Raw genomic sequence first — 144,179 nt, forward strand, 5'->3', positions numbered from 1 at the left:
CCCAATAGTGGCTACAGTTATTTCTCTGTTTTTAGGTTGTTCACCCTTTTACAGATCTATTTCTGTATTTTGTTTTAATTTATTTTAGTTACAATTCTTCGCCAATAAGTGGGCATTCATCTTCCATGTCCCCTGTTTCCCAGAGCATTGTTTAATGCTCATTGCCAACCTCATCAATACTTTCTTCTTATACTTGATTAAATGATGTCTTCAGTAATCCTAGTTTTCTGGGCCATTTTGAACCGATACTGGTGAAAAAGGTATACTTATCAGGGATATAATAAGTAGTAGTTTTCTTTAACTTTCAGAATAATATGTGGCCCTTACTTGAGATGCTGGGTAATTCTGACTAATTTAAAGTCCTTCAGATGCATAGTCTATATGTGCTGCTGACCTATGGGCCCATGCTCTATCTACTCCATAGTATGACCTTAAAACAATAAATAGTAATAAAAAAATCTATCCCAGAAGTAATGCAAATGAAAAATTAGTTTTATTCAAAACTGAAAAATGTGAAAACAAGTTTGTACATTCTAGCTTAGCCACATTTAGTCATGGACTTAACAGCTCTGTTAATGACAAGCATCATTGCATTTTCTTTATTGTTTTGGATTGTAATGGTCTAGTATGCATTATCAACAGCACGGTAGCAGAACACAGCTCAAAACATAGATTTGCAAAGTGTCTAATCCTTTCAGTAACAGATCTGTTTCTCAGAAGTATTTTGAAACACATTTCTCTAAGGATTTTCTGAACATTCCTCTATAACTCTGAGGCCCTCTGTTAGAAAGACACAAAATCCCCGTGTACTTTACTGGCTTTGAGAGTGACTTGTGGAATTCATTTTCCTTTCTGATATGGGATTGTGATATAACCTCTGGAGAGTCTATATTAAGGAGTGTCCTAGAGCACATTTAAATTGCTGATTTTTTTTTTTCTTATGCAAAAAATATTCCTTCCCATATTTTTTCACTCCAATACGGATAATCGTGCCCCAATCAACTGGCATGCCACTGTCTGTAATACCCACAGTGGTATTATCTGAGATCCACTTCTGCTGAAAATAGAACACAAATACTTAATATGTCAATATCTCTCTTAAATAGTCTACAAAATGAATTAGAATTAACATGTCAAATATTTGTTTGTCTAAAACAGGCCTGGTCAGCATACTGCAGCCAGTCACTGGAGATGCTGAGCAGCCCCTTTTACATCAGACTTTTCCTTCTGCGTCTGTTCAGGGGAGGAAGCAGCAGTGGCAGCTGCCTTCAGTCTCAGAGATACACTAAATTAATCCATGCCGCAAAGTTTGAATTGTGAGCTTTCTGTGAATCTGATGTGGTAGTTTCCAGTGTAAAAACAGCGTTTTTTGTTTGTTTGTTTTTATCGTTAGTGCAAAGTGGTCCATAATTATATTATTATTTAGGCTTTTTTTTTTTTTTTTTTTTTTTCTCCTATTTCACTGTATGCTGATCATGAACATCATGTGAAATGTCAGTTTGTACTTAACTGCTCCTGCAGTTTATGACTTTGAGGTCTGGGGAAGGATGACTATGTCTATGAGATAGTATCACACCTTGATGTCGACTGAATTACTGTGTCACTGAGGCTGGCAGAGACCTTTGGAGATCATCCAGCCCAAGCCCTGTGCTCAAGCAGGGACATCAAGAGTGGGCTGTCCAGGACTGCGCGTCCAGCAGGGTTATGAATATCTCTAAAGATGAAGTCTTCACAGCCTCTCAGGGTAACTTGTTTGACCACAAGCACTGTAAAAAAAATAAATAATAAAAATATATATATATATGTATTATTGAGTTAAAATCAAATTTCTTGTATTTCAGCTTTGTGCATGGAGCTTTATGTTTGTTCACTTGTCCATTCATTTAGTTCTCATTAAAATCAGCTTAGATAATGATTTATAGTCATAAATAGTGTAGGTGTATTTCAAGAATTCAGTTGAAAAAAATATTTTTTTAACCACAGAGGAAAGATGGAATGAAAATGGAGGTGACAGTTGTTCAGGAAGAGTGTTCCTGTACCTCTGATGAGTACAGGGGTACATTCAATAGTCACACCTCTTCTCTGTTTTGTTTCTCTGTTTTTCAAACCAGTGAAGCATAAGTTTTAGACTGTGGGGCACGTGATTGGATACTTTAATCCGAAGTACTCAAATAGTGCCTAGTTATTAAGAAAATGAAAGAAAAAGGCATTTTATTAAAGGGTATTTAAATAAATACAAGGCTCTTTATCTTTAAATTTTCTGATTTTTTTTTTTTATTTATATGCTTTGAGGACAAAAAAATAATAATCAGGTATTCAGCATATGAGATGTATCAGAAATTTGATAGATGAACTAAAAGTGGTCTGTGACCCGCTACTATTTTAACGTGACTTAGTGAAGCACAGTTTAGTTAGTAAATTCAAGATTATGTATATATTGTTGCCATTACGTTGAAAGAATACTTCAGTGTGAAAATACGTTGTAATGAGTTTCAGTACTTGTTAGCTTCAGTCTCCTATTTCCATTTATTTAATGTTAAAATAGTATTGATAATGGAAGATATTCATCTAAATATTAACTTAGAAATAAAAAAGTCTAAAGTCTCTCTTTATTCCCCCTTAGTCTAGGGCAAAGTTTAATGCTGAACTAACAACCATATTTACTTCTGTGTGCATTTTGCTACATGAAATTTGTAAGTATAATTTCCCAAAATGTAAAGAATATGTTGTTAGTATAGGCAGTTGAACAATATATCTTCTGTGAAGCAGATGAGATATTAGAGATAAGACTATTGGCTCTGAATAATGCTTTAAAATCTCTCATATTTTGTGGAATTTATTTCATCCAAAAGGATGGTCTCTTTGCTTCTTCCTGCCTGATAATCCACTCAAAGATGGTAGCTCTGAAATGTTGCAAGTTACCTGAAAATAATTTCCATTTTTCAATTTCATCCAATTCACATTCTGCACAGAAAAATAAGTTGAAAGTTAGTGAACAGGGAGTAAGTATATCATAATGTTTTCCTAGAGCTGCACCTGACTTCCAAAATCACCCGTGCTTCCTTTTCTTCAACTAGCTCTGGCACTGCACTGTCTGTGAGGTGTGTGACCATATCTTTAAGCTACAAGCAACACAATTTAACTTTCTCTTTGGAATTATTTTTTTCCTGTTAAAACACATAGTAGATAGAACTGTGGAAGCTCAGCAGAAAGCTGGGCTGAAATGGGAACTTGGGTTTGCTTTTACAGAGGCTTGATTTAGGACCAATATATTTTATTTAGTCTTCTATTTACCTGTTGTTTTGGACTGTAATGAATGTAATTGAAGCACCTAATTCCAAAAGATGTTATTAAGTAAATAAATTAATCAGATTGCTTTTCATGGAAATATAATCAAGATGATATTTCCCTAGTAAAGTATTATCATTTTATAAATAGTTCATGAAATCTGACTGTTTACATATGTATTCATGAATATATTAACATTAAGGAAAAGCATTTCAACAGAATTATACATTAGTCTACCCCCCCCCCCCCCCCTTTTTTTTTAAAAAGAAAAGTGTAATATAACAGTAGTGATATTTTTTATACTTTTATTAGTCTTCCAGAACACATGTATGGAAAAGTGTTTTGATATTGTATCTGCTCTTGTTTACATTTCACATCTCACTGAGCATGCTGGGCTTTACTATTTTATGTAAAGAGAATAACAGATTATGAGTTTGCTTATTACCATTTCATTTTTTATGATCTGAAAAAGTTCAGCTGCCTTCCTTCTCACCCTCTACAAGCTGTGGTAACTAAATAAAACTACACTTGTAAGTCACCCCCTTGTATTTAAAATGTTTCAGCAAAAATATCCGTATTAGCCATCTTTCTGTTCTGCTTATGTTGTGTGGCAGAAGGTTGGGTGGTCTATAAACTGTATCCTATCGTTAAAAAGTAAACAAACAAGAAAAAATGAAATTCAGCAGTAGTGCTTCACCTCTATAGTAAGAGTAATTCATAATCCAATAAAAATGAATGCTGAGATGTTAAGAATAATTAAGCAATGCAAACAATTGGTTACGGTAGATGCTATATGAGAAACATTTTCAAACACAGCCAAATAAATATGTATTGGTATAGACCAATAGTGCTATTCCTGGTCTGTCTCAGTTACAATGACATAATTACCCTAATATTTTAATCTGACAGAGGATGCGGAGCTTCAGCTTTAGCTGGTATAAATCAGGACAGCATCTCTGAAGGCACCAGATCAATTTTGCTGTAGACAATGAAGCTAAGCATACACACCCATGGACAATTTTTCTCTAGTATCTCTTGTCCTTTAAGAAGGAGAGCAAGCCCTGTTTGGAGAACCAAACCAGTTAGGAAATCAGTTGCAGTTAGTATTGCCATGTGTAGTTACATTCTCTGTGAATGTCATCTTGTACACACTGCTAATGAGTTAATGACTTTCTTGGTAATTGTTCTGCAAGTCTTTCTTAGGTAATCACCCTGGTGTTTGGTATTTGACCTAAGCGGAGCTGCTGATGTTGACAGGGTACCTGCAGCTTGCTTTGGTTGATAGTCTCGGATTGAGGGAATTCTATGTCTGGTTTAGTTTTTCTAGTAGTCTCCGTTTGCAGAAGATCTGAATTTTCCACTTGTCTTTGCTAATTTAAAATTATCTTTTGATGGAAATTCTCCAGAATTTCATGTATCAAGCTTCTGCATTATTTCATCTTGGCATTGGTCTTCAAACACTATTCCAGAAGTTTGAGGAATCTGAGCATCCTTCCATCTAAGGCACTTCATGCAATATTGATTTCTTTTGCTATTACCTTGGTTCTTTGCAGATCCTAAACTGTTATTGATGTTTTAATAAAAATATAAAGGATATCTCTTCTGAAATAGTCAGTGAAGAACTAGGTTTTTAGGTCTCTGCTCTTCTGCATGATTTGGAAGGAGATGCATATGGAAAGAAAGAAATCTAATTCTTGTTGCATTTCTGCATTGACTTGATATTCAAAGTCATTAGGTAGCTGTTTGTTTTCTCTTATAAGATACGTTCTTAGGGTAACAATAGAATCACTCACTTTGTGGAAATAAGGTGGTGATTAAAACAAATGGATTGTACCCAGACTTCTCAGACTGGTGCAACTGGAGGCAGACAGGCTTTCACAGGGAGCAGCTACCATTCTGGAGTTGAAGAACACTGCAAAATATAAGGGGCTTTTTGCTTGCATATCCTCATACGTTTCTTTAGTTTCTTCTGGAGAAGGAGCTCTGTAAACCTGTATTAAAACACATACATTGTGGAAAATCTGTATCATAAAGCCTAGAGCACAGACTCTTTCAGTGTTCTTTCTATGGAAGATTTTCAGGATTTCAAATGAACTGTGCTTAGGTCTTATTGAAACCTGATTGTAAAGGCCCAGCTGTCCTGAAATTTGAGTCCTGCTGAGGGATGATACAAAATCAGGGCCTGTCTCCTGGATGGGAGAATAAATCAAGATTATGATAGCTAGCCTTTTGTCTTTTTTGATTAATGAAAAACATACACAAAATGAAAAGCAAAAAATAAAAAATAAAAAACATTGTGTCTATAGACATCAAACAGCATAAGAAAAATGCATGCCAATCTTGATCTAATATATTTACAGAGAAACATAGAATCACAGAATCAGAGAATCACAGAATTTTCTAGGTTGGAAGAGACCTCAAGGTCATCGAGTCCAACCTCTGACCTAACGCTAACAGTCCCCACTAAACCATATCCCTAAGCTCTACATCTAAACGTCTTTTGAAGACTTCCAGGGATGGTGACTCCACCACTTCCCTGGGCAGCCTGTTCCAGTGCCTCACAACCCTTTCAGTGAAGAAGTTCTTCCTAACATCTAACCTAAAACTCCCCTGGCTCAACTTAAGCCCATTCCCCCTCGTCCTGTCACCAGGCACGTGGGAGAACAGACCAACCCCCACCTCGCTACAGCCTCCCTTGAGGTACAGGTTGTACTGGGTCTGGCTGGAATGTTAACTTTCCCGGCAGCAGCCCATTCAGTGCCGTACTCTGTACTTGTAGCTGGAACAGCAGTGTTATCACACCAGTGTTGTGTCTACTGCTGAGCAGCAGTGGCACAGCATTGGGCCTTTCTCTAACCCTCCTAGGGGGTGGGCAAAAAAAGTGAGGAGAGAAACATCACTAGGGCAGCTGACCTAAACCAATCAAAGGGATATTCCATACCATGTGGTGTCACACTCAGCAATAAAAGGTGGAAACAGGAAGAAGAGGGGAGGGGTGGGCTCTCGTTGAGAAGACGTCGGTCCTCCTCTCGAACACCGGCTGCGTGCGTTGAGGCCTTGCTTCAAGGACGTGGTCAATCATCGCTCATTTGTGGGAAGTAGAGAGTAATTTCTTTCCTCTGCACTTCCATATAGCTTTCATTTATTTTGTTTGTTTGTTTTCCTCCCTTTTTCCCCTTTCCCTTTTATTTTCCCCTTAGTTAAATTGTTTAGTTCATGGTAGTCTTTATTTAATTATTATAATTATTTCCCTTTAATTAAATTATCCTTATCTCAACCCGTGAGTTGTTCTTTGCTTTACTTCTCCCCCTCCTTATCTAAAGGAGGGGGAGTGAGAGAGCGGTTGTGGGGTTTAGCTGCCCAGCACGGTAAAACCACCACACCTGTAGAGAGCGATAAGGTCGCCCCTGAGCCTCCTCTTCTCCAGGCTGAACAAGCCCAGCTCCCTCAGCCGCTCCTCTTAGACTTGTTCTCCAGGCCCCTCACCAGCTTCGTCGCCCTTCTCTGGACCCGCTCAAGCACCTCCGTGTCCTTCTTGTAGCGAGGGGCCCAAAACTGAACACAGTACTCGAGGTGCGGCCTCACCAGGGCTGAGTACATGGAGTTCAGAATTCTCTTTTTATTAAGGGCTTTCAGGTATTCCAGCAGTAGAAAAATAATTCTAAGTTTGACCCAAAAGCTAAACAAGCTGAGACAAGAAGATATGAATAAAATTAAAAAAGCAGCTCAACTCTAGCACATTTCCATGATGATGAGCAATCTTCATAACAGCCAGGAACTCCCCCAGCCCTACCCCTTTCCAGTCCATACGTTGTATGAGCTGTATCCTTGACACACTTTGAGCCCTTTCAAAGAAGCTGATGCAAAGTGAACATTCGATCCATTTCACTATTACCTTTATGAAAGGTACAGTGCACCTTGAGAAGAGCATGTCTGACCCAATTTGATCTTTCATTTCTAACACCCCAGCTTGCTGACTTTCTAAAGGATACTCAGGAAAGGCTTATTAGCAGATGTTATCACTGGAATCACCTTTTCTGAAATAAGGAATGACAAGACCATCTGTTCATTTGTTGCTTGATAACCTAAGCTTCCATGTTGTCCTGGAAATCCTGCTGATAGATCTATCTCCATGTGGTCACGTAGCATTGATCTGTTTGGAGTGGATTTTTGTGGAGCAGAACGGAAAAAAATGGAAAGAAGTGGTATTTTAAAGAGCAAATAGCAGAGGCTCCTGTACAGCATGTATGAAATTTTCAGTAGAACCTAAGTGAAATAGTACCATGAAGCCTGTTGACTGGAAATGAAGGACAGTGAAGCAGTGAACCTGTACTTGGAGCTTATGGAAATCATATCTCATGTTGGCTTCTCTAGCCAAAGAATGTGTAAACCCTTGATTAATGAAGAACTTAAATGCTACTGATGAGTGTATAGAAAACAAGCAGTAAGGCTTAGCAGTGCTCTGAAAATTGAAAGCAAACACTGAAATCTCTTTGGGGAAATAACTGACTGGTTTAGGTTGTAAGCTGTAGAGCAGAAAGATTTATGAGTACTAATTTGTAATGAAGCAGGTGTGACAGCTTAACTGATAGCGTTTCACGGATATTGTATATGAAGTCTAAGTCTATAACATTTAATAATAAATAAATAATAGAGATGGTAATATTCTACAAGATCTAGAAAAATTAAAATACTTGAATCCAAATGAAAAAGTATGTTTTGAAATTACAACACAGCACTTGTAATTATCCAAGTCTTCAGTGACTCCCGTAGTCATAGATTATATTTGTGTACAGTTTTGATCAAAAAACAGTGACAAATTACATCCACTTCATAACATTTACATGCTTACATAGACTTGTTTGATAAAGTACAGATTGATGTAAAAGCAGCTTCCAAAAGGAAATGCTTTATTGGATGTTATATATCGAGTTTCCAATGAAGGAGTCGAAGTGTGGGCTTTACCCTTCACTGAGTCAAGGAACTGTGGATTAATGAGTCAAGAGCAAAAATTAATACTTATAATAATGTAATAAAGTGTAGGTTGCTTCATCAAAGAAGTGGAATGGAAAATAAGAAAGAACTGAAATTTTGAGGGAAATCCATGATAATGTGTGCATGGGAGGAGGAAGTAATAATGCACTGAACTTATAAAATGATGTAGGGGAACATGTTACTCTATGTACAGCCCTTGAACCCATTTTCCAAGTTATTCAGGAGGTAACGAGATTGTCCCAGTGACAGTGGACGTGCTGAACTGGTGGGACACCAGTCTGCATGTGAGGGCAGTGCCCTGGGGCGGTTTCAGCAGAGCTGTCTGGCAGCACGTGGAGCAACTGTGGGTTATTCTGCTGTGCACGGGGCACATGAAATGGCTGTGCCTCTACGTCACTGAAACTATGCAGACATCAAGTAGTTGGGGATCTGGCTGCGTGCATAGAGAAAACACAGAAAACACATCATCTTACAAAAATGTAAGAGACCTATACAAAAAATTTCCCAGTCTGTCTTGTGCTGTTACTTCCACGATGAGGGCTGGCTGATTTTGGTTTTATTTTTTCTTCTCTTTAGTTCAGACTTTATTCCATTTGAATTTGTCTGTGTTATCTTTGAGCTTCATATACTTGGTTCATCTTAAATTGTTGTGCCACTGTTAGCTTTTAGTATTGGCTAAAAGCATGAGTACACGTATAATAGAATTATTTAATGTCCTGCTTCAGAAAGGGGGAACAATATCTAAAAGCAGCCACAGTTTTGATGTACATCTGCTTCTCAGTAAAATTCTGACACTTATGACTCCATGGTTTGGAGCTAGATTTAACAGCAGCAGAGCAGGTAGGGAAATCAAAAGTGTTCATGGCAAAGAATAAGTTTTTATTAGTTTTCTATTTCAGGAATAATTTGAATATTTCAAAAAAATTTGAATTTTTATGAATATTCCATTGGGGTATTTGTAATTAATCTTCTATTCATGTTGAAACAACTTTTAATTTATTTATTTATTTGAAATTATGGTCACCTGCAGCACTAAGAGTGACCAAATTCAAAACAAAAATGAAGTCTTCAGGTCATTAAGACTGATTTAATCTTTTTAAAGGTGTCAGATTTTTGACTCTGAGTTCAGGATGGAGAAAATACTTGATATGTCAAAAATGCTCAGAGACAGAAAAACTGTATCTTGTTAATGTTTAGTTAGCAACATTATTAATAATCTCGTCATTCCCGATGTTGAGCATATGAAACCATGTGGCTGAGAATACTGTGGTAAGCAACATGCAAGAGAGCTTGGTGCCATACCAATTGCTTCAAGTTAAAACAATCTCTGCGTTATCTATTTTTCAGTGAATATGCTGTTGTGTGAAGTATTGGTGTGTAAATGGTTTCTCTAAACTGACCTGGAACCTTTAGTAAGATGCAAAGAATGTTAGGATAACTCCTTCCATTCAACCTCACATTAAGGGTAAACAAATTCTCATAGTTAGTAGATTAAATGTATTTTATTTATAATGGTCATTTATAACAACAGAGCCTTGCCAAATGCCACCAGGACTTTATTGTAGAGCTGGGAATGGAACACTGAATATAGCATGGTTGAAACATGTTTAGAGGAAGATGTTTAAGACTCACAAAAGGATAGGTGGGTTTCAGGTGCACGTAACTGACCTGTGTGGCTGCATTTTGTTTTCTTGTCTCAGGTGTGACTGTAGCTGGAAAGCCAGGGTTGTGTTTCTACACACATTTCTCTCTCAAGGTTTATTTGAAAATGGTGAAGGTGATGATTGAAGGGGAGGGAGTGTGACACACATGTCCTGTGCAGCTGCTTATTTGTCTGAAAATGTCAGAGCCACAATCCTCCCTATGATACTACCTTCTTATGATCTTATCCCACCAGAGCAATGTCTGTGTGTGTCCACAAGCGTTGTGTGTTTCTTCTCTAACAGAGGGTATAGAGAGATAATGGTAAGCAGTCAAATCCCATTGGCTTGCTTATTTGCTGCTTGTTAGCTGATAACTGACCATGCGTGTGTTCCTAGCCTGCTGAAGCTGTAAAGCAGAAATTGGTCATGTATACTGTCCTCAGACTAAATTCAAGCCTTTCAGTTTTGCTCTGAGCCATGTGAAAGTGGTTTAATGAAGTCCAAAATGCATGCCCAGAATACATTGCTCCATCATTTCTAGATGTACAGATAGCTTTTATTTTGTGCCATGGAGCTTCCCCACTATTGGTTAGATGTCATAAGCGTTTCATGGGCAAAAAGACAAATAATTAAAGTAAAAAAAAGGATGATGTTTAATAGGAATATGCTCAGGAATTCTATATTCTATTTGTGCTCTGGCAAAGTAAAGCTACTGTAGTTTGTTATTAGGGGATAATTGTTCTCTTTTTGATAGATGGGAATTTAAATGACTCTCAAAACTTGGCATATTTTCCTTTCTGTGCATCGACTTCACCCATGCTGTTGTTTTTATTTTTGTAGTCATTTTGCATAACTCTGCTCATTGTTGTACATATGATTTCCCAAACTGCTTTTCAACAATCTGTTTTTAGTTTTACAGTTTTATCTAATTTTGTTTACTCTCTTCATATGATTGTAGAAGCATGTGATGTAGGCTTCCCCTTCCCCTTTCCTTTTCCTGCTGAAGAAAAGTGGTCAGTGAATCTGAGCAAACAGTTCCAATGAATAATAAACTTGCCAAAAAGGGCTCTGAAAGACTGCAAATGGTGGACGAGTTTGGTGAAATGGTTTCAACAGAAGTAAAGGAAGAAGGAGATAGGTAATATTTAAACATTCTAAAACCAGCCTGATTTCAGGGTTTACCTAACATCTAGATAATTTTAATTAAACGTATTCTTCTAGAGCTGTTTCTGATTTATAATTCAACTAATTTCTTAATGAAAAACACTTTCAAAGGCTTGCTTCAACATTAAATTTTGGCAGGGCTCTAGAACAGTGATATTAACATCTTATGATACATATTTTAAGCATAGCATGTTTAAATATATATAATGTATATATAATGTGTATATATAATGCATTATAAATGTAACTTTTGTGTGTGTTAAATACATATTTTTAACACATATACGTATGCATTTTAACATTTTCATTAAAACATCAATCCATTTTGCCACTGGCTGTTTAGGTCACTGACCAGTTTGATGAGAAACTGTTTTACTGTGTTCTAGCTGAGCAGTCCATTATCTGTGCAGTTTTCAATATACTGGGTAGTGTGGTTCTGGTCATTGCAAATGAAAATATTCTAGCAGAATTATGAATGTAAAAGTGTCTGGTTTTGCAGAACCATAATGCTCATCAGCTCACACGACCTTGTAGTACAGCTTTCTGGTGTATGGCATGTGCTCATGTAAAAGAGCTTAACAAATCCTTCTTGAGGCATATTCTTTCTTTATTTCAAATTTGTCTGTTTGCTTATATTAATCTTAGTTATATTTATTGTTGTGTTCCCAGGTAGAAGTTCAGGATAAATTCCTGCAGCATCTAGCATTGCTACCTTCCAGAAGGAGCTTTCTGTTCATTTCTTGGATCTGCCTTAGCTTCCTGAGAAGACAGGAGTTGTACATTTGTGTTTTAGTAACCTGTTTGCAAAATTGAGATAATTCTGGATATTTTTTTCCCCTTTATCTTTCATATTTATCTATCCAGTTAAAGAGAATCCTTTAGTCTAGAAAATAGTTTTGTGTCCATGTATGGCATCTAGCAGAATGGTCTGTCAATCTAGCAGTGCTAGAGTTTTAGTTTACACTTTATTTGCAACAGAACTCTGTGGTCTCCAGTCACAAAGGAGCAGATATTTTAAAAATAATGTACAGCATTGTTACTTGCAGTATTTTATTTAAATAAATGTTTTGTGTTTGCAAGCTTACCCTTAATCATACAGGAGTTCTAGGAGGTGACTCAGATGTGTAGCTTGTCCATCTGAGCTCTTGGATTCCTTAACAGACTAAAAAAATAAGGCAGTGAATATCTTATTTAATTTAGGGGAAAAAAAAAAAAAAAAGCTTTTGAGTTACGTATGTGGATCACTGAAAACAAACAGAAATCCTATATTCTGGAATCTTAAACAGGGCAGTTTTGCCTTCAGTATTTGAAATGAGCAATGTTCTTAATTCATTGTCTTATGAGGAAATTTATTCAGTATGAAATCATACAGTTTAGGCTGTGTTATTTACCCATCATTTCCAAAAGCACTAATTAACTAGCAAATCTTTGTAAAACCTGTAAATTGTGCTGCTAATTGACTGAATATTAAAAAAAAAAAAAAAAAAAAAAAAAAAAAAGAGTTAGCGGTTAATGTCTTTCTCAGCAAACTGACTGGCTCTCTATATTTTCCATTCCTGCGTTATAAATAGCAAGCACCATAAATTCGGTGTTCAGTGAAAGAGTGCCTGTCTTGTACAGCATTACAACACACAGCAAAGGTGAAGAAGACTTGGGAATCATTTTCTTGCTTTTCGCATTTAATTTTTCAGTTGGTGCTTTAAAAGGCATCTCAGACAGTAGGAATTCTCAAGGGCTTGTTGGGTTCCTCTGCTGGTTTAATGGTTATCGTGACACTTATAAAGTGCGGCACTGAGAGAATTAGTGAACTTAGAACGAAAGGAGGAAGGAATGATCAATTATTCACCACATGCCATCAACTACAAGAAGCATGACTGCTGCCTGTCTCTCTCCTTTTCTTTCTTCTGCACACACAAACTCAGCTTATGCTATTTGTGTAATTACATTATTTTCATTCAAACAATCTCTAGAGAAACCTGTTTATTTGAGTCTGCTGGAGCATTCATCATTAGGGTATTGCATCAAGTGTCCTTGACATTCACTGCTCTATGCCTCCTGCATCTTCCTCTTTAATTATTTTAATACTTGTGATAAAACTACAGAAAGACCTGTCTGATTTACCTAGAAAGAGTAGATTGCATAGAGATATCATAATTTGGTTACTTATTGATTGTTTTTGGACTATGTTTCTTCCTCTCTAAACTTTTGTACTTAAACCAGATGTTCAAGGGTATATGAGCTTTCAGGTTTTTACATGTAAGCAAGAATTCTGTGTTCTGAATCTCTAAAAACTGAAGACATGCAAAAAAAGGTGATTGTTAAATTGTGATTCACTTTGAACTGTTATTAAGAATAATTTTTCAAAGCTTGGACAGAAGTTGTAACAAAAACCTCTTTAATCCTTGAAAAAACAGTGACATGCTAGAGTGGGATTTGAGTTAAAATAACACATATGCTCTTTTCATTTAAATATGCAAAATCACAGCTTCTTTGTAATCATTTTATTTATTGTTAAGTTTGATTATCATAAGATTGCATTTCCATATTTTAAAAGTGCACTGATTTGAAAATCAATAAATCACTGATTGTTGCAAAGAGCTTATAGATTCTGCCGAAACGATGTCTTTCATGAGTAGCTTAAAAATGAGGGGTGAGAACCGTTGCTGGATTTCAGAGCTGAAAAAAAATGAAGCCAAAGTCAAAGGATGGAATTTGTGCTTCTTGTCTTGGTAATAAAACCAAACATATTTCAAAGTTTTTATCATATAGTTAGTCCTTCAGGGGCTTGTTAGTCAATAGTCAGTACTTCAGCCATTGGTAAGAACATCGTGGAGCAGCAGTCCTGTGAAAGAGAAGTGCAGGAAATGCCGTCTTGATGACTTTTATGTAAGAATTTAAACAGCAAAACTCCACCGTTTTAGCTTGAGATAATGCTTAGAGCTTTCAACACTTGCTACTAGTACACTCTGCAAACTTGGATTTTGCTTTGTGTTATTACTGTCCATGTGGTCTGCAAGTATGTAATGGATCTTTTGTGTAAAATTTCTCAGTGATCATTAGCTATAACATGGATACATGCATGACCTTCCCTAAAATGGAATATCTAAAGACCTCATAGAGCTAAAGGGTCAAGGCAGAAAGAAATGCCTAAAAGAATTGGTTCAGGGCCTGGTATTTACCCTACATAAATATTAAACAGGGTAAGATAATTCTGGTAATTGCTGATCTTTTCTTCTGACATGAGGATAAAGTGCTCGTGCGTGTCTCTCATTCACTTGATGTGACCACAGGAAGAAGTTGTCTGTGTTGTTTTTTTTTCTTCCTATCAACTGGAAGGAATCATTTAGTTTACCTTGCCTTTAAAAAAAAAAAAGAATGTTCTTCTATAGACAGCTTTTGCATCCCCTTTCTCTTTTTATTCCTAGTATATCTGGAATCTGAATACAAACAAACAAAAAATTGTTTTCAGGATATCCATTTATATAGAAGTCTAAAATGAGGAGCGGCAATATTAAGAGGTGCATGTTGCTTGTGCACGTACTTCACCTACTTTGTTTTAAGGTTCATTTTATGTACCACTATCCCAGTAGCATGTCATATAATAACTCCCACAGCATTCTCCTCGGGAAACTGGCTGCTCTTGGCTTGGACTGGCGCACGCTTCGTTGGGTTAGAAACTGGCTGGATAGCCGGGCCCAAAGAGTCGTGGTGAATGGAGCCAAGTCCAGTTGGAGGCCAGTCACTAGTGGCGTCCCCCAGGGCTCGGTGCTGGGGCCGGTCCTCTTTAATATCTTCATCGATGATCTGGATGAGGGCATCGAGTGCACCCTCAGTAAGTTCGCAGATGACACCAAGTTAGGTGCGTGTGTCAATCTGCTCGAGGGTAGGAAGGCTCTGCAGGAGGATCTGGATAGGCTGCACCGATGGGCTGAGGCCAACTGCATGAAGTTCAACAAGGCCAAGTGCCGGGTCCTGCACCTGGGGCACAACAACCCCAAGCAGAGCTACAGGCTGGGAGAGGAATGGTTGGAGAGCTGCCAGGCAGAGAAGGACCTGGGAATGATGGTGGATAGTCGGCTGAATGTGAGCCAGCAGTGTACTCAGGTGGCCAAGAAGGCCAACGGCATCCTGGCTTGTATCAGAAACAGTGTGGCCAGCAGGGCTAGGGAGGTGATCGTCCCCCTGTACTCGGCTCTGGTGAGGCCGCACCTCGAGTACTGTGTTCAGTTTTGGGCCCCTCGCTACAAGAAGGACATCGAGGTGCTTGAGTGAGTCGAGAGAAGGGCGACGAAGCTGGTGAGGGGCCTGGAGAACAAGTCCTACGAGGAGCGGCTGAGGGAGCTGGGCTTGTTCAGCCTGGAGAAGAGGAGGCTTAGGGGCGACCTTATTGCTCTCTACAGGTACCTTAAAGGAGGCTGTAGCGAGGTGGGGGTTGGTCTGTTCTCCCACGTGCCTGGGGACAGGACGAGGGGGAATGGGCTTAAGTTGAGCCAGGGGAGTTTTAGGTTAGATGTTAGGAAGAACTTCTTCACTGAAAGGGTTGTGAGGCACTGGAACAGGCTGCCCAGGGAAGTGGTGGAGTCACCATCCCTGGTGGTCTTTAAAAGACGTTTAGATGTAGAGCTTAGGGAAATGGTTTAGTGGAGGGCTTGTTAGTGTTAGGTCAGAGGTTGGACTAGATGATCTTGCAGGTCTCTTCCAACCTAGATGATGCTGTTATTCTGTAATAACTGTGTGTAGAGCACTGGCCACATTTGTCCTGTTACTGTCAAGCCACTGAAAGATTTCAAAATAGTGAAGTTCTTAATTCAACAAATTTTATCTCATTGTCTATTTTGAGGTTAATAATCAATCAGAGTTATTTTTGTAAACAGAATTTAAACCTTGAATTGATATTCTCTTGGAATATCAGAAGGGGATCTCCTGTAATTTAGAGTACAAGTGGTTTAGAGTCTTGGATAATAAAGTTTAAAAGCACTGTCTTCTGAGGGTACCAAATATGCTGTGACTGAAATCTAGAAAAAAGCATTATTTATTTCTATTTTGCACATTAGAACAAGGAAACATAAAGCAAGTATCTTGACAGGAAATCTGTTGTGAAAGTAGAAAATAAAATACCATCCTTCTTACTCTTGGTCCCTTGCCCTCAATTGTAGAGCAGTGTTCCATTGTTGGTGGCAGGAACAGTTCTTGTACCGATGTAAAATATCGCATACATTTGTGTAACATTTGCTTAAGGTCTAGCTGGGAATGAGTAAAGAGGAGCGTGCATCTCTGTCATACATCCCTCATCAGCTTACTGTGTACACTGCTATACACCATCTCTGATTTTATGTGAGATTAATTCCTAGCATTTGCTGCCATTTTGATGGTTTTCACAACAGAATGAAATGTAGATATTAACATCAACTGTTCATTGTGTGGTAATGTTTTTAGTAGCCCTGGCTTTATTATAGTTTATGTCTCTTAGTAGGAATGTTAGCTTAAACACCAGAGAAGTCAGTGTTCATATTTTTCAGTATATGCCATACTTAGCAAGAGATGTCAGGAATAAATTGATTGTTGATACTTGATTTGTTTGGATCAGTAGCCGTTGTTGTAAAATGCCCCAGGTAACATTTACAATGCAGAGGAATAAAAGAAACTATTGGCATGCTACTACGTATGAATCGCAGAATTTCTTTGGCAAAGACTACTTAATGGGTCACAGCGGTAAGCTGTAGTCTGTAAACTGTCATATCCATCAACAGGTGATGCTTTGTTCTCGTTTACTTCCCCTCTGCAGTGCTGAAACAAGAATTAATCAGGTAAAGCTATCATTGAGAATGTTAGAACTACTCCAATTACTTTTCTTCTGAAAAATGTATTTTGGAAGCCATTCTGCAGGTTTATACTACCCCTTAGAGGTAAATGAAAGGATGCAGTGCAGCTTAACAGAAGGATGTTCTGAAGTCATTTTCTCCTTTAAAGTGCCCCAGACTTTTTTTTCATTTTACTCTGTCCCTTTTGCCTTCTCTATTGTTGTCAGGGGACTGTGAATATTCAGTGAAGCTAATTTTTATTGTTATTATCGACTGCTTTACAGATGTGGTAAGCTGCCATGAAGAGTAAATTATCACCCAGGAAATTTTTGATCAACAGCAAAAAAGGTGTTGGTAAAATGTACATATTTTACTAAAAGAAAACAGGCAAGAGGTGGGAAGATTTAATGCAGAGCAGTATAGCTTCAAGTAGGTGCAGAGCTCGGTGCTGCTGGCTAGGCAGGACCAGCTCCATGAGGACTTTGGGATGGTAGAGATGTGGTTTAAAATAAGTGGGCATGGCAGAGTGGAGATTAAACCTTGGGATGTGGAAATGTTTTAGAAACATTAAAAATGAAACCATTAAGCTATAAATCCTTCTGGTGCTATGATAGCAGTTAGGAAAATCTAAACTGAGAATATGTTTAGTTTGTTTCCATATTTAACCCCAATTACCCTTTGCTGGGGAGTTCTCTTTAACATTCAATTCCTCATCTCACTTTTTAGCTTCTGTATGCCTTATTTTTCCCCCACTACATAAATTGCAGCAGGTGCACAGAATTGAAGACATTACAATTAAATGTAATCAAATATTTTAGGCACTAATGAACAGCTCCAGGAAAACAAGTCAAAAGGAAAAAAAAAAAAAAAAAGCCTTTAAGTGAGAGGATTTTCAAACACCCAAGGCACCATAGGGCCAATTAAGGGAGTAAGACACCAGGACACATACTGGCATTAATTATCTTTGAGTTCAGGGAAATAAAAAATAAAAGCAACAATTATCATAATAAATCTCCACACAGTGCTTGTAAGTTGTGCTAATCTACAACACACCTGGGTTTCAGAGATTTAAGGCACGGAGGTGGGTATTCGCTCGGCGAGTACCGACTTCACAGAGGGGCTTGTGGGATGCATGGCTTTTCTCTGCTTCCTGACTCAGAGAGGGGTGAGGTGGCTGTCCGGCTGCCCCACAGCTCTGGTCCATACAGCTCAGATGTGCCCTGGAGTGAAGCACTACAGACCAGATTCAGACAGTGAGTTAAAAGTTAGGGCTGCTCAGGCTGTAGTTTTTCCTTCCTCCCTTCTCTCTCAGTCTCGGTTTTATTATCACACCCATAACAACAATATTCACAATGGCAGTATCAGCCTGCCTATTCGAAACACCTTGAGTCCTTCTACTTCTCCTTTATGCAAGCCCAGAAGGAATCAAACTAAAAGGACAAATATTTCATGTGTATTATAAGAGTTTCTTTAAATGTGTGGATGGAAGAAAATGCAAGATACATACAAAGCTAGACAAAAATAAATTTTTAAGTTATTTAAAAATTGAACTTTGATGGATGTTTGATCCAGCTGGAAGCTGTTCACACCGAAAATGTAGATGAATGGCATAGTATATTCTGGTCTGTTGGTTTTATTTCAGCCTTAGATAAAAATAATGGTTTTCATTGAGGCATTGTGTGGCTGTTCGGTTGCATCTGGAGGGTAAATAGTATTTACACCAACCTCCATATGTACTAGAAAAAAACAAACACAAAAACCCTAAATGACCAATATCACTTCAAATTTATCAGTCATGTAATGTTTTAATATTAATTAGTCTTGATTAGCCTACGTTGAAGAAGGGGGAAAAAAAAAAGTGATTTATTTACCCATTATTTTCTTTCCCTCCATATCTGCTAATTACATTTTCATGTCTTTAATAAAAGTCCTTTGGGCAACTCTTCATATTCAGAAGGTATTTTGCACAGTGAAGGCACTACCAAAAGTGACAATCTAGGAATGGGCCAGTGAAAATGAGGGGCTGGAAGTAGTTTGTGTGCAGTATATAAGATTTAAAGAAGACACTGCTAACAAACTGGAAGGTAATTTAGTTATTAAAGTGGCTATATCACAGAAGGAACCTAATTAGGGCCTAATTATAGGGTACTTAGTTTTGAGACAGTCAAAGCAAAAAGCAGTTTGGACTGTGTCTTAACAGCATAAAATACCCTGTCAATGTTTTAGTTGATGTGGTGCAAGGCAATCTAAGAGCACAAGCAGTGTAGTATTCCGTGAGTTTAGAAGGGTTTTTGCCTGGATTTGGCAACTGGTCAAGAAAATGCCAAATGGAACTTAAAATAATGAAACATCAGGAGAACTAATTTGAGTTGAATATGCAAACTTTGGTGTTTAATGTAGCTGACACCTCTTGGAAAACAGCAAACGAAGAAAAACCCTAAAGGTAATTGTAGATAGTTGAGATGTCTACTGAATTTTCAACATTCAGCAGTGTGATGCCTTCTCTTTTATCCTCCTTATGTTTCTTATGAATATATGGCTACCATATTCCCTTAACCATTGCTATTGCAGAGGCCAGGTAAATATGGTATCTGCTTCACTCCTTCCAAGATGCACTCTCAAAAGGAGGTAGATGTGCCTTTATTTAAGTGATGGTGTTTAAGAAAAAGCATTATTACAGTGGGAAACATCTGAGAGGGCTTCAAGTCTTGCTAGGAAGTACTGATGTAAAAAACTGCAGCAAACGCAATGCCTCTAGTGCCAAGATATAATCATATAGGTAGTACTGTCAAGAATATATATTTTCTTCAATTAATATTAAATACTGAATATTATGTAGTGCTGCGGCTATATCCCAAATACTGTTGTGAAACACTGGACTTTTCCTTCTTTCCACAAAAGTTCCTAATAGCAGCACGAGAGGACATGTAGTGAAAATGCCTTGAATTTACAATTATTTGAAAAGTTACTGCTTTATACTTGTGGAAAGTCCAAGAAGCTGACAGTCTTGGGCAACAAAACTGTTTTCTTGACTCTCTTTTGACATCACTGACAGAAAGACTTTTGAGGAAGGTTTTAGAGAATTCTTTGTGTTGTTGAAGGTTGCTCAGGGAATAGCAATTTCTGCTAAAATTTTGTGCATAGGGTAACCCATGTGTTTAACTGGAGGCTACTTACCTTGTGGGTGGGAAGGAATCATGATCTAAATCTTTTTCAGGTGTGAGAATCATGCCTCCATTTTTTCAATGTAAATACATTTTTTTTTTTTTTTCTATCTTGCCAGTTATTCAAACGTATGAAGGTTTAGGTAGTCTAATGACCACCTGCATACAAAAATAGAGGGTATGCCAGAAAAAAACGTAAAACAAGAGGATATAAATAAACCATGAGTCTTTTTTTATTCTTCCATACTTGTTTCTCACTTTCACTTTTCCTTGTAATGTTTTAATTTTAAAATGAAATGTCACTTTTTCATGACCCTATTCCTACTGCTTTGGAAAAGAGGCTTACTTTTGTTTCCACTTATTTTCTCTGGTACCAACAACTGTAACTTTGAGAGCCTCTAAATTTGAGGGAAATAATCAGGATACTGCTCTAAGCTGGTAAGCTTCTAGCTCTGCTATTTGATAGGGAGATGTGTTACGCTCATTACAAAATTGACAGGAAAACCAGTGGTCCTGACAAAATTGACATGAAAATCTGTGGTCCTGCCCCCATACTTCACTCTCTGCCTTGTACTCTACATGATGCAGAAGATAAACCAGTCATGCTGTTCAGGAGTAAGTTCAAGTAGTAACAGATGACACACAGCTTGCAATTTACTTAGCCTGCTAATGTAAAAAATGTTGAGTTCCTCTGGGAGCTATTAAGTATAGCTCAAAAGAGTTGAATCTATACAAAAAAACATTCAGACTTTTGTGGGATTTGCTTTGTCATTATCTGAAACTATCTTCTTCAGAAAATCTCAAGGCATTTTGCTCTCATATTTCGAAGATGAAGTATCTTGCAGTCTCATTTTGAAAAGGTATTTCTATATTCAACGATTAAAATAATAATTTTAAAAATTGAGAGGCTAAATGTCTGAAAATGTAGCATAATATTTCAGTTGGAAATACATAATTTGGAGAGAAGTATGCTTTTTGTTTCAGTTTGACCAACTGAAAAATATGAAACTGAGCTGGCTTCAGTGTTCAAAATGTCATAAAGTTTGAAACTATTCTAAGAGGCATTTGATGTTTTTGCAGTATGAAACAAATTTCTAGTTTAACTTTTGATTAAACTGGTGCTGAAAGATGGCTTTCGTTATGTAGTTATACATCTTCATGGTTATAAATTATTTTTATTTTCAGAATACCACTTCTGAAAATGTCTTGGAGTGTGTCATCTGGAAAAGACAGGTACTTATATTCTGGAAGAAAAAATAAAAACAGAAATTGTAAAATTCAAGAGAGAAAATTGTACGAACCTTTAAAATACTCAGCTAACAATCATTCCTCATGTTGCCAACATTTATTTACCATTTGTTGGCTGGGCCACAGAGACAGACTCTCAGATTTCCTGTAACCCTGGTTTCTGATGTTAGGCTCTTCAGATTGCAGTGGCACACTATGTTAAACCTGTAACCAAGCTTTAGTTTATCAGTCAGTGTTTAAAAATAGGTGCTATGAGTTACACATCCATCCACTGCTGTATGTGACCAGTGACAGTCTGATGTTCTGTTTATTTGTTTATTTATTTATTTATTTGTCTATTTGTTTATTTATTTATGATACTATTATGCTCAGAACAGCACTGCTTGTCAGGTATTCTCTTTGGCAAACTTTGAAATATATATATCTAATATATATATTAGATATATATTCTATATAAATGTACATGGTCTGTTCTGAAAGTAGTAGGACTGGCTTTTTCCTGGGCGAACGGGCGGACGAGAGGCGGTCTGCACGCGCAGGATCGGTGGAGGGGGATTTTGGGAACGCTGGGAAAAATCAGCAGTCGGCTGTCGGCCGTTGAAGAGAGCAGGTCGCTTGCACTGTGAACACCTGTCGAAACGCCTCGTCACGGAGAATCATGGAGCCTTTACTGGAGCAGCGATACGCGATCAAATTTTGTGTAAAGCTTGGTAAAACGGGCAAAGAGACTCACGACATGATTAAGGAGGCCTACGGTGATGCTGCCATAGGTAGATCGGGTGTTTTTGAGTGGCACAAGCTGTTCCGAGAAGGTAGGGAAAGAGTGGAAGACGATGACCGCTCTGGACGCCCTTCGACCAGCAAGACCAACGAAAATGTGTTGCAAGTGAAAAATTTACTGAACCGTGTTCACAGGATGAGTATCAGAATGATTGCTGATGACTTGAGCATTCCTCAAACCCAAGTTTTTGAGATGGCGAAAGAAAACTTAGCCATGAGGAAAGTGTGCACGAAGTTTGTGCCGCGAGTGTTGTCAGAGGAGCAAAAGGCCAACCGGAAAGCGATCTGCCAGGATCTTCTTCATCATGTGAATGAGGAGCCCGACTTTTTGGACAGTGTAGTGACCGGTGACGAGACGTGGGTGTCTGAATACGACCCAGAGAGTAAGCGGCAGAGCACAGAATGGCACACCCCTGCTTCCCCACACCCCAAGGAAGCACGAATGAGCAAATCCAAGCAAAAGTCCATGCTCATTTGCTTTTTTGATCGACATGGAGTCATCCACAAAGAGTTTGTACCACCCGGACAAACAGTTAATGCAGTTTTTTACATGGAAGTCCTCACAAGACTGCGAAAACACATTGCTCGTGTCCGCCCAGCCATCGTCAACAATTGGCAGCTGCACCATGACAACGCACCGAGCCACACAGTGTACCGCATAGTGGAGTATCTTGCCCAGCACAAGGTGGCAACGCTGCCTCAGCCCCCCTACAGCCCCGACTTGGCCCTGCCAGACTTTTTTCTGTTCCTGAGAATAAAATCAACGCTCAAGGGGAAGCATCACGCATCGGTAGAGGTGCTTCAAGAGGCCGTGACGAGGGAGCTAAACAGCATTCAGGTCCAGGTGTTCCTGGAGGCGTACGAAAACTGGAAAATTTGTTGGCAGCAGTGTGTAGATGTGGAAGGGTGCTACTTTGAAAAATTCCAATCGTTTGTTCTATTCTCATGAATAATTTTTTTTTTTTTAAATGAGTCCTACTACTTTCAGAACAGACCATGCATATATATTTATATATATAGTTAACTTCTATAGCTTTGTGACTGGGGAAACTCTGATAGGAAGAATTTGAGATTTTTAAACCCTCTGACAGAAAAGAAACTAAACCCACCCTTCTCTGCCTCACCCTAGATGAGTACATGAACTGCAAATGGAGAGCACAATCATCTTTATCACTTAGTAGTGTTTGCAAGACCCTTTCTGCAAAACCTGGTTTCAAGCTGTGAGCTAAAAGGGAGGAAAAAAAATACTAAATAGTGTTTGGTGTAGCTGAAGCCAGATGATGGAGTTTAGAGGAACACTGTCACCCACATAATCACAGCAGGAACCAAGCCTCACCTAGTCACCCAGCGTGCAGCCTTACATAGCCTTCTACGTACGGTCTGAGCCTTAGGGGAACTTTGACTGATAATTCTGAATGATGTAAGAATCCACAGTGTTCTTTGCTCAAACTATTTATCCCTAGCAAACACATGGGACAGCATCCAAATAAACGTATTTTAGTAACTTATCGACAAGTAAATAGTTGTGTTTTCTTTTGCTGTCTGTGACTAGTTCTTTATTTTAACTTTAAGAAGGTATATTTTAAAAGTTTTTAGGACTTTACACACCCTTTAAAAATTAAAATTTGAGCCCCACAACTTTTAACCCAATACACTACTGTCTCTCCTGTGTGTATTTTAAAATGTTTGCATAGGTTCTTCTTTTCATAATATGATGCGTCTGCTCTTTGTTTGTATATTAGAGAATTAAAAAGCTCATGATTCTTTCACAGTGATTATAGAAGCGAATTATTTTTTATTTCCAAAACAATTGATTCATACCTTAATAACTGTTATGAAACTTCCTCATTTTTCATTTGGAAGCTTCCCAAAAACAGGATTACAAGCAGGTTATGATAAAGGAGACAACAGGCCAGCAACAGATCCGCAGGTAACTTCCCAGGCCTGCACATCTTTGCTAAGGAACACAAAGATGTTGGTTAGTTGCCTCTGGCTTTTGATTTGTTTAGGAGAAAATATCCATATGAAAGAGTGCTTGTTTGGTGTAGAAGTGAGCATAAAGAAAGAAACCATGAAGAGGATTTAGCTCAGTTTGTCTTCAGTGTATTGCATCTAGAATGCTTCTGCATATGCACCATTTCTTTTAACAAGATTTGAGTTTGTGCCCACCCCTTGATTACACTTCAGTGTTACTTTAAATCATTTTTTTCACACTTTACATGTATTTAATTAATCTTATAAAATCCTTGTATTCTTTCTAAATAACTCCTGTAAATGTTTTAAAATAAAAGTGCAACAGTTGAAACCAAATATTCAGATTTTGCAAGGATTGTTTTGAGTTTTCCTCTCTTCTCTTTGGCTAAAAACCAAAAAGATAGATTTTGTGTGAATAACCTAGCTCTAGTCCTCATCCCTCTGTTGTAAGGTGTTAGCATCATAAATATCATAGAATTTCATATATCACAGAATCATAGAATTGTAGGGGTTTTAAGGGACCTCGAAAGATCATCAGGTCCCCCCTGCCAAAGCAGGTTCCTTAGAGCAGGCTGCCCAGGTAGGCGTCCAGATGGTCCTTGACTATCTCCAGAGAAGGAGATTCCACAACCTCCCTGGGCAGCCTGTCCCAGCGCTCCATCACCCTCACCATGAGGAAGTTCTTTCACACGTTGTTGCGGAACTTCCTATGCTCCATTTTGTTGCCATGGCCCCTTGTTCTGTCCCCACAAACCACTGAAAAGAGGTTGGCCAAATCCCTCTGTCTCCCATACACATTGATGAGATCCCCTCTCAGTCTTCTCTTCTCCAGGCTGAACAGACCCAGGTCTCTCAGCCTTTCCTCATAGGGAAAGATGCTCCAGGCCCCGTATCATCTTTGTGGCCCTCCGATGGACTCTTCCCAGGAGAGTACTCTTCAATTAACTGAGCAGTTATTAGAATTCATGTTTTTGATCATGATGATTTCATTTCCAGACCCAAAATTAATATTTAAGCACAATTTGCACTTGCATTTGAGGCTCTATTTCCTTTCCTCCCACACACACTCTGAAGGTACCCCCAGTTATGATTCTCAGTATGTTCATTTTTATCCTGACTCCTGGAGAAGTATTTTTACTGTGCCACCTCTGTAACTCATTATCAAATAAAAGTCTATAAGCTCTTTATATGCAGGTGTAAGATTATGTGCACTGTCTTATTGTTGATAGCATTAATGTCTGAGAGCTGGAGTTGATAGATATGATGTTGCTGAGGATTTACTGTGGAGAGATCTTTATTAATAGTGTATCCAAACATAATGAAAAATCATAATCTTAGCTTCTCATGCTTTTTGCTTTCATCTAGATCTCTGCAAAGCTTGAGCAAAGATTTTATGCTCAAGCAAACAGAGTTCTTCAGATCAGACTTTTTGCAAGAGTGGAGCAGCAGCTGAGGAGAGGGACCTTTTCATTTGATGATGGACTTTTTTTTTTTTTTTTTTTTTTTTAACAACAACAACAACGACAAAACTCTTCATTTCTCCCAGTCTTTGCGTTGTCCCTGCTCCCCTCGTCCCCATGCTCTTTGGCATATGCTTTCTTCTAATAAAATGCTATGACATCTTGACTGGTGATTTCACTATGGATTTTTGCTCTAGCAAGAACCTGTTTGGGAATGAAAATCCCTTTCTTCCCATCAGAAATTATCAGTAGTAGAGCCAGAGGCTGACATTTGAGGAGTGCTCTAATAATGAAATGAATTAAGGCAGTTTTCCCCTAAGATATTTCGGTGCATGCATGTGTAAATTACAAACATCATGTTTGTTTGGGTGAGAGGTGTTAGAAGCTCTCTCTGCTCAGAACATTTCTGTAGTTAAGACTGCTGAACTTTGATTTTCTTTTTCAAAACTAGCTGTGCTCTTTGAAAGCAAAGATGTGACCGATTAACCTCTGCGGCTGTGAGTTGTGTTGTGTGACTTGCAAGTTCTTTATATTCAGACAGGAAAGGGCCTGTTCCGGGGATCAGTGTGAAGTGAAGTGCATCCCCATTTGAGGGCACCCACAGGCTTGCACAACATCAAAGATGAGGCCTGGCAAGAAGCGTGCTATGCAATACAGTTTCACTTTCTCCCTCATTTTTTTTTTTTTTAGGATCTGCTATCTACAACAACTAGAAGTTATGCTCGCTGGAATCATGCTGTACCTCTTATTCCCTTGTGACAGGGCAAAATACTTTTTTTTTTTTTTGTATTCACAATGCTGAGAACACTTCTGATCATTTTTTAAATGTATGTTACTTAAGGGTTTATGGGGAATTTGTATTGAGGACATTGTGTATGTGAAATGTAATGCATGTAATAAATCAGAACTTCTTATATGCAAACATCTAAGCCCATACAAAACCTGTCTTAAAACTTAGGCAGACCTCCATATCTGTAAAGTTTCATATGTAATGAATTGTACATAAACCCATTCTTGGAGTGAGTATGCACATTACAACCGTTAGACCAAAAATCATTTTTCATACGACAATGGAATAGGTAGAAAAAAGTCTTTTATACCTTCTAAAAGATGTCGTTGCACTTAAAAGCATTTTCACAGTTATTTCAGGTTGGGCAATAGCAGTTTGACTAACACTTCTCAGATATAGTGGTTGTTTTAAAATAGAGAGCATAAGAGGTAGAAAGAAGACTATTAAAATGCACTAAAAAAAAATCTTTCTAATAAAATGAGAAATCAGCTTTTATAAAAGGGCAGAGGGGAGCAGAAAGGTCTGGCAAATAACAGAATAAAAGCAATTTTTTTTTTTAAATGATACTCTGCAGCTTGTTCATTTCAAGCAGGTGTCTCAAAGCGTCCTTTTAAAATATCACCAACTGCTAAAATCGAATACTGTCATTTTATTGTAGTAACCGTAGGTTTGCTGATTTCATAATTGGCTTGGCTAGGGAACTCACCTGTAGGGATTTTACCAGTAGCTGTTCTTATCAATTTTTTAATAAATCCCACAGATTGAGTACAGTAAATAATAAATGACACAGTGCTCGTAAGTCAATATTTAATTTAATACAGATTTTGGGAAACTACCATATTACATGCACATATTACTCTGGTTCTTGCTTAAATGAAAAAAGCTAGATTTTGTTTACAAAAGTGAAAGGAGCAAAATTTGTAAGGTAATTCTTTTATATTTTAGTTCATATTAGCATTTCTTAACTTCAGCATAATGGAGTATGTGACAGGGGTGTGCTGCCCAAAGGAAGCCCCATATATTTTTCTGAACTGAGTCTCAGATCTGTCCAATTGGTATCAGTTCCTAAGGATTTACAGATTGATTCAGAAAGTGTGTAAGCATATATTCAGCCACAATGTAACTTCAATATGATTTAAATATTTAAGTACTTTACCAGATAGAGACAAACTTAAGGTATGCATAAGATTAAGTAGAAGTTATTTTACAACTAATAGATTTGCTGAACTGTCCTCTAACATAAATATTGTCAAGAACTTTGTTTGTAAACCTATTGAAAAAGTACCAAGAGTTTCCTTCTTTCACCAATAAGTTAAAATATTTTTTATACAAGTCTCGTTAGGCAATAGTGTATATACCTGCATGTAATACTTAGTGAAAAACCCAGGAGTGGGACGGGTGAATCAGGAATGATTGCCTTTTTAAATTTTTTATTTCTGTTGAAAAGGTTGTTTTGTTTGTTTCTTTTTTTTTTTTTTCTTTTTTTTTTTTTTTCCAGATAAAATCTTTCAGTGAGTAATTGACATGATAATATGAGTGTGAGGGGGTTTATAGATTTTTGAAACACCATAAGGGAATATGCATGTTTCCTATGATGCTGCAGGTCCTGATAATTAGCGTGCACCTGGTGAAGCCATGGTTACTACCCCCCACAACATCTAGTTCTCTTTCCTATTCCACAATTTACAAACCCTGTTAGCATCTAATTAAGTTTGCCATTTTATTATTTATGTATCACTTAGTGTGTGTATCATTTGAGTACTTCAAGAGAGAGAAAAAGGCAGCTAACGCTTAAGATAAAGTGTGCCAAAGCTATAGGCTAGAGAGCTGATATCTCAAAGTAGAAAGATTTATGTGGTCTATCACGAAAATTTAGCTTTTCTATGCAGGTATTAATCAGCCAGGTCTAGTCCTGATGTTTCCACATTGCACCACTGATTGTGCACCACAGTACAAGATCTGTACTGGTCCAGATGAAAACAAGTGAATTAAAACTGTAGGGAGGAAAAAGAAAATTCCATGAGGAGGATCAGGAAAACTTAAATTCAGCCTTTTCTGACTGGAGAGCTATTTTCTGAAAGCTGTAGTTTAAAATAGGATAATAATATAGGTTTGACGATTTTGTTTGTTTGTTTGTTTGTTTTATGTTATTTGTAGTAAATAGCAGAGAAGGGTGACCTTTTTTTTTTTTTTTTTTTTCCAGAAAGTTGCATTGCCTAGCAATTTATTTGACAATTTAGTGTACACATGGAAAGGTACATCACACTATGGGATGTCAGCTGAGCATTGTCTTCTGAATTTGAGGAAAACCAGCAAATATGCCCGTTGATTTCTGCGAACACTGTCTTAGAAATGAGACAATTAAATGTGTCCAAGAGATAAAATATATAAAACAGTATCTCCAGACTTTCAGATGAAAAAAAAATGTTTTAAAGCATACATGTGCATTTTTTTGTCTGTGTGTTTTATTTGCCCTTTGTAAATGTCAAAGCTTTTAAATAGTTGTCATTTTGTTTATTTCTGAAGTGGCCTCATTGGTCTTAATTTTTGACAGTCTTTACTGTTATCACTGTTAAAGACAATATTTATACTATTTTTTAATCTGTACAACCATTTATTTTATAATTTCCATTTACATTTTGTTTTTGACTTTTTTTTCTTTCAGTTTTCGTAGTCCTTCATTTTCCCTCTTTTTTTTCTTTCCTAACATCCATCTGATGAAAAAGATACTGTGCTGTAGCTGATATCCCACTGTAAAAAGTATTAAACATCTGATTCTAGATGACTGTATGTTATCCATGGTGTAAATGAAGAATATTGTGTATAGGTCTTGAGTATGCTTCAGCTCAGTATAGCCAATTACGTGCCCCTCACTTCCTGTGATTCCTACTGAGCATTTGGATACCTGATTCTAGGAAAGTGGTTGAGCATTATAGTAACATCCATTGCATGATTAAAACCAGGTTGTTATTACAAGCTAACACAAAGCTGTCTGTAGTGGAAAACACTGTTAGATATACCTGTAGGCATTGCTGTTTGTATCTAGTGTGACAGAATTTTTACCTAAGGCATTCAGTGACCTGAAGGTAACCAAGTCCGCTGTTAAAAACAAGTGCAACTTGTTATGTGTTGTAGTTCCAAAATGATGTATTCTGTAATTATTAATCAAATAGTGTCCAAAAACCCCACACTGAGTATTTGTAATCCAAACCTTACTGACTAGTTTGTTATACTTATGGGACTATCTTCAGTGACTTAAGTAAAAGATGCCTTTGACAGTTAGCCATCATTTCTGGTTAACATAATATCTGAAATGCCATCAGATAAACGTTCAGAATGAAGAGACTTCATTCTGGGGAAAAAAAAAAAAAAAAAAGAGATGCACAAAGAGACTTGATAAGCATTTCTTCGGAGCTGTCAGGCTCAGCACTGTAATGGATGCGTCACACACTCAGTATCTTGTTATGAGCAGAAGGGGACACACACCTTACATGTGAAGCCAAGAATTTAATGTTAGGCTAACTGAAGTTTTAACAGCCTAATAGTCCAAATTACTAGTGTGTTTATGGTAATGTATGTTCATAGTCTGTATAAGCACAGAAAAACGTCAATAATACAGTTGAAGTGGTTATACAGAAAACCATTCTGTTACCTACTGATTTTCTTTGGTTCATTTCTCATGCTTCTAATGTCATCCTGTGTACTAGGGCTGACAGTCGCCGTTGTGGGGAGGAAGGAGTTACAAAAAGCTGTCAACATCCTAAAGCCTTGGTCAGGAGAGCTGTGATGCTAGTGTTGAAGGTTTCTTTCTCCTTTCTTTTGGGAGCCCTTTGATGTTATCAGTTTCCTCCTCCTTCTCACTTTTAGGGTGAATCTGGGTTTGTTTTTGTAACACAATCTGCTTATGTACTTCTTTCCATTGGTTTAATTGCTCAGGCTTTCTGTTACCTTTTTTTTTTTTTTTTTTTCCTAATACTGCTTTTACTGGAATAATGTGAGGTGGTACTCCTGAACTGATCGGTGTGATTTGTGCTTATGTCCTGGGGCCTCTGTCCATATGCCTACATATTCTTCAACAGAACACTTTTACTAACTAGAATTATATAGCTCTTTCACTCCGCTCTAAATTAGCCACTTGTCATCACTATAGGCTAAAGCTAACTAAAACTAATTCAGAGAACAATTACCTGATTCCTAGACAATTGATGCTTCTACTGTACAAGGAAAAAACATCTGAGGCTCAAACAAACCCAGAGAAAGTACTGGGATCCCGAACTGTCGGGGCAATACAAAGCCTGTGGCCTTTCACTAGTAATCAGAGAAATGGTGTCTCTTGGGCTACAAGGTCTTTCTGCTAGGTCTGAACTCATTTGTTGATGGTTTTTGTGTGAAATCAGGGAGCCAAAATGCATGTGTCAAGTCCATTAAACACAGGAGATAAGCATAAGCTGGGGGCACTATTGTTGCTAAATCTGACAAAACTTTAAATTTAAAACAGTAGCTGTTATTTTATAAATTCAGAATACAGATATGTATATGAAAACTTTTTACAATATATGAGACATTCAGTCACAGGTCAAAGCTAGGAGTTTAAATTCTTTAAAATACAAAATACTACTTTTATTTCTTTGTCTATTCTATACCTTAAAATATGGCAAGCATAATCAGCAGCAAGCTGACATTACTGAAGTTATTTATTTATTTTTTATTTATTTATTTATTTTAAATAACTTTTTTTCTTGTCTTCATGGATCTTTAAAAACACAGTTATTAAGTATTGGGAGGTCAAGACGTCAGATAAAATAGCAGGCAGCCCTGATGTCCTTCAGGAGTGTTCAGCCTGTGGGAGACGTTATGGCTACAGTCTCCTGCAGCAAAAGCTTTTGCTCTCAACACATCAGTCAGTCAGCTCAAATTTTCTTTCAGTGTTAATTCATATCCTTCATATAAATATTGTATTTTAATATCATCTTCCCTAAGAAAGAAAAAAACGGGACAGAGTTAAATATACAAGTTAGTGTGAACAGTAGCTTTTTAGATACAGGAGCAAGAATACCACTTAATTTCTGCCTCATCTGTGCGAATTGCAATATTTGGTTTATTTTTCCCTTTAGACAGGTAGGATAACCAAAGGCTGGAAAACTGAAAGAACTTACTGCATGTAACAACCTAAGGCACTGTAGAAATCTCTAGGAAGACTTATTCATCCCTGGATAGAATACACAGCAGCAGTCCTGCTGAGAGGAGAGCTTCTTGGAATATCTAATTGGAAATGCTAATGCTGTCTCAAAGATATACTTTCTTAGGACACTGTCCAGTTCAAATGGGGAGGAGATGGGTTTCAATCTTGAGATGCCTAACTTTGTAGAGGAAAATACATCATTTGTTGTTATATCTAAATTTCATGGGGTTTGTGTTCTTCTGAACAGTCAGGAATTTTTGATTGGACTGGTGATCCAATTCCAAGAAGAAGGTAGAATGCCCCCCTCTGATGAGCTCGTTTCCAGGGTTTGCAGTGCTCTTAGGGAGGTACGAGGGATCTAAGTACTTTGAGAAGGATGGAACTGAGCTGGAGGCTGGCACTTTGGTAGCCAAATGCTGCACCTGGCTTGCTGACTGTAAGGATGACTCCATCATCTCCACCTATTTTTTGAAATAAAAATCATCCAAGCTACAGTTTCTTGTTTGCTATTTTTTGTTTTGTTTTGTCGTTGATGTTTTTGTGTCTAATAGCACATCCTACAGGTAAGCAGTGGGCATACCTGTTATTTCCAGACTTAAAGAGGACAGCTATTTCGTGAATATATTCTCAGTAGAGAAGCAAGATGAGCATCAGGCATTTTTTTATTTTTTAATAATGAAGACTTGGCTATTACTTGAATCAGGTGCATATAAACACTCAAGTAAAGATTTTTAAGGTAAACTACTTAGGCACCTCTGTTCTACCTCTGCACATTTTAGGTTTTGAATTGTATATATTGGTTTGGCTTTGAGTGTATACTAAGAAATTTGCTACTGCAAATGAAGATGGCAGCACAACTGAGGTGAATTGCATTGCAGAATACCTGGAAGTGAAGGCAAGATCATTTTAATGTACTTCACCATAACACTTGACAAAATAGTTTTCATTAAACAGCAAGGCACTTAAAAATGGTCACATTCATGATATCAAATGATTAACAGTGAAAGTGTGGAATGAATTAAGCACAGATTTTCACACTCCACAAGTTAAGATATAAAGATATATTTTTATTATTTATTTATCTATTTATTTTTGACATCATAAATCCAAGTTACAATATAATGTGATTGTGAAAATGAACTTCTGGAAAATGTAATGCTGTAAGATTCTAAGGTTATTTTTAACATAGACATATTCCCAATAAATGTTGAAGTTATCTGCTCTTCAAATGATAATTATCACATACTTGAGATTACTGTCAGAAGGGCCAGAAGATGGAGTAGTTATGACTATCCTTTCTCCATGGTTTTTCTGTTAGATGCATAATTAAGAAATTGTGTAACACCAGAGATCTGTAGTATCCAGTAGAATTTACTTTTAAGCATACTTAATTTTAACTCAACCTTGATGAAAATTAGCAGTACTGTTTTCGTTTGTTTTTATTCAAAGGACAAGTTTGACATTTCACTTCTACTTTCTGAAGGGAAAGAAGCCCTACAGCTTTATCACTGGTCTGAGGGCAGCAAAGTTTATGTCAGCCAATTAAAATCACAGTAACTGTTAGACACTCTAATAGGAACACCCTTTTGCTAGTTAGTTCCACATCCCAGATGGTACAATTAAAACCCCTTAGCTTCACATTTCTGTATTGTACTGGCTGCCCTTTCTCTAAAAGAATATTTACAAGAATATGGTACAGCACTCCATTTGTATGGTGGTTTTTACAGTTTGCTTGTCTACAAACAGTGTGCTAATACTTTCACTGTTGGAAGCTTTAACACTTGGTGTAAAGTAAGCTAAAGTTGATCGATCTCTTTGGGTCACACATTATTGCAAATACGTTTTGAGATTATGTATAAAACTGTATCTTGGCTTAGTATGACTGCACCTCAAGTGTTGACAAGGAATAATAAGACATTCGCTAAATATAATGATTGAAGGTTTGCAGAAAATTTAGTGGAACATCTTATCAACTCTACTTTTTGTTATTATTGTATACCTTGAGATATTGACGTGATTATTTCCTTGGGCCAGCTTTTGTTTGTCTGTCATCCTTAGATTTCTGCAGAGCATTGGCTGTGTTTAAGCCAGCTAGGATATTTTCAACCACTTCAATATTTTCAAGAGACAAAAAAAGAGAAAAATATCTTTCTTACGGTTCAGTCTTAGAAAATTAAGAATAGTATGAGTGAGAAAAGGAAAGACCCCTCTTTATTCATCTAATGATCCTCAGATTCCAAAGGATCAGAATGATTTAAAACAATGTATGTGCTGTTCTTTATTATCATGACTGCATTCAGCCAAGTACCAAGTGCCTGTGAGGGAGTGCTGCACGGAGAAATCTGAAGAGTTTGTCATTTCTCTGCCACCTTCTGTATCTTAGCAATTTCTCGTATGGAAAAGCATTTGGCGGTACAGGTGATATATAGCTGGCACAAGCTACAAGTTACTTGTTTGTGATACTGGGGAAATTTTGACCTCTAACTCCATTTACTTTACTGAGACTGAAGGAAAAAAAAAAAAAAAGTGGGGAAAAAAAATTTCAGTTGTTAGTATTACTTGGAGTTCAATCTCATGCTTGGTAATAAATTCATTTTTAACCCTGCTTTCTAAAAACTCAATAAATGTGATCATTTCAGTGTCCCTATTAAATTCATGTCTTGTATTGAAATGGCGTCAGAGTCTGGGCATTCTGATTGCCAGTACCTTTCTCCAGCCTTACTGATGCTCTCTTAATATATAGCCAATGCAGGTTTGGGTCTGCACTTCAGAAATCCAGAAGGGCTATCAAAATTGGTATATATTTTTCCTTCCAATATTTTTCCTTCACAGTTTGGGAAGGCTTTTAATTGTGACGGTACGTAGGCTTTGGGTTGTTATTGGTCTTTTAAATTCTGTTATTACTTAAGAGACACCTCAGCTCTGGGTCTCTGTCTATCTTCAATTCCCAGAAATAGATTTAGAAGCTTTCCACAAATAACCTTAGGTCCCTTAATATTAGGTCTAATATTTTTTCCTCCACTCTTTAAATGACTTTTGTGTTCGCATAGTGCTTCTTTAATTCTGGTAGATAGGAGATTCTTGACCACTGAGACTTAACTCCTGTTTCTTCCTCTGACATACCATGATAGAAAAGAGGACGAAATATGAATTTTACTCTCAGTTCTTTGGGTATAAATGTAGAGTCACTTGAATCATGCCAGTGCAATTACTCTACGTTCACACCTAGGTAACTAACAATAAGCTTGTGTCTCTGGAATAGATAGTTGCTTTAATTAAAATATAAACTCCACATTTTTCTCAAATTTATTTGTTTCAAATTCCCTCCTGCTTTTCATGAACCTACTCTACTTTATAGGCACAATGTCTCACCAACCCTTCTGCCAACAAAAGTATAAAATGAAAGAAAATTAGGTCTAGTAACACTATATAGTAACACTGCAATAGTTTCTGTTGAGGGGAAAAAAAAAGAAAAAAGGCCCACACAACAACAGTGGCAATGACCCTGATTTATTTGTGTCTCCATTTATGTTATGGTAAGATCGTGTTGCTGGAAGTCTTTACAAGCCACACGCATTTAATTTATCTTGAAAGTAAAGGATTTGCATGAAGGATTACCTTCCCTTTTGTATGCTTTTTGACAAGAAAAAAAAAAAAAAACACAAAACCCTTATTTTAAAATATCTGAGCAAATTAAAAAAAAATAATATATATATTGGGTGCTGTTAGGGTTTGTATTTGTTATATTTCTGTTTTAGACAGGAAGTAATTCCTAACATAGATAATAAGGTTATGTATTTGTGATATGGAGAGCTAATTATTCATTTATTTTTTCATTATTTCATTATTTTTCATCTTTTTTTTTTTTTTTTTTTTTTTTTTTTTTTTTTTTTTCCTGGCTGCTAATACTGGTTTGACTTGTATCACAGGACAAAGCAGTTTTCTTGTTCTCTGGTACAGACTTCCAACCATGGTGATGTCCATGACTTTATATGTTCCGATACAAAAATCTTGTAGTTTGTAGGCACAAAAGCCTTGATGATACAAAATGGGATGAAGCAATGCCAGCTTGACCTAATGCTTAGGGACATGGTTTAATGGGTGACATTGGTGGTAGGGTGATGGTTGAACCAGATGATCTTGAAGGGCTTTTCCAACCTTAATGATTCTATGATTCTATGGGCAGGGAAGAGACGTCTGATCCCAGAGTAATGAGAGTATCTGAATACCTGTCTGCTAGCTCTTTTTGAAGAGAGAGTGGTATGGCTAGGGACGGCCATACCACATGGGGGGCACTGTATGCCTTGGCCTTATGGGGCTGACAAGTCACCCACTCTTGGGGGTGTAACACCTGCCCCAGGGACCTACTGTTACCTCAGATCTCTATAGATGCTGTGCCTGCTACCGTTCTGGTTTTCCATCTGGAGACACTAGTTACAATGTGGGATCACAGAGGCCATGTGCTTAGCTTCCCGATAGTCAAAACTTAGGATTGAAGCCTATATATTCTGTCACATATTTGTCATCTCTGTCACATATTTGCATGTTTTCAGTTTAGGTAACAGTTCATACAAACTCGGTCATCAGTCCACATGAACATTCATAGGGTACTTCCAGGTGCTTTTAACTTGTGTAGCCGATGTGCTAGTAAAAAAGCAGTAAAAAAGCTGCTGTGCTGAGAGACGGTGACAACTGTAGCATGCCTGCCAAGAAGGGAAACAACCTACTGGCTTCGCAGTTAGCTGAAATCTCTTCTTATTCTGCAGGAGTTCTACACTGCATGTTGCTGCAAAAGAGCATTGCTGAGGTCTAAGATGATTTTCTAACCACAGAGAGGTTGGATACGCTCTACGGGTGGGAGGAGGGAATGATCTGGGAATTAAGTCAAAGAAGAAAAAGGGCAAGCCTGATTCTCTAATTAGCCTTGTTGTGTTTCTACCAAGCTGTTACATCTGAGCCATCTGCTGAATAATTTGAATCACCTTCTTGTTACTGGACTGAGTTGGGAAAAACAAACTATTTCTTAGGATCTTGCCTTCCTATTGGTTTGTCTTTCAGCTTTTCAGTTCAGAATGCTACTGAAGCTCGCTAGCCAAGTATGTTTGGGCTGAATTTGTACCATGACTAGTTTTTTACTCAGTCATCTGCACTGGTGTATTAGGTCTGCTGTGTTCCAAATCATCTCTCATATAGACCAAATTTGAATTCATAAAATAAAAATCCCTGTAGGAGAAAGTTGATCCCTCAGCAATTGTCATCCTGCATACCACATCCATGAGACTTACCTTAATTAATTCCTTCTTCATCTAGAACTGTACTTTGATCAAAATATGATTTTGATTTTTTTTTTTTTAATGTCCAAAGTTTGTGAATGCACTCTATCACTCAAATTGTTAGAGAGGGTAATCACTTGCATTAAAAGTGCACATCTCTTGTAGCTAAAGGAATTATGACTGAAATAATGGAAGATAAGAATTTATGTCTTGAATCTGTGACTTGGGCATTTAGAGGGTTCTGTGTTCTGTGTTGACATGGCTAGTTGAAGCTGATGATGAAGCATCATTGCTCTAAAATCTTTGCATAGATAAACTGCTAGGTTTTCCTGTTGACAACAACAAAAGGGCAGGAACAACAACAACAACAACAAACACCTGTTTGTGTGTGTATGTGAAATATGTAGGTTTTACAAATTTTATGGAAGAAATGACCAAACTGCCTGGTATATCTCAGGAATGTAGTTATTTTCCAGTCTTTCAGCAGCAACAACTTTAAGTCTGAGACATAAATTAGCCTCATTATCTAGCATGGGGTCAACTTCTTTCTTGTACATCCATGCTAATGTTATTGTTAGGCACTGGCAGTCTCTGAATTTCTAATATTCTCTTGTATCCAGTGCGCCTATGCTGTGTGTGTCACACAAGTCATTCAAGCAGAAATTTTCCCCTATCCTCTTCCTCACAAATATTTGAATTTATGTTTGTAGCATTCAATAATGCTAACATTGTTGAGCTTTCTCCACCTCTGCAGTTACTGGTTGCATCTAACTTTATTTGAATATAGCTTTTGCCTTTGTAGTAAGGAGGCTTTGCATTTCTTAGTGGATTGTTACCTGTTATTTTTCTTCTAAAATGGTGAAGATGTAGAGAAATGTATTCCTATGAGCTTCTGCGTGTTTCTGTGTGCTTTTACTTGTGGGGAATCATGGCTTTGCTGCTTTATGTTGTCCCCAGAATTGACACTGTGTTTTTGACTCATACCATTGCTATAAAGTGGATATCATTCTCAAGCTATCATTCTCTCATCTGTTTGTATTTTCCATTTCTTGAGGTTCTGTGTATGAGATGGGGAGGAGAATGACACTCTATGTAGTATCAGGTTCATAAGGCTATCCTTCTGACTGTATTTACTATGTAAAGCACCAATGCCAACAAGAGTACAGGATAATATTAAACAAAACTCTGTTTTTCTGCACCTGCAGAAAAAAGAAAGTATACATTTTTATCATGTATTTTTTATGACTGTTCATGTGGTATCAGTGATCCGTTTGAACATTCTGGTTTGCACAGCAAATAAGATCAGTGACAAGACTTCTCAAAGTCTATTGCAAGGCTTATTTTTCAATATTTTTCCAATATTGACAGTTAGGAATTTTTTTTTGACCAGCTCAATATCTTATTGTTTATGTCTTTATTTCACGGATATATCTTTCTTTTTCACTATCAGAAGTAGACAGATGTACTACTAATAAGAACTATTGTTAGAAAAAAAATATATGTTTGTCTGAGATGTTGTAACTTAAATACACTGCAATCACAGTTACATTTTCAGCTCTATAACTTGTCAGTGTAACAGTTATGGAGCAAAAATAAACAAATAAATAAAGCCACCGGAGAACATTTTCATAACATTCATGTAAATCGAATCATTTAGTTCCATAAAGCTGTTCATACTGCATGAATTTTGATGATCTCAATAGCTTATGGTCTTCATTTTGACTAATTTCTGAAGTAATGCAGTAATATGAAGATTGATAGCATTAAGTACTTAGACATAAGTTGAGATGTAGAAATAGGCTGTTGATCATGTACATCTTTAAAAACCTCACTTTTTTTTTTTTTTTTTTTTTTCTGAAGTAAGAAATCTACTCAGCATGTTGGCCAGATTTCAGTTTAAGTTATGAAATATTTGACAAATACTTATCATGTTGTTGTAGTTAAATCACAGTTTGCATCTCCAGTGTGCTGAAGGTATTAGTGTTTTTAAAGATAAAGTGTTTGATAGGAGTATACCTTAAGGTATTGTTGCTGTGGTGCAAATTGTTTGCTATCTAAATACAGAAGTATGCTTTCACGTGACTACTTCTATAACAGACACACCTTCATCAAAGTCATTATGATAATATACATACGAATATTTGAATGAATGCAGAAAGCAAATAACTCAGTGCCCAAAATATTTAAATGGGGTTGTGCAAATCGCTATGGACCTCCTAAATACCTTTATAAAGGATATAAATAAGTGTTAGCTAGGCATCTGTGTGATCAAGCTGGTTTCTAATTGCAAAACAGATTTGTCAGCAACTGAGCCAAGCATCTCTCTTTTTTAAAATAAGGTATTTGATTATTTTTATTATTATTATTATTTTTTCTAACATTATTTGTCTGAGATAAAATGACTGGGAGAGAGAGGAGGAAGATTCGTTAGTTTATGGTTAAGGACTATTTATCATATATGGATCAGCAGCCTCAGGGAAAGAAGCCTAACAATAGCAATTGAGTACGTAGTTGCAGCAAGTATGGGGGAGGCGATGTTGTTAGTACTGCATAGACAGTCACATGATGGAAACACAGGTACGCTGAGCACTGCTTTGGCCTAATAGAGGCCTGGCTGACTGTGCTTCTGTTTTTCTAATCTTTCTTTATTTCATGCTTAAGTATCTGATAATTGAATTCATTCATGAAATTATTGACGCGTGACACAGATTACTTATTTTTTTCACTTGAGAAAATTGATAGAGTAAAAAGTATATTTGGGTTTTACTGGAAAGAACTACTGACTCAAAGGTCTGTAGTAATAATTAGTTTTTTTTTTTATCATCCCATTGAAGTTAAAGGATACCTCACAGTGTAGCAGTGACTGGGCAGTATTGCTGGGTATCATACCGACAGTAGTATTCTGCTGGATTAGAGGGATGTCCTTTATCATTTAATCACTTTATCACTTTCATAATTTTACTTTTTCTCTGCTTGGGAAGCTTTATGTAGCGGTATTTCAATTTCTATACAAAGATTGTTTGTTTACTTGAAGTTTGTTTTAAGGTACCTTATTACTAGTCTAACATTTAAAATACAACCATCTTCCCAGCAGACTAAGGTAACAAATTTTATTTCCCAAGGCTGAGATAGATTTGGGGGAGAACAGGATGGTGGGGAGAGGAAGATGACACTAGGCTAGGCTCTATGTAGTGTTCCATATAGGGCTTATGTCCAAAATGATTGACAATGTATCTGGGTAGAAAATACACTGAGCAGCTTGGAATTTACGAGAAGAGATTTGACTGTGTTACGTTGCATAGAATTGGATTATGCAACTTGTTAAATGACAAATGAGGCAATATGAAACAACTATAAAACATGACAGGGAGTTGATATTTTCCAGAGAAGTATCTAAATTATGGATTCTATTGTGGGGGGTGTCCTGGGACACTTGATAGAAATATTATGCTTACTTTCTTTCTGGATTACCTTTAGTGTGTTTAGAGTGTATATTTTTAAAAAATGGTATAATATGTCACAACATAATACTTGTTCAGAATTCACACAATATAGAGACTGAGTGGCCACCAGCGTGACTTCTTCTCTGTAGAAGACCTCATGTGAATGGACGTGTGGGCTTGCTGAATCCATACATCCATATTCTGTGGAAGGATAACTTGATGCTTGTTAGCTTTCAACTTTTTTTTTTTTTTTACTTTTTTTTTTTTTTTTCCTGTACTAAGCTTTCTGCTGTTCTTTGGATGCTGCTAACACAGCTTGCAGTGCATACTCCACAGCAGTGTGGATGCTACATTAAAAAAAAAGGTTACTAGAAGATGTATATTATAGTAATGTTACATCTATAAAAAGCATATGAATACTTCAAATAAATGTTTTTGTGTTTTTTCATGTTGCAGCTTCAGAAAACTTCTTAAAAGAGTGGCCAGAAAGAGTATGTAGCGCTGAAGAACAGTCTGCAATGTTGCAGTAGATATCCAAGAAAAGTTGTTCCTTATGGAATAAGCCACAATACATTACAAGTACAGTATGGGGCACCTATCACAGGACACCAAATGCACATTGTAATGAGTCTCAGAGAGGCCATATATTTTAACAATTAGATAAGATATGTGTTATCATCAGAAAGTGTACAAAATGTGTAATTTTCCATACAATGTGTTTTCTGTGACCCTATCTTTCTGATTGTTCAAGAAGAAAAGTCATATTTAAAATGTAAATAATAAGTCTACTGATTTTTCCATTTTGGTGTTTCCTTGTCTTTTCATTTAGATGTAATCACTGTAACGACAGACTGAGGGCAAAAGAAATTAAACCAGTTGGGTGAATTAGCTCAGCAAGTGACGGTTCACAGGAGAGTCTTTATCTACTCTTTCCACAGACTGTGTGCGCATAATTGCAGGTAAGTGTACTGGCTACATTTTCTTCGATAGAACAATTATAATAGAAATTATAATTAAAGGTCTGTTATTATACTCATGACTAGATATTTGGGTCAAACTTGTACATGCACTAGCTTGAAGCCTGTTCTAAAAATGTGTTTGATTAAATTTATATTTTATTGTATCCCTTCAGGGGTTTGATTATGCAGCCAAAATGACTCAGTTAATGTCAAAATGATGCTTATAAAACTGGCCATTTTTATTAAGTATTTCAGACTTTGAGGGCACCGTTTTTTATTTTTAGGTATTGTCCAAAATTAAAGTTCACATGTGTATATCTCTGCATATTACAGCACTATGATTGTAAAGGGTGTGTGTGTATATATATATTATTTTGGAAAAACTCACAATCATAAATTTGAGGTGTCTAAGACCTCGTGAAAGGCCATGGCAGAATTAAGCATCTAATTACTCTCTGTGACTACAACAATCTATTGTAAATGTCTTGGTGCTGTTATTCACCCAGTGGGAATCAAGACATCTACTAGTCTTCATAAAGGTCTGCATTAGTTTTCATGATAGCTTATGCCATAAGATCTAAACTGCCACTGCTGAAAACACAGACTGGGATATTTGCTGTTGCAAATATCTTAATATGGACCTCCTCTGGCCAAATACCACATGGAGTGTTAAAGTTACTCAGCTGGGTATATAAAGTGTTTTGTGATTGGGTCATACAGTACCCAAAAGCACAGACTCTGAAGAATGCTTTGTTTGCAGGGATGAAATACACAAGGATTTAGTAGACATTATGGTTACTTTCTTACCTAATCTTTGTTAAAACATGGTAGTGAGGCCTTTGAAACTGCAAGGGAAAACATGAAAAGAAATTCCAGAGTAAAAATATAGCAGGTGCAATTTTTAGTGTGAGCTAACAATTTATATTTTTAAGGCTTAATTATTAAATGCATAGCAAATACATTGGTGGATTTTGGAAGTACTTGATATGTTCCCTAATTTCTGTTGTGTATACAAATATTTCTTCTTTACAGAAGTCTCTGTCAAAACTTAAAATATCTGGCAATTAATTAGAAAGTTTACAAAATCAAGTGATAAAAAACATGTTTCAAACAACAAACATGTACAACATGTTTGTTGTTTAAAAGCAATAAACTGTTCCTACGTTTCTAAAATAGCGTATAATAAAATAATCATGTTGATCTCCAGGTCATGGTTGGCTTCATATAAGATCAGGTAAATGGTCTTTACCTTTGCAGATTTTAAATATTTTTGTGAGAACTGTTATTTGTGTTTAAAACAATAACAACCAAATATCAATAACAACCAAAGCAACACCACAAAACAGTTATATCCACCTCCTACTAATGAGGAATGTGCTACAAATAGACTTTCTGTATGAATCATTTTTTTAATCTTGTTTTTGTATATTTTCTGTGCATGGATTTAACAAAGTCTTTTTTTTCATATGTCCTTTAAGATAAGTAATTATGTAAAAAATCCACAGAACACGTTAGAAAAATGTAGTGATTTACTTAAAATAAAAATAAAAAATTGAATGTGTTATGTTTGAAAGATCATTTAAAAAAAAAAAAAAAGAGAGAGAGAGAGTCTGGAGGTGAAAACTCAGTTATGTACCAGCCAGGTAAATTCAGTTACTGGCTTCTGTTAATTCTGTGCATTTATGTGTATGAGAAACTGAATTCGTTTGCTTTCTTTGTAATGTGGCTTCTTGCATTGCACCTACATTATGAGTTGCTGTTTTCCATCGTAGCACTAGCTGCTGTTTTCCTATATTCTCTTTGTGAATATTTAATATGTATCAAGAAGCTTGAGATTTTTACCTTCAGGGAAGATTAAGGACAAAACCTAAAGGAATTTAGCAATACAAAACTAAGAAGGACTAACTATAAGTAGATGAGAAAGTTTCCCAAGTCTTTTGTGTATCATCAAAAGGATTCTAAATTTCCTTTTGATATAAGATACTTAAAATGTTTGAGAAATATCTACAGTTTTTGCTAGTGTTCTTGTAGTGTAGACCAAACTGTTGATTTATTTGATACACTTTTCATCAAAGATTGTGTGTGTGGGCAGATAAAATACCTGTGCCTTATAAGCAAGGGAGTTTCATTATTAATTATTTTTATTGCTGTCAGTGGTAGTTGTACAATTCATATAATAGTGTCATTGTTGCTAACTAGTACATTCATTTTAACACTTCCAAAGAAAATAAGTCTAAATTTAGAAAAATAGGGCCTTTATCCTATATTGCAGCTTTTCAGACTGAGCAGTATATGGAAAATCCCCAAGCAAAAACATGATGTTATATTAAAATTGATTTTAAAAGTGAGATACTATCTTATGTATACATCATTTCTTATGCATTTACAGTACAAGTGGAATTGCATTCATAGTACTAGTCAACACCATTATCTGATTATTCAATGAGTAGATTTCTCTAAAAATAGATATTTATCTCCTCACCTTCTTAGAGCTAATATCAACAGCATTCTATAGCTACATTTTTATTAGTTCACACTCTGGCGAACATTATAATAACTCAATAAACAAGGAAGATTGGAAACTACTACTAAAGAATGAATAGGAAGAAAATAAGAATTCTGATGACCTAGATTCTTGAGTTAATTAGGCAAGCCAACTCCTGTTGTTACAGATGGAAGACTATAATGTCTAGATGCAGAGATGTGTAGGTACTTAACTCCCATTGAATTCAAATTAGAATTAGGCTCCTAACTACCTTTCTGAATTCGGGATAAAGTGATTTCAGCAGCATTTGGTGTCGTTACTGTGGAATGTCTGTCTGCTTCAGTGCAATTATTTTGCATTTACTCTGTCTTAGTAACAATAAAACTCTGGCCATGGAGTTAATTTGTTGTCTATAAATGGTTTGTGACTTTACACTTTTGAAAAAGAAATCTTAAAAAAGAAACCCTTTTGAGAAAGTGCATTTTTCTGTGATTTGAAGGAAAAAAGCATTCTCTTCCAAGAAGTGTCCCCATGTCTTGCTTAGATTGTTTGCAGCTCTTTCAACCATTACTGCAGAGTTAAACTTAGAATGCAAAGGGAGTGATGTGTCTGTCTATATATTAGTAAGGCCTTTCATTAAATCTTTACTTTTAAAAATAATTGGTTCTTTTAATCTATAATGGAACATGGACTTACAGGCTGGCTGTGATTAAAATTAAACCTTATTTGTCTTTTAATATGGTGCTATGTTCATCTGTAATTGAGTAGGGATCGATGCCAGCCCTGTGATGGGCAGTAAGCTTATCCAACATGACGGAGATAGATTTCAGGGAAGACAGACTTTGCTGTTTCAGTGTTCAAGTAGGATGAGTAGACCATATCAGCAACATTTAATTATTTTGTAGGTAATTATTCATTTGAGGGACACAAGTTTCAAAGCAGTATTGGAGTAGAAAGAAGACCTAATACAATTACTGTTTGGTTAAGTATACTGTTTGCACTGGTAGCTGGAAAGTCATAATGAGCTTTTCATTACATTTGCATAGAGGAATGTTTTATTTTATAATAAATTTTAGATTCAGCTTAAGCTCCAATCTTGGAGGGGAAAAAAAAAAAAAAAGGAGAAACTAAATCACAGATCAGTAGCTTGGATTCTCTTAGTGGTTTTGTTTGTTTGTCTGCTTTTTAAGATTATTTGCTCTTGTAGTAGTCATAGAACAACTTAGGTTGAAAGGGTCCACTGGAAGTCATCTAGTTTAAACCCCTGCTTGGAGCAGGTCTAGCTAGACCAGGTTGATCTTGAACACTTCAAAGAATGGAGGTTGCATAGCCTCCAATATTGCATTGCCATAGGCAATCTGATCTAAAATTTGACTGTCCTTGTGGTAAAAATAAGTAAATAAATTTCTCATAACATCTAATCAGTATTTCCTAAGTTCCAACACATTTTCAGTACCTGTTAACCTATTGTTGTGCACCTCTGGGAAGAGTGTGCCTCTGTCTTCCCTGGATCCTATGGTCGGGTCTTCTTGTAGACAGAAGGCAGCCTTTTATCCTTCTCAGGGCTGAAAAAAACCAACCCTTGCAGCCTCTCCATGTGCTCCACCCCCACCTTCTTGCCCCCTCCCACCCATCTTGGCGCTCTCCATGGGACTCATTCCAGTATGTTAGTATCTTTCTTTTATTGGGGAACCCCAGACTGAATACACTATTCCGATGTGGTCTAACCAACACCAAATACAGAGGAAGATCACTCCTCTGGACCTGCTGGCTGCACTTTTGCTAATCCAGCCCAGGATACTGATGGCCACCTTCCCAGCAGTTGGTCCCTGAGTTATGCCATCCCAGATGTGTGGCTTTGCATTTCCCTTTGCTGAACTTCACAAGGTTCCCATCAGGCTGTTTCCAGTCAGTCTGGGGCTATCTGAAAACAGCCTTTCCCACTAACATGTTGACTTCTCCCCCTCGAGTCACTGTTATCCACAAACTTGCTGAAATTGCACTTTGTCCTGTCATGCATTAGTGAAGGCAATTCCTGGTGTTGGTCTTCATACTGATCCCTCAAAGACACCACTAGTCTTTTACTACTCTAACTCATTGACAGCTGGACTTTCCAGCACTGATGATAACTCTCTGAGCCCAGCACCCCATCCGATTCTTTTCCCACCTTGTTGTCCACTTATCCAATCCATCCTTAATCAGTTTGATGTGGACTATGGGAAACGGTGTCAGAAGCCTTACTAAAGCCAAGGTATCTTACAACCATTTCCCTCGCATTCTCCAGAGAGACTGTGGACACATCAGTCCTAGCAAGCAATGAGGTTGGTCAGGTTTGATTTGGTAAACTCATGCTGACCAGTATGGTCCTATGAATTTGTGTGTGTCCAAGTAGGTTAAGCTGTCCCTTAATTTTTCTTCCTCTGCTGTGGAAACTTCACTACCACAGAAAATATTGGAAGGAACCACTACTCTCAAAGCTGGAAGGATATAAATAAATCCTCCCAAATGTTATGCAGACTTTCATAATGAATACATTTCCATCCATCTTGAGCAGTCTTACTTGAAGATGTGTTTTTATATATAAACCATTGTTCAGGAAAACTAGATTTCTTTTACTGCTTTGTCTGTGTCCCCTGCACTGTAAACAATTGTTAGCTTTATGCTCCTTGCTAAGCTATAAATATTAATGTGCTACCAATAATACTAAAAGAGGAGAAACTTTGTTTTATTTGCAGTGAACTGGAAGGACTATGATCAGAGCAGGTATTATTTAACTATTGGAATTTTCATCACTTAATTTTAGCGTGTATTTTTTGGCCAGAGGGTAGACCCGGGAAACTATAGGCCCAGTCAGCATGGGTTTATGAAAGGCAGGTCCTGCTTGACAAACCTGATCTTCTAACATAAAGTGACACGCTGGGTGGATGAGTGAAAGGCTGTGGATGTGGTCTGCCTTGACTTCAATAAGGACTTTGACACTGTTCCCCGCAACATTCCCCTCAAGAAACTGGCTGCTCTTGGCCTGGACTTGCATACAGTTCGTGGGGTTAGAAACTGGCTGAGTAGCCAGGCCCAAAGAGTCGTGGTAAATGGAGTCAAATCCAGCTGGAGGCCGGTCACTAGTGGAGTCTCCCAGGGCTCAGTACTGGGGCTGGTCCTCTTTAATATCTTCATCGATGATCTGGATGAGGGCATCGAGTGCACCCTCAGTAAGTTTGCAGATGACACCAAGTTAGGTGCGTGTGTCGATCTGCTTGAGGGTAGGAAAGCTCTGCAGGAGGATCTGGATAGGCTGCACCGATGGGCTGAGGCCAACTGCATGAAGTTCAAGGCCAAGTGCCGGGTCCTGCACCTGGGGCACAACAACCCCAAGCAGAGCTACAGGCTGGGAGAGGAGTGGTTGGAGAGCTTCCTGGCAGAGAAGGACCTGGGAGTATTGGTGGATAGTCGGCTGAATATGAGCCAGCAGTGTGCTCAGGTGGCCAAGAAGGCCAACAGCATCCTGGCTTGTATAAGAAGCAGTGTGGCCAGCAGGGCTAGGGAGGTGATCGTCCCCCTGTACTCAGCTCTGGTGAGGCCACACCTCGAGTACTGTGTTCAGTTTTGGGCCCCTCGCTACAAGAAGGACATCGAGGTGCTTGAGTGAGTCGAGAGAAGGACGACGAAGCTGGTGAGGGGCCTGGAGAACAAGTGCTACGAGGAGCGGCTGAGGGAGCTGGGCTTGTTCAGCCTGGAGAAGAGGAGGCTCAGGGGCGACCTTATTGCTCTCTACAGGTACCTCAAGGGAGGCTGTAGCGAGGTGGGGGTTGGTCTGTTCTCCCACGTGCCTGGTGACAGGACAAGGGGGAATGGGCTAAAGTTGCCGCCAGGGGAGGTTTAGGTTGGTTATTCGGAAGGACTTCTTAACTGAAAGGGTTGTTAGGCATTGGAACAGGCTGCCCAGGGAAGTGGTGGAGTCACCATCCCTGGAGGTCTTTAAAAGACGTTTAGATGTAGAGCTTAGTGGAGGGCTTGTTAGTGTTAGGTCAGAGGTTGGACTAGATGATCTTGCAGGTCTCTTCCAACCTAGACGGTTTTGTGATTCTGTGAGTAGTTCTTACTTCATGGATTGTGGTAATGCAATTTTACTTATTTATGCAGTTTCCGTAATATCCAAGAAATAAGTTGCACATAATTTACGCAGATAAATTGCGCACAGTTTTAAACACTTCCAGTTTGGATCAGTGTTTCTAAGGTGTAGCATGGAAGTTTCAGTGATTCAAGTTCTAAATTTTTCACATTTTCTTTTATCTGTTGCATGCAACAAGGACAGTCTAACATGAAAAGATGATGGAATCGTAATTAATGTAGAAAAATCTTATGAATTTAAGAGCCAGAGTACTTTAGCCAAGCTCTGTTTTTTTTTTTTTAAAAAAGGATTGAGGAATGTTCATTTTCCAAGACTTGCAAAAAACAGTAAATTTCTTAGGAAGCTTTAAACTTCCTAAACCAAATCTACATTTTGGTTTAAGACAATGAGATTTTCCTAAATGTCACTGACATCTAAAAGGGGAGTGTAAGGAGAGAATGATTGATCATCTGTTCATTCACAAGAAAATAAACAGTCCATGTTTGCAAAAGAACCACAGATTCTTCCAGGAATTTTCATTATGGCACTTATGAAGTTGCAGTACATCTTACTGCTAATTAGTTTCCTAAGAAAAATGCTCAAATTTTGTCCCACAGGAGTTATCATTAGTGAGCAAATGACCAAACACACAGTCCAATACTCCAAAAATGGTTGTGGCTGTTCAAGTTTCTAACAAGTTTCATCAGTTTCTATTGCTTGTACATTTTTATTTTTTTCAACTCAAAATAGCTTGTAATGTTGAAATGACAGTTAGTGTCTGAAAAATGTCATTATTATTATCTTAATGGGAATGAAAAAAATTAAATATCACCATAATTATTTGTCATGATTTTAAAATAGTGTGGATTTTTTTTTCCATTTCCCAAACAGCTGTAGTGCCTTTAGCAGTGCCAGTGGCTGTGTTAGTTATTTTCTAGACGGGATCTGGGAGTGGGAAGTTTGGACAAACTTCCAGCATCAAATGCCTTTAGGATAATCAAGAAAGTTGTGGAACACTACAGTACAAAATAAAGGTGATGATTTTTAATTAGTCTGCCTGGGAAGAGATGAGCGTATGTCAGTTAGTGTTCTTCATTCTTTTTTTGTTTCCTTCTTCAATTTCCAGTGAGCAAGGGTAGGTTTATCTAAGCAATAAACAATTTGAAACTGTTAAATACTGAATCATATAACATGCAGCATTACATTTGACTGTTGTAATATGTTAATGCTAATGAAAGAAAGTTCTGTTCTTATCTAGTACAATAAAGATAAATATGCTTCACTAGCCTTTCTTTAATACCATGTGTCCTTAGCCATTCTTTAATAAAAATCATCTACAGAATGTGGGGCTCTAGATCCTATATTCACAATTAGGATGACCAGGAACTTATAATAATATGTGTGATTATGTAAAGGTTATGATGCAATTTGAGAGGCTTTTTTTTTTTTTTTTTTTTTTCACTGAATATTCTTAGATGACTATATCTAAGTCTGCAGCTAAGATTTAGGGAGGATATTGAAACAGAAAAGCATAGATGAAGATCTCACACAAAGCAGATAATTAATTAAACAGAGAAGCATAATATATGTCATGTGAACATTGGGATGCTGATTTTTATTTCAATTTGTTATAGTGCATACTATAGCAGTCCAAGTATTTCATTACTAGAAGGATCTGTGCTTGACAGCAGTCTATCACTTCACCTAGAAGCAAATTAGAGCATCTCTAAACTCGTAATGACAATTGATCCTTTTGTATTGGTGTAAAAGTTATTACTCTATCTTAAAGGTTTGGAGTAATCTCTAAAGCAATATGAGAAATGCTTACTAAATAAATGGCAACATGCTCTCACATTTGTTTACACAATGTTTTTGTTATGTGAGAAATCAAAGAAAAGCAGTCATACTTAAGGCAAGAATATATTTCCAGCTTTTCTTTTTACAGCTTAAAGGGGGCTTATAAAAAAGATGGAGAACAACTTTTTACCTGGGCAGACAATGACAGGACAAGGGGAAATGGCTTTAAACTAAAAGATGGGAGATTTAGATTAGGAGTTAGGAGGAAATTCTTCACTCAGAGGGTGTTGAGGCTGGAACAGGCTGCCCAGAGAAGCTGTGGATGCCCCATCGCTGGAAGTGTTCAAGGCCTCTTGAACACTTGTTGGATGAGGCCCTGGGCAACCTGAGCTAGTGGGTGGCAACCCTGCCTGAGGCAGGGGGGTTGGAATGAGATGATCTTTAAGGTCCCTTCCAACCCGAGCCACTCTGTGTTTCTGTATTAATAATACACTACACTAAAAGGCTAAAACTACTAACCTACCTCTAAGCAGTTGCATTTATTGAACACTGAAAGATAAAGGTATTGTGGTTGCATGCTGAAATGTGTATTTATATTTTTTTGGTGTGTCCCTCTGAAATGCACATAGTCATATTGTATCATGAAATTAGAGAGAGAGAAAAAGAAAAAAAAAAAAGAAAAAAAGAAAAAAAAAGGAGGAAAGAGAAATGCGGGAAGATGGAGAAAGAAACTTTAAGGAAACATTTTAAAAATTCAGATAATTAGTTTCAGTTTTCCATGATTTTCAAATGACTTATTTGTTCATAATAATGTCAAATTAAAAATGCTGTTCAATAACTTTAAGCTAAGAATACAGCTGATATTAATTGGCTGTTGTAAAGTAGAACACTGTAGAATTGTTTGCTAGGAGAAATCATCAACTGCATAGTGTTATACTCGCTTGCCACAGAAACAGCAACTGATTCAATTTCTTACAAAAATGAATTAACCTCTGTTCTGTATGTTTTTAAAAAAGAAAGTAACAAACCACAATCAAGTCTTAAGTTGCCTTTATTGACAGCTATAATAGAAATTTTTTGATGCCTAACTTGGTGAGTCCTGTAAGTCTCTATATATTATAACTCCATATATTATTGAGGAAGATCAGATAATACTGCAAAGTTTTGATTTTGTGTTTGTCAGCTTTAACATGAAGAGAATTCTGGAGTCTTTGTACTGCGTTAAAATGTATAAACCACCTCTTACAAACCAAACAAACCTAACTCCTTGAATTTAAGAGATTAATACAATTTGACTATGTAAATCTGTTTGAAAAAGATCTATTCATTTAAGAAAATAATAGCCAGGGCATTTTAGATACAGCACAGTGTTTACAGAGGACAGGGTATGTAGTTGAGAAAATTAATTAGTGGAACCATTTGTTTTTCTTTCCTTATTAAACTTTACACCTTTATGTGACTTCTGTGTTTCCAAATTGACTGTTGTCCTTATCATAAAGAGCACAACCACTAACCTTCTAAGAAGAAGTATTCCCAGAGATCACAAGATGATGGATTTTCCTGGGATAAGGCACATGGTTTATTCTTACACAGATACGTCTTTAAAAATAATTTAAAAGGTAGTTCGCCTCTGAAACTGGGTGAACGTATTGCCTGTGTCCATTTAAATTTCAGAAGTTCTTCTAGGGTTATCGGTCCATTAAAATACTTGTCTATTTTATAGCCCCACAAAAACATCAGTGGTGTGACAGGGTTTTTTTTTGGTAGTGTTTTTGAGGTTGGTCTGCCAGCTGTCTTTCTAAACAGGGACTGCCTGTTACTTAGAGTGAAAGAGGTGGGTAAGCCCCTATTTCATAATCAATATTCTTAATGGTCTGCAAACATCACAAAGAAATTAGTAAAAATGGGTTTAATGAAAGAGGAATGCTGTGGTATGTTTCCTCACAGCTTTTATGCATCAGGAATTAGTGGTGTATATAGTTAAACTGGAAGAAGAAAAAATTTATTGAGAATATTGCAACATGATAACTATAGGTATTTTTTGTCCCATGAGATTAAGTACGTTTTGTGTGAATAGTTGGGGGAAGAAGAAAAAAAGAAGAAAATTTAGCAGAAAAAAAAAAAAAAAAAGAAAAGAAAAGGTAATTTGATGTTACATAGCTACCAAAAAAGATGTATATGGCAGTAATAAAATCTGAACCTTAAAAAGCACGGATGTTCTTCCAGGCACACCATTGTATGAATGATTTGTTGTTTCTTCCCAGAGAAGGATATTCTGGTGATATGCAGGGTTAGCACATGGATTTCATGGATCAGTATTCAAGTGTCTTAGGATAAACCTGATGCTCAGAAGGCAAACAGTTTACTCCTTTTTTATTACATAACCACATATCAGTATATTGATTCTGAAGAGATCAAATAAATTTTAAGCTTGATCAACAGTTTGCTGGGTTTAGAGCTTTTAAAGATAAGCTAAGATTGACAGATAGATTTTTAGTGCATGGCCTATGTTACAAATTAGTCCTGCCACATTAGCAGATCTGAGAAATTCTAGTTTTTCAGTTTGCGATAGTAGCAGCAGCTGATGGGCCTTGTAACATAATCTGAAGGTGAGTCACTTGCCTTTTTTGAGATTGATTCCTCTGGAGCATGGATAGAATAATATTCAAATGTACAGATGTATTTCAGAAAGGAGAATATCTAAGACTTGCTGGGTTGCTATTATTTAAGTAGAGGTAAAAGTTGGCTTACCATTCTTTTTGAAAGAAACCTTATATTCCTCAGATTCAGAAAGCAGCATGACTTACGGCTTTTACTGTTTAGGAGTAAAGAAAGGTTTTCAGTGATAAAAGTTGATATGACAATATTAATTTATTCAAATATTGAGTCCTTTGCCATCTTCATAGAGAAACATTCTACATTTTGATGTTGAGATCGGGAGTAATATGTGAATAGGTGAAAAAGAATGTGTTTTTGCAAAATGATAATCACCTGTTTGGCCCAATTAGTCAACAGTCCTGAGTTCTAAATCCCCTTGACTGAAAAAAGAACCAATATTTTACCAGAAGTAAAATTCTTTGACTACCATATTGATAAATATTTTATACTCAGTTCAGTGCTATTTAGCTTGCAGTCTTTGTGGTTTGCTCCATTATGAACATGGATACAACACATTACAGTCTCAAGGTTTTGAAAATTAATGGATATTTTTAGATCATTTGTAGTGAAAATTAAATTTGTCAAATCCTGTTGTAGTTCTAGACTTAGATAAATATGCTGGAGATAGGTTTAGCATTACTTCTGATATAAACATTTTGAAATGTTACTATCTCATTATTCCATATCAGACGGTAGATGACTGAATATTTGTAAGTTTATGATCCAGAGACTATGCTTAAATAACACAAACATTGAAATTGTGTTGCGAAATAATGGACAGAGTTCTCAACTGCCTGATTTTAGCAGAGTCATTTCTAAAAAAACATTTATCAGAAAATTCCTATGTCTACTCCGTACTGTGATTACTTCCATAAGTATTTCCTACTTATAGGTTTAGTTTTTATCACCTCATCTTCTTTTTAGTTCTGTATGTTTTGAAGTTCAATCTGGGGTCTGAAAAATGCAATTCTAACCCGGATACTCTCTCTAGGCATAAGATTGGTCTGTACATCAGGGGTTAGTCAGTCAGTACTGTTACATCAAGTTTGCTTTCAACAATGTCAGATACATAATAAAACAACTTCACTGCAAGATATGTTCTCTTTAATTAGTGATCTTTTAAATTTGCTGACATTTTCAGTAAGCCAATGTCAGCAAATTTAAAAGATCACTAATATATATATATATATATATTCATTGTGGAAGACCATACAAATAGCTATATTTCTGATATATAATTTATTTTACCTGAGATTTTGATCCTGAGTTTGTGTACAGAAACATTTTCCACATTTTATACTTTTACATTTTTGTACTTTTTCTGGTCTGCCAACAAACAGATATATATAGAAATATCTTATTCTCTAGATTAGTGTTTTGCGTGCAATCTTGATACTCTATTGCTACACTTTGCATAACATTGCAGACTTTTTAAATAGTATCCGTAATGCTTAAATAATAGTTTAAGAGTAATTATTTTTGCTGACTGCATGCTTGATTTGATTCATCATTTGAATCTGATTTTACTATTAATGATGAGTACTTAAAGGCACAGTGCCTGGATTTTATGCAGCCAGCCACCCCACAGGTAACAAAGATGTCATCACTTTGTATGAATTTCAAAACATTTGCCAAACAATTGCTTTTGTTTTCCTTTTAAAAACAATTTCATTATAAGCATCTTTGATTCTCATTCCATGTTACTTTGTGTGCTACCCTGATTTTCTTGTTTGAATGTTTCTCTGCATGTGCATAGATGTTTTTCTTCAGCAGAATACACACACATTAGACATTATTGTGCTTTTTCATGTATTCAGGTGGAAAATGAATTGCATACGTAAGCATGAGACAATCCCTCATTATTTATCTTATATCTATTTTTTTCCCTTGACTATTGCTATCTTGTATAACTAATAAAGATGGAGAGGAGCTTACATTAGATGCAAATATGTTCACCTTTTCTTTGGTGTGGTTTAAATCTCATATCTGAATTTTCCACAGGTGCCATCTGAAATAGCTGCATGTTCCTCATCTCCATTTCCAGTTTTGCAAACAGTGGGGCTTCTGTTTTTATTATTTTATCATTTTAACAAGTACTTGAAAACCTCTGATGATGGGAATTTTGTAGCCTCTATGCAACCGGTGCCGGTGTACTACCCTCCTAGTGAGAACTTCTTTCCTGATGTCCAACTGAACTTCCTGAGCCGCAGCCTGTGGCTGTTGCCCCCTCTTCTATCTTTTGCCACTACCAAGCAGAGCTGGAATCTGCTCATTTTGTAGCTAAGCTTCAAGTAGTGGCAGGCTGCTAGACCCTGTATTCTAGGACTGTGGCCACTCTGGTGATGCCCTTCTGCTTACTTTCTGCAGTTTCTCAATAGCTGTCTTGAACCCCAAAACAGGGCATAGAGATTTAATATTCATCAGCACTCTATAGAGGAGAATAACAACTTCCTTTCATCTGCTGAGCCATGTTCCTCTTGTAGTGCAAATGTACTTTGCTGTATTTGAGATCGGAGTGCGCTTTTGTTGTTATTCAGCCTGGTGTCCCCCAAATCCCAGCTCCTTGTCAACAGGGCCTCCCAGACAGTGCCACCCCGTGCTGGTGCTTGGGGTTACTGCACCCTTGGTTCAAAGCTCTGCACTTCTATTTGTAAACTGAATACATTTGTGTTGGCCACTCCTTAAGTTTCCCAAGGCCCCGGTGGATTGAAGCTCTGATGTTTTTGTCAGATAATCCTACTAATTTAGTAACACCCACCCATTTGCTGATGGTGCACTCTGTCTTGTCATCAAAGGCACCAAACTTCTTCATGCTGAACATCACCTGACTGCTACCGGGGTACCAAACCATTCACTGCTACCCTTGAAACCTGGGTGTCAGCTTAGTTTTGACCTATTGTCAGTCAGTCCATGCTTTCCTAGCTGACTACTAAGAAGAGTGTGACAGAAGGTGTGAAAGGCCTTTCCCTATTGCGCTCTCTGTGTTCAATCATTTTTGTGGAGGTCATCAGTTCCTGCATGCAGCCTGCCCTTGGTAACTAACTCTGTTGGCTGAGTTCTCAATGTTGTGGTCTTTTATGCCCGTTTGGGAATGGGTTTCAAAAGGACTTACTCCATAACCTTATCAAGGATCATGAAAAGGGTGATCAGTCTGTATTTTCTCAAGCCTTTCCTCTTGCTTTTCTTAAAGACAAGTGTAATGTTAATTTTTATCTATTAATTGAGGGCTGGCCTTCAGAACTTCGCCTAGTTTTGATATTTGGAGTCAAATCATTGTGTTTTCTGATGTATGTGATTTTTTTTTTTTTTCATGTTTCAAGTGCCAGTAGTACTCATTATCAATTTGCCTCACTGCTTAATCCCCTCAATTTGAGGGAAGGATCCTTGAAATTATTCTGTTACTACTAGACTTGCCAAATCACGTCTTCTTAAGACTGAAATATCTGGTATGGATTACTAAAACACAGGAGCTCTTTACAGCAACCATTGCATTTACTTTGACAAAATTTATTTGAAATAGATAAGTACTATGGGAAGTCTCAGAGTCAGATTTTTATTTTTATTTTTTGGTAGAACCTTAGGCAAATATATGAATGCGTATTTGGTGGGACTTTAAAAAGTGTTAAGTGTCTGTCTACACCCTAGCTGGATAAATACCTTTTAAAATCTGACCTTAGAAAGCCTGCACAGGTTTTTCACTGCATGTGTTAAGAAGGTTACTTGAGTCTTGGATGAGTTTCTGAATTATTTGTTATTTTTCTACTGTAATTTTCTTTATTACTAGAAATACCACCTATTTTAATATAAAAGAGGGCTGCCTAATGTTGACTACTGAGCTTCTCTGCTCCTGTCCTATATTGCATAGCACAAATTAAAATAAGCTAGTGTTAAGCATTCCTTGAACTATTTTTGGATTTTGAAAATGTGCTGTATTCTATGGATATTCAGCCTGACGTATTGGCACAAATTTGGTTGCTTCCCAAGCCACTTTATTACCTAACAAAAGGAAGATGCTGCAGGCAAGATTATCAGCATGAGAATAAATGATCTAGCAAGCAGTAATAAACCTGAAAACAACAATGCTAAATGTTTTATGCATCATTTATGTATGTGTCACTGCTGAAGGCTGAAGCAGTAGATTTTAGTTCTGCATAGTGAATGCAGGAGGAAGTATTTGCAATTCTTTAAGTCACGACTTCTGCAACTACTTGCTGTTTAGAAACAGGTATACAAGCTATAAAATTAAAAATTACAGTGGAAGAAAAAGAATACTAGCACAGCACTGTATTCATAACAAATGAAAAATTCTTTAACGCAAAGGGGAAAAATTGACTAAACTTTCATAAAATTTACCTAGAGTGCTGCTGATATTACCTGTAATTTTTCTTATCTTTTTTTTTTTTTTTTTTTTTTTCCCCCTATGGCAAAAAAAATAGCAAAATATTGCAAAAATTGTCCCACCAGATGAGTTAGTTCAACAGGAAACTGTGGTTATAACAGTTTGAGAATGCATTCTGGGATTTTCTGCTTAGGGTATCTGGTTAGTATGTGTCCTTTACTGTCCTCAGTTGTGAGGACAAGTCTGGTTGTGTATCTTCTGGTCATTCTGATAGTTTCAGCTTTAAATTGAGGTGTAACTTAGACCCCCTGTTTTTGTCAAGATGAGAGCACTTTTGTCAAGATGAGTGTTTGTGAAATCAAGCAAGCAAGTTGTGGTTCCATCGGTTCTAAAGGTACGTTACAGAATTTGTGTGTGGGGAAAACACTCAAAATAAATAAATAAGGTAAGGTCTAATCAGACATTTGTGTTCTGAAAATTCAATCATGTCTTTGCAATCAAAAAGCAGAATGTTATTTCTAAATATGTGCTTTTCATAACATAGTGGTAACTTCTATAGATCCAGCTGTTATCCTGGGTGGTAACTATGGCAATATGACAACTGAGATTTAAAGAAAAAAAAAAAAAAGTCTTCCAAAGAGATTTACATTTTATGCTAAAGAACCCTGGGCTACAATACCATTTTGTCCCATTAAAAAATCTCTTGTGCAGTCCGTCTTCAGCCTTTGAATATCTAAGGTTTACGATTTATGAAAATCTTGTTAACTTCAATACATGCAGATGTACAAAAGTGTACGAAGTTAATCATGCACTAATAGCAAACAAGTAAAAATAAGTAGCTAGGTCATACAGTGTCTCTCACAAGGAATGTTAATGCTTAGTATCGCACACCAAAGGTGTTAGCGTTTCAGGTAAATTTCAATCTGAACTATTCATATAGTTAGAAAATTTCATAAAAAGCATTACTTTTCCAAACAAGTAAGGATTTCAAGCATTAATACTGCTGCTTAGCATTAATTTTCTTTAAATGGTCTCCACGGAAAAAAAGGACTAGAAAGGCCTTCCTTACATGGGTATAGGCTATATAGATAAATAACTAAGCAACGAGTTAATATGCTGGTGAAATTCATCAAAGCTATTTCTATTTGCCTTATGCTCATCCAGTACATGACCATACCCAGTATTAGTGTCACAAGTCCAAGCTTGAGCTTAATATAAATAAATAAATTAAATAACAAATATTGAAATATTCCAAAGTTCTCTTCAAAATACTGAATAAAAGCGAGTAGTGATTAAACTTAGGCGAATTGCACTCTTCTCACTGGCATTGTGTGGGCAGAGTAAGAAGAGAAATTATTGAGGCGATTACTTGCTGTGAATTATTTGCCTAGTTCTAATGAGATTATCATTCAAATGAGTATTTTAAGTTAATGTCAGAGCAGCATCATTTGATTAATCCATGCTTTTTTCTACCAACATATTCTGGAGTAGAAAATGCTTTTCATTTATATAAAGAATCTCGTGGGTCAATCCTTGCATGCTGTTGTTTGTCCTAGATTAAGGAAATGAAGTTTCCTGTGCTAGATATGGTAATTCCATTTTTTAATGTCAACAATAAATTTTAAACTTGTCTGCACCATTTATTTTAATGGTATTTTATGATAGTACAACAAATATATATGCAGACTTGTGGATTTTCCTAACCTTTCTCAAACTGAGTTAGTGTGTGTACACAGCAGACATCAGTGCAATAAATGCATATTTATCTATCTTTAATTATCTGGCTTGGACAGGACCAAAAATCTAGCTAAATAAAGTGCTGGGTGGACTATTGCACTCAGCTGTGTGTTGCCATGGCCAGATCACTTTCAGAATCAGAGTGTTTAAAGCTAGACAAGGTCTCATGGTCTGTTTTATAGACTATAATCACAATAATTTCCCCCTATGTTCATGGACACGCTACAGAGCTTTTTGATGGGGAAAAAATGATTTTTTTTTTTCTGTTTTATTGTAGGCACAAAGAAGTTTTAAATGACTGAATGCTCAGGTTGTTTGAAACTCGTGATTTTTATTTAAGGAATTTCAAAACACATACATGCACACACAAAACAAATGATTTTTACTCAGTGAATAAGACATACCTTCAACTTCATCTTTCTTCTTCTACTCAAATTTCTGGAAGCATCTTTTTCTACAGTTTCAATCTTTATTCTTTGGGCACTGTTTTTTTACCTCAATTTATTTTGATTTATTTTTTAATGTATATTTTTATATATTTTATATATCTATATATCTTTTATGTATTTTATATACTTATATATTATAGAATATATATTTTATGTAGATTGTTTTTTTATCTGTTATTTTAAATTCATATTTGAACACTGGGTATCAGTATACCTGATTTTAAGTTTTTTAGCCATTTTGAGTTCTACCTGTCCAACACACAATTATGTAAAGATATGCAGAGGGTTAGTTTTGGTTTGAAAAATTATGTTAAGAATTGCTTTAAAGGTTGTATTTTAGTATCTAGTAACACAAACAAAAATTTTGAAAGGGGCATTTGTGCTTCTCACCCAATTCACAAGTAAGTATGACTAAAGCAATTCTCCAGAGCAATCTTCCAAGGCAAAGTTTACTTTTAAATAAAGAGCTGGAATGTGAGGATCCTCCCAGGAGTGAATTTTAAGACCTTTGTAAACCTTTGAAAAATGAATTTGGTGACAATCGCTGACAAATACTTGCATATTGACATTACATGCACATTGGCAAGTGCTGCCGTAATAAAACTAGCACTTACAGTGTCTAAAACTCATAAATTACTGGAGAAATTCTTGCAGCAGTCCAGGAACACATTTGCCCTAAATAACAACTCAACAATATTATTGTCTAGTTTTTGTTTTGTTTTGTTTTTAATACTCCCAGTTCACTTCAACTTCCATCTTTGTGAAATCATGCACCTTTAAGTGACGTTGAAATTCTTTTCTCTGTATTGCTTCTTTCTATATGTTTCTTAATATAAACTTCATTAAATACAGAAAGCGTCAAACATCCTAGAACCTCAGTCAGAGAGAGAGCATGTGACGTGATATGATGGACATTTGAGTATGTGCTCATTCAAGTTTAAAAAACAAACAATCAAACAAAAAAACTTTTAAATGAATATTTAAGTCAATGGTAATATAATAAGAGGTGGCAGAGCTACAGAAGAGAAAATACTTCAAAGTAATCTAATTCTTCACATGGTAGGAAGACCTATGTATAGAAAAAGACGTAGCAAATTGATGTAGTGTTTGTGAATCTGCAGGTTATAAATATTCAAATGTACAGTTAAAGCAAATTCTGAAATAAAAACTTGAGCTGTTGGTATAAAATAGCTCTGTGCCAAATTAAGTCTTAGGTGTCCTTGGTAGGGCTAGGATAAAGATTCAATGATCTCTACCATAAGTATAGTACTGACCCTGTTAGCTAAATTTAAGAGGTCTGAAAGGAAGAGTGCAGTTTAGAACTGACCTTTCCCAAATTAATTACCGACTTCTGAACCTGATTATGTTTCATATGCTACTCTCCAATATTAATTCCCTGTAGAACATGGCTGAATGCATATGTACTTGTCAGTCTTATTTTGTAAGAATTAATTACTAGGAGATGCATGTATGAATTTTAACAGTTTTGCCATTGTTTCCCGTATTTCTTTTACTTTGTACAAAGTAATCCTTAAATATACTTCCATATATGGTGGACTATGCAGGTATATACTATGTGCATATATCTCTACATATGAAAAAAATACATGTAATTTTTATGTAAATGTAACGTAATTACATGTAAATACATATAATACTTCTCTTATTACAAATGTACACAAGAGGGTTTTTAAATTATTTTTCAGCATAAGTTGAGTTCAAATAAAATGTCAAATACAATTTGCACAGGTTGAAATATATGAGAGAAAATCAGAGAAAATCTAAGCACTCAGATCTCCTAGCCAAATTGTTATTTGCATAACAGTGAGCTATAAGGTTATATATCATTATACAGCAGAATGCCAAACTATAATCTTATTAGTAAAGGTACTGAAAATGCCAATCTGAAAAGCATTCATCTTAGAACAGGGTTTGCATCTTCTATAAACTACTAAGCATATTGACTTTTTTATTATTATTACTGCTACTTACTCTATTTTTGTTCTTGAACAAACAGAATACTGAAATCTATTTACAGCATTCTTTTAGTTTAGCTGTGGTAGACAAAAATACAAAATTAATGTTGACATATTTGTTTAACATCCCTGAACAGATTAAACTGCTTTAGAACTTCTTCAGTATTCAGCCTTGTAAAAATAAAATAACATGTACATAGATTAACTTGTTTCAAAAGTTCTTCATTAATCATCAAGGAAAATATATTAAAAAGTAGTAGCAGCAAGTTCTTTGTTAATATACTGAATTCAAGTTTTGATAAGATTAAACCATTTTACCACATATCATCTTATGTAGTTAAATCAACATTTTTAAATGCTAAGAGAGGTCTTCATAATTCATGAAAAGTTGGAGTTTACAAATTATTATTCAGAAATAGCTACTACATGGTGGTGTGATTGCTTTTTTGTTTCTGTTGTTCCTGTTGGCAGATAGTTGTATTGGCTGCACTGGGCACTTAGCCATTGCATAGTTTTGTAAAAATACCCAAGGGAGTATTAGTCTCAGAGTTTTACCTACAGTAAGTGGGACTGAGGAGAGCAGGGTAAAGAAGGGGCAGATTCCTTGAAAACCTTCCCAGGAGTGAAAATAATACCAAAAGATGTAATTGATGATTCTTTGCTGTTCAGAAATAAGTAAAATGAGCCAACTTCATGGTATCTTGATTTAATATGTTCATAATCTGAAAATGGAAGTTTTGTTTTCTACAACAAAATCACTAGTGAAATTCAAAAAAATATTTGTAGTTCACATTTTGTATTGTTGTGTGTTTAGGACAAAATTTGTTTCTGAGAGGTAGTTGAATATTTTGCTTAATATCACAGAATCACAGAATTGTCTAGGTTGGGAGAGACCATCTAGTCCAACCTCTGACCTAACACTGACAAGTCTTCCACTAAACCATATTGCTAAGTTCAACATCTAAATGTCTTTTAAAGACCGCCAGGGGTGGTGACTCCACCACTTCCATGGGCAGCCCATTCCAGTGCCTAACAACCCTTTCAGTGAAGAAGTTCTTCCTAACATCTAACCTAAAACTCCCCTGGCTCAACTTAAGCCCATTCCCCCTCGTCCTGTCACCAGGCATGTGGGAGAACAGACCAACCCCCACCTCGCTACAGCCTCCTTTAAGGTACCTGTAGAGAGTGATAAGGTCGCCCCTGAGCCTCCTCTTCTCCAGGCTGAACAAGCCCAGCTCCCTCAGCCGCTCCTCGTAGGACTTGTTCTCCAGGCCCCTCACCAGCTTCGTCGCCCTTCTCTGGACTCGCTCGAGCACCTCCATGTCCTTCTTGTAGCGAGGGGCCCAAAACTGAACACAGTACTCGAGGTGCGGCCTCACCAGAGCTGAGTACAGGGGGACGATCACCTCCCTAGCCCTGCTGGTCACACTGTTCCTGATACAAGCCAGGATGCTGTTGGCCTTCTTGGCCACCTGAGCACACTGCTGGCTCATATTCAGCCGACTATCCACCAATACTCCCAGGTCCTTCTCTGCCTGGCAGCTCTCCAACCACTCCTCTCCCAGCCTGTAGCTCTGCTTGGGGTTGTTGCGCCCCAGGTGCAGGACCCAACACTAAGTATATACTTTATATACTAGTATATACTTTAATGCTAAAGTATGTCAAAATGCCCAAAGTGAACTTCATTAATAATATATTTTTTTCTTTATTATATTTTTATAATTGAGAAGTCAAGGTATCTCCATTGGGCAATATTTATTCAAATGTATCAAAAAACTTTCCATCTTTTTACTATATATATATATAAGCTATAACATGCTTTTTATGGAGATGTGTTGATAGCTTTATATTACCAAATAGCTATTTTGCTTTAGCTTTATTCTATTAAAAGTGCAAAAGAGAACATGTTTTTCACATCCAACTACATAATTGGAATGGATGGTAAATAAATGTGCCTTTTAATCTACTGACTTCAAAATAAAACAAACAAGACAGTGGAAAGTCCCAACATAAGAAATAATGATAATAATTAAAGTAATAATAATAACAAAAAAGATGAAGAGACTAAATAGATTTTATCATTAAACTATTCATTATTGCACACATCCTGCAATTCTCACGCTCTTCACTGGTTAGCGACCTCAGAAACAAGATACTGGGCTAGCTGGATGTTCATCATGGTTACTGGGTCAGGACTGCGTTAAGTTCTGAAATAGTGGCTCTACTGAAATGACTAGCAGTTATACAATATTTTTTGTTCTTCTACTTACTCTTTTGTACCTGGTCTCTTGAAAACTATATGAGAATCCTTTTGCAGTAAATATGAGGATCAGTAATTACACTGAAGAATGCCTATATCCTAGCATCATAGTGTTTTCAGTATAAAAATGAATGTCATCTCAAGTGAGTTTGGATGTAGCTGCTTCTGGACATTGCTCTTGCAAACTGGTGACAATAAGAATGTCCAAAGTAAATCATTTAAAATGGTCTAATCTGACCAAACTTATTCACTACAGTGACTGGCTGATTCTATTTAGCATAACAAGTTGTAATAAAATTAAAAGGGCATTGATTTTCAGTGTACAGGATTGATTACTTGTAAAGTGCCTCTAGATTGAACTTGGCTACCCATGTGAAATTGAATAATGAGTAACTTTAACTTGATATTGCTATACCAGAAAACCCAGTAGGTTCTTAAATTGCAAATTTCAGGAATTGCAGTGAAGGATTTAATCTGTCTAATACTTGCTAGACACTAAGAATTCTTCAGGGAGTATAGTAGGAAGTGACCTTAGGCATGTAATTATTTTCTCGTAATATAATTATTCCCAGTTCAGTAGAACTATTTTGTTAGTAGAACTATCATGCAATTAAAACTATATGCAGAATTTAGAAATTCTCAAATCTGGGTAATTTTGTGGTTTGTGATAGTTTAGGTGCAAATTGTTTTGAACTTATTCCAGTCATTGATTATGCAAATATTTAGCCTTAACATGAATCCATATTCACATATTAAATATGCAATAAATGTTGGACTCAGAACTGTCTAAGAAATCAACACAAGACTACTTTACATAGTTAGAATTCCCTGCTCTTTCTCCAAAGCCTTTGAAATATAAAAGATTTGTTTCAGGTACTGGGAATTAATGTAGCTAAGAATGAAGGCAAAGCAGCAGGCATCTAATCTAATCTAAGTGACAGCAAGTCACTGTTGCCAGGAGTTATTGGTATTTTTCCAGACTGAGCTCACCTGTTATTTAAACTACAGTAAACTGATACAACACCTAGTGATATCCAAAGGCAATTTGAATTCTTACTGAACAGCAGTACCACTGAGGTGTATAAAATATGCAGCAACTTTTCATCAATTCATTAGGTATGTCAAAAAATTCTAACACCAAGTACATCATGGTAGGAAATCTTTCATTAGAGGTCATTTAGATCACTTTTATTAATGATGATTTATATGACGGTGTATGCATTTTGTAATGCTTTTAATTTTTTTGTTTCCAAATCCAATAAAAAACAAATTCATAATATTTCCAAGATAGCAAAGCTTGTAAAAACACAATAAAATTTCCTCCAAACAAAACCAAGAAACTGTATAAAAATTATAGAATGTAATAATATAAGATATAATTACATTGAAGGAAACACCATAGTAGGTTATTTGAATAAGTTTAATGCAATTCCTCGCTTCTTACTACTGCCTTGAGCTTAAAATTCAGAACTATGTAGTGATTTACACTATCTCTAAGCTCTGTTTGTGTTGTTATTTTTAATACATTCACTTCAAAGGTTATTTCAACATTTTAAAAGTAAAATCATTAAAGCCTGGAGTTGATTAGGAAATAGAAGAATTAAAAATAAAAAGTGTAAATCTTTTAGTGCACAGGTAATTTTTGCTAAATTACATACACACTTAATTATTCTACACATTAATGAAATCATTCAGAGGTGAGATACATGCATACATATGTCTTGTATGGGACCTTCTTCTTGGCAAGGAAGCCTCAGATCTTCCTATGAAGGATTATTATTTATTGATATTAATTAAAAGCAAGGACACTAGACTATGCACTGCCAGAGCAAGCATTCCTGGTATTAGGATAGAAGATTATCATGATATAACATTTTAGTGAGTTTTTCAGACTCAAAGGTCCTAGAATGTGTTATGTTTACAAATGTATTTTGTAAATGGTGCATAAATATGTTAAGGCAGCAACCTTTGAACTGCTGGAGAGCAAAACAAATTAGTAAAGGAGAAATAACACATGAAGAAGATAAGCTAAATGAATATGTGTAGGAAATAGCTTTGTGAGAGAAGATAATTCAAACTGAACTTGCAGAAGGTAATTTGAGCTGAACTTTTAAACCTCAGGAGAACTTCCAATTTATAATATTCTAGTTATTGTTGTGCACAAAATGGTGTTCTCACTGGTATTAGCCACAGTGAACATGTGCACCAATGTATGGGAAAATATAGACAAACTTCCACACATTCTGTTATCAGTCAAAATAGAAATGGCAATCTGCAGAGTGCCTATTCTGAATTAGCTTTAGGGGAAAAACTGCATCTTCAGTATTTTTCAGGTCAGTTGTTTTGAGTAAGTAGAGCTGTATGGGTTCCTAGGAGCTTTGACTTGCACAAAATAAAGTTCCTGGTTAATTATCATAGGATTTTCCTGTTTTGACCCTGTATCAAATAGAAAAAAATACATATTTTTTCTCCACTACAAACTCTGGCTGTCATATGTCATTCAATGGCTTACATGAAGTTCATTCTTTATTTCCATGCCTTTTCTGAGTGGGCATCGTGTATGCCGGTTTCCTGCTCTTTTCTCAAAGGTGTCTAATTCCCTTTGTTCTAGAAGACAATTGTGAATACACTTCAAATGTATGTTTAACCTCATTATATAAATATGTAAATAGTATATGTACGTAACACCTTTTCAGAAGAGGTAAGAAGTTGAACTGACAAATTCAAACCACTGCATTGTAAATGCTACTAGTAATCTGGAAGCTAAAACTCATCAACTTCAATCGCTACAGCTAAAAGTTGCCCCGTTAAGGAAAAACTGACTGTATGGCAGGCATCATCACAGGGCCCCTGAATGCGTTTGGCCTGGTGAACCACACAGGTTGTGCTTACCACTTGATATGCACACAGTTGGTAGCACAAGTGAACAGCAATTGATTGGTTCATCTTTGTAAGACTGCCTGGAAGTGTTCCAGTGAAGCAGGGAATGTCTTATTAAAAAGACTTTTTATTAAAGAATAACTTTTTATGGAAAGAATAACTTTTATTAGTATAATAATTACATTCCTGAATTGAAGTAAAATAATTTAAATACAACTTTTGTAGTTAAGGCAATGTTAAATATATAACTGCTAACTACTATGCTTCCTGAGTATTACTTATGAAGTAGATGAATGTCAGAGTTCATTATATGTCTGTTAAATTTCAGTAAACATTATTTCAATAATCAATTCTAATACTGCAGACTTAGAATAGCTGTCCTATTAGATCTAAATTAAGTGCACCTCTGCGAACTTTCATTAAAAGCTGCCCTTTCACTTTCCCCCCCCATGAGATGTGATAACACTAGTAACCAGTAGTAATTCATACTGCCTCTGTATGCACCATGCATCATTCACCCCATCCTTCTAATTGTAGTTGTTTTAAAACAAAAGCTTCTACTAAAGAAAACAGTAATCAAGTCCAAATCCCAACATTTCTAATATATGCTACCCCAGTAGGAGTTTTTTCTTTGAATTTCTAATTAAAAACGTTTTAACAAAAGACAGCTTGAGTCTGAAGATGTCAGGTCTCCCCTTGTCCTTGATACATACCATGGGGAAAAAAAAGGCAAGCAAGAGAGATTTTACTTTTAAAGAAGCTCCAGTTTCTGGAGACATTTGTATTCAGATATTACTCTCTCTTTCTCATGGGAGCACAGCTCTGCTATCCAAATGAAAAAGAAATAATAAAACACATCAGGAACAGTGGACCTCAGACCTACTCTTTCTCTCCTTGTCTTGGAATGTTATTTCCATATAGAAAGCTACTCTAATGGGACACTTGTAAATGGCAGGGAATTTAGCCCTTGTGGGGTCTTCTCCAGAAATTGGATTTTTGCTTAAGCAAACGGCAAGCCATGCAGCAGGGAAAAAGCTATTTATTTGACTGCCTGTTGAAGGGCCTTACAAAAATACGATTCAGTCTGCTGTGATCAGTGAAATCAGTCTAGTATGCACTGAAGAAAAGAATTATTTTACCTCAACTGGATGAAAGCAATCTTTCAAATTCAGTGAAATATTATATGAGTCCAAATTTTAAAATGTATTTGTAACAGGGATCATGCAATCCAGCATTTTTCATTAAGCACAGATTTCACTAATGGCTATCAAAACCTCAGTTTCTATTTGTGCTTTTAGGTAATGTCTAGTTTACTGATAAACTAAAGATCCCGACAAATGTAAAGAAAATTGGAAAATTTTCTTCTTTAGATTTTTTTTTTATATATATATTTCAAAACGCCTCAATTGAAAGACGCTATCAGTGTGAACTCTTGTTTCTCTGATATGGATGCTTTATGCCCTTTTCATCTGTGCTAATTAACTGATTTATTAGCAAGAAAAACTTGTTATAACTTTTTTTTTTTTTTTTTGAAAGTAGTCCACCAAAGACATGAAACAGTTCTATCAAATGAACATGAGTACATGTTCACTGATGATTTCTGGAATTGTGCAGTCTTCACCTAAACCAAAGTTGTTCAATCTGGGGCATTCTGCATGTTCATCACTTCTCAAAAGTAGGCAACTTCCTCAGTATCTTAATCTGGTTAAAATGCCATAATTTTGTTGTGCCTGGGTGCAGTCTGTGTGTCAGTGTCTTCTTAAAGATGAGAGTTGTTTAAGGGTGTAGAGTAGTTCATTTAGTGGGAAGGGCCTGTTCTGAAATTTTAAACACACTTGCTTTAACAACTAAATTTTAAAGGTTGACCCTTGATCTCCTAGGTAGGATAATTAATATAAAAAGATTTTAAATGTACTTATCTGTAAATATATTTTCCATTTAATAAATATTTCATTACATTCTGCACAACTTGGTTGTGAAAGATCTTTCTTACAAGTCATTTTTTACAGATAGTAGTTGGGAAGTATTGGGTGTTTTGGTATTCGAAAAAATAAATCTCAATTAAAAAAAATAAAATTAAAAAAAAAAAACTAGGTTATAGAATTAAGGAATCAGAAACTTACAAATCATATTTAGATTTGAAATCCTAAATCATTTTAATTGTTGCATTGTGTTACAGTTACACCTGCAATTTCATGAATTTTACTAGAGGGCATTTATGTCCCTAAATGCATGAATTCAATGCACAAAAAACACTGGTCAACATGTGATACATAATCACACTGCTGTAACTCTCTGCTGAAGGAAATTTCTATATATACTTCTCTATTTCTTTTATCCCTCTGTATCTGAGCAGTTCATAAATGCTAGTCATTCTTTATGACATCTTTACAAAAGAATGAGATCCTCATTTGATTAATGGAGAGGTTAGGTTAGCTGAAGTTCCACATGACACCTGATTTTTTCTTATGTAGGTTAAAAGAACATTTATTTGTTTAACTTGTAGGATTTTTTTTTTTTTTTTTTTTAATTAGATTGTAGGTTTTCTAGTTTTGTATAAGCATGTGACAGACATCATTAACTAAATTAATTTTAATGTCACTAACAAAGCTAACGTAATTTTAGTTAGGACTAGAATCCAGTTGTGTAGAGCGGTGTTTACTTTCCCTATTTTCTCTTCCTTCCTTCCTTATTTTGTCATTCCTTGCCAAGTTTTTATTGTAAGTACAGTAGAGACTGTATCTTTTCTGTACGCATATAGTGATGACAGACAGACTTGGAGTAGTTCTGTCAGAAAATTTTTTAAGAATACTGAAATTATGATGATTTTTAATATTTTGAGCTCCAGTACTCAATTTTAACATTCTCACTAGCTTTACTGTTGTATTCAGAATTTTTAATTCAGAAGATTTTTCTTTAAAATATTAAATATGTACACAGATGCATGTAAAAGTGACAAATATAACGCTTCTCTTCAGCTGTTTAGATATTTTACTGTTATTAGACACACATTTACACACATGACTTGGTGAAACTGAACCATAACCAATCCTTACTTATTTTGTAAATCATCTGTTTAGCTCAAATGAATGTATTTCAGCTGAAATTGCATACATCCTTTATACTCTGTGATACTTTGTTTTCCATGTAAAAATTTTTAAGCCTAAATATGTTCTGTGTGATATGGTGTTTTTTTTTTAGTGGTCTTAAGCTGTATTTCCAACAAGTCTGTTGTGCCACATATAATTGCAGTTTCAGAAACATTGTAAAAAGATATTTATTTTGTCATTGTTTTATATTAATCATGTGTGCATTTTGTGTATTAAAAGCAGAATAGCAGAGTGAAAGCAATGGCAGAAATGTCATTTTGTTTCTAACTCTCCTCCATCACTTGTATTCCACCCATATATATTGCTACAGCAATAAAAGTCCATGACAAGCTTCATGCTGTTCTTTGAATTTAAAGCAGAGAACAATTTAATGGGGAGGGAGAAGGAGGATGGGAATGGGGGAGAATTCTCAGAGTGGATTGTTCTATTGTGATGTTTAAGTGCTGCTTCAATTAGGGCTAAATGAATACCCACAACAAGGGAGACTGGCCTTTATAGTTTTAACTGGGAGGCAGGTGGTGATTAATTCTTTGGCATCTTTCTGTTCAGCCAGATATAGAATCAACTCAAGTGCATTATAGAAGACAAAATAGCTCAGTGAATTACACTTCCTCTCCATTATAGAGTGAAAAAAATGACATTAACAAAACTCCAGAGTGAAATTCACAGTATTTGAGAGTTCTCTAAGCACTCCATTCATGATCATTCAGGAATTATTCATAGGCCAGGGCTGAACGTGTCCATTAAATTTTGGGCTTGAAATTCCAAAGCAATATGTGATTTCATGACGATGTTTGTCAACTACATATAACAGGATAAATGTGAACTCTAAATTTCTTCACCTTTGTTAAACAATTAACATGCTTTCCATAAATTAAACTGCTCACAATTACATACAGCAGTCTATTTTGCTAACTCTTATTAGTTAAACTTACGAACTTCTTACTTGTACTTGTTTACATACCTCGTTGGTTGTGTTTCTAACCACTGTATTGGCCTTAGGAGCCATCATGTTTAGGTTGCATCTAAGTGGAGTGAGGAAACGATTGGGCCTTACTACTTTAGTCTGTGTGTTCTGCATGCTGACGATGCGTATGGTACCTTTGTCTGTATTTGTATTGCCATAATTACTGACTAAAAGTGTAGAATAATCTGTAGCTGGGAAAGTTTTTTAGAGCAGTGACAGTAAAATGACAGTTGTTGGTACGCGTCAAATCAGTGGCTGAACATGAGAAGGGAGAACAAGGTGCTTTGGGCCCTACAGCTGAATCCTGTGGTTTAAGGTGGTGAGATACATCAACAAACTTGAGGGAAGTCTGAGTAATTCATTACATTGTGTCTGCTTGAGCTGCCCGGGCGGGATGGTCTCTGTGAAGGAAGGGGAGATGATATTTTTTCTGAGTTTCTCCCTGCCTGGGCCAGGAGACACGTACTTCTCACCTCAAACAGCTGCAGCTCCTTGGCTTGCAGCTCCTATTTCTTGGGCAGAAGTATAAGCTATGTGATGGCAGAAGATGGCCACAGGAACCAGAGACTTCACCCAACAGCTTGTCCCAAAAACTGCAGCTTGCCTCAAGCCTAGCATCCTGGCTTGCTGTGGTGGGGCCCTTTCAGCTGCAGTCCCCGTCTGCAGGAAAGCAGTTGTGAGGTCGATGATGTGCTTGAGGCAGAGGGGTTTCTGGTGCACACTGCACATAGGGGAATTGCCATGTGCTTTGGGGAGCCAGGAGCTCATGTGGAGTGTCTGAGGTTACAGGGAGGAGAACAGAAGTCAAGCTGGACCTAAGAGGAAAGAGAGAGCGTGTGAGGAGCCTGGGGGACTGAGCAGGATTTGCTGTGTAAAGTTACTGTGTTAATTGACCCAAAGTCAATAAGGATCTGCCTGCAAGGGCACAGTGGGCAGTGGAAAGATCTGTGTGTAATCCTATTTATTTCTATTGTATCTGACATAATCTCTTTATTTTTCTACTTAAGAAATGTTCAATGCCCCTATTCTCTTTTAAGTTGAAAAGCCTTTTAGTCTTCCTTGGTGAGAACACTATGGAGGCAGTAGAGTCACGTCACAGTTCTGGCAGATTTGGGCTTCCATCTCTTCCGTGCCACCTTTCCCAGGCAATAAACCTGCTGCCAGCTGTGGGCAGCTTGTCAGAGGAAAACAGCAAAGGTGCCTCAAGGTTGAGTCAGATAGTCACTGTAAAATGCAGTTGCTGCACTGTTACAGAGTTCGGCTACACATTAAAATGATAAATACTAAAAAATCATAGTTTAAACTGTAAATCAAACAAAACTTAATTAGAAAATTAAAGAAATCCCTAGAAATTCTTGAACCATGAAATTGTTTAACTGGTAAAAGAAAGAAAAAAAAAAGTAACTACAACTTCAGAAGTTTAATTAACAAAACATATAAAAGTAGCTTGTATATATATGTGAATATTTAATACCAGACCACTTGCATCTTTTTTACCACTTGAATCTTTTTTTTTTTTTTTTTTTTCCAATTTATAGTAGTGTATTCATAGAAATAATAACTTTGCCACAGGGTTCACTCACAGTGAGATCAGGACCCAAAGGTTAGCTAGGTTCTGGATCTGATTCTGCCACCATTTTCACAGATAAAAAGTTCTGCTTGTTAAATACATTTATTTTTTTTTTGTAAGACCTTTTCATGATCATTTGAAACTACATACTTAATACAATTTTCCTATTTTCTGAAATGTTTATTTTAATATTCAAAAACACTTTGAAAAAAAAAAAAAGGAAAACACTAAATACTAAATACTCTTGGAATTGTATTAACTGAACTGGAGGGTGAGTTCTCTTGAATTAGGCTTGAATATACAGATTCTAAAAAGATTACAAAATTATAAAAATGATCTTTATAATAGGCTCTTGTAAAAATAAAACAAGGAAAAATTCCCTTTTTATTATGCGAAGGAAATTTTAAAATGTTGTCTCTGTGGAAAACTGTATTCTGACTTCATTGTATATCTTTATTAATACATATAGGCTATATATAAAAACACTGTATAATGGAAAGGGCATTATCATTTAGGGCTGTTTTTAATTAACATTTTCAGATAATTGAAACGTTTCCTGCATTTGTGCCAGATACCTTATGTGTTAATACCAAAAGATTTTATTCTAATAGCACTAACTAAAATTGAGACCGAGTGCATATGAATTCTCAATAGCACTAGGGGGATAAATGCTCCAAAGGCACAGTAAATGTATGCATTTTGTGTTTTAGGGAACAGCAGTGCAATTACTGTATAACCCTCACTTACCAACCATTTTAACCTCAATTTAATGTGTGTGGCAGTTCTCCCAGAATGACCTTGATGCAGTACTGAATGTTTTGCATTTTTTAAACAGACTTGAAGAGATACAAAGGAATGTAGTTCCTATTAATGGTTATAATATCCAAAGCTTATTTAACATTTTATAAATTGTGTTTATTGAAAACTTCCATCTACTTACAATATATTAAGTAAAATCCCTTCAGTCAGACCATAGCACCTTTTGTTTTGCACTGAACATCTGATCAGTTATTAGTTTGTACATGGAGAGATGCTATTTAAAGACTTACAAACTCCCTTGAAGTAAATTGTACCCTCCAGCTAAAACCTGACACAGTGCAAATAATACATACAGTATTCTGTATTGTCTTCAGTGGCAGGCTGCTGTTTTTGAGATCCCTCAGAGGCATCTTCATCCTCAGTTGTATGAGCCAAACTTTTGTGGATTGGTACCTTTGAAAACTTCAAATGCTGTACAATGCTATCAGGGCAATGGAGGAGCTGATCTCAAAGTCCACTATTAAAACTTCCCTCAAGGACATTTTCATTAGAACTTTGTACATGGACAGTTCAAAAGACTCAGCTATTGATTTTTGCTCAGAAGTCCTCTCTCTCTTCTCATATTGTTCAACATTTTGACAGAATTTCAAAAAACACAAACTGTGGCAGCAGAGGATTCCAGCTAGGATTTTATGCTGTTCATTTGATTTCTTAAGGCCACATCCTTCCTGTGTCCTTGTCAACACTACAAGGAGAGGAGCTGTCTTAGAAGATTTGCTAAAAGGCAGAAGCAATTTCACAGCAATCTAAAAAAATCTGACCTTTCCACATACAGAAAATCTCTCTTAAGTAAATAACCTTTTTAGCTGTAAAATTTTGCTGAGACATTCATTTATCAAAAGCATAGATAAAAATCACTGCAGGTTTATCTCTTTTCACCATTTAAAAATTGCATTAAAAGGAACCCACCACTAATATACCTGGACTGTAGTACAACACCCCTAGCAAACAATACTATTTTATTTTAAAACAGAACTGTTGATTTAAAGTTTGTGATGCTGGAAGCTGAGCAATTAATTATTACCATCTGTACTTCATATCCTTACTCCTATTATCATTTCCATGGACACTACGTAATGAAGTTCATTTAGCCTCCACTGCATTTCCAGGATACAGTAGTTCAAATTTAATAGGATTTATGAAGAAGTTAATGAGTGAGTGGTGCAATTATTTCTGTTTAAGGAAAATCATGATCTACTTGATCTTTATGAAAGACATATTGCAAGTCTTTTAATTGCTAGGTGGTTACAGGCTACACTGGTGGTTGACAAGGCTGACATTTTCTCACCTTTCACTTGATTTCACTGAACACATTTTGAAATACAAAAAAATTAAGAGAAATGCCTACTTTATGGGAGTAACCATATTTTGCAGTTGAGAAGACATTTTTCAGAGCCTCTTGAAATTATTTGTGGTGTTTTCATAAATTCTAGTTTTTTTCTAGTTTGTTCTATTTTGTTTTATTCATGGTCTATATCACCCTCCTTTGTATGACTTTTGAGTTACTAACCACTGAGACTTCAGAACATTTGAATAGGAACTTAACTCCCCCCCCCCCCAAAAAAAAAAAAAAAAAAAAAAAAAGTTAAAGCCATCCCTTATTCATCAAGACATTTAGTTTCATTTAATTTAAGACATTAAACACATTTCATTTCTGGATTATGCTGCATTTTTTATTTCCAAGACAGAGGCATTTCTCTATGTAGAAAAGTTGGCCAGCACTGAACTACCAAGTATATTCAGTATATTAATAAAATTTTAATTAGCCTATGTTTTGAGATCTCTTTCCAATTAACTAGATTTCATAGAATGAAGAGGAGCTTGTCCATGTCTATTGGATTTCATTATTTCAGAAATTTCTAATTTCTTATTATTAGAATATTTTGATGCACAATACATATTGAGTTTGAACTATGGTGTAAAAGTGAGAGCCAGAATCCTGACAGCTATGTTGCAATTCTGCATGTAAACATTCATAGTCCTCAGGTACAACAGAATTGTTTTAGTTTTATTGGTGTTTAAAATCACTGGTCAGACACTATGCAGTATAATTTGGAGAGCAGCGTGGCACTGACAAATTTCTAATTATACATCTTGCAAATTAAGAGACAGTCAAGGACTTTAAAAAAAAAAAAAAGTAAAGAAGGTGTTAATATAAACATAACCTTCATACATGCTTTCCAATCGTCTTAAATACACACAGATCCTAGTATCTTTTTGCTATAGAAACAGTTTACTGGATTTGACTTAACGTCTCAGTTTTGGATTTCAAAATATATTTTTCCAGTAAATGTGCTGTTAGTCAGAAAAGACTATGTCTTCGTGAAGCTGTAACTGTGTATTCTCGGTTTTTTAGATTTAGATTTTGATTTTTTCTCTCAAACAAGCTAGAGAAACATTTCATGAACATCCATGATGAGTCAATTCATCTGTTTTGTTCATGTTGCTGTTAAAACAGAAATGAATAAACACCACCATCACCCCCCCTCCCTCTGCTTAAAAAAAAAAAGAAAGAAAGAAAGAAAAAAAGTTCAAGGACTCAGGCTACATAAAGGTACAGTTTGTCAAAGCTCAACAATGCTATAGTGTCTCAAACACAATAGGAAAGAACAGTGTATAAAAAGAGGAATCTTCAACCCCAGTGATGGTATGGAGGTTATTTTTCCAAGGCTAAAAGAGGAGATCAAAATACACTGATCTGTTGAAAGACATGCCCTAAATAAGTTGATGCATTTGTACAATGGCAAGAGGCAGCTCATAATACATTAGTAAAAAAGCCAGCAAGCCGGGAAGTCTGATGCACAGGCAGATACAGTATGGGAGTTTCATGAAAACCTTAGCATCATTTCTGCAGTGTACAAAACTGAGGTCAACTACACAAATTCTGTAATCTGGCCCACTTGAATCTAAAATACAAAATGCTGAAATTCTCTCTTCGCTCCCTTTTTCAGAAATAAGCTCTAAGATTTCCTCCTTATCTTTGGCTTCCTAACAGTGTTTCAGTGGCTTATTACACACTTCTGGCTTTGTGTTCTGGCAGGGGATCTCTCTGGAGTCTTTAAAAGGGAGGCCAGCTAGGAAGGCCTGTCCTCTAGTCATCTCTTCAGATGGCAGTTCATAAGACAGCTTCCTTTCTGTTCTTCTGCCTATTCAGTGGAGCCTTCCTACCTAGCATTTTATCTCATTTTAAGGCATAAACTGCCTCAATGCCAATTTGTAAAGATGCTGCTTATTGTTGAATCCACAATATGTATTTTCCTCTTTTTAAGTGGCCACATCTATGAAGCTTTGTTTGCAACACCTAATCATACTTCTGTGAGTTTATTTCAGTGTTAAGATAGTGCTCAAGAAGTTGAGTTAATTTAGACTTTTCCCCTTTTAATAAAAGTATTTTTACTTAGAGCTGGCTACAGTAAGGAGGGTGTTCTGCCTGGATGAACATCCATGTCAGATTGTTAGTTGCAATGGTATATTTGGTTTTGGTCTACCCAGAAAAGTCCTGGTCTATTCATTAAATGAACTAAAAACAACCTATACTTGCAACATTTTATGAATCATTAATATGCTGTAATAGCATCTTTTTCCTATACAGCTCACTATTGCATCTTGGATTGAAATGCCAGTCTAAATTTGTGAGTAATTTTTAAGAATATACAATAGTGTTTATTCTTTTATTTACTTCAGAACTGGTAGAGGAAAAGTAAGAACTTATGCCCAAAATTTTAGCTCCTTCTCTAAAAAATTAAATACTTCCCACTTTCAAAGACCCTGATTGACAATGTTAGCTTTCAAATACATAACTACTAATAGTTATTGCTGAAGATAAATATCCCTAAATTTCAGACTTGTCCTTGTATTTAGAAATTGGTGAATTGGTAAATTCTGTTTTCCATGATAAAGTGAGGAAGCATAGTTACCCAATAAAGTAACAAATTTATTGTCATGCCATCTTGATTTACTAGAAAGCAATGTTAGGAACTGTAAAATACATGGTATAGTTCTTTCCACATATTACATGCTTTACACTCTTGGTAAATAGGGAGATGGTTTTACAGAAGAATATTTATCTTACTCCTTATGTTCATAAATATTTCAAAAAGTTTATGAGAATAGCCTTTCTGTGGAGGCTGTAGAATAAGCAAACAGGATAGTGGTTGATGGATCTCTTGGCACTCAGTGAGCACAAGCTGTGCTCCAAGCAAATCCATGCTCCTATGGTCTTTCTAATATACCTTATCATTTCAGGTATATTTCAGATGATAGAAAATGACTCAGAAATGTTCTGTTTGTTTGTTTGTTTGTTTCTCCTAAAAAGGAGGTTGGAATGAAGATACTTAGGTGGATTTAATCTGCTTACAGTCATACTGAATGTAACTGTCCTCACAAATGTTCTGGGGAGTTTTCTCTTAGTTTCTGATCAATTCTAAAATGTTTTGACAGAATATTGTACTTTAATATACAGAATAACGTGATTGACATAATACACTCTACTGTGCATATGCACATATCTCTCTTTATTGCTATTAAAAATGAGGCAAATGGGAGAAAGACAAACAAACAAGCAAAAAACAACATAAAAAGCCTTCCACATCTGTGACAACTTGTGCAAGGATCTGTGAAGTCATCATAGCAGCAGTAACAAATGGCTGTAAAAATACCATATGACTTCTCTTCCTGCCTCCTTGGCAGAGCAGAAATGATGCAGACGGATTGGGCTGCGAACCAAGAAAGTGAATAAACACATTCCACTACTATTTGGAACTCAGATTTGATAAAATGCTATCAGGAAGTATCAAGTGAGGAAAAACGGAACAAGATTGTTTGTAAGGGAAAAAGGACAGCCTAGAAAGAAAATAAAAGATATTTAAAGGGGAAACAACGATGCAGAAGTTGATGATTTCAGGTAATGTCATTCGCTAACTTATTGAAACACTGCCTTGCTATTGTAACTCAACTAAATTCAGTGGAGTTAAACTCAGAAAAAAAAAAAAGAAAGAAAGAAAGAAAGAAAAGACTAGTGATTTTAATGGAGTTGTAGTAGAATTAAAATACTCAAGCAATTTGGACAAATGAGTTTAAAGCTTACTGACAAATGGGATGTCCGAAAGGGAAAAAAAAAAAAAAAAAAAAAAAAGCTCTCTACAGGAAAGAAGTGTCAAAATCATTTTTATTTGGTTTAATAATATGTTCCTCTAGCATTCCAGATACTGAAATACTATGAACTAGTTTATTCCCTTGTTTCAAAAGATTTTATTATGTCTTAGAAGTCAATGAAAAGAATTCGATTGACTGCAACAGGCACTAGCTCAGGCTCAGATAAAAGAAAGGATGGAGAGAAGATATTTCTCCTTTCAGTTACTAGATGAGCAAATCAGCTTTACAACCATCTTCTGTCTGCTAATGCTGCATCTTCTGCTCATTTCAGAAATGGGCTTCTAAAGCCTAGCAGTATGGAACACCTGCAGTTCACTAACCAAACTAACCAAACTACCTAGTCAACTACCACTAACCAAATTATCAGTATCTTCACCTTATAGATTATAATTGACTTCACAAGCTCTTTTTAGCTATTCTTTATCTAATTCCGTATCTTAGGTATTGCCTATTATTTATATTTTATACTGGCTTAAATCTGGGCAGAGTTCTAAATGGCATTATTTAGACTTTATGCTTTATTTAACTTTTTCTAGGAAGTGCCCTTGATATTGGTCATCAGCTCAGGAGCCTGAAATGCTTAGATGCAACTTTCCACAAAGCACTTACACACCAATTAAACAAAACAAGACAATAATACATTGGAATAGCTAGAACACAAAGCCTGGTGCTTCTTCAGGAGAAAATCTAAATGAGTTCTAGACATGTAGACATGCTTGTCTCTTACCCTATCTATTCCCTTTAAGATAAGGAAACTACTTTTGTGGATATAGTAGTATGCGCATATTGGGTTTGAATTATTATCTAATGGCATTAAACAAGATGCGGCCAATAGCTAAAAATGTTCCTTATCATTTTGAAAATGACAGTCAAATTGACAGTAAGTTTAGTTCTCAAACCATAATGGTATATGCTGAATATATACAAAAATTAAATATGGTGGGTGATCTTGCACACTTAATCTTTTTAAGATGTTCTCTTAGTAGTCCTGACAAATATCAAATTGAATGTAGCCATCAATGTACCATTGCCACAAAGAGTTGGCTGATGGTACCCTGGGCTCCATTAGGTGAAGTGTTGCCAGCAGTTTGAGGGAGGTGATTCATTCAGCACTGCTGAGTCTCCACCTGGAGTGCTGTGTCCTGGGCTTCCTAGTCCAAGAGAGACATGGGGCTACTGGAGAAAGGGGCCACTGAGGTGATAGACTGGAGCAACTCTCTTGTAAGAAAAAAGCTGAGAGAGCTGGGACTGTCCAACCTGGAGAAAAGATGGCTTGGCAGGCCAACTACCTGAAGAGAGGGTGCAAAGAGGACAAATCCAGGTTGTTTTCACTGATGCCCACTGACAGAACAAAAATCGCTGAGCATAAACTGAAGCACAAAGGTTTTGTCGGAACACGAGGAACACCCCCCCACCCAACCCCCTTTTTTTTCTTACTGTGAGGGTGACTGAGCACAGGTTGCTCAGAGAGGTTGTGGAGTCTCCATTGTTGAAAATTTTCCAAAGCTGTCCAGACACGGTCCTGCTCAGCCTGCTACAGGTGACCCTGCTTTTGAGCCAGGGGATTGGACAAGATGAGCTCTGGAGGCCCATGCCAATCTTGACCATTTTGTGATTCTGTGAATAATACTGTTTTCACACTGTTATAATACTATTTTGTATTGTAACACTTACAGGCGAGTTGGGTAATTCTTTAATGCAGAATGTGCTATATAAACCTAGTGAATGGCAATTTCTATTTTTCATTTATACACTAGAAAGACATTCATAAAGATGATTTTCCACTTTGCAACAGCCTATGAAGATTTATAAGCACTTTTGTGTAGAGGTGACAAATTCAGATGCAAAACATGATTTACCCAGTGTTAGTATGAACTCCTGACAACGCTAGGAAGGCCACCAGACTAATAACAACAGTCTGCCAGCTGAAATGGAATGTGGCAATTTCAGTAGATTATCTGTATGCAATTCAAACCAGTTGTAGTAGTTTGAAAGACTTGTAACGTTTTCTCCTTAATTTCCTGGCTCTTACCACTTTAGCTAGACTCAACCTTGATTTTACACCATTGTCTATGTATATTTTTATAACCTTACAATTATACTTTCTTGCAGATTTCTAAATTGCTGCTTTATAACTTTTGATGTCCTGCTTTTTGATCCATTAATAGATCTCATCTATCTTCTGTTTCTGCTTTTCTTCTTCTCTTAGTTGTAGTATCATTTATGCCATCATTTACCCTTCATTCCTTTTCACGGAACTGTTTGGCCCAATTCGTTTTACCCTCCTGTTTAATCCATTGTACTCAGTTCTTTTCGTTTTATGCTATGTAATAAATAGTTCTAAGCAGTCGCCTTTTATGTCATTCACTGTTCTACTGTGTATGCAGATAGCCTTTTCTATTAGCCAAATCCTGTTATAATGGGCTTAAATACATCATAGGAATACTAGTAAAGTGAGTCTTTTATCATCTAACATGAAAGCTTTTTCTGTGAAAAAAAAATAAAATCTGATCCTGAAAGAGGTAAGTGAAGCACTTTTCTGAAATATTGTTAAAACTTGAATTTATTTATTTATTTATTTTAATAGGATCACACTAAAACAATTGTTTGCTTAAAACATTAACAGTCCAATATGAATCTCTACTATTTTGTAGAGGAAGGTTGGTGACACCATTTTTATTTAACACTGGTACACAATGAAGCACAGAGGAGGATATTCATAAAAGCTAGCTTTAGCCTAAAGGGTTTAATCTTAGCAAGCTTTCTTGGTAGTCAAATGAAAACTAAAAGGTTCCTCACTGGAGGATTTCCTTTCAAACAGGTACTTAATTTAGCCAGTTCTGACTTTCCTTGGAGTATTATATCTTTTTCATCCGCTGCAGAGGCTACCTAGGAAGATTAGATGTATTACATTAATTTGCCCAGAGAGGAGTTATGCTTCTTGTCTAATATCACATGCAGAGGGAGTGGTAAAAATGGATTAGACCCTCAATCTCATTCTAACACCCCTTCCGTAAAACCCCCGTTCACAAGCAACTTCTCCTTCTGTACACAAGGATTTAATTTACATAGTATTTCATTTGTGTCTAACATCTTTCGTTCTATGAATGTCTGCAGTTTTATCTCTCATGTCTAACTGCCTTGTCCTACATTTGCATTACATTTTTTAGTTGCCCATCTGTCTTTATCACATTAGTTTACCTGTTCAAAATTAAAGCAGATTCAGGCATTTTCTTTTTAATGATTCACTGAGCTTATTTCAGAGAACTACCAAAATAAGACATGTAGTTTTATTCACTGATCAGCTCTTGAGGTTGAGATATTCTAACATGTGAATTCCTGTTTTTCATTTTCTTGAGACATTAAACAAGTGTATTTCCAACTGAGGAGATGGAAGATGAGTGTTTTATTCAAAGGACTTCAGATTCCTTCAACTAGAAATCATAGTATTGTCAGTCCCAAGTGTTGAGAAAGAACACATTGGCAAAATTTAAGATTAACTTCAAAATCAGAACACTGTGATTCTTTTTGCCTTATGCTGTTGAAGGCACAAGGCATAGTGTTTCCTAGTTGTTGTTTAGCTAGAATCTTATCTTAAATCAAAAAAAAATAACACGGGGGGGGGGGGGAGGGGAGGGCGTTAAAAGCCAAAGTTCTTGTATATTTAATCTAATGTTTACTAACTGTTGACATAACAGTTTGCTGTGCAATCATATATAATTTCAATTAATAGTTTTAATTAATGCTGTTTTAACCTTCAGTCTTTTCTTCCAGTTTGGCTGTTTCAGTCTTCAGTGATGGACTGTTCTCCAGTTGCCTTTATTATTATATTCTCTCCTCTACTTGTACTTTTGCTGATAACTTTTTGTTTTTGCTGTTAATACTCTTTTCTTCTATTTATATCCTGATTTTATCTTCTTACTTGAGATATTGCATAGCACCAGTCTTGCTCCTGAATTGATTTTTTTTTCATCTTCACTGTTTTATTTCTATGCTCTTATGTTTTTTAAAATATGCACTTTTTAAGTATGCATTGATTTCAGTGCTATTCAAATATATGCTTATTGTGTAAAAAGGGGTTAAAAACTTGGAAATCTCTGTTTATTGTTATGAAATTATAGTTTTAGCCTAAGAGTTTATAATCTCATATATTAAAAACAACAACAACAAAAAGTACATGTAATTATTCTATATTCTGGAAGTCACTGTGTGCCTCCAATAAATTCTGAATGGCTGAACAATTAAATCACATTTGAAAGATTAAAAGAGGAATCAAAGACTCTAAGTTTAAGTAAGATTTGTGAGCATTAAGTTTCTGACTAGAGAGGCCACGTTAGTGCACCCGTGGTGGAAATGACACCTGTGTCAGGTATCTCTTGGACATCAGCAGAGAATCCACATAGGATATTGACACAGAAAGCCATGCTTTAGTTCTTGTGATCACAAAACTGCTTCTAAGCCAGTTCAGCAGCATATAAATCTGCATCTAGATTTTTCATTGTGAACAGTGCAGACAGAAAGCCTGTGCTCCTAGGAATACATGTGTTTGTTGTGCATGGCTGTATGCACATACTCTAATGAACACAGATAAACTCAACATACAGTTGAAGCAAAAAAAAAACTTGTCCCCTGCTGTTTCCTTAATAGCTTTTATTAGTGGTCAGTGGTGGCAGTGCTTACATTCTTTTACTTACATTCTTTTCTCATCTGAAGAAATTGTTCATTTCTTCCCAATTGGGGCTGTGCATATACAGTTCATTTGCCACAACCTATGAAGTTACACAACAGAACAATTTTTTTCCTTCTAATGATCTCATTCCTATCACAGTACTTCAACCTCATTCTCCCAAAATGCAAAATTTGGGATTTTACTGTGCTTTTTCATTCTGTGAGGTCTAGGTAGTTTGTTTTTGTTGGGGATGTGAGTTTCATTTTGCTTTTTTTTTTTTTTTTTTTTTTTTTTTTTTTTTTTTTTCCCCTGGTAATTCAGTGACTTTTTGGTCCTTTTTCCAGTGTTTCAAAACTCAAAGACAGTTTCTGCACAAATGTGATTTGACACTATTTCAGATAAAATCTGGAGGTTTAATTTAGCAAGAAACTCATGTTAAGATTCTATAATGAGTTCTAGGATAGACATTTTACAGCATCACCAGTCTTCTGGATCATATCAGCTGTTTTCACTTAATTGCATGTCATGTAACATCTTCCACAATATTGAAAATATAGTTCTCCCTGTATTTTACCTTTCATTTCTTCACCTGCTTTTCAAAGACAATTTGTTATCTGGCCCTCACTTCCATAAAATCTTTAATATCCTTACAACCACCTTCACAGTTAATTAAATCACAATAGTCCCATTCTACATATCGTAGAAATGTAGGAAACAGAACTGCAGGGGATGTCAAGAACTTACCTAGTCCATCTCCCTCTGTTAGGACAAGATTATGTCTGTAAAAATCTTGACAAATATTTGTCTAATTTGGCCTCTAAAATCTCTAGCAGTTGATATTTCTATAACTATGTTCTGAGTATGTTTTTTCAACCAGTTGTATGCTCGCTTTAGAGCAGTTTTCCTAGCTACCCATATCTGTAGCTTGGTTCTCAGAATGGCATGTGAGATAGTGTTGAAAGGCTTAATAAAGCAGGATATATGACATTTACTGTGCATCTCCTATGCAATCTTTTATCATGGGAGGGTAATTAGCTCTCATAAATTACTGAAGCAGGTCCTTTAATATGCTTTCTTTCTTTCTCCTCTGCTGGTGAACTCGCATGTGTTTTTCTCCATGTGCTGTTTCTGAACTAACAACCACCTCTGTATTAAAACAGCCATCTTGAAACTACCACACAGATGCTGACAGATGTGTGATGTAAATTAAGAGTAAAAATGTGGGCTCAGTACTGTGCTTTCTCTTTTACAGTGTGTGGTCATTTCATGACACCATATTTTCTTTTCTGTTCTTTTGTGTAAGGCTTTTTAAAGGCAAAGAAGTAAGTCATCAGCTTGATTTACTATACCATCTTTTAAAACTTTTGATGCCAATCTCACAAACATCAGCACTTCAGGTAGAATAATGCATCCTTAAACTACAACTGGGACTATTCCCCTCATGACTGTACCTAGATTGTTGAGACTAGAGAATTTTAGGAATCTTTATTAGCAGAAGAGTTCTATATTTTCCAATTATTTGCATTTGAGATTAATACAATGATGAATTTACATTCTATTTGATGACTGAGGAGATTAATTTATAAGCAGTTTATCTCTGGAATCCTCTTACAACATAATATAAGCAAGAGTGGTGGCATGCCCAGCTAGCATTACTCACTAGTGAGAATTTGAGCTAATTTCAATTTCAGCTATTAATTTCAGCCAGTTTTTCACTAAATTTGTTAGCTGGCAACCTATGCGATAATTAAATATTATCTCTGTTTTAGTTAAGTGTGAAACACATGATGGTGAGACACATGATTTATGCAAACTTAGAAACATTTTGCTAACAGTTTCTCAGTCACTTATGCTCTCATATGTAGGCTTTATTAATGGTGTTCAGAAAAACAGCTGAGTTCCAGTGTTGCTTAACTCATTGTTTTATTCATTGTCTAACTTTGAGTGTTAGCCAATTGGTATGTTTTTAATGATTTCTAATTTACTTACAGTTGTTTTTGATAGACATTTGCTTCACTGAACTAAAATTTAGAGTATGGTTTGAAATCTTTCCAATTAGAAAGTGGTTGAATGGATTTTTTATATATTTTTTCCTCTGGAAATATCTTTTCCCCTTTCTTAGTTTCTTTGTTTTGAATTGAAATTAAATATCATGATTGGTGCAACTGTTGGTCATCTGCCAATTTCATTGAGCCTTCTACTTCACTTCAATGAATTTTCACAGGGGAAACAGCAAAAGAAGAATTAATAGTTAGATTTAATTGTATTTATTGCTATGTTCCTTAGAATGTTGTGTAGCTTTTTGCAGATATCAGACTTACTTTAGACTAGAAAAATTATATAAGGCCTACTTTTGGCTAAACTAAATATTGAACATAATTTTAATGATAAACGTTTCTCCTTGCCAGTGTCACATAACCAGTTAAATGGGAAAAAGTGAAACCAATTGAAACAGCGCATACTGTAAAAGGCTGGATCAAAATTAGAGTGGGCAGCTGAGCTCAGTACTTGTAGGGTGAACCCTTACTGTCACTGCTACTTTTGCCGCTTATTAGAAATTGCCCAAGATAAGATGAACCCATTTGGACCACCCGCTTATTGAACTACAAAATGATAGACTTAATTGTGGGACAGAATACAAATACATATATATATATCACAGAATCACAGACTTTTTAGGTTGGAAGAGACCTCTAGATCATTGAGTCCAACCTCTGACCTAACACTAACAAGCCCTCCACTGAACCATATCCCTAAGCTCTACATCTAAACGTCTTTTAAAGACCTCCAGGGATGGTGACTCCACCACTTCCCTGGGCAGCCCATTCCAATGCCTCACAACCCTATCGGTAAGGAAGTTCTTCCTAACATCCAACTTAAAACTCCCCTGGTGCAACTTTAGCCCATTCCCCCTTGTCCTGTCACCAGGCACGTGGGAGAACAGACCAACCCCCACCTCGCTACAGCCTCCCTTGAGGTACCTGTAGAGAGCGATAAGGTCACCCCTGAGCCTCCTTTTCTCCAGGCTGAACAAGCCCAGCTCCCTCAGCCGCTCCTCGTAGGACTTGTTCTCCAGACCCTCACCAGCTTCGTTGCCCTTCTCTGCACCCGCTCAAACACCTCGATGTCCTTCTTGTAGCGAGGGGCCCAAAACTGAACACAGTACTCGAGGTGCGGCCTCACCAGAGCCGAGTACAGGGGGACGATCACCTCCCTAGCCCTGCTGGCCACACTGCTTCTTATACAAGCCAGGATGCTGTTGGCCTTCTTGGCCACCTGAGCACACTGCTGGCTCATATTCAGCCGACTATCCACCAATACTCCCAGGTCCTTCTCTGCCTGGCAGCTCTCCAACCACTCATCTCCCAGCCTGTAGCTCTGCTTGGGGTTGTTGTGCCCCAGGACCCGGCACTTGGCCTTGTTGAACTTCATGCAGTTGACCTCAGCCCATCGGTGCAGCCTATCCAGATCCTCCTGCAGAGCTTTCCTACCCTCAAGCAGATCGACACACGCACCTAACTTGGTGTCATCTGCAAACTTACTGAGGGTGCACTCAATGCCCTCGTCCAGATCATCGATGAAGATATTAAAGAGGACCGGCCCCAGCACCGAGCCCTGGGGGACGCCACTAGTGACTGGCCTCCAACTGGATTTGACTCTATTCACCACAACTCTTTGGGCCCGGCTATCCAGACAGTTTCTAACCCAACAAAGCGTACACCAGTCTAAGCCACGAGCAGCCAGTTTCAGCCAGTTTCTTGAGGAGAAAATATCACATATATATATATATATATATATATTTATATATATGTATATATACACACATGTGTATATATATATATACACACATATATATGTAATAGTCACAATCTTATAAAAGTATTTTCTGCTTTTATTAATTTCAGTTTCCTACTTTTCTTTCTGTACCCTCCTGCTTGAATGCATGCTTGATGTTTATTTAGAAAGATGTTACCTGTCTTCTCAACAAGCTTGAATACTATGCTATAATAATCAGAATAAAGTAAAACCCAAACAGTTATCTATATTGTGTGGAATTGGAAAAAAAAATGCTGCAGTCATTCTTGAGAAATGGGAACAGTTGCAATAATGTTTCAGATTTTGTCCTAATTTTGAATTAAATTTCTGAGTTTTAATCTAAACCCAGTTGAAACACTTACCTTTATGAGCTCTTTCCAAATTCTCTTTTTTTTTTTCCTCATTGAATAAAAGAAAATATCCATACATTTATACCTGGATGCTTATAGAGTTAGCATATTTGTACCCTGCAAGTACTATTAGATGGTTTCACCTTTTAATTCTAATAAATCATGGAAAAAAATGCAAGTGTCTCTAGATATAGTTTAGATTTAGATATATCAGATAAAATGATGGGAAGATATGTTGCAAACTATTTTAAAATGGTAGAAAATGTATTTTAAGGTCCTACACGATAGTTCCTCCTACTCCTAAGGAAGGTACAGATGTATATATAGTCTGATGTCTCTGATTCTTGCCTTTAAAGGTAAATGATACAGTATGGCAGTCAACTCACTGTAGGATTTTTCACCCAATACTTATAAACTGAATTTTGTTTCAAAATATGACTTGTTTTCCAACATGATGATTATGTAAAGGAGAGTATTTGTTTTTCCTCTGACAGTTGGAACTAGAACATATTTTCTCAATACTGTGAAGTGTGTAGCTCTCTTGTAGTTTTCTTCCATGTATTCAGAAACCTCAACTACCTGCAGAGTGTAACCAGAAGTGCAGTTTTGGTGCGAATTTTCAAAATATACAAGTTCTTCTATTTAAAGAAAACAGTTGATGTATTTACCCTAACCTGTTTGTATGGGTACACATTTAACTGGAGAGACATAAAAATTTACATAGCAATATGAAAAAGATTTTGTTAAGAGGTCTCCCTGTTGTGAGTTTTTCCTTTTGTTTCATGCTTTCTGACACAGTTTTGGACTGTTCTTTGGAATTTATAAAATTGCAGTTTAGATTAGGAGTGAAAATGAAAAGAATGAATGAGTTTATTGGCATTTTTTACCATTTTTCCAAGCCTCTCTTCCAGTGAAAATGATGCTGAACGTATTCATAGTACTTAAGTGGTACAATTGAAAAGATGGAAATAGGGATCAACTCAGGTGATACCCAGTGGAATTCTGTTGACTGCAATGCCAGTATTGGCAGGCAGAACGATGGCAGAGGACATTTATCCTTTTAGAAAATAGGATAATTTGAGGAAAAAAAAAAAGCAATTCGGCAAACAACAGGAACAACAACAAAACTACCCTAGAATTACTATGCTACTATGTTACTATGTTAGCCCACTCCAACATTGACCAGAAGAATCAATATCTGTTGTGTTTAAAAGAATAAATGAATAGTTCAAATCTTCACTGTTTCGTTTTCAATTTCATTTTATTAGAAAGCAAGTGACAATTTTTTTTTTTTTTTAGAAGAATCATTCATTAGTTACAGGAATAATCTATCCTGGAATTAGTTGTTTGACTTAAAATTAACATGGTAACAGGCATTATTTTTGTAATATTATGTAGCATTTAGTGCTTGGAAGGTATTAGCATCCTGAACATTTAGAACGTGAGAAATACAGTAACTGAAAATATTAACTGTAACTGCAAATCATAATTGTGTTGGCTATATACCTTTCAAAAGTGCGTGTTTCAGGGTAAATTATTTTATCCCTTTGAGAGAAATACCTTTTTTTGTCCTTGCACCATATACAAAGGACAAAGAAATCAAATGTACCTTTCTCTGTGGTAATAAAGCAAATAAACGAAAGAAGAAATCTATCACCAAAAATTTTTGCAGAACTAGTACCAACTTCAGAGTTCTGGGAATATGAAAAAAGGAACATATATTATCCTGAATGAAAATGCATTGTGCAGAACTGCTTGAGCTCTGAGAGTAATTTAAGCAAGGTTAATATAGTAGTGGGTAACACAGGATGTGAAAGTTGTTTCCTGTAGCTTATGTTCTCTTTGCATTCTCATTCCATTCCAAGTCAATTCTTCTGATGAACGTAACTGAGAAGTTATTTGTGCCAGTATTCACAGTTTTTATAACATAAACTAAGTGCCAGTTCTTCTTGAATCTGATGAGAAATATTTTGTAACGCATTTTTTCAGATTATTGGAATATATGCATATGTATTAAAACAAGAAGTGTGGTTGCAAAAACTGAAGAATTCTTAAGTACCAAGACGCATAGAAAAAAATACAATTGTCTAACATTTCATACTGAGAAAACCTACTGCAAATTTGCCATTGTGCCTAGTGATGAGATGGCATTCTTTTCATTTTTTTTTTTGGAATTAATCACAGAAGCTTGACACAGTTCTTATAAAGTAATACTTTGAAAAGAGAGAAACTTTGCCAAAAGTACATTTGTTTTTATATTGAAGCAATACATGCTTAAAGGTAAACTTTCACTTTCATTATAGAGAAGTTGAGTAGAATTTTTCTGTCAGTACATTAATCATGATTGACTAATTGGCTTGACAGTGCATTGCCAGTATTATGATAACAAACAGTCCTTGTCCTAAATAACTTAAAGTCAAAAAGACAGAAGACAAGAAGAGTAGGAGGTATAAGGTAGAATAAATTCTATAACTAGGACAAATACCATTCTTGTTCAAGAGGGGTCTTTTGATTGTGCGTTTGTGTGTGCTTCTAGGTGTAATTATGTGAAGGACTTCAGTGTAGGAAAAAAAGGGAGAGGAACTTTGGTTAAAAAAAAAAAAAAAAAAAAAGATTAAGGGAACAATTCTGGGAAAATAGGAAAGATACTAAATGAAGTTAAGATAATCAGTTTAGAGAAAAGAACAGAGCAATCAAACTGTCTTTGCAAGAAAAGATTCATTCAGAACTAGTGAAATTTTGCTTCATGGACAGATTTTTGTCAGTAGTTGCTTCCAGTGATACACTCACTTTCTGAAGTATGCAGTTTTCCTGCAAGCCAATGTCTCCTAAACAGAATTTTCAGTCCTCATCAAATCTAAGTTATTTCTTTTTGAGTAATTATGAATTCATGTTAAATTTGTTACACAATTTCAGATGGGAAAGAAGTATTTGTTGGGTGAAAAGGTACAAACTTGAAGAAATGAATTATTCTATTTTGTATTGGAGAACATATTTACTACTGTACATGAAAATTTAAAGAAATTTCATGGCTTTTATTCAGAGCAGGTTGAAAGGAATGATGTTGTCAAGTCAAACAAAAGTAATTAGTTAAGCAAACAAAAAGATAGTTATTTAAAAAATTAAAAACAGCATGTCAAAAGCATGTAATCAGTAACATATTTTATCATTGAATAAAATTAGATTACTTAAGTCATTAATTTTGAATTCTGAATCATGAAATAGTTCTGAAAATTGAAATGATTTATGGATACTTTATGATCACAATAGATATTAGATGTGGTGATTTTTTTATTTACTGAATTATTGGCTGAGCTTTTGTCTCAGCAAAATACATTAACATATTTTCTCTTTGGAACTGGGGAGTCTGGTTTTTGTTTGTTTGTTTGTTGTTGTTGTTGTTGCTTTTGTTTTTCCTGATTTGTTTTGTTTTTGAGAGAAAAGCGAGCACATCTTAGCAGTGTTGCCAGTGACCTGGTAAATCAAATGAGCAGGATACAAAATAGCTCTATGCTATTTGCATTTTGAATCAGAATAAACCTTTATGCGTTGTTTTTTGTAACACAAATAGAGGTTCAGGAAAGACAGGTAACAATTATTTCTGGATATTTTATATTTCTCATCTTTTTTGAAGATTGGAATCCATATCTGCAGTCTTGGTGTGTTTTTTTTTTTTTTTTTTTTTTTGTTTTGTTTTGTTTTGTTTTTCATACAATTCTGAGCATAAAATGCCGTGATACTTACTAAAACAACACTGAATTCTGTGGGTCCTAAGTCTTACTTACTATTATATAAAATATAATTACTTATTATATTTTTTACTTACTGATATTTTTTCCCTACAACTATAAAAAGATGTTTGTCTGTGTAATGGAAGGGTAAAGTTCACATAGAATTTTGGTTTCTGAGACCAAGTATTTTGAGAGCTAGTAGGTACTGTGAGTGCTTTATGATTACATTTACCAACAGCATGACAACATACACTTCAGTGTATTCAAAGGAAAACATAATCAGGTAGCCAAAGGAGAACAATTATCTTTCATACTAATTGGCAAGTTCCTTTTAACCTTTAATTAACTGTGAATTTTCAATAGGTCTGAATCGTCTTGTTAGGCTTCTTGCTGGTAGAAGGTCATGGAAATAGCTTTTCTCCTGATTGCACAGATGCAGTATAAATAAAATATAGGTGCATATACTGTATATAAGGTCATAATCCTCATTTGCACTTTGAAGTGCATAAAGTATGAAAATCTTACACTGCTGAAAGCACTGGTGCTGCCAGGAATTTTTACTTTTAGCTTCAAAAGAAAATTCAAATAGATTTTGCATTCTCGGTTTGTTTCTCTTGGCACATTTTTGATACAATCAACAGCAGTTACTTGAAAGGCTCAGAACTGATTAGCATGGAGCCTAATATGCCTTCTTTAGATGCCGTCCTAGAGAATATTCCCTGCAGAGCAAAGGTTAAGATGCACAGAAGAAACAAAACACTGTTCTCCTGAGTGCTGAGTTATTCAGCATTCTAGAGAGTGCTTGCTTTAAGATGTGCTACTCTCTTTTCGGTGAATGGTTTATAACAGAAAATAAAAGAAATACTACATTTTCAAAACATTTCAACCATATTATCTCTACAAGCAGATATTTGACTATGCAACGTGTTCATGTTCATATCTATTTGTTATATATACCAATGTATTATATATATGCAAATTAAACATCTAGGCATATAGTGGATAGGAAAGGTTGTTAGAAAAGAAATGGTTTCAATCAAAACCCCTTGCAACACAATATCTTGCAGGTGTACAGGCAGTAGTAGTAAAAGGGACATCAAACCACGTAAGTCACATGGGTTCCATTGATTTTTTTTCGCTAATTAAACAAAACAGTTGTAAAGCAATATACATTAAAAATGGGATGGATAGATTCATGTTTCCAGCTTTGGTCAGATTCCAATTAATATGCACCGGAGAATTCTTTGACATGTGCAGTGATTCTCAGTGCAATGTCCTCAGTGTCTGCCTTGCTTGTGATCAGCTTTTTCTTTTTGTTGTACGTTTTGCTTTCAAATTATAGCCTCACTATGCAACTGACTGAATTTAGATATCTTTATACAAGTCATAGTCGTACCTTTGTATTTCCTTATTTTCCCATTTCCTAGCCAAATTCTACCTGTGAGATGCCTTGTTTCTTGTTTGAAACATCAGTACCATTTGCATTCTGTGTTGCCTTGCATCAAATTATTTTCAGTATTCCGTCAGTACCAATCAGGTGGCCACATCTTTTTCTTAGTGGAGTTTCTGATTACACAAAGGCATAAGGAACAGAGAGAATGCATGTAGTGCGTTACCCATATTGCTTTTTTCTTAGAGATTCACCCAGATATATAGGGGTTGCAAGGAAGATGATCCATTTTTATAAACAACAGAATGTAACTGTGATCCATGTAGAGAGGAACAATAGAAGATCAGACGAACCATGACTTCCCTTTTTTCTTTTTATGCATACCCAGAGACTTAGCTGTTCTCATGTCTCATTTATTATATGCATACTGCAGGGGAATTATGTGAAGAAGCCCTTCCAATTCACTATATATGATAAGAACCCATTTAGATTAAAAAGGAACATTTGTTAGACAATACAAGAACTCACTGCCAAACTGGTTTCGAAATTGCTGTTGTGCAAAATTGCTGCATTACTACTGTGCGTTGAATAATGCTAGTGATAGCATTAACAGTAGTTTCACAGAATGAGGACTTGCATGGGACACTTTGCCTCTGCAAAATGCATTACTATCTACAATGAATTATTGTTTGTTTGTTTGTTTGCTTGTTTTTAATTTCTTAAATGTTTGATTCTGATAAAAATAATTTACTAAAAATGAAGAGGAAAAAGTAATTCTGATAAAGTAAGATTCTGACAGTGTTTGAGCATGCCTGTAAAATCTAACAGGCATACTCCAACACGAGCAAATCTAGTATTGCTGTGTGTATTTTGTTGTTGTTGTTGTTGTTTTTTTTTTCCAAAGGATAGCTTATTTTGAAAACAAAATGGAGTATTCTTGATGAGCCTTGGAATCAAGGCTATGCTTCGCAAAACGTTTTGTCTACTGAGGGCTAAGTAGCTAATGAAGTAAAGGTTGCCTGTGCAATCTGTATCTTAGGCCTGCTAAAACAAAGTGGCTCCATCTCGTGCTGCATGCTGTCCTCTTCATTCCAGCAGCATTTACAACTGTAATAGATGTGAAATATTCCCTACAGAGATGTATGTTTGGATATAAGGAAAGGAGTGGTTCTATCAATAGAAAACATGTTACCAAATTACTTAGATCTTTTCTTTGTGTATAAAAAAGCACTATACCATGCAAATGGAGTATCATCTCAGCAGTGGATTAGGAAGGAACAGTTACTCTCACTGGAACCATGGGGAGGGGAAAATGTTTTTAGAAATTGCTAGATTTGTTTTCTTAGGTTTCTTGTGATATGACAGGCCAGATCATTTTGACTGTACTCATGTTGATGAATGACTTTCCCTACAAGTAGTGCCACTAAAAAATGAGATTATTCAATTCAGCAAAAAGCATCTTCAAAATGCCATATAGACATACAGACAGGAAGAAATCATTACCACCTAGAAGCATTATTTTAGTCTTTTCTTTGAAAAGAGTGTGAGATGGTTTAAGATTCAGACTACTAATTTGTAGCCAGTATGATGCTCTTCATCATTAATTCCACTTCTTTTTCAAACACTATCTTTCCAAGGAAAGCACAAAGATAATGAACAAAGTATTCTTGCCTTGTCATTTATACTGTGCAAGCTGATTGCTGTCGTAGTTCAATGGAATGCTTGTTAGTCTGGAAGACCTCTGCATTTTGCTGGAGGGACAATATTTTCCTAACCTTTGCCTAAGTATGTGCTAATTTTATTGCTTTGTCACACCTGAAACAGTGTTCTGTAGCTAGGACACTCAATGTACTCACTTTTCCCTAGCCATTTAGCAAAACAGGACTGGGTAGAACAAATTCATTCACTTCCAACAATAGGAATATCTGCCCCTTATTAATTTCTTGTAAGGACTTAGAACATCCTTCCTTAAGGGACTGATTAGCTTTGTTTCTAATGCCTGCATAGATATGAAAACTAATCATTTTGTTTGTGACCTAGACTAGGGATATCACTATTTTACCTGGCAAGAATTGTCAGTCTTACTTCCTTCCCAGAATAAATTTAAGGTAGGAAAAAATGTTATTTTTGCTCAAAAGTTATTATATTCTTTCAGTATTCTGTGCTTACTGTGGATCAACTTGAGAGTTCTGAGCATTTCTGCAGCAGCAGCTAAAAAAAAAAAAAAAAGACCTGCTCTAGGTCTCTATCATGGTGTGAGATGAAACACTAGGTGGAAGCTCCCTATTTCCCTCTGTTGCATGAAGATTCATAAGCTGGAACATATAAATCCTATTCCATGTCTTTAGATGCTCCCAGCTAGCACTGCCTGTGAACTACATCACATTTAATACAATTCTATCTCTTCTGTTAAATTAAAAGACTTCAAGTTTACTTTGTAAAGGTAGAGGCATATGAGGATGCATCACTGAACAGCAGCAGTTTTTGATTTCAAATAGCCGTCAAAATAATTTTTCTTTTTATATATGACTGCTCTTTATGGAAGTACCCATGACAAAATTTACCATAAATAATTGTCTGAAGAAGTTCAAGCTCTTGTTATGTTTGAGTTTGACATAAAGCTATGAGAGACAGATGTGACAGTCACTTCACTGCAAATTTTTGTTTCAGGCCCAAATCATTTATTATTTAGTTGGCTCTAGAAAGTCAGAGATGAGGAGCTGAATGAAATACAATTTGAAAGTCAGAGAGAATAAAGTAGTCTCCTATTACTGGCTCTATTTGCCTTTGGCACTGGAAAGCAGATCTTTATAGGAGTAGCGCATAGCTGTCCTGAGCCATGAGATATGATTCTGTGGTAGCAGGACAGACAGTCTGAGTTTGTTTAGGAAGCAGTTCATCACACAGCTTCTAACTGATGTTTAGTCTTTTCTAAAAAATGTTTGCAGTCTGTTTTTGTTGTCATGCAGTGAGGTGGAAGTACCTGTCCCTCAGAAGATTTTGTGAGCTGTTCCCAAAATGTTCAGTCAGGGGTCTAGAAGATCACTGATTTCTATCAGGGGTGTCCAATATTACTAAGCAGTTATTTCCTGACACTGTGGAGCAGTAGGGAAGAACAGATCTTCCCTGTCTTCTTCTTTGATTTCTATAAACTGATCAAGAGTTTGGACTAATGGAAATTCTTCCTCCTATAAATGGCATAGGACTAATATGGGCTGGTAGCCATCTGCCTGTACAGGTCTCTAGCATCAGGATGGAGTAATAGGCATCACAGTGGGCAATACAGATACTGTGAGAAGCCCAAACCAGATTACTTCCAAAGTAATTTAACTATCAAAGCCTCTCTTTCTCTCATGCTGGGAGGAAAGTCAGCACTCAGCATCCTCACTGAAAACCCACATAGGATATGAGAACATTTTTCACCTTCAGCTTCCTTGCCTTTGCGCTTAGCCTTCTGTATTTCTCCTTCAAGAGGTAACATATTGGATTTAAACAAGTAAACTGTGACAAAAATCAAAGATAAGTTCATAAAAAGAAGTGTGATATAGCCCAAAGTAAACAACTGGATATGATTTAGCAGTTAGTCTGACTGTGTAACACCTCATTATGAAAAATCAAACCCTCAAAAATTGAGGAACTTTTTTTTTTTTTTTTTTTTAATCTTGCTTCCTCTTTCCCTTTAAGGTAAGTGATTATACTTCTGCATCAGAAAGCATCAAACAACAGGTCAAAAAACACCAGGTGGTTGGGTTTGCTTTTGTTCTCATCTATGTTTAAGGGTTTGAGTGTTGTGAACTAATCGAGTGATCATTAGAGATGTTTTCTTTGCATGTCACTCAAAAAGACTGTCTGGGAGTGCTGCAAAATGCAGGTGCCAGCTGAAAATTAATGAATTATAAGGATTGGCAGTGATGGTTTGTGAAGCATCATTTGCTGGTTGCAGCTATGTTAATCTACTTTGTTACAGCTTGCTTTCTGTCTCTAAAGCATTCTCTAGCATTGTTTCTTTTACAAAGAAGATTCCTCTCAAACAAAGTAACACTTCCTTAATTTTCTTTGGAAGGAGCCTGCTTCTGTTTTGTTAAAGTAGCTATTCTCCTGAAGAAAAAAAATAATGTTTAAAGATGCTAATGTATTGCATGTTGTAAAACTTTTTTATTTTGGTAAAGTACATTTTCAACTTCATAGGTGTTTCTATTATATGAAAATAAAACTGGACCGCTTTTCCCAATGTTATTTGAATTATACATGACTGGTCAAAAATCACCGTCTTTTCCTATTTTTGTTCTATATCATCACCTTGAGAAAACTAATGGCTTTCAAACATTGAAAATTATTTGCCAAAAAGCCATGTCTAGTTGTCTAGTTTTATTTTATATTGCTCCCATTGTAAAGGACTCAATTCGGCTGGGACTGTCAGTGCAATGCATTGGTTAGAGAGGGGCAGACGTGGGATTGCTTGAAATATACTCAGAACTACACCCTGGCTCTTAAGAGTACATGCAGACTCTTGCCCATGTAAGGACGCATGAGTTTTGTTGGGAAGGTGCTAAAATACTGTTGTTGGTTTACCACTATGCTTTGTTGATTTTACTTGCAGTTGCTTAAGTACGCCATGACGTAGAAATCACGACTTCTTTGTTATTCTGTCTCCGCTGGTACTTTAAACCATAGACGCCTTCTTTTTCTGCAGACTTACAAGTACTAGGATGAGTTACCAGAATTCAACCCTGGCAGACAGTCACTGACCGAAGTTTTCACTCAAACTCAACATCATGCTTGTAATAGGCAGAAGTGAAACATGAAACTGGTGGAGGCAGGAAGATCTTGACACACTCAGTTTGTGATAAATTGAACTGTTTGTTTACAAAGAAAACCAAAATATTTGTAGGAGATTGATTGTGGCTATATTTTCTGAAAGCTATATTTTCATAGACAAGTTGCAAGTGTGATATATGGAGTAATAATTCATGTCAAGAAGATGGTTGGTGTTAATAAAGAAGGGAGAGATGTCGGAGCGTGGCCATGGGGGTCGACAAGCCCCATGGTTAGTGACAACATCAGACTCTTAACGATGAGGCCATCAGGAATGTAAAGAGTTTAGAGGGAGCAAAGGAGGGTGATTCAGGAGACGCCTTGCCATCTGGGGTTGCTTCTTCTCCAGCCTTTAAGGCATGGAAGTTTCTGGGTGTTTGCTGTTGCCGGGCAAAATTGTTTGACCAATGAAAAGTTGTTTGAAAAGGACTGCTGTGGGGCAAGGGTTATAAGAGGGGAGCCTGTCCTCAAGATGAAAATGTAACACAATATAATGAAGTTAAGTCATCAATAAAGAAGTAGAAAGAATGAATGAATAGGGACAGGCTAGCAGAACAGGGACCAGGACAGGAACAGGGACATTGATTTCCTCATGAAGATAGGTTCGGCCAAACTCAGCAAACTGCCCAAAGAAGCTCCTACAGAAAGTCGCTGAAAACGGGCGCACTGGAGCTGGAGAGAAGCTCGAGCTGAGAGAAGCGGACCCGTGCACACAACTGCCTCTCGCTGGTCAGCAGTTGTGCATTATGGGGAATCATACGTCCTTAGGAACAAAGACTGTCCTGCTAACCTTACAGCTTATTCTCTTTATAAAAATCAGACAGTTTATGATCGTGAAACATGGGACCAAATTGGTCAAGGTGTGGGACTCTGCAACTAAAAATGACAAGGTTGCAGTGGGATTGCTCAGCACCTGGCGAGCAACCTCTGAGGCGTTAAAGAGCCGTGTGGGGCCACAGACGTGTGGTTTGCCAGACAGTGAGGGAGCTGCACTCGTCCACCGATCCTTCTGCTACACAGTCGGTCCCCGCACCACTACTGCCATTGCAGGCCTTTGCTGTTATGCCCCCTGGTGACCTGGACGTGCCTTTTGGCCCAGGCCCTATTGGCCTTGAAAAGGAGATGCATATGCTTTTCTTCGATCCGGGAAGAATGGGATACATAAGGCCCGAAGACCAAGTTGCTTGACAACTTAAAGCGAGACGTATTGTTCCCACGACTATCCCTGGAATTCTCCGGTGTTTGTAATCAAGAAAAGGAATGGAAAATGGAGACTGTTATACGATCTGAGAGAAATTAATGAAGTCATGGAGGATAGGGGAGCACTTCAACCAGGATTCCAAACTCCAGCTATGCTCCCCCAGTCATGGACATTAATAGTAATAGACTTAAAGGATTGTTTGTTAAACACTTGCCAGAATTTGGAAAACTTTGCCATGTTTATGTTTCAATTGATGCTTGCCTTTTATAAGTATTACTAAATTCAGATTGAGATTTGTCTTCATTTATAACACCAGTATCTGCAAATAGGTACTTTTTTTTTCTTCCACAAACACTGAGAACTTACAAAAAGATAAATGAATGATTACTCTGCTTTTATTGCACAGTCTTCTCCAGGACTTTACCTGTGATCTGTACAGGAAAATATGGGTTTAAAAAATTGAAGATTTAGTGCAGATAGACAGGAAAATGAATTAAAACTATTTTATAACATAAAACTACTGTAACTATTATTGATGATTACTCATAGCAAAAAAATAGCATCTTAGATTAAAGGTTATTGTGTGTGAGCAGATGTTATTACTTGACTGTCTTCCATCAGAAGATGTCTATTTAATCCAGCTTTTATATATATACATATACATATTATTTATCTTTTTGTTTTCCTTCCTTCCTTCCTTCCTTCCTTCCTTCCTTCCTTCCTTCCTTCCTTCCTTCCTTCCTTCCTTCCTTCCTTCCTTCCTTCCTCCCTTCCTTCCTTTTTTATTTAGTTTTTATTTATTTATTTTTAACTGAGCAATAGATATTAGGACACTGTTCATGTTCAAACTGAATAAATAGTAGGACAGAGATATTTTCAGATTTTCAAGGTTGTGCATTTTGTCTATGTTTGCTTGAGCCTCCATGCACACTATCTTACTTGGCACTCAGGATCTAGCATAACCATGGTTTTATTTATTTATTTATTTATTTATAACTTGAGTTTAGCTGTCAAACTTACATAGCAGATGTAAGTTATTTGTCAACAAAGCACAAGAACAGAATAGCAGTGTTAACGAGTTAAAGCTGGTCAGAGACAATTTATTTAGTTTGGTTTCACTTGTCATTAATACTTACAGCAAATCTTCTAACAAAGGCAGGTGATGTCAGATTATTACAAAAGTTCAGGAGCACCCTGAAACTTTGGGTCCTATAAATCTCTCAAGAGCTTTCATTCTGTATTTCTTTACTTCCTGTCCATGGACATTTTTGAAATACCACAGGGGACACCTTTTTTCTTGCAATTTTTTTTCCAAATCTATCAGCAAAATTTATTGCATAGATTTGATCAACTGAACTGTACTGCTTGTGAGATGAGGGTGTTATTTATATCTTTGATATCTTATCAATGATGTTATTATGAAATCTTATTATAATGTTATTTATCTAATTACTTTGAACTATTTTTCCCTCTCCCACTATCAGCTTAGTTTGTCAGGTCTCCGATGCTGGAACTGTCTGTATTGAAGAGCTCTATATATTTGTATAATGCCTAGCACAGAGACCATTGTATTATTAGTTAGGCATGACTCAGGTGCAAATAATAATAACAGCTGGCTTGCTAAGAAAGTGCAAAGCTGCCAGCATATTCTTTTTAACAGCTGCTAGAAAGCATCATGCAGTTAAAAAGTTTAAATCAGATTAAGGTATAGTAGAAATTTTGTGGGGGAAGGGGAAGGCTTATGCCATCATTCATCTCTAATTGTGAATTTCAAATGCTTTGTTAGGAAGAATAAACTTGCATTACCTTGTAAGTGAAAAAATCTTCATTTGGGTTGCCAAAAAAAGGCTCTCAACTGTATAAAATCATACAAAGAAAAGGAAAAGAAAATCCAGAGACAGGAGACCACACTGCTGCACAGTCTTTGAACATATAATAAAGTTAGTGCCAGACTTCCCTACCTCAGAGTGCCAAATTGGCACTTTCTTTAATCCTCCCCTTTCCTAGTGTTACACTCAGCAGTCAAAAAAAAAAAAAAAAAAAAAGGGAATGAGTGGAAAGTGTTGATTTATCTCTGGGGAAGTCTGATGCCAACATTTAAAAGGAGGGTAAGGTGGATGCAAGTAAAAAAAAAGGGGGGGGGGGAGAGAGAAAAGATAGGGAAAGGAGAAAACAGGGGAAAAAAAAAAAAAAAAAGAGGCAAAGGAGCAGAGAGTGCAAAACCATATGAGAAAGAGATAACAGAATAGAAAATTTACCATGGAAGTAATAGTTATAATAGTTAAAGGTTTGCCATCAGTTCATACTGTGCATAAAAATTGCCTCTTGTCTTCACCCCTATTCTGTCCTAAGTATTCAAACAGTTGTAAAGAGGCAAAGCTCGCTCCTCTTGGCAAAACTTCCCCATTGAGTTATATTATGTGTCCTAAACAAAAAGCCTGTTTTTTCAAGTGTCTGTCATTATCATATTTTACTAAGTACCAGTTTTGAGAATCAACAGAAAAGAGGAAAAAGTAAAATGCAGTGTGTGAAGGCTAATTATAAGCATGCAGAAGCAATCTGGAATCTCTTCCCTTAGCCCTGGGGGACTCCACTAGTGGCCAGCTTCCAACTGGATTTAACTCCATTCACCACGACTCTTTGGGCACGGCTACCCAGACAGTTTCTAACCCAACAAAGCGCACACCTGTCCAAGCCAAGAACAGCCAGTTTCTTGAGGAGAATGCCATGGGAAATGGTGTCAAAAGTCAAGGTAGACCATATCCACAGCCTTTCCCTCATCCACCAAGTGCGTCACTTTGTCATAGAAGGAGATCAGGTTCGTCAAGCAGGACCTGCCTTTCATAAACCCATGCTGACTGGGCCTGATCGCCTGCTTGCCCTGTAAGTGCCACATGATTACACTCAAGATAATCTGCTCCATGAGCTTCACTGAGGTCAAACTAACCGGTCTATAGTTCCCCAGGGTAACCTTCTAGCCCTTCTTGTAGATGGGCGTCACATTTGCTAGCTGCCAGTTGACTGGGACCTCCCCTGATAGCCAGGACTGCTGATAAATGATGGAAGGTGGCTTGGCCAGCTCCTCCGCCAGTAGGATTTTTCCCAAGTTGTTTCCTGAATGTGTTGCTTCTGAAGGAAATGAAATATTTCTATTATCTACCAAAGTAAATGTAGGAGAAATGCCATTCCTGACTTTCTCAAAAAGTATAAAGTTATGCCTTGAAACCAGGTATTTCGTGTTTTTCCAAGAATCAGATTGCAAAATGCAATAGTTTCTTATTTTCTTAATTCACAGTAACTCAGGACTAGAGTGTCTGTGTTAGGTAAAGCATAGCAGCCCCAGCTGCATACATTTAACATCCCCTCTGTCTGGAGATGAGACATTTGATATTTTTGAGAGAATCAAGCTGTAAAGGATTAAGCTGATGCTCAAAATAAGAACAAAAAATATATAAAAGAAATACATATATATATATATATATATATATATATATATATTTATGTGCTTATTTGTATTTACAAATTATTCCATAGATCATTTTGGCATTTTGTTGGAGGAAAAAAGGTTTTCACTACAAAAGGGCAAAAAATCTCTTTTATGCTTCTAATCAATAGTCATTTGTAACCAGAGTGAAAGATTTTAAAGAAATAATATAGTTTCTGACAAAAAAAAAAAAAGTCTGACTTTTTATCAAAAGTCAGTTTTATTTGTAAGACTGAGTCTCTTGATTTGACCTTAATGATTAAATTCATAAATTTGTGGAAAATTGTGTTTCTATCACATAAACATGCCAGTATCCTCCTCCTACTTTGAATCATGCAATTGATGTCTGCCAGAATGTTTCTCATTTTAATTGATGTGGTGACTTGCTGTTACTTTTTTTTTTTTTTTTTTGAGATAAAAACTTTGAGAAAAACTTCACAGTTGTTATCATAGAGGAAAAGACAGCAGAGATGTTTCATGTGTATTGCTGTGGAAGTATTCAAATTCAGCAGCAACCCAAACTTTAATGGAAAGGATTGTTTCTCCAGTGGGACAGTGAGCTTTACGTTAGGAATTGTTAGTTTATTTTATAAAATTAGTAAATGTCTCCATAAGTGAAATTTGCAGGTGGTGAAGCTGTAACTCCTCTTTTGGGAGAAAGAAAGCCAAAACAAAACAAAACAAAACAAAACATCCAGAATTTACTTGCCTTTGCCTTAAATTCATCTAAAAAACATTTTATTTTTTAATAAGTACAAATATGAGTGTTGCAAAAATGAGAGGAAACTGTTTTTAAAACAAATACTTACTAAGTTATGTGATAATTATACTCCCTTGTAAAACAGGAAGAGGCATAACAGCCTTTCCTCCTTCATTTCATTATTTCATTCCTCAGAGGCAAAATTCATGCTGTTTATGGGAATGATTGAGACTGTCTCTCAGTGAAAGTTCCGACTTGCTGCAAAGCAAGTAACACAAAGTAAGGAAGAGGAATTAGTGCAAAATGACGCCGTAAATCCTCTGGAATACCATTTAGTTCCAGGGTAGTCTGGGTTCCTCATTAAGACTATACCATTTTATTTTAAGAAGATCACACAGTCTCCTATGCAGTGGTAACTGTTAGATTATATGTGGCATACCTCTTACTGCTCCATTGCATTATCATTCCTTTTATGAAATTTCTGTTCAGCAATCACTTTGCTATGGTATTTTATTCTCTTTTGAAATCAAAGTTTTAATTCTGGGCAGATGGCTGGTATTTAAAAGAGAAGGAGGGAAGAGACAGAAAAAATCTTCAGTAGTTAGAGGTTTTCTGCCAGTGTTCTGTTTGACAAGGGAAGTCTTTACAGGTGATTGAAATAGTTCACTTTGTGCAGGAAATTTGTAATATTCCTGTCGCTTTCTGCATGCAGATGACAAGCTGCTGCCAGCTGTACAGCATCATTTGCTGCAGCTTTGGGGACTTCAGTGATTTCAACCCATTCAAATTGGTCCAAACCACTGAACTATTCCCATCTCCATCATTTGTAGAGCCAGACCAATTTGCCCTTATCACAACAGAGTTGCCGAAGGCTTTGTGAATTACAAGCTGTTTCTCATGTTTATTGATGGACTGATATTTGGGAAAGGACCAAAATAATAATAAAAAGTACAACTCATTCCCACAAGGACCTCTCTCTCTCTTTCTTCCTCTCTCTCTCTCTTTCTCCTTCTCTCTTTCTTTCTCTTTTCTCTTTCCTTTTTTCTTTTTACCACCTTATTCTTCCTTTCAATTTTTTTGGGGGATGATGGGGCATAAGGGGACATGGAGAGCTCAGTTTCTAAGTGTGAGACCTCTGAGAGAAAGAACTGAAGTAATTGAATTGGATTAGACAAGCCAGCAGAACAAAGTCACATTCCACAAGGTTTTTGCAGCATTCAGTTGATGAATAATAATTATTTAAGGATTAGTGCAAGTCTAAGATGTGGTCCACTATGAATACTCTTCACCATATATAAACAAAAGCAAGTTGTAATATATGCTATTTAAGCTTCTTTTTATCTATAATAGATTTCTTTTAGAGCTGCAATAACTTGAAAAAATCCTGCATGGTGAGTAAGCACTCTTATTGTTTTTCAATAAAGCCTTTAAGCTTTAATTCTAAAGAGATTCTAGAGAGAGCTTAATTAAAGATACTTACTCTAGCTTTAAATTATGTCCATCCTCTTTTAATGCCCCCCCCCCCCCCAATAATTTATGGTTTCTATATTTATAGTGGTTTCTGAGGTCTTCCAGCTTCACAGTTATGTTATACCCACTTTTGGCCAAAATTTTAAAAGTGACTTGGAAAGCCAAAATTAAACTAGAGTTTGACTCCAGTTTTTTAATTAACTATATCCCTAGTGACTACATAAGGGTATTAGCCCAGAGTAGCTCTTGACAGGCCTTTAAATAAAATATATATTTTTTCATTTCAAATGCTACTTACTAGTGTGTTGTAAAGATTACTTTGGATGCACTATCTGATCATATCACACATATCAGAAGAATAAAGCTTTGCAATAAGCTGTAGTTCATAGGTAATTTTGTGGAAGAACATGAAGTAGGATAGTGAGAGATTAATAAAGATGATGTTATGGCTGTGATTCCTTGCTCCAGCTTGAATTTGGAAAGCATTAGAAATAGTTATCTATCTTCAGGATTGGATTGCTTTTATTCCATAATGACCTGTGCTTTTGTTTCCTTTCCATACGCTTGATTTAATAAAGCTTCTGTTGTGGTTTGGTTTCCCTCCTCTCTCTGTATCAGGACATAAATGGAATAAGAAGTAGATCAATCATCAGGTGACCTCATTATGGATTCATTAAGAATAACAATTTTTTTTAATCATATGCTAAACATCTTCCTTCCCTGAAGATTCACTCAAAAACTTTTCCTGTAAAATTTTGTCATTCTCACCTTTGTCCTGTCATTTGAGAAGTTTCAGGTATTAGATGTTGGACAACACTATTCTTTTTTTTTTTTTTTAAATGCCAGTATTCACTGGATTTGGTTCATTTTGAGACACATAGCCTTCATGGCTCTTCCTTTTGTGGAACATGTGGAGACTGTGATTTGAATTCAACTTCTGTTAGAACAGTTAGTAGAACTGGAAGAATTAGACATTTTCTTCAAATATACAAATTCTTCTATCTTTCTATCTTAAATCAGGTGATGCAAGTTCAAAGCTAACCACAGATGAGAGAACAAATGCCCTAAGCTTAATATTTATCACTTATATCATCTAAGGGAAAAAAAAAAAAGTAGTTAAAAGGAGTAGAGGGGATCTTAGCATGAAGAAAAGATGATGAGGTGTTCTGCTTAGAAAGCATAATACTTGATGGGCCTCTGAGGACCAAATGGGTTAATTGAGTGGGATGATAAAGAATATGGTCTTCCTAAAAGGAACTGAGGAAGGGCAATAGGCCAGCTTCTTACACATAGAGGATAGATACTAGATTCAATGCCTGTAGAGCTTTCAGTAAGCTGTAGGGAACATCTGTTTGTTGATAGACTGATAAGCCAAATGAGATTTGACTAGGAAAAACAAAAAATAAAACAAAACAAAACAAACTTGAAATAAACAACATACAGAACTAAAAGGATCCACACAGAAAATAATTTTCAGCAAAAGGAGTGCATATCTTATAGCCAGCAAAAGCAGTACGACAGCTACTACCTCCAAAAAAGGCAAGGTTTGCTACTGTTGTAATACAGTCAGAAAAGGCATTTACTTAGACTGAAGCCAGGGTAATTGCTTGTCTAGGTAGAAGCACAGGGTGTCACCCAATACGTTGCATTAACAACATGAGAAATATTAATACCATGTTACAACCTTTCATTTGTGATCTCTGGTGTCACTTCTTATGAGTGAAGGTCTAAGGCACAAAAACTTTCCACCAACTCTGCTTTGATCAAGAGATGTTTCTACTGTCTATATGTATCAGACTTTTGCTATAATTGGCCCTACCAATTTTGTTCACACTTCAACTGTGCAGAATATGTAGCACACTGGTAACAGGCTGTCTTGTGTTGATAACAAGCTTTTTAATAAATCACTCATCCTTCCTATAATAATAAGACTTTCTCCTGTATTTCCTTCTCAAAAGTAAAGAGAAAAATAATTTTGCCACCTGTATTGCTATTTTCTTGCCTGTTTCATTTTCCTTCTTTTGTGGCATGACATGGTGCAACATGACAGTAAGAGAGAAAAACTGCTGTTTTTCTTTTTTTTTGTTTTCTACAACTTCTGTTGTTCCAGAAGTCACAGGACCAAAGAAAGATTCAACAGGAAGACAGAGAAATAGGGACAGTGACCAGAGTGACATAAAGGAGCAAACAAAACAATGCTAGGCATTAAAACAACAACAACAACAAAACTAGCTGTTTAAATGTTTAACAATATTTTATAATTCTCAAACTTCCTTTATCATGCATATTATGAATCTCTTTTTTTTAATGTTGAAAATGTTTCAAGTGCCTCCCATTCATTACCTTACCTTTAAATTTTAGTTTTTATAACACTAAAAAGGTGTCTAGCAGTTATGATATAAAGGATGTAATAATATCATCATCATTTGTTCAGAGAATGAACACAGAAGTACACGTTCACTATGTGAACATATTGTCATGCTAATATTTCTAAATTCCTACACAGATTAAACATCTTCATTTAATTAAAAATTGATCATTTTATATTGAAACGAAACACAGTAAAGGACAGACTTTGAAAATTTGATTATTTTTTTTTTCATCCAATTCAGGGACTTTGGTTACAACCCTGAGACAATGGAGTAATAAACCTGGTTTAAAGTAACAATCAGGTATATAATACTTTTTAAAATATGGACAGATAGCTACCTTTTCTCTAAGCATTTCATTTCCACAGAGGGCCATGAAGTAGGGCTAAAAGGCATCTGAAGAACACTTTCCCAAAGAGATTATCATCTATATCTGAAATTTGACATAGACCATCACAGAATTGAAACTTGATAATCAATTTTCTGAGTTCTCCTTAATTTGAAATTACAACTTAATTATTATGCCCTCAGCCAGGAAGAAACCAAATTTATTTTCCTCACAAGTTGAGCATGTGTTACATCTGTAATTCCACAGCGTGTACCTTCCTAGCCTTCTCTACTCAGAAATACGTCTCTACATTCTCCACTATGTATTTTAACTAATACTGAAATGTTTGGGTTTGTTTTTTTTGGAAGAAAAAATGGAAAGCACATAAGTATCAGAGCATCCAGAACAAGATTTCAGTGTTTCAGGTTGGTACATCTGGCATTATCCTGAGCGCTATATTTTCAAAGACAGGTAGGCAGTGGGATTTTGAACATCTTAGAGGCATGCAATATTTTGTATGTAAAATTCATGTAATAGAGGCTCTAAAAATCTAATCTCCCTAGGTATTTATTATTTGTCTGCTTAAAGAACACTGAAAGTCAAGCTTTAGAACATATAGGCCCAGGGTATATTCTTTATCTTTTCCTTTCTGATTACTTCTTCCATCTCTTATTAGGTCTAGAATTACACAAAGAGCTTAGATCTTTATGTGGAAAAATCAGGAAGCTGCTGTCGCTGAATAATGTTTGAATAAAGTTTAAATAATGATGAATCCATGATACCATTTAAGATGGAATGCCGATCTATTAGTGAAGAGTTGGATTCTTTTCATATTTAAGAATGAACTTTAAGCATCTGAAGTGCAACTTAATGGCTAAAGGAACACTGGTTAACCTGGAAAATGTTAATAAAATAGTGGTCTTACCACTTGAATAAAATTTTTCTTCAATTATATAGTGGTGAACATAAGGTTTCAGGAGCTGTATGGTGTTAGAAACATATTTAAAAAAATGTAAAAGGAAATTAAAAGATTTAAGAAGTGGGGATTTAGGGCACATGGGACCTCTTCTTGGTCTTCAGTTCCTATTTAGGTTATACTTGTATGATTAAGTTAGAAAGTTTTAGAAACTAAACTGTATTCTTTTTGGAAACAAGGAAGATCCAGAAAATTCTTGAAGAATTTTTCATTTAAATAACTGAAACATCAAAATTTTGTTTACCAACCTTTATAGTTTCCAAGTTTTTCAAATTTAGTTTTTATATTTCTTTCTCCGAGATCAATTTCAGTATTAATGTCAAAGAGGATGCTGACACTGCTGTTATCTACTGGACTCCTAGTAATCTCCAAAGGATAGGCATTTGTAGCCAGAGAGGGACTTAAAAATAATAATTTCAGGTTTAAGAATAGCTGTGGTTCAAGTGCATAGCTACTAAAATATTAAATATGAGGCTGAACACAATAGTAGTTGATCTGTTGAATGTTAGTGCTGACTGGGAATACAGTCAAATTTATTCTGATCTAAACCAAACTAAATGTTAAAAAATCTTAAATATGTAACCTGTAATTCAGTCTGACTGGCATCAAATCATACTGGACTGTCGCTCTTAAAGAGATATGCTACCCTCAACAGTAATGTCATTCGTGAATGATAGAAATGAGACTGTAATATTTAGTTAGGTTACAACAACAAAGCACATTTGGGAAACATTTACTGCAGCCCAAAGAAGATGGATAAAAATCAATATTGCCTGTTGACTACATAGCTATTTCATTCTCCAGTTGCCAACAAGCCATAAATTGGTGCTAGAATTAGAATTCTGACATATCATTAATCAGAGGAATAAATATGAAACAGCTTGATGAACCTTGGTATAAGAAACACAGTTTCAAATAAAAAGCCATCCCACATGTGTCATTTCTTGCTACGGCTTTATATAATTCAGCAAATTGTGTCATAAATTTTGGCAAAAGGGACACTGGAGCTGTCAACTTAATTTTTTTAAAAGGAAAAGCTCAAAAGATTATATTAGTTCCACATCACAGATAGTAATCCAGCTTTTCCTACTCTTATATGGATGTAAATATTGGTTTTGGTAATGAGTGTATAATCCTGTGAGGGCAGGTGTGCACCTAATTTGACACTTTAAAGTTCTGGTATTTTACGTCTCTGTTTTGATCCAGCTGTCTGATCAGTCTTACCTTCTCCTTTCAATCCACATGGTCATTCTTTTGTTCAGCCAGCTACAGTCAGCATATTAATGCAGTGATATTAGTAATGAATTTGATTAAGTGAAGACAAACAAGAATTTTCCTGTCAACCTCCCCAGAGGCAAGATTGGACTTGTTTGTTGATGGTAGTCACATCTCAACACAGAGGTCTTTGGAGTTTGTGCCAATGCTTCTGTTTAAAAAGGAAAAGGAAAGAAATTGTCCCTCGGCCAGTACAACTAATGCACTTTTTTCCCCTCTTCCTCTTCCACTTTCTCAGAGGGGTGGCAAAGATTGTGTTCTTATTCAAACTTTTTCCCATCTCTTACAATTTACCCTTCTTTGTTGTCAGCATAATTTAACTATATAGTCTGCATGAAAAATGCTTACCCACCAAGTAATACAATGCTTCAGAACTTCCTGGACAAGGGAGTATTACATATCAAGAACAGGGGGACATTTATGAAATGTTATTTCACTTTACCTTTGATCTATAGCAAGATCAATGGACATAACAATAGAATATGCAGTTCAAAATTGCAAAGGAAGGCTTTTTCATTTCCCCCAGTGCTGGAGAAACAGCTTTCCTCCTTCCTCTGTTCTCTTCCCAGGACCCACAGATTTCTGCTAACTACAGATCTGGAGTGACTGTGCATTTCTGCCATGTTTTGAAGGGAAAAGAGGAGAGGACCAGCTATGGAGCATGCAAACAAAATTGCCCTCCTATTGTGTTAAGGAACCTGCTCAGGCAGCACAGCTGACCTCTCGCAAGTGTAGGAAGGGACAGGGTGGAGGGAGAGGTTCAGCAGACTAGAAGGCTGGTCAAGGACAGAAGATTGTAGAGCACAAGAGTACACAGGTACTGCAGTAATATGGTATTATCCTCAACATTTTCTTATTGCTTGTCTTCTGTGCATGCATCATGTTACGCACATGTAGAATTACAATGCTGCCTTTGTAACAGTTCAATCACCCAGCATTATCCATTCCCAGCTTGAAACACATCTTTTGCATGTCCCTGGCCTACATGAGGGTCAGAAGCAGCAAGTGCTGTGGCTGGCTTCAAGCTACATCCATGTAGATTGTCCAGACAGCAGAACTGTGTTATGCTCAGGCAAGTAGTCTTTCTTTTAGTGGATTTCTGCTTTTCTTAAGGGAAGGAAAGAAAGTACTGTTAGCTTGTTTTATTTTAAAAATAAATAAATCATGACACTAAAGAAAATAAGCCTATGGAAGTAAAGATTAAGCAGATGGAGGAATTAAGTTTGCAGTCATGTATAAAGCTTTTTGTCTGGGACAGGATAAATTTTCATTGTTGAAAGAAAAACTTACTGGTTACTCAGAGCTATTATGCCTTTAAAGTAATTGAAGTTTTTTTTTTTTTTTTTTTTTTTTTTATGTTAGTGATAGCTGTGAAGAACAAGTACAGACAACGTCAAGATCTAGTCTCATGCTGTGGAGATCTTCATTGCCTTGTGTAGAGATACTGCCCGGTGCCAGGTGGCTATACCAATACCCGTATGTTTTCACCAGGCATGCTAAATTCCATAATGCTAGTGCTATGACATACTCTTTTTCTTTCCATACTAATTGCTGCTTTAGGGCTTGTAAGTGAATAATTGCAGTCTTTTTTGGGTGCATGTCTTCTGCCAGGCTTATATGGAGCTTTGAGTTTGCACCCCTTGCAGTGCTCTCACTGTGCTTCTTGTCTAGGATTTTTTAGGCTCTACTGTTTGTGTATAAGTGTTAACTAAATACCGTAGGGCAGTATTTAGATCTTTGTATGTTTTCAAAATAATCCTATAATCCTGTTACTTTCTAAATTGTTACCTAATTTGGCATAAGTAAAATCACTATATGTATTTATGTCTTGCTTTACAGATGCCCTGAGCACTTAAAGATCACACTGATTTGATTATCAGAAAATCAAAACATTACATGAATTAAAAGTTGTTATAAACGTAAAACAAGTACTTGTAAAGGCCTGTATTCCAGGACAACCGATGTACCAAAAATCCCCTTTGTTTACCCAGGAAAGATGTCTGTTGTTATTGGCCTCAGAGCAACAGGAGCACCGGGATGGGGCAACTTGTAGTGCAGATAAATGCATATATTTTAGGCTGTTTGAATGCTCACTTTACATCAGAGTATCTCTGAGGTGTTATAAACATACGCGCATGGTCCAGAACACACTGCCTAAAAGTTATAAAATAGTATGTAAGTATTTCTAGTTCAGTGGTGGTTTTTTGTTTGTTTGTTTTTAATTATTAGGGAAATATTCCCATAATTTTAAGCATCAGAATTAACCTTTTGCCTGGTCTTTGAAGTCAATTTTCTTCTATTTTGTATTTTACAAGCTAGGTATGAGCTCACAGACACTTCTAGGGGTAAAAGAAATGTGAGAGCCAGTGAATGCTTTGAATCTTCTCAGAGTATCAGTTTCAAAAACACTTGCACTAATCAGTGTTCAACAGATCTAGTGTGAAAATGGCCAAAGTCTCTGAATTTCATATTTTAACATGGGAAAAGCTGTTGGTTAAGGAGAAAAACAAACAAACAAAAAAGCCAAACAAACAAGAAAAAAACAAAAAACACTTTTGAAGGTCTAGTCTTTTGATTAATATGTAAGCAGAAATTCTTGCTAATGACAAAAAAGTTAATGACAGAGTCTGAAAAGTAAAATGTATTGATTTTTCATAAAGCAAGGCTGCCTAAAAAAACAACAAGTATTTCACCGGAATCTTTTTCCTTCTTACAAATTGTAAACATTTTTTTATATTAAGACCTAAAAATACAACCCGGGAAAACTAATCAAATGACTCAAAAGTGTGTGACCAAATTTACCTGATCTCTCCAAAGATCTCAAGATGCTGCATCTTAAACAGATATGTTTATAGTACAGTCTATTCTGCAAACTGCAAAATAAATAAGGTAGCTTGAGTGCAAAAACTTGTCTTGCTGGATTACCAGCAACTTCAGTTTGGGTTAATTTACTCTACTGAGAAACAAGCTGAATTAATCTTTGTGGATTTATCATGTATTCAGTGTTAACATGGTTCAGCTGCTTCTAGTGTCTGAAATAGTTCATTCGAAGCTATGTTTATGTTGGTTATCTAAGAATTTCCACAAACAGAAATGTGAGAGTTTTACAGTTTGTCTTTCCTCAGTAAACTTTTTTACTAAGCCACTCTGTTTACAGAGTAGGTTTTGTTTGCTTTTATCAGCTTCCAAATAGAGTCCGTCAAAATAGCATGTCTGACCACTGGTCTGGGCATCATTGCTGTGAGAATTGCTGGGATTTACCAGAGGAGGACTTTTACCAGAGTCCTTTTTACCAGAGGTGAACATTTTTTCACCATTTAAGGTCTGAAAGGGAGTAGATACCAATATTTTCTTTTTCTGGGAGGGATAGGAGAGTAACATTTAAGAATAATAACTGATCCTTGTTGAAATAAATATGGATAAATCTATACTGAATGAATCTCTTTCCAGTGAGGCATATATGTGGAATGCGTTATCTAAACTCAAACATATCACAGAATCGTAGGGGTTGGAAGGGACCTCGAAAGATCATTGAGTCCAACCCTCCTGCCAAAGCAGGTTCCTTAGAGCAGGCTGCCCAGGTCCTTGAATATCTCCAGAGAAGAAGACTCCACAGCCTCCCTTGGCAGCCTGTCCCAGTGCTTCGTCACCCTCACCGTGAAGAAGTTCTTTCATGTATTGGTGTGGAACTTCCTGTGCTCCATTGTGTGGCCATTGCCCCTTGTCCTGTCCCCACAAACCACTGAAAAGAGGTTGGCCAAATCCCTCTGTCTCCCACACCTCAGGTATTTATACACATTGATGAGATCCCCTCTCAGTCTTCTTTTCTCCAGGCTGAACAGACCCAGGTCTCTCAGCCTTTCCTCACAGGGAAGATGCTCCAGGCCCCGTATCATCTTTGTGGCCCTCCACTGGACTCTTTCCAGAAGATCCCTGTCTTTTTGGTACCAGGGAGCCCAGAACTGGACACAGTACTCCAGGTGAGGCCTGACCAGGGCAGAGCAGAGGGGGAGGATCACCTCCCTTGACCTGCTGGCCACGCTCCTTTTAATGCATGCCAGGATCCCATTGGCCCTCTTGGCCACCAGGGCACACTGCTGGCTCATGGTCAAGCTGTCGTCCACCAGGACCCCCAGAGCTTCTCCTCAGAGCTCCTCTCCAGCAGGTCGTCCCCCAGCCTGTACTGATACATGTGGTTGTTCCTTCCCAGGTGCAGGACTCTACACTTGCTCTTCTTAAACCTCATTTTGTTTCTTCCTGCCCATCTCTCCAGCCTGTCCAGGTCTCGCTGAATAGCAGCACAGCCTTCTGGCGTGTCAGCCACTCCTCCCAGCTTTGTGTCACTTTTCCAGGTACAGAGGTGAGACTGACTGGCCTGTAGTTTCCCGGATCCTCCTTGCCCTTCTTGAAGACTGGAGTGACATTGGCTATCCTCCAGTCTTCGGGCACCTCTCCTGTTCTCCAGGACCTTTCAAAGATGATAGAGAGCAGTTCACCTATCACTTCTGCCAACTCCCTTAGCACATGTGGATACATCCCATTGGGACTGATGGATTTGTGTGCGTTGAGCCCATTCAGACGCTCCCAATCCACTCTCTCTTCAACCAGGGGGGAGCACTCCATTTCCCAGACCCTTTCTCCTTCCTCCAGGGTCCAGGAGTCCCAGGGGGGAGTCCTTGAAGCAAAGACTGAAGCAAAGAAAGCATTCAGTATCTCCGCCTTCTCAGCATCTCCCATTACCTGGACACCCCCCTTGTTCAGCAAGGGACCCACATTATCCCTAGTCTTCATTTTATTGTTTACATACTTAAACAAAAACAAAAACAAAACAAACAAAAAACAAACAAACAAAAAACCCCTTCCTATTATCCTTTATCTCTTTTGCAAGCCTCATTTCTAGGTGGGCTTTAGCCTTCCCTGCAGGCCCTGACAACACATCTGTACTCCTCCCAAGAGGACAGGCCCTTTTTCCACATTTCACAGACCATCCTCTTCCTTTTGATCTTGTCAATGAGCTCCTTGCTCATCCATGCAGGTTTCCTGTCCCCCTTCCCTGATTTCCTACTCTTAGGTATGCACTGATCCTGAGCTTGGAAGAAGTGCTGTTTCAGTGTTGCCCAGCTCTCCCAAGTATCCTTGCCTTCTAGCAACTTAGCCCATGAGATATCACCAAGCAGGTCCTGGCAGAGGTCGAAGTTGGCTCTCTGAAAGTCCAGGGTAGCAATCCTGCTTTTTGCCTTACTTCTTCCACTAAGTTCCATCTTGAACTCGACCATCTCATGGTTGCTGCATCCCAACCTTCATGACCCTAACAAGCCCATCCCTGTTGGTAAGGACAAAGTCCAGAAGCACCCCCTGCCTCATTGGCTCCTCCACCACCTGCATCAGAAAATTATCTTTAACGCCTTATAGGAACCATTTGGACTGCACGTGCTTGGCTGAGTTGCTTACCCAACAGTAACAAACACATTATTGCTCAAGCCAATAGAGGTAAAAGTTTAGAGGTAAATAGAATCATAGAGTAATGTAGGTTGGAAATGACCTAAGCAGGCCTTGTGGTCCAGCCCTCACTGAAATGAGGCCTCACTGAGCTAGGTCAGGTTGCACAGGGCCTTCCATGAGAGCTGCTGCAACAGGGGGGTAGTTTAGCTCTTTCACTATTGCGTGAGACCTGAGAGATGGTAAGAATGCATGCTGTTTTTTTTTTTTTGTTGTTGTTGTTGTTGTAAATCACAAAACAATATTTTGTTTGAGCTATTTATTACTTTATATGGCTACTTGCAATCAAGAACACAAACTATTTGCCAAAATAAAAATATATTCTAAAGAAACTCAAAATGCAAGCAACCTTCATCAGACTTTGCATTTGCTGTTTTTTCCCTTTTTCTGTTGGCCTCTCCAATGAGTTTTGCTTTTAAGATTTTTTAAGATTTTGGAGGATTAATCCAGCATATCTCTCTAGCTTTGCCCTCTGTGATCTCACAGGATAAACTTAGAATTAATTCCTCATACCCTTTCTGATGCAGGAGATAAGCCTTTAGATAAAATGTTATTTCAGTTGCTGTTTTATCCGGATGTTTGAGCTGCCAGTTAAATTGTAAATTAAAGGCTCAAAACTCTGGATTATGGACTCCAGCTTCATTATTAATGAAATATATGCCCTTTTCACAGTTTGTCATTTTTCTGTCTTCCAAAAAACTCCCAGAAATATTGTGAATCTTTTCCACTCCTCTGTTTAAACAAAACAAAGACACAGTGATACAATCTCCCTTTTAGAAGACTAAGTTTCTACCATAAATAATTGATTCATGCTTATTCTGTCCACTTGAATGACCAGCCTATGGAAATGTGAAGTTACTTCTGTAAGGTACTTCTTGCTTTGGAATAAAGAAGAGACTGAATCAGACATCCGTCATTATACTTGTCTGCAAACTCCCAGACCATAATGTGACAGAAACTTCTCCATTGTTATTAACCTTTATATACAGCCTATCAGTTTTCCTACTTCCATGAACTTCTTTTCCCAATTACACAGTGTGGGTTTATCTTGGTCATCCTTTCATAGTTTTAAGTTAAGGCAGTTAAATGACAAAATAAAAATTGATTGTATTATTTCAAAACTATCTTTTTTCACTGTGCCTTCCTGTAATGACAGCCATTCTTTATGCTACCTGTACTTGCAGTTCTGTTTCCATGTGAAATCTTTGTGAAATTACGTTTTAGGTATTAAGATGGAAATCTCATGAGAGAAGTTGTTTGTTTTTAAGACCCACAAGATGTTGGTTGGTTTACATGCAACCTCTAGCTCTTTTTGTGGCTGTAGTATATACGTAGAAAGGTTTATGGAAATAAAAGAAGTATTAAGTGTTTGAAAGTCTGCCTGGTAGTACTTGTCATCTTAGTAGGTTTTTCTGTTCAGTAAAAGCATGATTGGTAGACAGACCAACTCAGTGGGGTTATAGAGTGATCAGCCAAATAAGTGGGAATTTTAACAGTTCAGTGATATGTGTATATCTGCTCATTTTATCTCTTTCCAAATGATTAGTTCTTCAACCTCTGTTCCAGCTTCTCATTAAAGGCAGTGATTCTCCAAGGGAGAATGCATGCTGACCTTCTCTGATGGGCCACATCTTTCTCTCTGCAGTTTGCTCAGGTTGGACTGTGATGTCAGCTTGCAGCCTTCAGCCTATCAAATTAGCACTGTTATGTGCTGTTTAGGTACTGTGCTGCATCCCACAGGTATTTGCGTTTTTTATGTACTTTGTATGTTAACTGACCTTGCAAGTCTGTGTTGTCACTATTTGCTTGAAGAGGGCTGCATATGGGAGCTAAGTTCACTTATAGATTGGAGCTGTACTTAGTGTAATGTTTTAGAGCACTTTGGAATGGAAACATTACAAATATGTGCATTATTAATGACAGCATAAGTACTTTGTAAGTGTATATGGCTTATTGATGAAGGTAATATGAACTGCATTATTATAAAGAGCTATGAAAAAGATAGAAGACTGACAGGATAAAAACAAACAAAACCTCTTCTATTAGACATACAATTTTAAAAACTTTATCTGTTTTTCATTACAAAACACATAACCACCTTGGGCCAGAGAGAATGTGGTGAAAAAAGTTGAAGACTCTATTCATTGTACAGGGCAAAAAGTGAGGGAGGTGTTGTCTTCTTGTTTACATAAAAATGGGTATGCTGAAAGTTAAAATATGCACTGGTGGTTGAAGAAATACATTTAAAGATGAGGTTCTGTTTAGAGAAGTAGAGTAAACAAAAGATGTGAGGACTTACATGATTTCTCTTTGTTGGACAATAGTATAGTTCTTATGTGGTCAAGACACCTACTTTCTGTTCTTAACTACACCAAGTTCAGTGTCTCTATTAATTATCCCTCCCTGATTCATTATAAAACCAGTCAAGAATACCTTTCTAATGCTCCAGAGTGTCCTATTGTTTTTTTAAACACTGTGTGTTATTGTTTTTCATCGTCAATAGGCATCAAATATAAAATTACTAGTAGAGGATATTATATCCTTCTAAGTGGAATTGTAATTTGAATAAATTACTCTGTTGGTGTTAGACACAAACTTACAGCAGCCAACACTGTACATTTGTTGAATACACACTTGTTCACTGATTGCTGCCAGGGTAGGTGCCCTCAGACACTTCTGCAAATTTCAACCCTCAAGTTTTATTTCCGTCTTTCCCTGAGTGTTAATAATAAGCTATCTTAAACTTTTCTGCTTGTCTATACAACTGAGTTTCATGTCATTAGCAAACTCTTCAGGTTCTTTTGACCCATACTGAGTATCTCCTTCTTCCGGCATCTGCTTAAATGATACCTGTGGTAGGCTACCATACTTCCTAATTACCTACTCATCTTTAGTAAGTTTTATTCTCTTTATTTCTTGGTATTTAAAGCAGATGAATGAATTCAAGGAGGAAAAATATCTTTTATTGCAGCCTTACACTTTTCAAGATAATCAGGCAATTTCATGTGACTTTTGACTATCATATCCTACAAAGCAGCAAAAAACTATCCCAGAGTGGGGATTCTTTTTTATGGTTTAATGTTAGATGAAGTCCAAATTCTGTTCTGGAGGTAATAATAAAAATATGCTTAGGATGCCTCTACTGTCTAGAATAGATCATGAGTTTTTTTTTTTTTTTTTTTTTTTGAAGTTCTCAGAATTAGAGCCGCATACTCTGGTCAGAGGATGAAGGGCTAGTGAGAAGAAGAGAAATACAAACTGTTGAATATTTTTCATTGCATTCTTCCTAAGATTCTCGAGTTTCCACAAAAATAAATCCTTTCTACGTAAAAGAAACTTGAATCAATAGAAAGAATCTTTACAAGACACAGCAGTGTCCACACTGTTTTTGAATTTCTTTCTTCATTTTAAGATTTTTTTGTCATGTACAGCAGACAGCAGCTTTCAACGTGTTTTTTGTCATCTCAGTTTTCTGTTTTTGTTCCAGTAGCTGTAATTTACACAACAAGGGGGATATCTTGTTTATTTTACTCACCACCAAGATAGAAGGAAACTTTGTGATCAGAATGCATTTAACAGTGAGATGCCTTGAGTTTGTTGCCAGAGTTCTTTGTCAAAGATGCTCTTTTTCTTTTAAAGTAAAAATAGGTAGGATAACTGTAAAAATGGCAGTGTACATCCCTAGGGGATATGTGACTTGCTTCACAATGAACAAAACCAATATACTTCAGACAAATTGTGCAAATTCTTATTTCTGCCCTATTAAATTTGATGCAGTGATTAGACAGAAAAGAATTATTTAAATAGGACTGACAAAGCTGATTAATTAATTAATCCCTTCTGCTATTTTTGTTATTGTCAAAACTGCAGCAGTCTGTTCATTAGAGATTCAAACTTTGATCACAAGAACGTGTCCATTCATCTAAAAAATGTAGTCCATAAGATTGTCAGATGGGATTCTGTTCACACTGTGTCTTTGTTTTTAAACAAAGACACAAGCTCTTGTGTTTCTCCCTTGTTAACCACTAACTTGTCCAACTAGTCCATTCAGTCTACAGGGATTGTATGAGAAACCGGTTGTCACTATAGTAAAGGTAACTGTCTAGTTTGTAAAGACAAATTTTTTTTGGAACTCTTACTCCCTCAGAATTTTAGTTTCTTAAAAGTTTTTCACTTCACTATGTTGTCATTGAACATTATATTGTTCTCTGGGGATCACCTTAAGAAAGTATATTATCGATCTACCTACAGTGTCAGTCATATGACTGACATACATTTGCTGGCCAAAAAAGTAGTGACTCAAACACAAGTTTCTGAATTCAGAAGTTACCTGAAATAAAGAACAAGAAATTCCTTTTTGGCATGTCCATTTAAAGAAAGTATAGCAGTGACACCTATGTGTGACAGCGGGTTTCTTTACTTGAGCAAAAGATCAGTTTCTATGAAGTCACTCTCATCTCTTCCTTCCCCCTCCCTAAGTCAGGTTACCTTTTTCCCATAATAACAGTGTTCAATAGAGAGCTATTACAAGTATATCAATTTATCTATAGCTAGTTTTCTGTTGTCCCTCTATAACCAGATGCAAGTAAGCACAAGTTCTACAGGAATATAGACAAGTCATTGGACAATTTTTAATATTTAAATAATATATATACATATATATATAATATACACATATAATAATAATAAATTACATAGAAATATATAATAATATACAAATATATAATAATAATAATAATAATACATTACATATAAATATAAAGTTTAAATAGCCTGTAACTCTACATAACACATCTAGGAAACATCATGCCATAATCCATACTGTGTAACTCTTTCACCGATTCCATTTGATGAAGAGCTGTGTTGTGACTCTCCATCCCACTGCCATGCTATAAATGTGATTGTAGCAGAGATGCTGCATGACTGAGAAGGAGCAGTTCCCATAACTGGAGTGCCCCGGTTTTGTACTTAGTTTTCTCAAGGAGGAAAAAGATACTATATGCTCCAGTTTACTGGAAAAATGGTGCTGTTTGATTAATTCAGCTGGAGAGAGCTGTAAAGAAAATACCTTTACAAAAACGTGGAGTGCAGAAGTTGCATAAAGGAAGGAGGATAAAACCACAAATGAATTTAATAATATGATGGAAATTCTTTCCCATCCCCCAGTAGGCAGCCAGGACAGTGCATAAAGGCACTGAAGCATATTTTATTCCTCTGCTACTTTGACAAATCTATAACATCTGCATGGAGAAGGAGAGACCTTGAAATAACCATGCAGAAAGGAGATCTGTTGCCCTCTTGCTTAACTGTGAAGTTTAACAAAAGGCAAATGTTATTTGTGTCTAGCTATGTGTACTCCAAGTTCTCCTAAATGTTCTTTGAAGCTGGTTGTACAGATCTGTAAAAAGTACCTTTGTTATTCCTCAGAAAATACTTTTCTCTCTCTTTGAAAAATGTGGGTGAAAGATAATCAGTTTTATCTAAAAGAAAAAAACCTTTACTTCAAAGGAAAATGATAAGCAATTTCTGTTTTAATTTTAGCATTAGAAAATTAAAACTTGTACTTCAAAAATAAAATGACTTTAGAATAAACTTTGGAGAAAATCAATTTAAAGACTTCTAATGACTCTAATAGGTTTTGGATCAGGCCCGAAAAAGATAAATTATGAACCTACCTTCTTCTTCTCCCTTCAAGAACTCAGAAGATCTTATCATCAGAGTGTAAATCTCAAATGAACAGCTTGCTGCTGCTTTTATTTATCACCTCTCAAAGTTCATTGTAGTTCTTGGGGGAATCAGTTTAATTACGACAGTAAATACTGTTCTAATTTTTTTCACTCGATGATGAAAAAGTATACAGCTATAATTACAGTCTGTGCATAGCATGCTTTGTCTCTGATTTACTTGTTTGCCAAAAAGCCATTTTCATGTGCTAATATTGCAGCAATAACAGTGTCACGTGGCCTACTTAAATGGCAAGTGTTTAGCACATATCTGATGTCACTGTGGAGCATGCATTCTAAATAAACTCTTTGCAATAATTATAATACTGAAGAAAATCAGAATCTAGGTAGCAAAGAATGGAGTTTTCAAATGTCACCCATCTGCACTGATGACAATGTGCTGTTTATGTCCTCTTTATTGGGGTGACAGATCCAGTACACAGAAACTGAAGGAAGGGGTGCAGAAATGGGATATAAGACACAACTTCTACAGTTCCTTTCTCCTTAAGCAAAATGGTGTGAGATTTTTTCCCCTCACTGAACACATTTCATTTTAAAAAACAGCGCAGTTTTTTTCTTCTTTTCATTGCAATGACATTCTTGCAGGGATGGCTAAAAGCACTCAGCAGGAAAGGTTTGAATCCAGTTATTTAGAAGTATGGAGAAAGGCAGCAGAGTTTTAGGGGAATGCAAGATGGGTAGCTCTTGCTAGAACAGTAGAAAGAGGTCTGTGAGTTATATTTTTAAAATGAAGAGATTAGAGGTAAGATGGCAGACCACTATTATTCTGACTTTAATAACATCAGGGACAACTGAATTTCACTCTTAATTGAAGTTTCCTTCTCCAGGATTTCAAAGAGAGCTTACCAGACTGGTGTGAATAAATGATTGTCTAACTGTCAAATGCCACAGACCACCTTGATTTTGTTGCTGCCAGGTCATCCAAAAATGCCAATTCTCTATAAAAGAATCAATCCCCTCAAAGCACGAGATGACTGTTAATAGATTTTTTTTCTTTCTTTCTTTCTCAAATGGGATTGGTTTTCTGTTGGTTTAAGAAGAGCTTCCTCATGGATCACCAGCTATCATACTGACAAAATGAAAACCTAATTCTCAGAAAGGGCAGGAAATACAGCAGTACACAAAGATGAGGGATTTTCGAATTAAAGCCCAGATCCAGACATTTTATAATCCAAAACACATTTTCTTAAGCTGAATCCAGTAGAATGGCAAGAAGAAATCTTGGCACCAGCCCATCAGATCTCTGCTGTGTGTTAGAGAGGCAAGAGAAGGTATTTTTTTCTTAAGAAATCATAAGGGTCATTTAATCTTCTGTTCCTTACAGAACATAGTAGTTCATATATATATATATATATGAATACATTTTTCTTCCTTAGTTGAGGTGTAAATTAAATTCTATGGTGGGTGAATACTTTGAAGGTTTCTTGTTGTGAGGCTTCTGAGGTTCATACTGACAGTGAGTCTGTAGTTACATGTTCAATATATAGCAAATTATTATAATATTGAAATCATTTTTCAAAACACATTGTATGAATAAGTCGGTTCATTTAAATTTAAATTTATTTTATTTTAGTCATGAAAGACTTCCTTTCCATCAGGCAACTCTGAAGTATGTATCTTTTATAGGAAGGAAAATATAGAACATATAACAATTGCATGTCTTATGTTTGCATCATCCTTTTTGAAAAATTAATTGGTATTTTTAGAAAAGTACTAAATTAAATCCCAGTTTGACCCAGGTCGATCAGTTGTCCAGGTAATGATCCTGTTAAGGGTCATGGATTCTTGTTATGAATACAGGGTTACTACTAGGTAATTTTGTAGGTCTGAGAAGTTTGTTTATTGAGAATAAACATTCAGACATGCAGCTCTATCCACATGACAAAGTGCAAACTGGCAGAGCTTCATCAGTCACTAAAATGAGAGATAATTATACTTGAATTCTCAATTAAAGAGCATGCTCAAGTCCACTTCTGAAAAGTTCTAGTCACTTCCTTTCTCTGTTTTTATGCCAATCTCCCCAATGCCTATTTCAGACCATATTTTGAAAATAACTGTCGCCACTGTCTCATTCACATGAAGTCACTTCTAGGTATTGAAGACTATGTATTAAACAACTCCAGTTCTCATTATGGAGGTGTTAGAAATACAGATCCTTAGAGAGCCTAGTAGATTGAAATATTGACTCCTGCTTTGCATTTCGTGACAATCTGAAATGAATAATAGCAGTATGGAAGAGTTTAGTGCTAGTGTGCTAATGTAGTTTATTTCAATCCTAATTCTAGACTTTTCCTTAATTATTCTTAATTTTGACCATGTGTTATACTTTTCTTACCTGTTAGAACAATCATAAGAGTTGAAATTAAGCCAAAACCAGTTTTGTTGGGGATTATGTGTTGGTAATTTAGAAAGGCTTAGAAAATGTATGCTCGAATTAAGGCTGTAAAAAAGCACAGCTGATCAGACTGTTAGTATGTTCGGCTCAGAATCATCCTTTTAACCTCCACTATGACAGTCAGTGATCTCTCTGAAATGCTGCTCCACAGCAATCAAAATTAAGATAGGTTGGCTCTGACATAGTTGATCCATATAAACTGTCAATTTGAGGTATCTACAAAATACTTCTGGATTCTGTGGTACCTTGAACAGCTTATGACCTATTTTGAGAAATGAATACAAAGCAGCTGGTGTACACATTGGTCAATACTATCTGGACAGTCCTCAGCATAACAATTTCTCAATGTTTGTCCGTACTACATCCCTGCTATTCTATAGAAGTGCCAAAGTCTGAACCAACATGTGGTGTGAGTGAGAACATGCAAAGTTAGAGTCAGGACTGACCAATACCACTTCTGGTCACTGCTCTGTCAATTTACCACAGTTTACCTTGAACCACCCAGGGGCTGAAAGTCATTTTTCCCTATCCTGATGGCATAGTGATATTCAGCTCTTTTCCAGTGACCTAAAGTGTAGACAGCCACCATTTTTCAGTGAAGACAAATGTTGAACAGAGGCAAAAAGATTTACAATGCTTCTTATGTCTTCCTGCCTTTGCTGAAGAGGAAATAGCTGGCAGACTCAATCCTGCATGCACCCCATGTTATTCATATCAACTTTCCCTCTTGGTTATTCCCGTAGGCAAAACCCATGCAACTTCCAGAATCTAATGAGACAGATTGCTTTATAATCAAGCTATGTGTATCAAGTTAGAGCTCAACACTCTTACACTCTGAATTAAAAATGAGAGTGACAGAGTGCATGGGTATATTTTAGGAGTTTAAGAACCATATACTGGTATATCCTTAAGATAAATGAAATAATCATATCTCTGATTTTGATTTTCTCACCTGAGGGCACCAACTGTCATCAAAAGCTTACAACAGAAGAAATATTTCCAAATTCCTTACAGCCTACGAGGAAATAATTTCATATAGCATAATTAGAGGCTCATCTTGTCATCTACAAGTTTCAGATCCTGTTCCTGGTGTATTCTCCTAGCTCATATGTCCTAAGCAAATACTTTTCTATCTTTGAATACTTTCCAATTGTCTAAGAATTCTCTTCTTACTTTCCCATCCTCCTCTCCCCCAGCATGTTGGTTTAAGGCAGGTTATTGAAGTTCATGATAGAGAGGTCACAAAGGCATAAACACTGTTCTCTCGCTGTCCTGATACATCTTTTCAGTGTATAGACATCAGTCTCCACGCAGGTCAGTCATCCTCTATCTAGAACCTTCATTATGAAAAGAATGAGAATTATCATGTTATAGTAAGAGATGTGTTAATTGCAGTCTCCAGTTAATAAGTATTTACAGAACACCCTCCATATGTTTTTGTTGTGTTAGGAATAAATGTTGAGTGAAGACTTTTGTATATGAAATGCTTGGCTAGTGATTGACACATAGATTGAGTCATAGAGATTGAAACAGCTCAGGAGTCTTTGTCTACACAGGGAAGTATGTTCAAAATAAATAAACATATGAGCACTTGCAAAGAATAAAGACCTGTTTCTCTCTTCCTGCCTAAATTTGTAAGCCTTCACTCAGTTTAGCTGTATTTAATAGAATAAAATTAGAATTAATGAACAGTGCTGAACTCTTGCAGATAAGTCCTTCAGGGATGCTAAGACTATTCTGCAGAGACTTTAAGTATATGAGTATATGAGGGGATTTTGTCTTTTTTGGGGGAGGAGGGGAGGGGAGGGGGGTTTGTTTGTATGCTTTGGTTTGGTTGGGCCTTCTTTTCTAGCAAAGCCACCAAGCAAATTCAAGTTATTTGGAAAGGATGGTTCCTAAAAACAAAGAACAAAAGCGTTGTGCTTTAGCTTGTCATTTCTTTGCTATTATTTTGATGTTGGAATTTCTGATGATGGAAGTTGTAAAGCAAGAAAATTTATGGGTTATATGAGAACCACGTAAGAATATACAGGGAGACTAGCTTTTTTGTTCTGTCTAAATGAGTTATGTGAAAATCAAGAATAGATGTAAGACTACATACTTAGCAAGAATAGCTTGGAGTTGATTTTCTTGGTTTTGGTGCTCACCACCATTTTTATCAATACAGTATTTTTCTCAAAGATTAGCTATGTACATAATGTCCTTTGTGACGTAATTAGGGGGCTGGTGTATTACAAGCAAACTTGCTTCACAGCTGGAAACCTCTCCTTTAGAAATAATTTTGAAGAAATTTGCTTTTTAGAGACATATTGAGGAGCTGGTTGTGACAGAGGAAAGATTTCGCATCTGAAGGCTGTTACTGTTTCCCAGCCATCGTGAGCATGTGAATGACTATAGTCCAAGGAAAACTCATAAAACTTGAAACTTTCCTTGCAAAAATTGTAAACTTAAGATCTGCTGTAAAGATTAAGCTGTATAAATTTAAATGGTTGGATTTTTTTTTTTGGTGAGATTTTTTTTCCATGTTTTGACTTAGTCCACTTTACCTGATTTTAGAAAATATTCAATAATTAGAAGCAACAAAAGCTGGTAAAAGGTGGGTTGAAAATAATACTGATTTGAGACTCAATTTTTAGGGAACTTTTTCAAAACAACTAATGTAGGCCTCCAAATTCAGTTGCAGAAACTCTTTAGATGTAATATTTATATTTACACACAATGGAAAGATGCAAAGTATTGTTTCTAGCTCTGAAAAATAGTCCCTTAATTCTCAATACCATTTTGCTGCTTTTATGTCAGATGCAATGTTTGTATCTAGTTTATCTGAAGTTTGCAGCATCCTTAATGAAAACCTAATACCATTTCATTTTTAAGCTTATACATTCAAGATGTCAAGGATAAAGTCTGTGCTTAAAAGGTGTTAGGGCAAATCTACCCTGCAACTTTATCTTTGGGAGCTAGCAGTTCGTGTGTTAGGTCTTCATCTCAAACTTTGTGTGCACACACACAGTCAGTAACCACTTGTATATTTATGTTACTAAAGACCTGCCTAGACAAAGGATTTTATGACCTTTTTCTGAGAAGTGCCAGGAGCTCTGTTGTTTGCAGAAGACTTTTGAAATTGAGCCATGGAGTCAGATCATTGCCTTTTTTTTTTTTTTTTTTTTCCCAGAGACTCCACTCAGGTTTAACTGAGGTATAAAAACAGCATAATTCAAGAAATATTTGCAGTCAGCCAGTATAGAACATGCATTTAAGCCTTGCAGTCTAAGACCAGGTTCCTGTCATTGCCAAAGGAACTTACTGCTGGCGTAACTAGGAGTAAACAGGAGGAAATGGGACAGAGATATGAATTGGATTTCCCACTATAATCTCTGTGAGTTTGGTGAGAGCATGGTGCCCTTTCTGTATGTATACCTGATTCTGCAGAGCAGCAGTACCAGTAACTGAGAATTCAAAGAAATGAATGCTGTCATTTCTCCTCCCACTTTTTAAGATCATCAAGATTATGTTGACCCAACTTAACTAGTTTAAAATCCCATATAATTATAGCATTGCCTGCTGGATTTCTTTTCAAATTAATTGCACTCAATGTTGTGGCAAACTAATTTTGGAAAATCTTTAGAAGCAACAAGGTGCTCATGTCTTAAATCAGTTCATTCCTGCTATACTATGAAACCCCAAAATAAAAGTTAGGAAATATGGAGACATTAGTAACAGTAGCTGAAGGGTTAATAAGACATTAATTGAGTCACTACTTGACCAGGCAAATTATATCCCTATTCACTGTGTGCTATTTACACAACTTTTCCATGATTTCTTTCCTAAGGTAATAGGCCTAGCAGCTAGCTGGCTGCTGCTCCTGCTATGCTTCGGCAGCTGTCATTTTGACATATTTTATGCTTTCTTTAGAAGAGAGAGGTTGATTGAATGTGAGAAAAGTGGAACTTTGACAGGCTGTCAGAATCCCTTGCAGTGCAAACCTACCTGCCAGCTAACTTGTTTCAGGTTTATTTCAAAGAAGGTTTCCTGCACACAAACTTCCATTACTAGCCTGAGAAGCTCTTAAATAGGTAGCTTCCATTTTGTCAAAATCTAAATTAAATAATTTTCACTTCAGATTGGTTGAAATTTCAGAAAGACAGGGTATCTCTGAGAAAGCAAAAGCAAGTTCACTTTTCTCTGCCCATACGCAAAGGCCTAGGTGGATCAAGGACATACTGTTCTTTACTCTTTCATTATTATTATTGTAGTCAGTTATTTTTCCTAATATATGAGCAGACTTCTGAAATTCCTAAGCCAGTTCATGAACTGGTCAGAAGTGGGTGTGTTGTAAATGATCATTCCCTTATAGGGGGTCAAGCTGGGAGGAGACACGACTGTTATTGGAATCAGGCTGCTATAATTAATAGCAGATAACTATTCAGACAATAATTGGACTTGCTCACTGACATAATTCATTTTCTCACAGCCATCGTGTTGGGGCAACCCTGAAAGCAAGTTCAGAAGCAGAAGTTGTACAGTTGTACTGGTGTCCTTGGGGCTTCTGGGTAGATTTTCGGAAAGTCCCCCTGACTGCTCCTTGCTTTCTGAGATGTAAATATGTACTCCTGTAGTCTTCATTTGGATGTAGCAGCTACTGACCTCTGGGTCTGGTCTGAGTCACATTGCTCGTAAACAGGGCTAATGTGGGCTAGTGGCCTTGGACAGGTTCAGCACACTCTTGGTGTCCTCTATTTATCCATTCTTGCAGGTGCAACAGAGCTAACATTCTCCAGAGTTAAATCAATTTTACGAAACTTTTACATAGTCTCTTCTTAGCAGGATCCTTCCATCTCTTTGACCTAGATTTTTCTGATATTAAGATTTCCATCTAAATCTATAGATACCTGTAGAAACCATTCACTCAACTCAGAGAAAAGAGGTCTTTATAAAAGCCAAAAGTGGGTAGAAGTGAAAACATGGACTTCCATCATTTTCTGTTGTGTTTTGCTATCATAATAAAATCCAGTCTTGAAGGCACTGTTCATCTAATTAATTTTAAAATTGTTTAGGTATACATGTATAATCTCTCACAAATCTTGCTATTGTGCGTGCACTGCCCTGGTTACATTTCTATGCAAAGAAAAACTAGATTTATGTTTACACCTCTTATTTTCAATTTGCTTGGTTTCTTGCATGAAAATTGTTAGTAGCGATATACAGTATTTGTTTAACTGGGTTATCAGGCAGCTTTTGAGGCACATTTTATATGCACTGGCTTTGGTACTTGCATTTACCTGTATTTGCTAATTAGAAGTTCATTTGCTAGCCCGCATGCAGTAATGTATTTTTACCTATACAAATCTATTGTACAGTATATGCAATGATGAAATTAAACTTTACGTTCCACTTGGGTCATATGATAATTACCACATAGCATCTCTTCTCCCTTAGGTTTGTACTGTACCTGCCAAAGTAGTCACAAAGCTGTCTGATTTTAGTGTGCACCTAGACTTTGTGTTGTCTCTGCCTGAATCCATACTAGTAACATGGTCTCTCTCCCTCCTTATAACTTAAGGAAGTGTATTGAAATATTTATCACAGAATCACAGAATCATCTAGGTTGGAAGAGACCTCCAATATCATCAAGTCCAACCTCTTACCTAACACTAACCAGTCCTCCACTAATCACTGAGCTCTACATCTAAATGTCTTTTAAAGACTTCCAGGAATGGTGACTCCACCACTTCCCTGGGCAGCCTGTTCCAATGCCTAACAACCCTCTCAGTAAAGAAGTTCTTCCTAACATCCAACCTAAAACTCCCCTGGCTCAACTTAAGCCCATTCCCCCTCGTCCTGTCACCAGGCACGTGGGAGAACAGACCAACCCCCACCTCGCTACAGCCTCCTTTAAGGTACCTGTAGAGAGTGATAAGGTCGCCCCTGAGCCTCCTCTTCTCCAGGCTGAACAAGCCCAGCTCCCTCAGCCGCTTCTCGTAGGACTTGTTCTCCAGGCCCCTCACCAGCTTCGTTGCCCTCCTCCGAACTTGCTCGAGCACCTCGATATTCTTCTTGTAGCAAGGGGCCCAAAACTGAACACAGTACTCGAGGTGCGACCAGTAGGTAAATAACAGCAGAAAAGTGGATAATGCTGTTCTAAAATGCTGTATAAGAAAAGACTAATGCATCTTAATGGACTTTGAGTTAAAAAGCACATAATTTGTCTAGGAGATAAAAAGAGCATACAGGTGAAATTAAACAAAAGAACATGCTGACCCACCTCATGGTAATGCATTTGCATAAGAATAGATGTTTGGCTTACTGTAATTAGTAAAACCTTGTTTTATTTCTGTTCCGTGTCTTGTAAAACACCCAGTGTCCACTAGTTGTTTTCAACCTTTGTTGTGATCCAAGCTGCTTTTCTGTCATTATAGCTTTGAAATTGTTTGGGGAAGAGAGCCACTGTATGAATGTAATTAGTTATTACAGAAGTTGCATAGAGGAAAGTGGAAGAAACCCAACTGTGGCAAACAGAACATTTGATAATGTGATATAAATTCCTACCCATCCCCTGATAGGCAGTTCATAAAATGCCTACAGCAAGTTCAGTGCCACTCTAATCTTAAACTTGCTAACAGTGCCCAAGAGTTAGTAAAAAATTTAGCCTTTATTGCAATCAATAGGTGTCAGATAATGCAATCAAATATTGCAATCAATAGGTGTCAGATAATGGCAATGCTCCTAATGGCAGTAACAAATGAAGAAAAAAATAAAGAAAAAAAATACATTGAAGTACTGTAAGTAGATCTAGTTGCTGTGCCATAGCAATATTTGTTTGTAAGAAAATATAAAAAAATACTTTCATTCTGAGTTGAGGGAGAAAAATATTAATTCAGGCAAGGTCCTGCAGGTATTTCATTTTCCTGTTCAGGACTGGAGTACTTGCAGAGACCCTTATAACTGTTAGGGTCAAGTTAATGTAATCTGTGACCAGTTTCCCATAGGAGTGATGGAAGAAATCATCAGAATTCTATTTTCTTGTCTCAGATAAATTTTTCATTTCCTTCTAAAAAATATGTTTTCCCTGTATGTATCCAGGGTATTTGCAATACAGTTATCCAAATTATTCCTCACCAAAACACACAAACTTCCAAAAATGAGATAACTTTGTACAGCACTGCCAGATACTGTTAGTCAAGCAGGTAAGGTACAGCAATGAAAAATATTTCTCTAGACGATTCAGAATACTTTCCAAAGGTTGTCAACTTTGCCTTAATGTTTATTTATCCACATTATTTACTACTGTATGTAACAAATATGGACAATTTAACACACTTGGACAACTCAATATATGATTAGCCACTTTTATCACTGGAAGCCCAAAGACAAGTTAAAAGTATACTCTGTATTTTTTTTAATTTTTTTTTCCCCAGTCCAGCCATTAACAGGAAAATAATAGAAAATTATAAAGCTGTACCAATTTTGTGAGTTCATTGCTCTAAGGGGACTGCACTGGAGTTAAAGATTCATGGTAGGAATTTTATTGTCAGGATATTTGAGAATTTTGATTTAATACAGAGTTGAGAGAACTTGCTGAAAACAGTGAGAGCCAAATTCTAAGAATTATTATATTATTAATAATTCTAAGAGTTATCTTTAAAAGCAGTATCTTTAAAAGCAATATGTCATTGGAAAGTAAGCTGCAAGTCATCACAAAAATTTGAGACCAACTTCTCCCTCTGAAAGCAGGGAGTTGATGGATTGTTATTAATTTTTATTCAGAAAAGAAAATTAAGTGTTGTCATTTGTAGCATCTAATATGATGCCTTAGTCCAGTTCAAGTTGTTAAGTTTTGCTATTACAGAAGTAATAAATTAGAAAAACATTAATGATTGAATTAATTCCTTTCATTTTTCCATGTGAAAAAATTTTCCTTTTCAGAGATTTTTATATGCTCAAGGGATATATAAAAATTCATTTATAGAAATAGATTTCCATATAACTGTTTTTCATTTATTTGGTTACTCCGTTATTATTTCTACAATTTATATTTTAGACTTGGTCATGTAAAGATGCATTTCAAGAAACTGTATAGTCTGTAAGATCTGCATGTGAAGCTATCTGCATGCAAAGAGAAAACCATGCAGAAGTTGGTATAGCATATTAAGGACAACAAAAGGGATGTGAGAATTTATACAGAGTTTGTTTGAATGCTAATAAATCATGGAATCGCTTTGTTTTCTGACTTCTGGGACTTGCTGCATAGGAAATATTCACTTGAACACAAAGAAGTACCTTGTGCACAATTTTTTCTGCTGGCTTAAACCATTGACATTTGAATAAAGATCAAAGATGTCCTCAATGGCAAAGAAAAATGATTTTCAATGCACATGCTGTATACTTGTCCTCCCGTCCTTAAATTTGATGATGTTACTGTTTTTTTGTATTATTATTATTTTTATTTATTTATTTTTATTTTTTTTGCAGACTTTTCCATTTACTTAACTTGTAAAATCATTCTGGTTCAGGCTGAAAACTGTGTGCATGCACACAGGTATGCATGTGTGTGTGTTTGTGGGTGTGATAGTCAGTCTTCTGGGAGACAAGTTAATTGAAAGCTAGAGTAGGCATTTGTACAATGAACTGAGATTTGTACGTTTAGTTATATACTTAAATATATGTCTGTATGTGTAGAAATTTATATATACATCCCACACATACTTATATTTACAAGTATATATATGCATAGATGAGAAATATTTATATACATCTCTGTGTCTACATAAATATGCACATGTGCATGCAAAGATAGTTTTTTTTCTTCCTGAAGTCATGCACTGTATTCATACCTTTACCAGATTCTTTCTCTATGGCACCTTCTAAATTAAATGTGTTTAGGTAAGGAGTAGGATGGTCCTGCCAGACAGTATTTTGAAGTTGAAATGGGAAAGAGCTAATTTTTTTCATAGTAGTAGGCACAACCAAGGGCCTATCAATGTAGTACAGGAGAGGCAGACAAGGCAGAAAAAAGCTTTCATGTGAAATTGAAGTTGTCTAAGAATATCACTGTTGAAATCTTTAACATACTTCTCCTTTACAGAAATTAGGAAAAATGACAATCCTATCTTTTTCCTTTCCATTTCAGTGACAAAAAATGTCTTTAAATTGACTTTGCTATAAGTCAGCCATCTTACTTTTGGAACCAAGAATGCTGTTTGTCATGTTGGCCCACCACCCTGTGGCATGACAACAAACAAATAAAATCTCCCAGAGAGGATGCCAGTAATCATGGTGGGATACTGTACCTCTTTCCTTGGCAAGGGCCAGCCTCTTAGACCTAAGGCTGTTATTTCTCATTAGTGCAGAACATGCTCTGTAGAGCATGCAAGTTGAAAAGGCCAGGAGAACATTCTAGGAAGTCAACACACTCATGCAGCGAGGTGGGGGTTGGCCTGTTCTCCCACGTGCCTGGTGACAGGACGAGGGGGAATGGGTTTAAGTTGAGCCAGGGGAGTTTTAGGTTAGATGTTAGGAAGAACTTCTTCACTGAAAGGGTTGTGAGGCACTGGAACAGGCTGCCCAGGGAAGTGGTGGAGTCACCATCCCTGGAAGTCTTCAAAAGACGTTTAGATGTAGAGCTTAGGGATATGGTTTAGTGGAGGGCTGTTAGCGTTAGGTTGGAGGTTGGACTCGATGACCTTGAGGTCTCTTCCAACCTAGGAAATTCTGTGATTCTGATTCTGTGATTCTGTGATGCACACTCAACAGCAGCTCATGTCAGCTGCTGGTGCAGTATACTTTGTGCTCCACTGAGATCTGCCAGGAATTGAATTAGTACCTTTGAAGAGGAATTGTGCTGTGCACTATCCATCTTTGACATTTGAACATCACAAGGAGCTGGGAAACCCCTTGTTAAGTGTGGTAAATGTAAAACAGTAAGTTCCAGCCCAATTTATATTTTGTGCTAATGAAGAAGTTGCTTTCCTTGTGCAGTTGAAGAAAAACTAGAAACAAAACAAACTAAAATGTTCCTGTTTGGCAAAAATGTAAAAATATTTGTATACCTCACTTATACACACCTCTAAGCATCTCTCTCATAATTTCTGTATATTTGGAAATGGAGATTAATTTAGAAGTATATAAGAAACACCTTTTTATAACATTTCTTATGGAAAAAAATCCTTCTGTTGATGATTGTAATCACACTAATCCTCTTCCACATATTTCATTTGCTCAACACAAATGAAGAACTGGCTGAATTCTAAGGCTGTTTTAGATTTGACAGCATTCCACAGAGTAGAGGAAAACAAGCAGCAAACTCAAGGAAGCACACTTGTCATCCCTCTCATCACAGGAAAGATTGCACAGTAAACTTATTCTCTTTTCCTGCAGTCAATTTTCACATTCTATGCAGAACTCTCACACAGGCTCAGTATTTCAATTTTCTCCAAGCATATTTCATGATGTAATTCTAATTAACTGCATTTTTATTAAAATACTAAATAATTCTTAGTTTTGTTATTTAAATTTGGCATTTTTACTTCTATGTCTATCTTTCAACCTTTCTTACATATTTTAGTTTGCAACTGATGTAGTTCTACATTATATATATGTAAAACAACACACGCTTTTTTTATTATTAGTATTATTTTGCTTTTCTTCCACGCTTTGAAGATTTCATTTAAAGGATACAACCCTGAATTTCTTTTTCCCTCATTTTCTTTCCTCATTAATGATTACTAAGGAGTAACGGTTCTTTTTAGAGCTGTTACAGGAATTATTAATATAAAGATTTGAATGATGATTTATGTGAACAGTACATCAATACTATTCATTCTCCTTGTTCAACTTATTGTTCATGCTGGTAGAATACTTCTGACCTATATTCTCAGGAAACCTCTGCAACACTTTAACCGGAAATCTTGTTTCCTCATACAGGTAGTATTTTGCAAATATGGAAGTATCACCTAGAACAAAGAAACTGGCACATTAATCTCCTTGGTCATGCAGTTTCAGCCCAACCAGGCAGTGATTTATTGGAATCCCATTGTTTATGATGCATCGGAAGGCTTGACAGGAGCTGCTCAGGTGTTAAAGTCTTCTTGCCTCTCATGCTGGCACTGACTTTGAGTTAAGTATGTAGATTTCTTTCATGCTAAATGAACAAAATACTCAGAAGCGAGAGGTTAGGAATTCTTTTAATCAGCAAAGTAATACCATAGGTTCTATATAATTTTTAATGCTTTATATACAGTTTATTTCCCCATTGTTTCCTAGTACACAAAATGAACAACAGAATTAATTTCTTTCAACGGAAGCATTTCTTTTAAAGAGCACATTTCTATTCTTTCCACCACCCTCTAGCACCTGGCTGTTTTCTTTAGAGTCCTGAAAACCAAGATGTTAATGCTTAGAAAGCCAAGAAGTGGTACAACTGCAAGAATTAACCTCACATGTTGTCTTTCCCAAGGAGGCTAAATGATCATTTGACAAGTTTTCTTAGCAAGAGACCAGAAAAAAAAAGAAAAAAATGTAAAAAAAAAAAAAAAAAAGTTACTGTTCAGCAGAGAGGAGAAACTGTTGTGTTGCAAATGTTTTGAGTAAACAAATGACAAGTAAACATATGGCTTTATGGATGCTGTCTTCCTGTTCCCTACCTTGGGTTTTGATAGGTGAGAGAAAAGTATAGCAAAAAGTAATTTATTCTCTGAGATGAGTCGTCTTAACTAATGAAAACTCCTACTACATCATATTTGTAAGCAAGATATTGGTAAGGCTGGAAAGACCCTTGTTACCTTCAACCTTTCCCTATGAAAAATATACCCAATTGGGTATACTGGGTACTCATCGTCTTTTCATGTTGAATAATAGTAAATTAAATACAAATTAGAGTTCTAAATAAAATAAAGAAAATGTAGAAGAAGAAATATATTATCTTATGTTAGAATATTTTATTTTGTCATTGTAGCAATGTTATTTAATTTTAAAGTTTCAGGTCAGTGACTTTTGTATTGTTAAGTGGTCTTTAATTTAAAAGAAATGAAACTTACTTTTTCTTAACAAGGTTGGTTCAGATTGTATCAATTGCCATGAAAAGCCACATGCAATTGCTCATTTTTGCTATACATGGTTCAGGTGATTGATTTGAAGCAAATGGAAAATTAAGTCTAGAAAAGTAAAGTGCTCCCTTAAAATGTCTTGTAACTCACTTGTGTGAACTTGTGCAGCATGTTTTATGCTTTGCAACATGATTTGATTTCCAGTAACGGCATGAAAAATGCATTTGGACAGCCACAGTTCTGTACTGGGGCAGAGGCTTGCAGAGCGTATTTATTTAGTTCTGTTCTTACAGTTCAAGTTTTTCCTGCTTCTTTCATTGATAAACTCTCTGTCCTCTGCTGAAATATGGAGGACATGGCACTCTCTGTGTGATTCTCTTCTAGTCTGTGAGAAATAGAGACCCTCTGGAAATGTTATCTGACTTTTGATACAAATGTGGTTTTGCACACTTGTATCAGCTGCAGGACTGAACTGGGAACATAAGTAGTGCCTGTTGAGATGGGGCAGAGAACTGGAATTGTCAGAAGATGGAGAATGGCTACGGCCTCCCCAGGAGTCCTTCAGCCTGCACTTTCTTTACTATATTTGCTAAAGAGCGGGATCCCATGACATGATCAATATGCTTCCAAACAGAGGAATGGGAGGAACTCACCTTTTTCATCAATGTCTGACCTAGCTTATCTTGCTTACTTTTGACAAATGTGCAAATTCTGTGAGAAAGACTAAAAAAACATAGAGTGAACTTGGCATAAATAGGAAATGGGGGGGAAGGGATAGGATGGTTGTAGTTTCTTTCAAAAAATAAATGAAGAGAAAACATTGCAAAAAAAAAATAATTAAATTTTAGCAGTATTTTAACTGTTTGGCAGTGGATAGTAGCAGATGACTAGGGAAAGACTGTTGGAAATAGGGTGGACAAGAAGTGATTTTTCAGGTGTATTTTCTGTTTCTAAGAGCCATTAGTTTAAATAATTTCTGTCTTTTTTAAACTGCCCATAATGGTAATGCTTTTTAATTGTTTACCTTCCCTGCTTTTGAGATAGATGTCTTCACAAACTCCTGTTACAGTGAGTCTATAGCTCAATTACACAGTGATATGGAGCTTCCTTGGTTTAGCCTCCTCCAGCCTCAGCCCTTCCCCAAATGACCCCTTTTTCCTCTGTCATAAGAAAAAATAACACATCTTCTCTGCTCACTTTTTTTGGTTACGTGCTTTGATACGTACCCCACACCCATGTTCCTCAGTCATCTGCTCTTCAAACTGAGTCGTCTGTTTTGTCTTTCTTTATATGAAGTGTTTTTTACATTTTTGTATTAATCAATGCTGAATTTCTAATAAATGTGGCACAACTTCTACCGCTCATGTTTTTTATATTTTTCAATGAACACACTCATTTTGTTCTTCTAGTTCTTTACCTGAAATGTAAGTTAACCTTAACAGTCTGTAATTAACCAAGTACTTTCCAGAGCTCTTTTAAAAATCAATGTCATATTTGTCGCCTTTCATTTCTCCAATACTTAGACAAATTTGTATGATAAGTAAGTTGCAGTGTGAAAAAAAGCAGAACAGTGTTTCAGCACCTCCTTCAAACCCACATGTTGTTCTGGGTAGCAAAGCAAGGATCAGCAGCGGCGCCTCATTTAGCTCTGTAGAAGCATCAGGGAGACAGACCCCTGGCCCTGTTGACACCAGTGGAAGATTAAGTAACAGTTCGAAAAGCTCATCTAGTCCATCTTTGGTAACTCAGCAATGCCGAAGCAAATGCCAAGGCAGAGTGTACAAACAAGGAAAGCATAGGAGTTTCTTTCTCTTACCTTCCCATTCATGGCTCAGTAATTCTGAGTTCGAATCAGTTTTTACCTACATAACGATCTGTAACAGCTTTCTATGTCATATAACAGTGTAGTCTTCCCTTGAATCAATGCAAAATTTTAGGCTTCACAATATCTTTGATGAAGAAGCTCCTTAGTTTTAACTCTATGCTTCACAAAGGACACCACGGTTTGTCTTATACTTGGCACAGACAACTGCCATTTGATCCCTCCTAGAGCTGGTACTAGGAGAAACAGCGTGTGTAGTTTATCCCTAGCCATCGTACCAGTGACTGGCCTGATTTTATAGACCTTCGTTATATCCTTCCTTAGACAGACAGAGCAGTCCTAGCTCACATAGTTTTTACTTTTACAGAAACTGTTCCACAACTTCTGATCCTACCCTGGAGATTGTCAGTGTAAATCTAGATTGGGAAGTGGCAGCTGTGTGAGGGGAAATAAGAATCTATTTCTCTATTATTTTCTTTAACGGATTTGCAAAAGAGAGATTGGTCAATTGAGCAGGAGTGGAAATGTTTGAGTTCCAGCTCTTACCATGTGATTTACTTCTTCAGAGATTTATCTGCATAAGTGTAATAATATTTTTATAATATTGCTTTAATATTATGATTATGACAATAGCATGGCTATAATGATGATGATATGACTATAATAATAGTGAAAGTAAAGACATATTGTGAGACATAGTAGGTTAATGCTTGTTAAGTCCATAGAAGGTCTGAAATGGAGGACATGAGATTCTTGTTATTATGGTATAAAAATGGGATAGTCACTGTGTTTGTATGTTGAGGCAGGGAACACAGCATTTTAACAGTACTTATTATGCTCATTGCATAGAAATTCTCACATTCCAAGAGTATATATAGTTAACGTTAAAATATTTATTTCCTGGGGTAGTTCATAAGTGAATATAAGTATTATATTTTTATATTGGTCCCTCATTTGTTACATTGCGAAATCCTGACGTCCCTCAACAAAACTCCTAATTTCTATTTAAAAGTTGCCCAATAAACATAGTTCTGTTTCAGATTTGTTCAGGGGAAAGAGGTGTCTGCACCTCACTGAATCACAGCTGCATTCACCACTTCATAAATGACAAATTCAATGAGAATAATTCAGTGAAATGTTTTAGCATGACCACCGTAGTGATACTTAGATATATTAGCTTTATTCATAAACCCACAACAATCCTGAACCCTTTTTCCTCACAGAATCACAGAACCACAGAATTTCTAGGTTGGAAGAGACCTCAAGATCATCGAGTCCAACCTCTGACCTAACACTAACAGTCCCCACTAAACCATATCCCTAAGCTCTACATCTAAACGTCTTTTAAAGACTTCCAGGGATGGTGACTCCACCACTTCCCTGGGCAGCCTGTTCCAATGTCTAACAACCCTTTTGGTAAAGAAGTTCTTCCTAATATCCAACCTAAAACACCCCTGGCTCAACTTTAGCCCATCCCCCCTCGTCCTGTCACCAGGCATGTAGGAGAACAGACCAACCCCCACCTCGCTACAGCCTCCTTTAAGGTACCTGTAGAAAGCAATAAGGTCGCCCCTGAGCCTCCTCTTCTCCAGGCTGAACAAGCCCAGCTCCCTCAGCCGCTCCTCTTAGACTTGTTCTCCAGGCCCCTCACCAGCTTCGTTGCCCTTCTCTGCACCCGCTCAAGCACCTCGATGCCCTTCTTGTAGCGAGGGGCCCAAAACTGAACACAGTACTCGAGGTGCGGCCTCACCAGAGCTGAGTGCAGGGGGACAATCACCTCCCTAGCCCTGCTGGTCACACTGTTTCTTACGCAAGCCAGGATGCTGTTGGCCTTCTCGGCCACCTGAGCACACTGCTGGCTCATATTTAGCCAACTATCAACCATCACTCCCATCTCAGAAGGAAACAACACATTGTTTTCATAAACTGTGTTAAGCAAATAAATCAGAACTGATAAATAGATAACAACTCCTAGTGTCAGCCACTGTTTGAATAGATCAAAAACCCTACCTTTTGCAACATGTCACTTTCTGAGGATTTTACAAAAATACACGTGTCACTGCCTGAGTTCAGATTAGGAAATTTAACCTGTCGAGTACCTCATTTAAAAAAAAAAAAAAAAAACACAACAAAACAACAAAAAACAAAAACAAAACAAACAAACAAAAAAACACTCTTCCTTTGTCCTCCAACCTGCATTTTCATGTGGCTTTATATTATTTTTTCAATCAATAAAACTTGAGAGCAGTGCTTACTTGTTGAGATCTAAGGTTAAGTTCCACACACCTTTTCCAAACAGCAAAAGGCTTTCTGATGACGGCTATTGATTAAGGCTGCAGTGCTATTCTCTATTACAAGACATTGAGGCAAAAAGTGTGTTAACTACCTAGAAGTGCTGTCAGGGAGTTATCCTGAGAGGAAGGGCAACACCTGGAAAAGGTGAACCCACAAGAACAGGGAGTGAGGTAGGTAACTTGTCTCTTATTAGGAGCAATACGGAAACATATAGAGTTGAAACAGTTGTTGAATATGATTCTTGTGCAAGTAGTCACTCTAGCAGCAACAGCAGATGATGGAGTAATAGACAGTAGCAAAGCAGTAATGGAGCAGATCTAGTTCTGTGTAGAGGGATGGCACAAGTCAGCTTAGCTGTGTGACTGTGTGCTGTATGATACTGGAGCAGGTTGCTAACACTCCTCCTTTTTGCTTAGGTCATGTAACGGGATCATACCTGTAATCTCAATTCATGTTATCCATGCCACTCTACCAATGCTGTAAGAGGAATGTCCTTGAAGTTGCTTGATATTTTTTCTTGCCTGGACTCTTAACTGTATCTAGCTTGTCTGATCAAAGAGCTCTATACACAGGCCTGAGAATGCCAGTCATTAATGTAACAGCCAGCCAAGATGAGATGTGAAGACTTAAAGGGAGTGGAACTAAATCACCCTTAGACTTTCCATTAAATCCTTTTAATTCATAGTTTGCTGTCTTCTGTCCAGTACAGCCATTCTTCCAATGATTACTGACTGTATTTTAGGGTCCTTCCTTGCAGAATCTTCTGGGTCTCAGCTGCTGTATTTCTCCAGATCAGGTCATGGCTATTTTCTTCCCTGATTGAATTGGTTTAACAGGCAGGATGCTTTCTTAGAAAGCAACTTCTGTACGTGCTTCTTTGCAGCTTTTCTCTCTTAGAAGTTGTTTTTCATATTTTCTTGAAAAAACTTGCTGGTCTTTTCCATTTCTCCACCTCCTAGCAGTCTCTTGACTCCAGGACATTTCTTTATGACCAGGTCACAGAGCATCTTTGGCTTTTCTGTTTTACTTTCCAGTGCTAACAACAACAACAACAACAACAAATATAAATATAAATATAAATATAAATATAAATATAAATATAAATATAAATATAAATATAAATATAAATATAAATGTATATGTATATGTATATGTATATATATATATTCTTTAGTGCATTTTTCCCAAAGAGACATGAAAAAACAAACACTATGAAGCTCAGGAATTGGTGGTTCTTCCATAACCATCTCTGCCTCTGCTGTCATGCCTGGAGGGTGAAGAACTGCCCTCTGCCTTTTTACGTTTGTTTTTATACCTTTTTGGAATCTCTAGGAGAGATTATGAAGCCAAATATAAAAGCAGGGAGTTTTTTTTCCAGAATAATCAAATGACTGGGTATTGATTATAATCACCATTTGAAACTATTTCACAAAAATTATACAAGCTAGCAAAAGTGAATTGGTCTCCAACTATTCATCTGCCAAATATTTTCTCCTTTATTCTCTTGATTTGTTTTAGTAGCGCTAGCACTAAGCACCTAGATTAGCTCTTAAAAAAAAAAAAAAAAAAAAAAAAAGCTCTCTTGACCTCCTTCTAAATGCAGTTATTTTCCAAAAGTAGAAATGGGCAAATCCATGTGGATAAAGAGACAGAGTAAGAAAAGAACCCCAAGGAGATTCTGACCCTGTAATCTTTGATATTGCAGCCCAGAATGTTAACATTAGACCACTACACCACGTTATGCAGAAGTGTGAGTTTAAAGGCCACTGAACTCTACAGATTTTCCCAGTCTTTCACAGTTACGGAAACGCCTGTTCTAAATATATTTGTGCTGATGGGTGAATAGCCATCACAGTGTTCCTTAAAGATTGACCTTCAGTACCTGTGCTACCCAGTGTAAATGCAATGAGGGCAATAATTTTTGTGTGCCTTCATGTTGAACAGATATTTATGCTGAAAAATGGACCAACTCTGTATTTTGTGACAAAACATTTCCAATGTACACCTCTTTTCTGAGAAGAGCATCTCACACGGTAGCTAAAAAGATTGGGTTCAGTTTCTGTAGACTGGTGAGTGAATAACTGTGAGCAAGTGTACGCACCAACACAAACCAGTCAAACCAGCATGCTCCTATTATATATCATATGTTTTACTTTGTGGTTTGTTTTTTCCTGTATATACAATGGCTGTCTTGGCAGCACTACAAAACACACTGTGTATGTATCTATGCAAAGCACATGAATGGCCTCAATATCACTTTTCTCACAAGGATTTTTTTTTTAAATATTTTGCATATTGAATCTCCTCTAACTTTACAATAGCATCAGCAATTTGCTATAAAGATACTTCAGGGAAGGGAAAGTAGATTGTTAATACTAGTGTGTAACCTGCCATCTGGACACACTTAACACATGGTGAGATGTAAGGATTCAACCATTTGTGGAATTTGATCCCAGAGCTCACTTTCAATCAGGTAATGTCATGTCTAGACAGGCACAGCTGTTGTATGTACATCATGTAGTTTGTTGAATTTATGGCCTAATTGGGCTAGGATAATTCTGTATTGGGATTAGTGCAAAACCGCAGTGCTCTGCTAGGTGAATTGGTGACATCTGAGTTCAAAGGAGCATGATACATGCCAGTGTCCCCAAAGCATAGAAGCATATATAACAGCTTCATAAAAATAGTATAATCCCCTTCATTTAGATCGTTGTCAAAGGAAGACAATGGAAAATTAATATTACCTACCACCTACCCTTTGTTTGGGTTGTGCTAAAGAACCCTGAGTTACTTCTGCAGAGTTCTCCACAAAATAAATAGCAATTCTGGTGGTGATTCTTCAGGTATGTTGCAGACAGCTGTTAACATTTCTTACTCCTTCTGCTTACGTTGTGCCTTTCTGCCCAGGCAGCATACACTTTTCCTGCACCAGCTTTAGCATATATGGTCCTTAACATGTTAGTGTTAGGAATCTTATCTAATATAGACAGCTTCAAAGGGTATATAGTGGCAGACTGCTGTGAAAAGAATAATAATAATAATAATAAATATATAATATTTACATGTATACATGTATATATATACATAATACATGTATATATATATATACATAATACATATATATATATACATAATACATGTATATATATATATACTGATGTTTATTTTACTGGAACAGTTTCTTCTGTTTAAATGAACAGTTATGTTTATGGAGGCAACCATACTTACTGTAGTCAAATTTCTCAGAAAATTCACCATGTGTTGTGAAAATGTCTTTGAGTGGGTCTTTTTCCTATTCAGAGGCATCCAGATTCGTTCTTTTTTGTTTTTCCTTTACATAAAACTGTAACTCTTCTCTAAGTATTGTCTTGACAGATACAAGTTCTTGGAATGCCCACGTAGTAAGCAAATACAGCCATGGAAATACTAACTATAATGACTTTTCCAGGCACCTTCACTGATTAGTGTATAGCTATCCTTTTGTGATACTTAAGCATATGTCAGCAGTGAGCAGAACAAGGTATTAGTTAGTACAGCATCTCTCATATTAACTGTATCCTGAGTCTTTCTGCTGAGCCTGCATATTAAATATGAACACCATAACACTCCATTCATATTTTAGATATGCATGCATGTATTGTCATTGAACAATTGAAGAATATATTTTGAAAACACACTCTGAACACAAACTTCCAGATGCAGAATTAGGATTTTTATACAGTGGGGCTGTGGTGTGAAAGTTATATTTGTGTTGCTGTGGTATAGAAAAAAAGACAGAGAGCAAGGGCATTCTTTCTGCAGTTTGAACAGAGACATTAAAAGGGACTGTAAAAGGTGAGTGAAGGTAAACCAGACAGTTTTTCTTCTCCATTGGCAGATGGCACTGAAAACATTTTAGTCAGTTATGTCCATGTGTCAATATGGTTTTGTTCTAAGAGAGTAGTAATCCTCCAGAGCCTACCATCTGTTCCTTTCACTAACATATGCACCATGAGGTAGGTATGGACATTTTTTAGGGAAAGATGATGGCATCCATTTCCGGAACAGGGATGCTGTTCACCACAACTGGGGATATTGAAATGTGCAAAAAATTCAATGCTCACCATGTCACAGATAGCATCTCTGTTATGCATCCTGGAGCTTAGGAAGGAGAGCTGTCTATTGCTTGGCCATTTCAGTGATCCTCAGAGGCTGGATGTTGCCTAGAATATGCCACTCAAAAGTTGGCATTTAAAGTGTAAATTTAACATTTGTCAAAAATTGCAGTCTATATGTGATATCTTTCTTCTACAAATTTTTTACCTAATGCTAAAACATCCTCAGTTACTTCTAAAAATGTCAAACATATCTTCTTTTTTATTTTTGAAGCTGTAAGAAGACCTAAGGACAATCTCATGCATTTCTGCAAAATAGTAGTATTGAATCTTCCTTATAGAATCATAGAATCATAGAATCATAGAATATCCTGAGTTGGAAGGGACCCTTAAGGATCATCAAGTCCAACTCTTGACACCACACAGGTCTACCCAAAAGTTCAGACCATGTGACTAAGTGCACAGTCCAATCTCTTCTTAAATTCAGACAGGCTCGGTGCAGTGACCACTTCCCTGGGAAGCTGTTCGTGTGCAACCACCCTCTCTGTGAAGAACCCCCTCCTGATGTCCAGCCTAAATTTCCCCTGCCTCAGCTTAACCCCGTTCCCGCAGGTGCTGTCACTGGTATTTTTGATATTATTTCTCTGTTGAAGACAGCATACCTTTTTCTTGCAACATAACTTTTCTTGTTTTTGGTCTGTAATTAGGAGAGTTTTGTACTTTAAATATCAAGACCTACATGAGCTCAATAGCAACTGGAACATGATTTTGAAAACTGAAATGGGGAAGTAAGTTTCAAATGTTATTTGGAGTGATGCTGACTGATCTGCAGGCAGACACCAGGAAAAAAATATCTCTCAAACTCCTGAAAAATTAGTATATTTGTCCTTTTTTATACTTGTCTCAGATTTTATAGCTAGTCATGCTGTCTTACCCCCCAGGTTATTAAATAATAACAGTCTTCAGGCAGCAAGGAGAAGAACTAATTGTTGTTCTCCTTCTATTTTACTACTGCTGCTATAATTGGAAACTATCTCCTTATAATTGCATCTGTAGTGAATAGTAATTATAATTCTTATAATTAGTTTTTTTTTCTTATAGTTTTTTTCCCTGATAAAATAATATTTCATACAATAACTTGTCTGACTTGAGAACACAAAGAAATGCGCAAGTCAGTATATTAACATTGTTTTTGTGGTGTTCTTATATACAAAACCTGATTCTCCATAGCTAGCACTAAACTTGTGGCCTGATCAATAAAATGGAGTAAGATAACAGCTGGAGAACATGAACTATGAATCAGAGAGCAGAGTTTTATTTTAATCCTTCATTAGTCTGTACACAGAGTGCTGAACATAGAATTTGAGTGCTATGACTAAGTATAGCTTTGAAATTAATTTAGGTAAAGCTGAATCACTTAAAAGATCCAGGAAATCAAGTTTGCCCACTTGTAGTCAAATCAAACAGTTACACTGTTTTAAATCAGTCTTGTTGCATCATCATTTTGGCATTGTGAAGAAAAAAATCAAATATTTTATCAACACATTTCATCTATACAGTGGAACATGGTGAAGAGATTCCTTAGCTTAGTATAGAGTGAAAGTGTTTTATTCCAGATAAAAGTGAAAGCTCATCTCTTTTCTAACGGTTCAGTTTTGTTACCAAACAATGTTAATTTCGTTTGTAAAATGAGATTATTCTAGGATTATAGTGCACAACATGAGAGAAACAGCAACAACAAAAAAAGTTTTGAAAATTACTATGAGACAATAAATTTGTAACCAAGAGGCTCTTATGTGTCCTTTCATGAGCTGAGAAAATGCTGATAGCTTTACAAATAACAAAGCAAAGTTGGAGTAATTTTTTTTAAACTTAACTTGCGCTGCAGATATTCATTAAATAATTTATTACTGTATGCTAGTATCTTATGAGTATATTTTTTAACATTCATTTGTAGCTATAAACAACAGCATAAAGATAAGCTTGCAGCACCCAGTTGAGTGGAAGCTGGTTATTTTTTAAATCATCCTTCTGACCTAATTCTTAAACTAGACAGCAGGAGTACCTGTAGCTGAAAATAGATGGTGAAAGCATCTGCAATACACAATAAACTCCATAGGCACAGTCAGTATAGATTGTGACTGATAATAGTTACAGAATCTAGAATCTAGTCCCACTGCACTTAATGCTATATTGTTGCTATACTAGACTGTAGCTAGTATATGTGGCTTTTATTCTTTTT

Source organism: Aythya fuligula, chromosome 14 (assembly GCF_009819795.1).
Source record: "Aythya fuligula isolate bAytFul2 chromosome 14, bAytFul2.pri, whole genome shotgun sequence".
In the NCBI taxonomy this organism is placed as follows: Eukaryota; Metazoa; Chordata; class Aves; order Anseriformes; family Anatidae; genus Aythya; species Aythya fuligula.